Source organism: Canis lupus, chromosome 27 (genome assembly GCF_011100685.1).
Source record: "Canis lupus familiaris isolate Mischka breed German Shepherd chromosome 27, alternate assembly UU_Cfam_GSD_1.0, whole genome shotgun sequence".
Taxonomy (NCBI): domain Eukaryota; kingdom Metazoa; phylum Chordata; class Mammalia; order Carnivora; family Canidae; genus Canis; species Canis lupus.
Window position 1 is genome coordinate 45782687 of NC_049248.1, and position 136589 is coordinate 45919275.

Consider the following 136589-nt stretch of genomic DNA (forward strand, 5'->3'; position numbering starts at 1 on the left):
TGGACAAGGAGATGCACTGATCAAAAAAGGTCTATTCCTATAAATTTTAAAAAGAATCTGAGCTACGTGTGTCAGAGAACACAAATACACAGTTACTTTTTCCAACCCCTGTGTTTCTTGCCTGCTTTAGCTGGATCCTTTTGAGATAACTTCAAATAATTATGTTTCATTAATGTGAAATGAAATGTGATTTCTGCTCTTGGGGCTGCAGGTACTTAACCAAACTATCAAGCTATCTATGTGGATGCTTTATTTGAAACAGTTCTGAGTGTGAGGTTCTTTCTTGCATCAAATGCGCAAAGACTCAGAGCAGGGAGGGGAGAAAAAAAGGTAGTTGTCAGTTTGAAAGTCACAGACAGTTTATCTTTCTATAATTAGGTTAGGAGGAAAAACACCCCGAAGAACCCACTGGTAGCAGGAAGAAGCAAGAATCTTCCAGGGTCTGGCATCTGTAAGGAAATGAGAGAAAAAGAAGAGTTCTTAGTTCCTTTCAGTGATAAAAACAGCAGCTACATCTGACAACAGGTCACACAACTGTAACCGGGCACCAGCTCCTGGTCAGCGGGGAGAATGTGCTGCTGTTCATCTAGAACAGCAGGTGCCTCCGACCCTCAGCCCCTCAGTACCACGAAGCACACAGAAACTTGTTGATGGAATTAAAGACATTCTACAGAGATCAATGAACACTCCTCATGTCAAGAGTTTCACAAGTGAGAAGAAAATCAGAACTGACTATGCATACGACCGGCTCCTCCAGACAATTCTGGATTAATTTCAATTAACTTACATTGATCTTTTTCTCTTCTCATATGCTCTGTCGACTCAGTAATTCAGTAATATTTTCTGAGCTCTTGCAACATACATTAGGAGAATAAAAATTAATGTGCTATCACCTGGTTTGAGATACTTATCTAGTAAAAAAGTGGATTTTTGATAAAAACACACTGAGATAAAACATATCAAGTGCAAGGTGAACAAACACTGTTCATGTATGTGCGTTCAAAAAAAAATCTCCACCCACACCGAAGTTCCTTCAGAGAATAAGCCCTACTTTCTATTTCTTTCCTATCTTTCCAAAGAAGCTAGAGAATTCTGCAACAACGGGCATTCAAAAAATGATACTTTATTTTTATTAAGAGATAAAAAGGTCTGTGGCTTTTAAAGATTGTTACCTAACCTAGGATAGTTTTTCTCTCCTGATCCCCAGGGGTCATACAGAAAAATACATTTTCAGCATGTATGGGGTTTGATACATGAAGAGTGAAGTTCCAAAGGAGAGAAAGTGTCTACTCTTAGGTGTTAGAGACAGAAGCTTCTCCTAGGCTCTTAAGAGTAACTTGGGTTTTTCTGTTTGTTTTTGTTTTTGTTTTTTTTTTTCTAAAAGATTTTATTTATTCACGAGAGACACAGAGAGAGAGGCAGAGACACAGGCAGAGGGAGAAGCAGGCTCCATGCAGGGAGCCCGATGTGGGACTTGATTCCAGGACCCTGGGGTCACGCCCTGGGCCGAAGGCAGACGCTCAATCACTGAGCCACCCAGGCACCCCTTGTTTTTTAAGATTTTGTTTATTTATTTGACAGAGCACAGATGGGTGGAGCAGCAGGCAGAGGAAGAGAAGCAGGCTCCTCACTGAGCAGAGAGCCCTATGTGGAACTCGATCTCAAGACCCCAGGATCATGCCCTGAGCCAAGGTCAGTTGCTTAGCTGACTGAGCCATCCATGCGCCCCTTAGAGTAACTTGTTTTTTAAAAAGATTTATTTGGAGGCCGCCTGGGTGGCTCAGTTGTTGAGCGTCTGCCTTTGGCTGCTTCTCCTTCTCCCTATGTCTGCCTCTCTCTCTCTCTCATGAATAAAATCTTAAAAAAAAAAAAAAAAACACGGTCTAAGCTTTCTGGGAAATAAAACACGAATATGCTTCCGTTTCCAATGAACTTAAAAAAAAATAAATGAAAAGATTTATTTGGGACATCTGGATGGCCCAGTGGTTGAGCATCCGCCTTTAGCTGGGGTGTGATCCGGGCGTTCTGGGATCGAGTCCCACATTGGGCTCCCTGCATGGAGCCTGCTTCTCCCTCTGTTTGTGTCTCTGCCTCTGTCTCTCAGTAAATAAAATCTTAAAAAAAAATTTGAGAGAGGGACGCCTGGGTGGCTCAGCAGTTGAGCATCTGCCTTTGACTCAGGGCATGATCCCGGGTCCGGGATCGAGTCCCACATCGGGCTCGCTGCATGGAGCCTGTTTCTTCCTCTGCCTGTGTCTCTGCCTCTCTTTCATGAATAAGTAAATAAATCTTTAAAAAAAATTTGCGAGAGAGAGAGAGACCATGTGCACACATGTGAGCAGAGAGAGGGGCGGAAGAAGAAAGCAGACTCCCTATTGAGCAGGGAGCCTGATGCAGGGCTTGACTGCAGGATCCTGAGATCATGACCTGAGCCAAAATCAAGAGCTGGCCCCTTAACCGGCTGAGCCACACAGGCACCCATAGAGTAACGTTTTTTTTTTCCCCCTCTGTAAGCTCTACACCCAAGGTGGGCCTTGAACTCATGGCCCTGAGATCGTTGAGTCACATGCTCTTCTGACTAAAGCAGCCAGGTGCCCCTAGACCATTTTTATTAGGTAGCAATCCCTACTTTATGAGAACCAAGCACCTTGTGTGCAGTGTGTCAGAGAAGGATTCAAAGTTCACCATCCATCCAGGTTGGTGTGTGCTTTCCTGACACACCCCAGTGCTTTTGCATCTCTTTCCCTTCTGGGGCCAAATTCAGTTTTCTGGTTTCCAGATGTATTTAACAATCTGACGTCAAAACCAATGGCTAGCACCTAGAAGCAACTCATAAACATTACTGTTCATAGCTAAGGGGTGTTTACTTTTAGAATCTCTTTTCTGTTGCTCACTAGAAGAAATATCAGTTTTGGTGTAAATGAATCCTAACTCAGGAGATCCATCTGCTTCACCCTGCAGGGGAAGTGAATGAACTGGAAGGCAAGAGGCCAATTACTCACTCATTAAATAAATTTTCACAGAGGGCCTACTATCAGCAAGACAGTGCGGATGTGGTCTCATTCCTACCCTAATAATATTCCTTTTGTCAGGAGCGATACGGCTGGACAACCTCAGCCAAAACAGCATTTGAAGCATCAACTTTGGGTCTGCCATAGGTATATAGGGTTACCTCAAGGAAAAGCTTCGTTTGTAAAAACAAAGAGGTTTTGGTCTCTTCGTATACATTTTGTGAGACTTGGCTAACTCAAATATTTAGATAATGTCAACAGTGCAAGCTTCTTAGAGACCCCAAACTTTTAACTGCTCATTAAAAAGAGTATGAATTTTTTGATGAGTGTTAAGCTGTACTGCACAGGGAAAGAATTGCAGAGCAGTGAAGCACAGCTGTCTGATTAATCTCAGTCCATTAAAAAGGCATGATAGATCTAGAATGCAACTTTGATAGAAAAAAAAAAAGGAAAAGGAAAAAGGCAATGTGTACTAACGTTAAGGAAAGCAACTTGGCATGTTAACAGAATTCTAATTTAACCAGTAAATGCCTATTCATTAGCGTGTAAAGCCATAACAGAAGCTATATACTTAAAAAACACAGGCACGCACAAAGCTTTAATTTGGTACCCTAATCTGAAAGAAAATTGGACCCAAATTGCTTTATGTCCAGTCAAATCTTGCTACCATCTGAAGAGATAGTGAAATGAAACTGAAACACTTACTTGATGAGATAGATATTCCGTTACTGTGCATTTCCATCTACGGAGTAGAAATATTTCAAAATAAACACACCATGACAATTGAAAATCACTTCTTCCCCTATTTTTACTGAACACAAATGACTTATTCTTGGGGTATACTGAATTACAATACAGACGTGGAAGAATTTAAAATTAGTGATTGGGGATCCCTGGGTGGCGCAGCGGTTTGGCGCCTGCCTTTGGCCCAGGGCGCGATCCCGGAGACCCGGGATCGAATCTCACATCAGGCTCCCGGTGCATGGAGCCTGCTTCTCCCTCCGCCTGTGTCTCTGCCTCTCTCTCTCTCTCTCTCTGTGACTATCATAAATAAATAAAAAATTTAAAAAAAAAAAAATAAAAAAAAATAAAATTAGTGATTGGATTCTACTCAAGAGCCTGGGAAAAGAACAGTACATTGCCTATCAAGCCTTTAGGCATATGATTTGGGGATCTCATTTTTTGGGAAATACAAGTATCCAAAGGGAAATGTTTTAAAGGGAATCCTCTAGCCACCTAAAAAATTAGCTCAAACAGTAGCAAGGACTGAAATCAAGGGAATCTGAATTTGGGGACAACATTAAGGAGAGTCTATATTAAATAAAAATGATAGTATCTTGGTGTTCCCTACGTGGGAATTTATCAGGGTGATATAATATGAATTTAGTACCTCCTTGGTCGGCACGGCCTCTGAGGTCTAGGGAAGACATCGGAATACTATTCTTATGCTAGTTCCTATTACTTATTACTTTCATTTTCTTTCTACTCATTTCAAGTCTCTGCAATCCAATTTCTACTGATATTATGCCTTGAGCATCAGGGATGACTCTTCCTCCTACCCAAAATCAGTAGGCTTTTCATTGGTCCCCAACGTTACCCAAGGTATTTGATGTCAGTGGTCACCCCAACTTGAAAATATTCTTTTGGTTTCTGCAGTCTTGTATTTTCCTACTCATAATTTCCTCTTACTAACCAGGGCCAAGACTGGAGTGAAGTGAGTGAGGTGCTAAGAATGCAAAATCCAAGGAGGCACTTGTTCTCAGGGTCACGTGAGTGAGATGAGTGCCCACTGAGTATGTCTTTGAGTTATCAAGACCAACTGTATTTAGCACAATGAGGAGTAAAAGCATTTCGCCTGTATCTCGCTTACTGTTTTTCCATGGCAGGACATACGGCAGAGACTTGGGAACACGCATGCCTGAAGCCAGGTTACTCTTATGTTCCATGACTACGTTGCTTGCAGGGCTGCAAAAATAAAGACAAATTTGCTTATGCCAGCATATCTGTAGTCTTCAGGCAGGCACACACAAGACCATCAAAATGCATTTTTTGTAATTTGGGGGAAAACAGCAAACTACATTCTGAAATGTAAACATAATTAGAATGATTACTACTTCTCTGAAAAGCTCCCTTTTCTGTACAAGCATTAACATGGGTCTAACCATTTTCATTTACTAGAAATTGAGATAAACAGCAATGCCATCTACTGTTCGGTTGTATGACAGGCTCATCAACTCGCTCAATAAATTTAAGAAGTGAAATAAAATGCCAAGGTGATCAAACCGAAGGCAATCAATCTCACAGAACTGAGGTAAAATTAAAATTGTAATATTAAAAATTCATCTTTAAGTTTTTCTATTTTAGTGTACAAACAAAATAAGGTACACGTACAATTAATAACTTATCTTAGGAGCTAAGAAATAAAAATTGAAAAGCATTCTACTCGGGGAAAAATGAAGTGTAGCATCTTGTTTCTTCATTTTCTAATCCATAAACATTCTCATTTCTGAATATTTGAAACTTGATCTTCTAAGGTTTGAAGATGAAGTAGTAATGAGAAATCTCATAGATTTAAATTAGATAGCAAGGTGCCTGAGTGGCTCGGTTGGTTAAGCAGGTGTCTTGGCCCTTGATCTCAGCTCAGGTTTTGATCTCAGGGTTATGAGTTGAAGCCCCACACTTAGATGCAAACAGACCTAAAATCAGTGGAAAAGAGATGAGTTTTCTTTCCTACCCAGTAGGTAGGTACTCTGGCTTGCCCAATTTTTGTTTTAATTTATTTATTCATAAGAAACATACAGAGACAGAGAGAGAGGGAGAGAGGCAGAGACACAGGCAGAGGGAGAAGCAGGCTCCAGATGTGGGACTTGATCCTGGGACTCCAGGATCATGCCCTAAGCTCAAGGCAGGCGCTCAACCGCTGAGCCACCCGGGCATCCCAGGCTTGCCCAATTTCAAATCAAGAACTTGAAAGATTATTTTTCCCTTAGACATTAATTACCCAGAATAAAAGTGATCCATATGGCGTAGCTAGAGAATTTTTCCAAAGTCTTAAAATAATGCCAACTTAGCAAAAAACTCCAACTTAGACATAAGAATGTTGGGTACCACTGTCCCCCTTGCAAGACTATAAGCTCGTATTTTTGTGTTCCCACAGCAATTAACACAAAGCATGTGACCTTTGTAATGATTTGAGGAATAAATAAGGAAAATAACCCATTAAAACTTTCCAGACTAAGTTACCACCAAGTAACATCATTAAGGAAAGACATCAAATCATCCTTTGGTGGCTTCTTTTGGTTACAAAGCACTTGGGATTTTGGGAGGCAGTGCTGGGAATGAGACCATTCCATTTACCTGTTGTTGCCACAGTAGTTGGCTGTGCCCCAGACAAATGGGGTGCTGGTCTGTTCCCACAGATCTGCCAAAGAAAGGAAAACAGAGTTTGTGGCACTCCTAGGTAAAACACCGGTTTATGCTAGTTGAATCTGTAAGGTGGGAAATAATACACCTCAGTTGAGAGAAGCAAGTAAAAATTGATCAAGTACCCTGCCTAAGTGACACAGAAGCAAGGATTTAATTGAAGGATATAAATGCAAGCAACATAAATAATAATAAACGTGCCTAGTAACAACCAAACACAGATGGTACGACACAATTTATGGTAAAAAAACAGACGTAAAGGAGTGCTTTTTCCAATCAAGAGGGATAGGCCGTTCCATGTGTCTGCACAGCGATACAAATGGGCTCGTTTGGGGATCCAATAAAAATAAGGCATTCTGAACAACATGGTATGCTCATAAAAAAGAAAAATCTTCCTTCTGTCTATAGCAAATGACCTGAGGTTTAGACACTGAAGAAAAAGAGGTAGAGACACTTCACCTTTATCCCAGTCTTCATCGCAAGGAGGGCACTGCCATGTGCTCTCGGCCAGAGTCTCTTGTCCAAGGTTCCTGGTTTGGTTGACTGCAAGATGATAAAGATTCTGTTGTAAGAAGGGGATACCATCAAGTGGTTTAAGTGGCTTAAAAGGTTTCAGGGTAGCCTAATAGGTCTTTGCTTCTGAAAAACGCATGCTATTCATAGCTCAACAGAGGTCTTATCCCCTTGCTGACAGAAGAAAAAGCAACAAAAACAAAGTTGGTTACCATATTTTTGGCAATAAAAAGATTTTTATTTTTAGATGAATTATTGGTAAAATGGATCAGGTTGTTCAGAAGAGAAAACAGTCTGATAAACACAGCCTGACAACCTCTTATTGAGGAGATAAAAAACTCAAGGGCAGAAAGGTATTATTCTTCTGAAATGATGAAAGCCAAAAATCAAGGGGACAACGGAGCACAATACAAGTCTGAAGGAGCTAACCTCCAGGACTGACACATTTCAGCTAGTCTTACCAACATCCTGCTCAATACAACTTTTATCATCACAGCTTGAGATATGATGACTGATTTCGGCCCGAGGAACCTGGTGGCGAGCATTGAAGGGACAAGTAGCCAATTTGTTTGCGACATCAGGATGATTCTGTGGAACAAACATTAACGGGTCTGTCAATTCTCTGGATGTCTTCAGATTCAAAGGGAGTGGCTTAGCCTTATGCTATAAATGGCTCCCCTAAAATCTCTCAATACACTTGTGGCTTAACTAAGGTGGTTGAGCTCATGGTAGAAAATTAAGAGGGAACTTATTTCTCACTCATACGGACTGTACAGATGACCTCAAAATCATCAAAATGTAAGCTTCTTTCTTATGATCTTAGAGAGTGACAATGCAGGTACTGGGTTTACAGTGGCTTATATGGGAGTAAACAGTGAATTCAGCATTGGGTATTTGTTTCATTTGTTTTTTAAAATTTTATTTGAGAGACAGGGAGAGAGCGAGTGAGCATGAATGGGGGTGGGGGGGTGGGCACAGGGAGAAGCAGGTTCCCTGAGGAGCAGGGAGCTCGCCATGGGTGCGATCCCAGGACCGTGGGATCATGACCTGAGTTGAAGGCAGATGCTTAATCGACTGCCTAACCGACTAAGTCCCCCAGACGCCCCTAGGTTTGGGTATTTGAAGCATATTTCTCAGGGTGCCAAGACTCTGGGCAGCACAGCCTGTAATGGTGGAGCTCTCTGGCTGTCTCTGGAGGGTGATATTCAGGAAACAGTAAAACGAAAACATATTCTTAGTCTGCATTGCAGTAGTGCCCCTGCTATTGCCATACAATAGTGCTGGAAAACAGCTGTGAGAAGGGAGCTGCAGAAGCTGCAGACCAATGATTTTTCGGATTAACACAGGAACGCTTATTTAAAGTAACGATGCCTGAAATGAGGCTGGCTGCAAACAATTTGACCTTTATTTCAGCTATTTTACTAAGGAAAAGCCTAAATGAGAGAGTCGAGTCTGCTGATCAAGTCCTTATTTTAAAACAAAACAAAAAAACTGAAGTGTTTAATATCATCCAAATCCTATAGTAAGCATATTAGCAATCAGAAAACTGATTAGGAGAAGCAAAACATGTATCACAAATGATACTCAAAAGAGTAAAAATAATGTGAAGTGGGAGGACGCTAGATAAAAACAGGATGAAGAAAATTGTGAGGGCAGTTATCTCCATGATTTTCATAAGGGATACTGAGCATTCCAATGCAAAGATTTTTGTGGTTGAAGATTAAGGGCGTTACAAGAGGGGAGTTAAAGGGACGCCTGGGTGTCTCAGTTGGTTAAGTGTCTGACTCTTGATTTTGGCTCGGGTCATGATCTTAGGGTCATGAGATGGAGCCCTGGGTGGGGCTCTGAACTGGGTGGGAGACTGCTTAAGATTCTCTCTCTCCTCTGCCCCTCCCCCTCCTGTGTGCACGAATGCTCGCTCTCAAAAAACAAATGAACAAACGGGAGAGTTAAAGACAATGCCTTTTTATTGCTTGGCTTCCCAACCTTTATCCTTGGGACATGTTTGCAAGCTTAAGGAAGGAAGTCATGGTGGTATCTGCTGGTCCACATTATCCAGGTTGAACTTTAAGTGATCTTTGCTCTACAGTTTTATTTTTAAGATTTTATTTATTTGAGAGAGCGAGTGAGTGAGCAGGAGAGGGGGTGGGGGGTGGGGATGCAGAAGGAGAGGGAGAAACAGGCTCCCTGCTCATTAGGGACCCGGGGCTCCATCCCGGGACCCCAGGATCGTGACCTGAGCCGAAGGCAGACACTCAACAGACTGAGCCACCAGGGGCCCCTATTCTAGAGATTTAAAAGAGCTGGAGAAATGATCAACAATGGCATGATAATCATGTCATTAGGATTGCAAGAGAAACGTCCTTTAAAGGATGCTAATGCATACATGAATTGTATGAAGTTTGGATCAAATACCAAAAATGCTGTCCAAGCATAAATCCCTGCAGACTTCTGGCCTTTGATCCAACATCCATATTCTAACAATCCCTTCAAAATGCTTCAATTAGTATGCCAGCATTAAAGTAGTTTATATCAGCTAAGACTACAAAAGAGTGACCAGAGAAAAAAATTTTATCAGTTCTTTTTGCCCCTCTCAAAGATGCTTCAATCAAAGACTGAAACTTGGAGAAAGTTATTTATAGGAATAATCTTTTCTTAGGCTAACCTCTAGCTGTTCAATTTCTCTAAAATTCCAAACAAAAAGAAATCAGAAATAAGTGTATTGTGGCACTCAATCTATATTAGGACAACGAACACATCAAATTCACACGGCAAGAGGGATTTCTTATTGTTAACAAAAATTAGTGTTTTCTCTGTTTTACAAGGAGAAGAGTATATAGAGGGCACTATGTCACTAGGGAGAAAAAAATGAAAACAAGAAAAAACTTATGTACCCAAGAAATAAACGCCTTTCTATAAATGTTGGCATTTAACACAAATGTAGATTCCTAAAACAAGTCTGGCATTAAATCAAAACATTTTTTGCTAAAATTATATGATAGTTACACAATTTGACTTTTTAAAAGTCTTAAGAGGTCATTACAAGGCAAATTATGAAAATAACGCCTTACCTTTCTGCACTTGATAAGATGATAAGGAAACCTGCAGGCCCTGATCTGGTGGTTTTTATCATAGGGGCATTGTAATAGCTTTTCAGGGTCCAGAGAATCAACTGAAAGAGAGAAAGGTAGGATAAACATGAAGCTTAAGCTTTAAGCCTTTGTAAAACTACAGTATTCCAGGCATACTGGATTTTTCAACAGACTCTGTAAGAATAGAAAAGACAGTCTAACAACAAGTTGGAACTTAAAAAAGGATGACTAAACATTTAAACATGGAAATGTAACTCTGAGAAGATAAAACTGTATTACCACCAAATCTTCCTAAGTACAGCAAAACAAGCTATCACAGGATAGGATCTTAGTTCGTATTTGGTTGTGCATAGATTTGTTTTATACTAGGGGTAATCAATGAAAACAACAATAAAGTTAAATGAAATGATATCCTTTTCCCTTCTAGAACTGCTAATTCTTCTTCTTCTTCTTCTTCTCTTTTTTTAAAGATTTTATTTATTTCTTCATGAGAGACACACGCGCGTGCGCGCGCACACACACACACACAGAGAAAGAGAGAGAGAGAGAGGCAGAGACACAGGCAGAGGGAGAAGCAGGCTCCATGCAGGGAGCCCAACGCAGGACTCTATCCCAGGACTCCCTGAGTCAAAGGCAGACACTCAACCCCTGAGCCACCCAGGTGCCCCTAGAAGTTGCTAATTCAAGGTTATTCTTATCTTACCCTTCACCAGTCACTTCTAGGGCAAGTTGAGGGTAATTAATCCTCTTTGCCAGCATTCCTGCCTATTTATTAGTATTTCATGACATGAAAAAAGTTCATAAGCTCTGCTCTAAATCAGTTATAAGTTCTATGGCAGCTTGATAGATGATTTTTTTTGTCTGACTGCTTTTACTTACTACTAAAGTCAGTAGTTCCTGATCCTGGCTACTCTAGGTACCTCTCAAAAGAAACCAATACCTTTGTCAGATAGGTGGTATTACTTTTCTCAGTTTAGAACACAGATGAGGAAAAACCAGAGAATTCTTTAATCTAGTGATGATTGAATTGGGCAGATAAAAAAATAATCTGCAAAAACAGAACGTCCTAAGTTTAAGACAACTGCAGACATATAGAACTGCCCTGTGAAAGCAAGCCCCTAACCTAGATTATGCTATTTAAAACTTCCCTTAGGACACTATACTTCCAGCATTCAACCCTATAGCTACTAAAGAAGTTTCTCTAAATGTGTAAAGCTGCCTGTCGGCTTTATGAATTTTAGTGAGCTTTTTTTTTTTTTTAATTTTAGTGAGCTTGATTAAGGAAGGGAAATTAAATGGTTAAGCACATTCTGAGTATGAGGACAAGAGGCAACCTAATAAAATGCTGTTGCCACCATTGAAGGCAATGATAAAAGTGAAATAAGATAAACAATTTACATTTGATAAGGAGCTTATAAGCCAGGAGATTGCTATGAAAACCAGAAGCCAGTGGGGAATTGAAACAGACAGTTTCCCTGGAAGAGTGGTAAACATGGAATAAATTGCTAACCATGATGGTGATGCAAATGAGCCAGAAAGGTGACCTGAAGGACAGAATGAAGAAGAAGGAAAAGTCTTAGAGGACAGGAAGGTTTATTATGCCAACCAGGCGCATCCTGACCAGCAATCTTTTCAGATTTCTGAAGCTTCAGGATACCCAGGGAGAGTTTAAAGATAAAATTCTTATTAGTTTCCCTTCATTTAATCCATTCCATCATGAGCAAATGTTAGGCCATGTCAGTAGCTGACAGACTGGACATGCCTTGCGATTCATACACAGTATACTGCCCATACGGGGACATATCCCAGAGTTGATTACCACGGCTTCCTACCATAATGCTTTAACTCCTGGCCTCTGGTAACTTAGGTTCACTCTAACCTGGTTTTCTAGATTTCAAAAATTTTATTTTACTTTTGATTTAAAAATTTTTAATGATGGTAAAAATATATAGAACATAAAATTTACCATCTTAACCAATTTTTAGTGTATAGTTTGATAGTGTTAAGTATATTCACATTGTTATGCAACCAGTTTCCAGAATTTTTCACCTTGCAAAACTGAATCTCAATACCTATTAAGCAACAATTCCCCATTCTCTTCTCTCCCCAATCCCTGGCAACCACTAATTCTACTCCTTGTTTTTATGAATCTGACTATTCCAGATACTTCATATAAGTAAAATCATAGGGTATGTCTTTTTGACTGACTTATTTCATTTAGCATAATGTTCTCAAGGTTCATCCATATTGTAGCATGTGACAGGACTTCCTGTATGCGTTTTGCTTTATTTCTTTGTTTTTATTTATACTTTTTAGTAATCTCTGCTCACAATGTAGGGCTTAAGCTCATGACCCTGAGATCGAGTTGCATGCTCTTCCAACTGAGCCAGCCAGGTGCAATCCCTCCAACCCCACCCCCTCCACCGCTTTTTAACTTCATAGATCTTGGAGCTCCTTCTATGTCAGTATATATAAGGAATATTAAAAACAACAACAACAACAACAAAAACCCCAAACCAAGCCCAAACAGGAATATATCAGTGCTGCATAGGGATGTGCCATAGATTTTTTTTTTCTTAATAAAGATTTTATTTATTCATGAGAGACACAGAGAGAGGCAGAGGGAGAAGCAATCTCCCCGTAGGGAGCCTGATGCAGGATTTGGGGGACTTGTTCATGCTCTGAGCCGAAGGCAGATGCTCAACCACTGAGCCACTGAGGCGTCCCTGTGCCAGAGATTTTTTTTTAAGAAATTATTTATTCATGAGAGATGCGGGGGTGGGGGGTGCGGGCAGAGACACATGCAGAGGGAGAAGCAGGTTCCATGCAGGGAGCCTGATGTGGGACTCGATCCCGGGACTCCAGGATCACGCCCTGGACTGAAGGTGGCGCTAAACCGCTGAGCCACCCAGGCTGCCCTGTGCCACACATTCTTAATTGGTTCTCCTACCGATGGACATTTAGGCCGTTTACAGTTTTTTACTATTATATATAATGCTGTGACTAACAATCTGGTATATACTTCTTTGTGTACTAGGAGTATTTCTCTTGGGCAGATACCTTAGAGTGCTACATTGAGGTACACCTACATTTAAAGTTAACAAATACTTTATACTTGTAATAAACACTATCAACCTACTCATCAAAAATTCTATTTTGGCTTTTTTGGGAATATAACAACTTGGAAAACAGCATAAGCCCTGTGGACAAGCTGTCTCCAAAAGCATAGATTCACATGTTCCTGATGCTTAGGGCCTGAAACTCATGGTGAGAAACAGAGGAAACTTCACAGAAATAGGGAACTTGATCAGACAAAAGTATCATCAGTTAAGAGGTACAGCCACAAAACAGAAGCTGGAGATCTTCAGGAATCTGTCAGATTAAGGTTAGAGTTCAAGGTCAATTTTGGAAAAGGGTCAAGCATATTCTAAAGTAGTGTTAAATCACTTGCGGACTGTATTAAAATGCAGATTCTGATTTAGTAGGTCTGGGATGGGGCCCTGAGATTGTGCATTTCTGAGAACTCCCAGGTGATATTTTTCTAAGGAAAAAACTATAGCTGAAACAGAAAAGAGTGAAAGGCATAAAGGGGAGTTGTTGCTTTCTATTAACAGAGAGGGTAAGCTTTCAAGAATAAATATAAATCTACCTAGCTCACAGGGAATTCCAGGTATACATTAAAAATTTTTAAGAAAAATTAGAGGGGTTGGGGAGAGAGCCCTAAGGAAGACCGAGGAGAATCAACCTTCTTTCAGATCAAGGATTCTCAAAGTGTGGTCCTCAGATCAGCAGCCTCACTTGAGAATGTGTTAGAATTTCAAATTCTTGGGTTGCAGACCTACTGAATCAGAAATTCTGGGAGTAAACAAACAATCCCCCACCAGAAAAACCCCAAAACCAGACAAACAGAAAAGAAATTCTTTTTTTTTTTTTTTTTTTTTTTTTTTTAGAAAAGAAATTCTAGGGGTAAGACCAGCAACCTTAGTTTTAACAAACTCCCTGGGTGATCCTGCTGCATGCTAAAGTTTGAGAACCTCTGATGTAGATATTTAATAAAGACTATTTCCATGTAGTTTCTATATATTGATGACAAAGGTTCCTTTGGACTCTTCCTTGAAAGTAGAATGGGACTAAAAAATATCCTTTGGTTGTAACTTATTAATTTCAAAGAGACTCAACAATACAGCAAAGTAAGAAAGTAGGCCCTGCTGACGACTGCTATCCATCTATTCATGCAGATGTTCCTTAAACTCAGGGCCTAGAAAAGATAGTGCCTATGATATCAAGTATGGTGTTACATATGAACAACATATAACTCTGTCCCTCACTATGTAACCTTGGGCATATCAGTTAATCCAGGTTTTATTTTCCCAAATGTAAAATACAAATGTTAAATGAAATAATTTTTCAGCTTTTATTCCTACATTTGATTCCTCCTATGATTCTAGATGCTAGTTCCCTTCTGACTTTTCGGGCCATCTAAGGTTCCTGAGTCACTTGAGAAATAACAATTCTTCCTAGGATTTCTTTAATCCCCAAAACTCCATGGACATCAGCATTACTATGATTATCATACTGTCCTCAAAACAGAAAGAAAACAGAGGTTACTATCCCCTCGTCCTTAATAGGAGAAACGAAAGTCCTGAGAAATTATAAAGTTTCACTTAATAAAAGTATAGTTTAACACAGCTGCCCCAACTGCAGTTTTTCTAAAGCTGGATCAATTTCAAGTATCTTATTTCAAATTTGGGTACTTCTCTACTACCACTTAGAGAAGGGAGTTAAGAGAGAAATGTGAATCTTTCCCAATATGCTAAAAGTCTTGTGAGACATAAGTCTATGTGTAAGGATTTTTTTTTTTTAATGCAAGGAATTTAACTTATTCTCTAAAAGCAATAAGAAGTACATACTGTAAGTTTCTTCCATGTTGGAAACGAAGGAGCTGAATCCAAGTGCTGAGGGGGGGGAAAAAAAAGAGCAGTGTTTCAGGTAATCAGAAAAGTGAAATGTACCGAAGAAGTCCTAAAAAGTGGAGTCAAACTGGAATCGAAGCTACCCAAGCTCAATATAAGAAACCCTGAGTGTTCCCCTCCCCTAAATATTTTCTCTCCTTTAAAGCATTCTTTACTACTTTGAAGCATTTTAACATCACTGTGTAACACACACTCTTGGAACAAATTCTAAGTCTGGCAGGTAAGAAAAACCAAATATGACCAGTAATTTAAACTGTCTTTCAAGTTTAGAGATACTCTAAACTTGACATGCCATGACATGACCTGTCACTGTTTACCATGCATTAGGATTCCATACTATTTAACAGTAAAGGGGGCACGTTAAGATCACAAGAATTCTACTATTTAAACTTCCGGATAAACCTAGGAATAGGGTATTATTTTAAAGCTCTATTCTCAAGTTCCTAAAAATACAGGATGGGCGGGCTGCCAGTCTTGTTCTCCCCTGGGACCTGGGAAGGCTGGACGTCTAGGTCCACCAGTATGCGCTTAATCCATCCAATAAGCCCAGAGACGTTCTGATTTACGGTTTCTTCTTAAAGATTGTATTTATTTATTTGAGACAGAGAGACAGAGCATGAGCAGGGGCGAGGGGGCAGCAGACTGCCCGCTGAGCAGGGGGCCTGATGACAGCCTTGTCCCAGGACCCAGAGATGACGACCTGAGCTGAGGGCCCACGCCCTACCGATTGGGCCACCAAGCGCCCCTAGTTTATACGATTTCCATGACTTTTCTGAACATGATCAAGAAGCGTGACCCCCAGTCCAGCGGGGCTTCGCCTCCCCTCTCCTCCACCAATCCCCTATATGGAAACGGGGAGACTTGGTTAATCTCTCCAGTGAGGACTTATTCCCTCTCTGCACGGAGGGAAGCCTCCTGAGTGTCAGGACTTAACTGTCCGTCTCGGGGATCCCTGGGTGGCTCAGCGGTTTAGCGCCTGCCTTTGGCCCAAGGCGCGATCCTGGAGTCCTGGGATCGAGTCCCACATCCCCACATCGGGCTCCCTGCATGGAACCGGCTTCTCCCTCCTCCTGTGTCTCTGCCTCTCTATGTCTATCATAAATAAATAAATAAATCTTAAAAAAAAAAAAAAGAAAAAAGAACCGTCCATTTCAGAGGGGCCTGCATGGCTCAGTCAGTTAAGCATCTGCCTTTGGCTTAGGTCATGATCCCAGGGTCCTGGGAGAGATCGCTCACCCCACCCAGATCCTGCTCCCTGCTCCGGCGGGGGTCTCCCTCCTCTCTCTCTCCCTCTCAAATACATGAAAAACATTAAAAAAAAAAGATTTTATTTATTTATTCATGAGACACACACAGAGAGAGGCAGAGACCCAGGCAGAGGGAGAAGCAGGCTCCACGCAGGGAGCCCGACGCGGGCCTCGATCCCGGGTCTCCAGGATCACGCCCTGGGCTGAAGGCAGACGCTCAACCGCTGAGCCACCCGGGCTGCCCAATGCATGAAAATCTTGATTAAAAAGAAAAAAGAACCGCCCACTTCAGGGAGGCCTTGGTGGCCGGAGCCCGCTAGTACCAAAGATCCCCATTCCGCGCTGCGGTTACGTAATCCTTACGGGGAGGAGCTAGGTTCCCGTGGAGCCGCCGCCCCCACCGCGCAGGCGCCCTGCGCCCTCCCCGCAGCCCCGCGGCCCCGCCCCCCGCTGTGACGTGGCGGCCCCGGAACCTCGGCGGACGCACGCGGCCGCGCTTCCGGGGGGCGGGCGTTCGCGTCCCTCCGGGGCCTCAGGCCGCGTCCGTCGACGTTCACACCCCGCCGTGCGGGGCGCTCCGCCAACGGCCTACGCGAGCCCGCGAGGAGGCGGCAGCAGTCCCGCTGCGCAGCTTGGGCCGCTCGGAGGGACGGTCGGCGCCGCCCGCCCGCCGGGCCTAGGCCTGGGCCGAAGGACGCTCCCGGCCCCTCCGCCGCGCCCACGACGGACCGCGGCCCCGACCTGGTCCCCACGGAGCGGGGCCGTCGGGAAGCAGCCGCGCTTCCTCCTTGGAGCGGGAGCCAGAGCAGGTCTACGCGGCGGCCCACTTCCACCCCGGCGGCCTCGGCGCCGCGAGGCCCCACGCCCCCCCCGCCCGCCGCCCGCGGACGCCCGGCCTACCTCGGCGGGACACGCTCCCCCACGGCCGCGCCCCGGCAACGCTCACTTCCGCTCCTGACGCGCCGCGTGGGCCCCACTTCCTGTGACGTCGGGCGGGGCTGCGCGCGCCGCCTGGGCCCGGCCGCTCCTGCCACCAGCGTGGCGGCCGCGCGTGGCGCATGCGCGCGGGCCTCGCGCTCTCCTGCGGCTGCGTCGGGCCGCGTCGGGCGGAGCAGGAGCAGGAGCCGGAGCGGGCCTGGAGGGCGCCGGTCGAGGGAACCCAGCTGTCGCTTAGCAGGCCCGGTAGGGCGCGGAGGTCGAGGAGCGGGTGGTAGCATCTAGGAGCACCTGCTGGGAGGGGAGCCGGGGAGGTGCGGCGCATGCGCGCGGTGGGAGCAGTAGCTCTTGCCCCCGAGGTGCCCGAAGGGGAGGACAGGTGCAGGGCAGGTGCAGGTGCAGGGCAGGTGGAGGACAGGGGCGGGGCAGGTGTAGGGCAGGTGGAGGACGGGCAGGGCAGGGGCAGGACAGGGGCAGGGCAGGTGCAGGTGCAGGGCAGGTGGAGGACAGGGGCAGGGCAGGTGCAGGGCAGGGACAGGGCAGGGGCAGGGCAGGTGCCAGGGCCCTGTGGCATGCCCGGAACACGGCCAGGCCTGGAAACCGGCACGAGTTGGGAGCCGGCGGGGCCCACTGCGACCTCGGAAGGGTCCATGGAAGAGAAGGGGGCTGCGGCTTTGAAGGTCAGACAGAAATAAAGGAAGATGGTGATGCTACGGGTACATCTGCTCGCACGATTCTTCAAAACCGAGAAGTGAAAACACGATATGACCGAGATTTCTGGGCTGCCCCAGGGGTAGGGAGCGGTGTGGGCGAGCGCCGGAGTGCTCAGTGGCTGGGGCTCTTGGAACATGTCGGTGGTGTGTAGGGCCTAGGGCTTCGAGCATCCTGATAGCAAGAGCTGAATGTGACCTTAGTGAAAAGGGTCACGGAGATGGGACATTTTATTTTATTTTTAAAAGATTTCATTTATTTGTTCATGACAGACAGAGAGAGAGGCAGAGAGAGAAGCAGGCTCCATGCAGGGAGCCCGATGCGGGACTGGATCCTGGGACCCCAGGATCACGCCCTGGGCCGAAGGCAGGCGCTTAACCGCTGAGCCACCCAGGGATCCCTGGGACATTTTATTTTTATGAGACTAGTGAACATGGATTGTTACCTGTTTGTTGTTTTTTTAAAATTTTATTTATTTATATGAGAGAGTGCCCATGTGAGAGCCCAAGGGGTCGGGGAAGGGGCAGAGGGAGAGGGAGAGGGAGAAGCAGACTCTGCTGAGCAGGCTGGGCTGGGTTCCAGGACCAGAGCCACCCAGATGCCCCTACCCTTTTTTTTTTTTTTTTTTTTTAAGATTAGCAGCCCTTGGGCTGAGGAGAGTATGCTTCATAGTCTTTGGCTCATATTAAGACCCTAAAAAGAGATGTTAGACACCCCGCCCAAGCCATTCTTGCATGCTAGTGGTTTTTAATCTTGTCTGTACATTAGAATCATCTGGGGAGCTTTTAAGACGTACTAGGCCAAGTTCCCGTTCCAGACCAATTAATCAGGAAGGGCTGGGCATCGTTATTTTTAAAAAGCTACCCAGATGATTCTAATAAGCAGGGCTGAGAAACCCTGACCTAGGCACTGTTTTGAATTTAGGAAAGCTGTTCTTTCACCTGAGTGGCCCGGATAATTCCTGTGAAGGAGGAGCAAGCTGTTAAAGTGCATTTTGAAAGATAATAGCTAAGAATGAAAGCCTCCCTGCGAGCTTAGCACAAAAGCATTTTGGAGAAAGCTGCTGTTTTGGTAAATCAGTTTCAGATTGTTAGGAATATCTTAAAGTAACCTTCCTGGAATCCTAAACCTCTGCATTTATCTCATCGTTCATGCAGATTGGTGGGGCCGATGTGATTTGAAGTGAAATGTGATTTTTCAGGCTTTAAATTGCAGTAAGCTGGTGGAATTGTTGACACTGTTACTGTGACCGCCTAAGTACTTTTCAGATACCTGCAGACTGAAATTTCTGAGGAAGAGCCGGGGCTTGAGAGGACGGAGGGGGGTGGGTACCGAACAAGAATCCAGAGTCAGGCTTCGCTGCCTCCAGTGATGCTTTGTCAGGGTGACGGGATCCTCATCGGAGAAAGCGGTTCCGTTTAGCACGAGTGAACAAGCCCACCAACTTTTAAACAAATAAACAGAAACCCCAAACTGTCTTTCGGCAGAGACTGTAAAATAAAAATGCGCCACTCTTCTATTCTTTCTATTCTCAAATGCTTTGTTCATTCATCTCCAACCGGGGAAAGTTCCTGCTTTATCTAGGATCCCTGCTGAGCTTTCTTTCAGCCTGGCTTTTCAGCCAGTTGAATATATTTTGAAAAGGGGAAAAACAATGAGAGACCAAGGCAATTTTACAGGGTCAGTCTAGGAGCTAGCTAGGATTAATGCCCCAGCTGAATCTGATCCTTGCTACTTCCGAGGATATGCTAGTGTTTATCCCTAAGTTATGTCTCATATTTTTGAACTAATAATTGTAAGTTAAAAACAAAGACTAATGAGTAAAAAGACAGACCAGCGCCCTAGCACATTAAAAAAAAAAATCTTACAAAAGTATTTACTTGGAGGGGGAAGGTCAGAGGGAGAGAATCTTCAAGCAGACTCCCCGCTTAGCATGGAGCGTGACATGGGGGTCCATCTCATGACCCCCGAGGTCCTGACCTGAGCCAAATCCAAGAGTCTGATGCTTAATGGACTGAGCCACTCAGACAACCCCACCCCCCGCCACAGAAATCTTTGTTAGAGAATGAGTTTTCCTACCTCTCAGGATTGAAGGAATTCCAGTAGTCCGTGAGATTCTATAGGGATTTTCAGTGTTTTAGATAGCCCAATAAAACTTAAACTTAGCCCTCCAGAAGACTAAAATATTAAATTTCTTTGTTTTTGGCCTGGATGTTATCAACAAAGTTCTGATTCTCTCATCTATCAGTTCTGACCTGTACTTAAGTGCATAATTAAAAATAGGAAAATCATTGAATAAACACAGTAGCAAAATATTTCAAAATGAACGATCTAGGGGATCATAATAGATAGTCTTACTGTTGAGGATGGATTGGGAAGTATTGCTTTAGGGGAGGGTGAAAAGTTGGTGCTGTTTACAACTTTTCAGGCAAAGTAGCAGGGAGAAGTGCTGCCACCAGGGAGCCAAAGAAAATAAATTTATGTTTAAAAAGGAGTCCCAGGGCATCTCAGGGGTTTAGCACCGCCTTCAGCCCAGGGCGTGACTCGGGATCGAGTCCCATGTCGGGCTCCCTGCATGGAGCCTACTTCTTCCCCTGCCTGGGTCTCTGCCTCTCTCTCTCTCTCTGTGTCTCTCCTGAATAAATAAAATCTTGAAAAAAAAAAAAAAAAAGAGTCCCTAATGGGAGTTTGCAATGAATAGGCAACATTTAGCTCTAGAAACACAGGATAATACAGGATGAATGAAAAAACTTATAGTAATTTTTAAAAATTTATACTTTAAAGTCTTTCTGTCTTACTATGTAAACGTCACCTTCCTGTGTGACGCACCTTGCCTGTGACAGTTACCAGTGGGCTTGGGAAATCTGTTCTCTGTGTTTTTCCTTGACTTCTAGGTAGTTCCTTTTTCCGGGAGTCAGCGACAAAGAGCCCCTCACTCTCTTTCTGTGCTGGCATCTAAAATGCAAATTTAGGTCAAAGTTTTCAGACCTAGGTTAGTATCGGATTGGCAAGGCTTTATCAACCGATAGGTGAGGAATGGAACTTCCTGAAAGAAGGTTGTTGAAAGATGGTAGGACCGCAGAATTTACTAAAGAAATTCTACGTACTAAAACTTATGCCCATGACTAGCCTTGCACAGAACAATTCTAAAATTCTAAAACTGCCATTCTTCTCATGTGTTATTTTAAAAAAATGTCAAGGGGGGCCTGGGTGGCTCAGCCAGTTAGGCAACTGGTTCTTGATCTCAGCTCCGGTCATGACTTCAAGCTCAGCGTAGGGCTCCACGCTGGGTGTGGAGCCTACTTATTTATTTATTTTTTTTTAATTTTTATTTCTTTATGATAGTCACAGAGAGAGAGAGAGAGGCACAGAGACACAGGCAGAGGGAGAAGCAGGCTCCATGCACCGGGAGCCCGACGTGGGATTCGATCCCCGGTCTCCAGGATCGCGCCCTGGGCCAAAGGCAGGCGCCAAACCGCTGCGCCACCCAGGGATCCCTGGAGCCTACTTAAAAAAGATAAAAGAACAAAACAAAAGCACAGAAAAAAATGTCAAATGTTTAAACCCAAGGGTCATTTTCCCCCCCACTGGTAAAGTTTTCTAACCTTTGCCTGGGTTTATGTTCTTAGGTTTTCTAGTACCTCCTTCCATCCTCTTTCCCTCCTAGCACTTAAGCTGTGTATCAGGCCAGTGGTTCTTGAAGTGTGGTCCCGGACTGCAGAGTATCACTTGGGGACTTGAGAAAATGCCAATTCTTAGGCCTTACTACAGACCTACTGAATCAGAAACTCAGGGATGGGATGGCTTATCATCTGTTTTAACAAGACCTTCAAGTGATTTTAATACCTACTAAAGTTTGAGAACCACTGCCTTTTACTATAGTTGTCAACATTGCTCCTTTATAATGAATGGACCATGGCCACTACGGTTGTTAAAGAGACGAAAATATTAGAGGTTTTTTCTTTCCTCATTTTATACCACAGCTGCTTGGGAGGTCTGCACAAAAAGGTTGTGAAATATGGACCAACAATAGGATAAAGCTGGGGAACCAGTGAGTAAGGTTTTGGTCCATATGAGTAATTTTCCCCCCATGGTTCATGCTATGAATGTAAGAGTGGAAATCTTAAACTTGATCATACAAAAGAAACTTTATAGCTAGAAAGTCTTATTACTACTACATAGATATAATTTAAATTGCCTTGATAGGACTTTTTGGTGAAGATGAGTGAATCTGGTTACCAAAGCTTTTGAAAGATTGATTGATTCAGTATAAATGTTTAGGCCGGGGCACCGAGTCTCTTTTAACCCATGTCTATATAGATTCTTCACATTCAGCAACTTTGATTTATGTGTGGGGGCCCAGGACTATTACACAGTCAAGATCATGCCCGTCCTAAAGCATCTTAGAGTTTGATAATAGTAGATCAGAACGAAAGGATGTTAAATGGAGGCATAAACCATCTGTTATGGGAGTATGGAGGGGGAATAGTTAAGACTTTGGGGAATCTAGGCAGGCTTTGAGGCAATAACTTGGAAACTTTTTTAACAGTATTTTTCTGTAAAAAAATTTTTTTTAAAAGTTTTGATCAAATGTTATGTCAAAGGCCAAAAAAAGTGATATTTTATTTTATTATTATTATTTTTTAAATTTTTATTTATTTATGATAGTCACACAGAGAGAAAGGGAGGCAGAGACACAGGCAGAGGGAGAAGCAGGCTCCATGCACCAGGAGCCCGATGTGGGATTCGATCCCGGGTCTCCAGGATCGCACCCTGGGCCAAAGGCAGGTGCCAAACCGCTGCGCCACCCAGGGATCCCTAAAAAAAGTGATATTTTAGTTTCTATTGTGCCATCTTCTGAGGGGCTCATAACTTTTTTTTTTTTAAAGATTTATTTGAGAGAGAGAGGAAGGGAGGGAGAGAGCCTTCGGCACTGAGCATGGAGCCCAGTGCAGGGCTTGATCTCATGATCCTGAGACCATGACCTGAGCCCAAAACAAGAGTTGGACGTTTAATGGACAGCACCACCCAGGTACCCCTCAAAACTTCTTAAAGTGAGACTTGAGTATCTGGCATCCATATTTTGAATGACAACTGCCCAAATAGCGATGTTTTATCCCTTAAGACTAGGGTGGCCACCCTGATTTTTTGGTTATCTCAGGATAATTCTTATTCCCCCTCCCTTTTAAAAGATTTTATTTATTCATGAGAGACACACAGAGAGAGAAGCAGAGACGTAGAGGGAGAGGCAGGCTCCTTGCAGGGAGCCTGACGCGGGACTCGACCTAGGACCCTGGGGTCACGCCCTGAGCCAAAGGCAGATGCTCAACTGCTGAGCCACCCAGGCATTTCATATTATATTCTCCTTTTCATGCTTAAGAGTATCCTGGTTTGAAGGAAAAGTTATGTAGTTGCTCCAATTAAGACTACATGGTTTTTTAGGGGAAGATTCCATATACTGAAAATATGAGGGAGAAAGACATCTTTATCTTTTTGGGCCATTTTTCTTAGGAAATATTTTAATTTTCATATAGTTTGGTGTTAATATACCAAAGTATGATTTAAGAAATTCAAAAGATATGTAAGGCCTTAGTCAAGAGATAAAAGTCTTGTATATAGTAATGTAAATCACTAGCCCTCCTTTGTACACAGTATACTAGAATGTGTTAGATACTAAAAGTATCTAGTTTTTCTCCCTTCTGTTTCCTCTTTTTAACTGAAGGAAAAAAAAAAAGACCATTTGAAAAAGGACCTAGGAAATAGGGATAAGACTTCTAAGGGCAGAAGATATCCATTTGATTACAACTTCTACTTTTAATTATAATTCTGAATATACCCGAACTAATCAGTAAACTAGCAACAAAAACCAAGGTAATAATTTTAAAATTAACTAGCTGAAAAAAAATTTACAGCTTAAAAGGAACAAATTTTGGCTTGTTATAAATTGGGTCTTGGTTCAGTTTAAGCACCAAGTATGTGACTATCTACTAGATGCATAGAACCTGGCTAGTGGTATATGGTTCAGCAAATATAAAGCAGCATGTGATTCTGACTTCTCATGGGAAGGGTGTGGTATGGTTGAGGTTGGATGCCTGGAAGATTTAAATGTGGTGAGAATTAAGAATTATATTTTTTAAAAAAAAGCTAGAAAGGAATTTCAGCGGTTGAAGGGCAAGGGGTGGCATTTTAAAACGAACAGAGTGGAAAAGAATAAGGTATATTTAAGATGGGAGTAAACTTACTTCTACAGAGTTAAGAAGAGAGATTTAGAGACATGCTCCAAACTCACTTGTCATAAAAACTGTATTTTTTTGTGTTTTTTTAAAGTAGGCTCCTCACCCAATGTGGGGCTTGAACTCAGATCCTGAGATCAAGAGTTGTAACGCTCTACCCCTGAGCCAGCCAGGCGCCCCCCAAAACCGTATCGTTTAAGCATGAAAGAGTTGTACAAAACCGACTGAAGAAGGATAATCTAATGGTCATATGGTACATGACTTGGAGTAGGAGAAAAATAATTGGAGGATAAAGAATCTGGTTAAGGAATAGCATAGCCCACGTGGTAGCTGTCTTTCCTCTACTAATAAGGGAAATAGGCAAATAAGCCTTCTAGCCTTTGGTTGACAAATGAGGATATGAAAACAAGGGAAAAAAAATCCAATGAAGCTTGTCATAGGAAAAGTATTCTTTATTTAAATAAATAAAAACATGTTAAGATGCCAACAATGACTGGAGTTGTTACCTAAAATATGACAGTTAAGATTTCACCAAAGGGGAAAAAAAAATAAAGATTTCACCAAAGTTTTCAAAGAAAAATAAATTTTCTGTCTGCTGGCTCTTTTATCCACAGCTTCTCCATCAGTTTTTCTGACCTACAGGTAGAAAGACAACATTAGGGTAGTGTCATTTTGAATGAAAATGTTTTTATGGAAGACCTAAGCTTGATGTGCATTAGTTGCATTTCCAATAGAATTCTAGAGAGCTCTTTCTCTGCCAATCTGACTTAAAGCCACTGGGACTTTCCCTGCTTTCTGTTATGGGGGAAGAAGGACTTTTTTTTTTTTTTTTAAGATTTTATTCATTTATTCATGAGAGACACGCAGAGAGAGGCAGGCTGCGAGGAGCCTGATGTGGGACTGGATCCCGGGACTCCAGGATCACCTCGTAGGCTGAAGGCAGGCACCAAACCACTGAGCCACCCAGGGAGAAGGACTTACAGTAGAAAATATGGTTTACTTTTTTAAAGAATAAAAGTTTGTCTAAGCATCTTTGAAGACCTAGAATACATTAGTGATATTAGTTAAAACGATGTGATTATTGTAGAACCATGATTTTAGTTTAAAAATGTTACCCTACCTTTTCTCCAGGACTTAACGTTGTTAGGATGTTTATCATCCATAGTCTCTTTTTTTATGTCTCTTGAGTCACTGTCGGAGATGACCAAAAAAGGAAAGTTAGTTGGGGACCAGAACTAGAGATTTAGTTTAGATAACCAGTTCTAGGAGATTAAAATTACATTATAAAAAATGGTGGATATTATTAAATGCCAGGTAGAAATTACTGATTTTGTACAAGTTTCTGTTTTATATAGTTCCTTTGTTTTTTTATTTTAATTTTAATTTATTTTATATATATATATATATATATATATATATATATATAGTTCCTTTGTACTTCCCTCCCCCCTGTGTGATGGGTTACTCCATTGATGGAGTTACCCTAGATATGCCCTTCAAGCTTGTTAGGTTGGGGATCCTTGTTAGGTTGTTTCATGTATAAGTGTACGGATTCTTTTCCCTTCAAAATCTTATGAACTTTATAAAGGGTTTTTTATTCTTTGAAAATCTTACCTAGAATTGAGAACTTTGTGGAATCAAGGCCTTAGTGGATTAATGTCCTAAGAGAGGAGCCTTCGGGAGGGAATGGAAGTACTTAGAGCCCATGAATATAGGTCTTTTAAAATTTATAATGAAATTTAGGCATCTGCCATGCCTATGACTTAGCGACCATCTCACCTTAAGAGTCAACCTTAAAGGTGTTTTGGTCTCTATTCCAATAACTTCTGTAAGATGATTTATCTTACCTTTCACAGACCAGCATTTTTGGAACAAATGTCTTAAGAACAAATGAAGGAGAATGATGTGTGTTATCTAGAAAGAAGAAGAGAGGATGGAGACGTGATACAAGTACTAAGCATTTTTATATTTTTGCAGAGAAACCCATTGGCAGCAGAGATTTGAATCTCCCTTCCATAGTTGTTGCTGGGGATTGGCTGCTTTGCCAGGGACTGCTTTCCCACCAACCTGACTTTAGGTAGGGTCATATGACAAGTTTTTGCCAATGGAATGTGACTGGAAGTATTTCTTCTGGGCCAAGATGCTTAAGGGACCCCTGTACCTCCTTTCTCTTTCTGTGGCAGCTTGGGAAGCCAAGTGTGGATTTTTAAAAGATTTAAAAAAAATCTTTTAAAAAAAGGAAAGGGAACAGATATTGCTAAGATTCTTAATTTTTTAAAAAGATTTTATTTATTTATTTATTCTTGAGAGACAGAGAGGGAGAGAGAGAGAGAGACACAGGCAGAGGGAGAAGCAGGCTCCATGCAGGAAGCCTGATGTGAGACTCGATCCCAGGACTCATGGATCACGCCCTGGGCCAAAGGCAGATGCTCAACCGCTGAACCACCCTGGTGTCCCAAGATAAGATTCTTTAAATGATTATAAATTATTTTAGGTTTTAATTAGGCTCCTTTTTACTGGGTCGCCTCTCCAGGAACAGATGAAATTCTCAGATTTATTTGATTGTTTTGAAGGTTTCTGTGGGAGGAGTATTAAGACTTAATTTATCCAGGACTATAGTACTTAATTAGCTACAAAGGGCTTAGGGTCCAAGCTTTCATTTATGACTGTGTTCACTGATTCACCCTTGCTCACCTATGTTCCAGACATTGGGGTCAAAAATCTGATTGGCAGTATTAGAAAGTTTTTTATTTGGTTCCAAACTTGGAGAAATGAACTTTGGAAGATTAAATGGCTCTGAAATGAAGCAGATCAGAAGTTAGAGGAGCAGGGTAGAAACTTCCTTTTGTTTTTCATTCCTCTCATTTGGCTAAGATTTCCGTAGTTATGAAATATGAAGGACAGGGGGCGATAGCACTTGATGCCACTTATCTGCCCCTCAAATTAAAAAAAAAACAAAAAACAAAGCACTTACCATCATCTACAGCAGTTCTGTTGACACAGTTAACCTCATGTTCCTTGAGCCTTTTGATGGGGACCACATGGCAAGCGTTATATTTGCAGTTAGCCATCTTTTTAGCTATCTTCAGATTTTTCTAAAAGAAAAAAAGCTCATTAAATGGCTATTATACAATGCCTGTGTTCCACCCTCCATTCCTTTCTGGAAATGCTTAAGACAAACCATTTCCAACATTAAGAACTGCTAAGTGCTATGTATGGTCAGAAGCTTGTTCTTTTTTTTTTTTTTTTTAATCTTTAACATTTTCCAATCTTATTTTTCTCCCTCCAGTGAGTTAACATTTTTTTTTAAAGATTTTATTTATTTATTTATTTATTCATGAGAGACACAGAGAGAGAGGCAGAGACACAGGCAGAGGGAGAAGCAGGCTCTATGTAAGGAGCCTGATGTGGGACTTGATCCCGGGTCTCCAAGATCACACCCTGAGCCAAAGGCAAGACACTCAACTGCTGAGCCAACCAGGGATCTCCAACATTTTTTTTTTTTATAAGGAAAACTTACCTTTCTACATGATGCCAGGTGGTACTGTAACCTGCTGGCTGGCATCCTGTGGTTTGGGTCATAAGGACATCTTTCCAAGGCTTCTGTCTCCATGAGGCCTAAATAGTAGGAACCGTGAGTTGGCAAAGAAAATATTGACATTTAACATCAGGTAGTTTTGACACAGGCCTACTACTGTTGTCAAAAGAAGAGTGAGAGGTGTGGGTATCTCACCATGAAGGATGACTAAAGCAATAGCCTAGTCAGTTAGATAATAGGAGAACTGCTTGTATGCCTTGGAAAACCAAAACTTAACCTTTGTACATATATTTGAGTCTAATAGGTTGTTTTGGATAGAATTCTTTGCCCCCAGATAGAGGATGGAACAGGCGAGGCTCCTTGGAAAGCTCACAGCACTGGGGCAAGATGAAATTCAACGCTATCAGCTTGAGTGTTGAGAAAGCAAGACTGGGGCAGCTGTTTCCTTTCCTGTTCAGCATTGCTCCTTCTCATCTCTTTGCCAAATGTGTCTAAATTAAGCTCTTTACTAGACAAGGATGCTCCTTGTCAGATCAGCATAGCCACTTTTGGGGAGAGGGGATCGGAAGAATGAACAGTACCATGTTTGAGTCCAGGCTACCTTATAATTATCTGAGAACGCCAGTCTGAAGTCTCTAAAGTTGTAGGTATTAACATATGAAGACTCCCAGAAGTGAACTAAGAATACACCATCTCGAATCTGCCACATTTTCCTGCCAATAGGAGGCCTACTTTCCCTTATGGCTAGCTGTCTTTAGCTATCCTAGCAGACATTCACTTCAAGGACTCCCAAGTTTCCAGGCAACAGCTACAGCTGAGATTTCTGCAGAGCAGGGACAGCATAGTCTGATAGGGGGGAAAAGATCAAGGCAGACTGGCATAAGCACTAAGGATAGAAAAGTGCCTAGAATAGCCCATTTCTTTTTTTTTTTTTTTTTTTTTTTTTTTTTAAAGATTTTATTTATTTATTCATGATAGACAGAGAGAGAGAGAAAGAGAGGCAGAGACACAGGCAGAGGGAGAAGCAGGCCTCATGCCGGGAGCCTCACATGGGACTCGATCCCGGGACTCCAGGATCGCACCCTGGGCCAAAGGCACAGGCGCTAAACCACTGAGCCACCCAGGGATCCCCTAGAATAGCCCATTTCAATTCTGCTTTGCATCATGCCTAGGGCATAGACAAAGGGCACAGAGCTAGACTGTTAAATGTCAGATTTTCCTGAGGGCATTTAGATGATTAAGTCCAGGGATTTAGACTCAGGTATCTTTTAAGAACACAAGCCAGGGTGGCTCTTTAAAGCTCCCACTGCATATTAATGATAATAGTAGAGCCGCAAATGCTTATTATTAAAGTGAATTGGCTTTCTGGAAAATAAAGGTTGCCGTATAATCCAATATTGCGTAGTTATCTTTAGATTCTTAAAGATAATGGAAGAAGAGCTTTCATGCCGAAATGTTGTCGTCAAATAACCCCAAACCCTTCTTTTAGCCAGCAGCCGAGGAAAGTATGAAGTGTGGTCAGACTGATAAGGCTGGGCTTAATAAACAACGAGCGCTTCAGAATAGGCAGCAAGAATTGACGACCTTGGGTCACTCCCCTAATTATCTATAGCTGGATGTCCCAGGTGGGAGGCCAAGACTATCACGGAGGCCATTTGGTTTAATACGTGTTAGAATTATATGGTCTCATTCATTTGGGGAATATGAAAAATAGTGAAAGGGAATAAAGGGGAAAGGAGAAAAAGTGAGTGGGAAATATCAGAGAGGGAGACAGAACATGAAGACTCCTAACTCCGGGAAACGAACTAGGGGTGGTGGAAGGGGAGGAGGGCGGGGGGTGGAGGTGACTGGGTGACGGGCACTGAGGGGGGCATTTGACGGGATGAGCACTGGGTGTTATTCTGTGTGTTGGCAAATTGAACACCAATAAAAAATAAATTTATAAAAAAAAATAATACGTGTTAGACTTGGCAAGAGCATCCTAGCCTTGATGCTACCTTGACAGTTGAACCACATCTAAAGTCTCTTGAGACCTACCTTATTCTTGAAGCGGCGTCTCTCAAGAATTTAAAAAGAAGTGTCTGGATCTGAAGAGGGAAACTATCGCTTCTGTAGGTCAAAACGAGGCCAACAGCCAACGTTTGGGGAGGGGGCAAGCAGCGTACCTTTGTCAAGTGATGTGAGTCCACTTTCTGCTCAAGCTACTCAATTCCTCTTCTCCCACCATATGGTCTGTGGTTTCTCAGAGGCTTGGAAGTTCCTGGATGTCAGTTAAGTCCTGAAGTGGTGTTTCAGTCTTGGTTGTGGGTGAGAGTCCCGGGGTAGTTTTAAAGTGACAGATTTTCCGGAACTAGTGGATCAGAATCTTCACAAATGGGGTCTGGCCAACTGTAGCTTTAAAAGAGTTCCACAGGGGATTCTGATTTGTAGCCAGGGTCACTAGGCCCCGCTCGGGGGCAGTCCGGCCGTCCTCGGGAGGTTCCTTCCAGTTTCCAGGAAGAACTGCTGCGTGATCTTTCCAGTGAAGTTTCTCTAAAGACTACCCGTTGGAATGATTAGTCCCGTCTTAAACCTGGCCTTTTCCTTTATGGGGTGCCAAGTAGAATTTCAGAGGAAGTGCATTAGCTCACTACGTACTAACAAAACAAAACCAAAACAAAACAAAACAAAACAAAACAAAACAAAAAACAAAAAAACCCCCCAAATTTTACTTTCGTTCTGGCATTCTGAATCCAGTGTACCAGGCCTCGAGCTGAATGTTTATAAACGCCGGATCATATGACCACTTCTGCAGGTGTACGGGGGATTCCCACTGTTTTATAGGTTAGGAGACCAACTCAGTGGTGATAGACAATCCTACAGTTACAAAGCTAGCACAGGTTTGAGTAGCATTATTAATATTATTTGATGTAATACATGTAAAGCACTTAAAGTACCCGGTACATAGTGAATAGGCCATCGCTTCGTATGTAGGTGAGTTATTTAATACACACAGTAGCTGCATGTGATAGGAACTATTATCAATATCATCTTCATTTTGCAGGCAGGGAAACTGGATCAGAGCTGCCAAGTGATAGAGTTGGGATGTGGACTCAAGCTTTCTGGCTCCAGACCTGGGCTCTTTGCCTTTAAGTCATAAGGCCTAGTGCACTGGACTCAACAGTATTCAAGCACAAAATTCTGCCTGATGTCAAAATGTAGGCTCTTCCCACAGAACAAGTACAAGGAAATGAGTGTTTCCAGGCCCCAGCAATCTTACAGTCCAGCTGAGGTGACAGTATAATACGAAACGGCATGGAAAGGCGGGGCCTAATTTAGACGTAAAATACATGGTGGGGACCAAGTCCTGTTGGAGTTCACAAGGGCCGGGCTTTGGACTCTTTGAACCAGATCCAGAAGATTGGCTAGGATTTGGGTCAGCAAGGGGAAAGCATGCACGAGTGAGGAAAGTCTACGTTCACGGAGGTTGGTCTCCGCTGGGTTGGGAAGGATGTATTAGGGAACAGGAGAAAACTAGATCAGCTTCGTGGGGAGAGTCTTCAACAAAAGTTTCAGCAGGATAAGAAAAGCAAGAGAAAACGATCCCGTAGAACTACACTAACCTGCACGAAGGCTGCTGCTGTACTACCGCTCCGCCTCCTACGTGTGGGATTCTCACCGCCTGCTCCTACTCTCCCCCATCAACGTGGAAGAGCAACAGAAACCTCACAGATGCCTCTAGTAGAACTTGGGTTCCTTTGATAACAGCAGGTGATTCAAATCCTTGAGGCCAATATCACCTATGGCAGGCCTCTAGCTTTCTAGGGGCTCTATCTGGTGAATAAACTGGAAGGCAGATCCCATTCTCCAAACGTGTAGAGTTTCCATTAGAGGTGTTTGGAATTTTTGACTGTTAAGCACTGCCATCTTCTTGCTTCTGTAAAAGATACGTTCTCTTGGGAACAATAACGCTCATCAGCTCCCCCCATCCCTCCACTCCAGGATTTACGGGGACAATGTAAGAGCCCTGGATATGGAAAATGAGGATGGTTGGAAAGCTGAGAAAAGGTATCAGAAAGGAAGTAGATATGAAGACGACTCAATGTAGAATTTTTCTGACGACCTTCTGCTTTTTGCCTTGAAAGAAACCTGAAAGTGAGTTTGTTTTCTTAAATTAGGGAGCGAAGGCCCAGTTGGGATGGCAAGAATATATTAGTGCTAACATTCATTCAGTCAAGGGGACGCCTGGGTGGCTCAGCGATTGAGCGTCTGCCTTTGGCCCAGGATGTGATCCTGGGATCGAGTCCCCCGTCAGGCTCCCTGCATGCTCCTCTCTCTGCCTGTGTCTCTACCTCTCTGTCTGTGTCTCTCATGTATAAATAAATGAAATCTTAAAATAAATAAATAAACTAAGCAGAAGAATTCATTAAAGAAGAAAGATTTAAAAAGGAAAAAGATCATGCCCTGAGCCAAAGGCAGACGCTCAACTGCTGAGCCACCCAGGCATCCCTAAATAAAGTCTTAAAAAAAGAATATGATGTTCTATATAATATTTGACATTAGATGGGATGATGAGGCAAGAGTTGGGATTTAATCTGGGCTCTAAAAGATGAATAGGCCTAATAGCTCCGAATAACAGGTATTCTTGATGGGGATATATAAAAGAGGAAGTAGTATAAAGGTGTATGGGACCGGGGTGGTCTATACATTTTTGTCTGGTGTTGAGCTTTTTATAGGACACGAGTGAAGGGTTAAGGCCAAAAAGGTTGGTACCAGACTGTGGAAGAGCCTTGAAAGCCTGTCCCTCTCCCCTGCCTCCACCCACTTCACAGTCTTACCAATAGTGCTGCACAGCTAGAAAGAGGAAGTGTCTCCTGCTGAGTGTGCAAGAGGAAGCACAAGAAGATTCTGAAGGCCTGTGAGCCGTAATGACTGCTTTCACCCATGAGCCAATTGTAGAGGCAACAGGAAGACCAGCGCACCAACCAGGCTGGGTCCCTCCGCCCAGGGGGTGTCACCACCCAAGCTGAAAGTGTTTGGGGAGATTAGGCATCGCTGTCCGGATACTCCTGTCTCTCGGTGGCCATCATGTCTTTGACCTCTGCCTACCAGCATAAATTGGCAGAGAAGCTCACCATCCTGAATGATCGAGGTCAGGGGGTTCTCATCCGCATGTATAACATCAAGAAGGTAGGCACGGGCAGCTGGACTGGTACCACTTATTCCAGCCACAGCAGGGCAGGGGACCCTGAGGCCTGCAGTTCCAGGGGTTAGACTCCCCCATCTTTCCCCGATGGTTTAACTGACCTTCTATCACTTGGATTATATGGGCCGTCCGGTGCTGGGAGGCAGACAGGGAGGGTTTTTTTAAGGGCTTCCCCCTTCTAGTAATGATTCTTGCCCCAGCAAGAGCACCTGCTTTCTGCTGGGTGTATGGGGGTAGGAAATTATTTTGTTCTGAGGCCCTCGAATAAAGGTCTGGGGTGTAGAATTCTGGGTTTCGTTGTTTATTGCTGATCCTCCCATACTCTGAAGATATTCAAAGTTGGGTCTATGGCAAAACACTTTTCCATGGAAGTACTTCCCTAAAAGGAAAAAATAGATATGATATTTCAATACAATATGGGTAGGTGCCTTCTGAAGTACTCAGAGTCCGAGAGTTCATGCTGCAGTCCTGTGTGTTTGCTTGGGATGGGAATTGTGGAATTGAGAGAGGCTGGGGGACAAGAGCTGGGCTAGGGGGCGAGGGGCTGGGCCTAGAGAAGTAAAGAGAGAGAGATGGGCAGGAGTGTGGAGTTTCTGGAAGAGAAAATAAGGAGAGGGAACTTTTGTGCATTTTGTAATAAAATAAACCACCAGGAACATGGTTTCACTGACTCAATGTCCCCCACAAACACCCTTTGGGATGGGATACTTACATATGGACAATAATTGTGACACACTCACCCGTGAAGTCTAACTCCTAAGCAGCTGCTTTTCTCACTCCTTCCGGCTTCGGCTGAGGGGTGGGGTGAGAGCTTCCTCTTTGCCCTGGGGCCGAGCAGACGCTGAACTCTTCTCGGCAAGACAAGATACCCAGGTTGTTCAGCTCTCCTGATAGTTGGCTTCGCGTCCTGAAGCTTGTTCCTCACCTACCGCTATGCTTTCACAATGAATTCCCAGACTCCCTTTCTGTAGGAGAGACTATTTGAGAATGGATATGCTGCAGGAAGGAGTACGTTTGGAGGGGCAGGAGGAAGGGTTGAAATATCATGTGCTTTATTGGTGCAGACTTGTTCAGACCCCAAATCTAAGCCACCTTTCTTACTGGAAAAGTCCATGGAATCTTCTCTCAAGTACATCAACAAGAAATTTCCCAACATAGATGTCCGAAACAGCACGGTGAGAACATGGTCCCCACTCCCCACCCCCTTTCTCTGAGATAACTCTATGCTTGGGTAGTGTAAACGCTCCCCTTTTGACTGCCTTTCTTTGAAGTTGGCAGGGGACAGAGTAGTTTTCTTGGGGTCACCCACGGGGCTTCAGGTCCTTGTAGTCTTGAGAATTCTGAGATAAGGTGGGATTCTCGCAGGGTAAGCTAGAGCAAAGCATCGCCCCTTTCTCCATTTCAAGATTCTTGAGAACGCTTTGTTCTTGTAGAGGAAGACAGCTTGATCAACCCAGCAGGGTGTGTATATTTTACCATTGTTCCTTTTTCCCAATGTTTCCTTGCTGATTAACTTAGTCATACATTTCATGGAATATCCCTTATTTCTCCCCGATTAAATGTTAGCCCTAGATTTCTTACCGTTGTACCTGTAGCATCTTCTCACTCTGCTTCCTTTGATGTTAATATAAATGAGAAGCCTCTTTGACTGAAAGGGACCTTGAAATTTCCTCTCATTTAGCACTGATCTAGTCAGAACCACAAGCAACATTCTTTCTAGAGAATCTCCTTTGTTTAAGGCCTTCAGAGCATTAGACGTCTTCCAACTTTGTCAGTGTATTTCAAGCCTCTTCGAGAATGTTTTAGGTATAACTCCTGTTCTTCTTGGGTTATTTAGATCGATTGTCTTCTTATTTTGTGTTTTAAAATTTTGGTTTTGTGTTTCTCCCAGCAACATTTAGGACCAGTACATCGGGAAAAAGCCGAGATAATTAGATTCCTCACCAACTACTACCAGTCATTTGTAGATGTCATGGAATTTCGGGTGAGTTCTCTCTAGCCCAGGACCCCAATGTAGGCATTCTCCTTCAGATGCTACTGCTCCTTTATTAGATGTTAATTTTTAAAAAGATTTTATTTATTTATTTATTTAGAGCACATGAGTTGGAGGGATGGACAGAGGGAGAGGGAGAGAGAACCTCAAGCAAGAGCCCAATGTGGGGTTCTATCTCATGACCCTGAGATCATGACCTGGGTTGAAACTGAGTTGGATGCTTAACTGATTGAGCCACCCAGGCGCCCTTCTAGAGCTACTTTCTTTGTGATTATCGTGGGGATCATGCGTAGCATTCTAATGTTATAACAAGAATGTACTCTTAAAAACAAAAAGAATATACTCTGTTGCGTTAAGATAGTGACAAGTTGGGATCCCTGGGTGGCTCAGCGGTTGAGCGTCTGCCTTCAGCTCAGGTCATGATCCTGGGGCCCTGGGATCGAGTCCCACGTCGGGCTCCCTGCGTGGAGCCTGCTTCTCCCTCTGCTTGTGTCTCTGCCTCTCTCTGTGTGTCTCTCATGAGTAAATAAATAAAATCTTAAAAAAAAAAGATAGTGACAAGTTGAGGGGCACCTTGGTGGCACAGTCATGCACACATACTCTCTCAATAAATAAATAAATAGATACATACATACATAAATAAAGTGACAAGTTGATAATTGATGTATCCAATATATAGAGGCTTGGTTAAAAGTTCAGAGTACATGCCTATAAATGAATATCATCACAGCTCTGAAAGATGATCATATTTATGTTAATTGGCATGGAAAATGTTCTTCATATGTTCTTTTTTTTTTTTATTTTTTATTTTTTATTTTTTATTTTTTCTTCATATGTTCTTTAATGTAAAAGCAGATTGTAAAACAGTAAGACATAAGATGCCCCTAATTTGTATATTTACCTGGATAAACATACATTTAAAGAAAATTTGGACTTCTGATTGGTGGGATTTTGATTGGTTTTAAAAATTAATTAAAATTATGCCTGTTTGTGTTTTCTAATTTTCTGCAATGAACATGTATTATTTATGCATTTAAGAAATAACACAAATTAAAAAAGAAAAAAGAAATAACACAAATTTTACCCATCTGAGCAATTGAAGCTTGTGATAGTATCATAGTGTTTCTTCAGATGGAGCCAGACTGTGGAGCCCTGGTTTGGGTGCCCTGTGTCTGCCAGAGGGGGCTAACCCAAGCCATTCCGTACACAATGAAAAGAGAAGTGGGGCCATGGAAAAGTGTGAAATCTAAAGGAGGGTCAGGTCAGAAATTATTAATCTTGGAATTGAGGGTAGGGTTTAGGAAGAAGGTAGGCGCTAGTGGAGGTGGTTGAAAGAATGCAAAGATGCATATAAAGAAGCCTCTCACTAGTGAGAGTTGGGGTCCAAAGGGGATTTTAGAGACTGCTGGTTGCTGCGTTGGTAAAGTTCTGAGCCCAGGGTGTATCCTATGGTTCATTTAGGGCAAGAGGGATAATAGAGACCCTGAGGTGTTGTACACTGTAAAGTAGGTAGACTCTGAATCAGACACATTTGGTTTCAAGTCTCAGCTTTACCACTTACCAGATAAATGACTTTAGACAAGAATCTCTTCGAATACCAGTTTCTTTATCTATAAAATGGGGAAATAAGATTTACTATTGAGGTATTTGTGAGAATTAAATGAGATAATACTTGGAAAACAAGCTAGCTCAGTCTTTAGCATATAGTAAGGTTAGAGTCCAACAAATGTTAATTCCATTCCCCTCTGATTCTTACCTTTAAGAGGATAAGACTTGTGTAGTGACATTGGGTGAGTGGCTTAAAGCAAACCTCAGCTATGACCTGTGGGAATTGGGTTGCAGGAAGGAGTTCTAGAAAGGCCCTCCTAGCAAATGAGGCAACACAGAGCTAGATAGAGGTTTAGAAGTCATGTAGTATAGAGGGAAAAATCATGGTCTCCATGTTCTTTTTCTCTTTTTTTTTTTTAAGATTTTATTTATTTATTCATGAGAGACACAGAGAGAGGGGCACAGACACAGGGAGAAGCAGGCTCCATGCAGGGATCCGGGTCTCCAGGATCACGCCCTGGGGGCGCTAAACCACTGGGTCTCCATGTTCTAATTCTGATACTATCGCTTACTTGTCTGTGATCATGGGCAAGCATCTTAATTGCTCTTATCCTTGGTTTTCCCTTGTGTTAATTTAAATAAGGCCTTTTGGGGAAGTTAATGTGGAAACATTTTTTCCCCATTTAAAAAAGTTTTAACAGATGTATGCACCTGTGTAACAACCGCCACAATGAAAGTATAGAAAATTTCTATCACCCCAAATGTTCCCTGAATCTTTTTTTTCCCTAGTCGTTCCTATCTCCCCAACCTCTGGTCCCAGGCAACCACTAATGTACTTTCCAGATTAAATTTTTCTTCTTTTTTCTAGAGGTTCATATAGTTAAAATTTTTACAGTATGCATTCCTTTATGTCTGGCTTCTTTCACTCAGTATAATGTTTTTGATATTTATCTATGCTGTTTCATGTAACTGTGATTCATTTCCTATTTTTGTTGAGTACCATTCCATTGTATGGATATAATTTATCCATTTACCTTTTGATAGACATTGGTTGTGTCCATTATGCATATTTTTGGCCATTATGCACAAGATGCTATAAATATTTGAGTACAAATAATTGTGGGAACATATTTTTCATTTCACTTGGGTAAATAATTTAGAAGTTGAATCGCTAAATCAAATGGTATGTATATGTTTAATTTTATAAGAAACTGCCAAACTTTTTTCCAAAGTCATGGTTCCATTTTCTCCTCCTATCACCAATATACTAGTGTTCTGGTTGTTGCACATGCTCATCAGCACTTACTAATATCAGACTTAAATTTTAGCCATTCTCATGGGTGTATGGTGGTATCTTATTGTTGTTTTAATTTGCATTTCCCGGGTAGCCCGGGTGGCTCAGTGGTTTAGTGCCTGCCTTCAGCCCAGGGCGTGATCCTGGAGACTGGGGATCAAGTCCCGTGTCCGGCTCCCTGCATGGAGCCTGCTTCTCTTCTCCTTCTGCCTGTGTCTCTGCCTCTCTCTCTCTCTCTGTGTGTCTCTCATTAATAAATAAATTTTTAAAAATTTGCATTTCCCTGATGACTACTCTTGTTAAACATCTTTTCATTTGCCTATTGGCCATTTGTATATCTGTTATTGTAAAGTAACTACTCAAGTCTTTGGTAACATATTTTTAAAATAAAAATGTACGTACTCCTATCTAGCAGCTCTACCTTTGTAGAAATGAAAGTACCAATAATGGGACAAATAGGGAACAGAGGATAGACCAGGAATTGGGAACAAAGCAGATGTCCATCAGTGAGAAAAAGGCTGAATGAATTGGCCATACTATGGGATATAATGTGGCCATTAAAAAGAAGTGCAAAAAAATAAATAAATAAAAAGAAGTGCATTAGTGTCCTACCAGTTGACTTTGAGAGCTTTCAGCAGGTAAGGTTGACTGAGAAAAGCAAAATGGCAAGAAGAGCACAGTATTATCTCAATTTTGTAACACAAATGTTGATTAAAAAAACCTGTCTCTCTAGCTCTGTTTTTTTCCCCCTCTCTCTATCTGAATAGGATTAGATAAATAGGAGGAAAATTAAGAAAGGCCATACTGGGTTGTTAAACTGGTTTACTTGGGGGGGTTGGTACAGGATGGAGGGTGGATGCTAATGTCAGAGAGAGGGAGGTGTCCACAAAACTGCATATTTGTTTAGGTAAAATTATGTATGAAAAGAAAAAGGCTCCCTATCCCTGGAATGAGGGTTAAATGAAATCTATACAAATTATCTAGTAAGTAGTTAGTATATAGTAGGTGGTCAGTAAATAGAAACATAGAAAGTTGAGTAGTATTGCCATTTGTTAATAATCAATTTTTGAGGGGATCCCTGGGTGGCTCAGTGGTTTAGCACCTGCCTTTGGCCCAGGGTGGAACCCCGGGGTCCCGGGATTGAGTCCCACATTGGGATCCCTGCATAGAGTCTGCTTCTCCCTCTGCTTGTGTCTCTGCCTCTCTCTGTGTCTCTCATGAATAAATAAATAAAATCTTTTAAAAAATTAATTTTTGAGAATAGGAGATGGAATCCAAGAACAAAATTTGGGATTCATCAATAAAAATGGGTCTGATTTCTGGCATCTTAGAAAGAACCTATGAGAGGATGCAGAGAAAGGGGAACCCCTCTTACACTGCTGGTGGGAACGCAGGCTGGTACAGCCACTCTGGAGAACAGTGTGGAGGTTCCTCAAAAAGTTAAAAATAGAGCTGCCCTATGACCCAGCAATTGCACTACTTGGTATTTATCCCAAAGATACAAGTGTAGTGATTTGAAGGGGCACCTGCACCCTAATGTTTATAGCAGCAATGTCCACCATAGCCAAATTATGGAAAGACCCTGGATGTCCATCGACAGATGAATGGATAATGAAGATGTGGTGTACAACCACGCACACGCACACGCACACAATGGCATATTACTCAGCCCATCAAAAAATCTTGGTATTTGCAACAATGTGGATGGAACTAAATAAAAAGACAATTATCATATAATTTCACTCACATGTGGAATTTAAGAAACGGAACAGAAGAGCATAGAGGAAGGGAAGGGAAAATAAAACAAGATGAAATCAGAGAGGGAGACAAACCATAAGACTCTTAACCAGAGAAACAAACTGAGGGTTGTTGGAGAGGAGGGGGTGAAGGGGTGGGGTAAAGAGGGCATGTGGTGTAATGAGCTTGGGGTGTTCTATACAACTGACGAATCACTGAACTCTACCTCTGAAACTAATAGTACACTATATGTTAATTAATTGAATTTAAATAAAAATGAAATAAAAAGAGCCTATCAGACGATCTTTGTTTTGTAGCCTTTTTTGTAGAGGAAGGGGACACCGGGATGATAAATCAGAGAGAGCCTGCATAGTATAGTAGTGACTTGTGCCTGTGGAAACATGAGATTTGGTGGGGTCAGCTTGATTGGGGTCCCCTGCTGGCTTTCTGAGAAGGAACTCCCTCTATTCAGCACTGCTTCCCTTCTGTTATTTGGCGGCTTTCTAGGACCTGAAAGGGAGAGAGCTCTTCCCCTAAAATTCTGGGAGTACATGTCATTTTCTCTTTATTCTTTATTCATTCTCATTTTCAATTCTTCCCCCAGGATCATGTATATGAACTTCTCAACACCATTGACGCCTGCCAGTGCCATTTTGATATTGTAAGATTCTTTGTGATTCTCTTCTATCCTCGGAGCCATAGCAGAGGTCTTGGTTGGGACAGTGTGGGTTTGGGAAGGGACTGGAGGAATGGCTATTCCTTCAGGAATATAATATTATATGATATAATGTAATATACTGTATTATTTATTCTAAGATTGTAATTCTTTTGTATCAAGCACTGAAGTTAAAGTGTATTTATGTGTCGATTAGCAGTATGATCTGGTATAAAAAATCACACAAAGATGTTCTTATTCCACTTCTAACCTCTAAATGCTACCATATGGGAAATCCCTGGGTGGCTCAGCGGTTTAGCGCCTCCTTTGGCCCAGGGCGTGATCCTGGAGTCCTGGGATCGAGTCCCAAATCGGGCTCCCTGCATGGAGCCTGCTTCTCCCTCTGCCTGTGTCTCTGCCTCTCTCTCTCCTCTGTGTCTTTCATGAATAAATAAATAAAATCTTAATAAAAGTGCTACCATATTTCCTGGGCTTTTTATACCTTGAGCTCACTTTTAACCCCTGACTGTTGTTCCAATTTTCTCCTTCTAACTTTTCCATCCTGCCAGTTCCTCCTTCTAAAGAGACCGTTTCGGAGTCTATCTGGCTCTATCTGGAATGGTTGGTGAAATAGGGCTTAATTGGCCTTGCTGTTCATGTTTTCATATTTTCCTTGTAGAATCTCAACTTTGACTTCACTCAGAGTTACCTGGACTTGATTGTGACTTACACCTCAGTTATTTTACTTCTGTCACGGATCGAGGACCGACGAGTACTCATTGGCATGTACAACTGTGCCCATGAGATGCTGCATGGGCACAGGTGAGTTAAGGGGATATAGGAGATGAAGAATCTCATACGTGGTGGTATGAGGTCCAAGGTGGACACAAAGGAAATAGAAGTCGTGTTTTCCCATTTGAGAGCTGATCGTCTACATGATAACCCAGGCAAAATAAAAAAACTCAAAATACTTACAGTGGCATACAAACAAGAACACTGCACTTTTACATACAGTTAACTCTTGAATGTCTGCTGGTGGATTATCCAGTTGGCGTTGTCTCTGATCAGTTTTTATTTATTATTATTTTTTTATTTTTATTTTTTAATTTATTTTATTTATTTATGATAGCACACAGTGAGAGAGAGAGGCAGAGACATAGGCAGAGGGAGAAGCAGGCTCCATGCACCAGGAGCCCGATGTGGGATTCGATCCCGGGTCTCCAGGATCGCGCCCTGGGCCAAAGGCAGGCGCCAAACCACTGCGCCACCCAGGGATCCCCTCTGATCAGTTTTTAATCCTTGGGCTGGCTTCCACTATGCTTTTCAGGTTATCGCAAAAGGAAAAGAAAGCTTCGTTTGTTTGTTTGGTTTAGTACTGGTAGGAATAATATTAGCAAGGTAAAGCCGTTAGAGGCAAGTAATGTATGAAAATTCATTTGAAGCCAAATATAAATGGATTTTGGATTATCTGAAATTCTGTATCCCTCCATTAGTGGAAATAAAAGTATTTAAGGGCTGAAAAAATGAAGGCCAGGGGGATCGGAGTAAGCTAGGAAACATTGCTTTATGTATGATGTATATTCCCATGTGTCTACGTGAACACCTTGGCATATGCCTTACCCATTAGCTTTGAATGTATATGTATCTTTTTGGCTTGTATACAAATTTGGGTCTAGCCATATTACTTGAATTACGACTAATCAACATGAATTTATAGAGCACCTATTATGTGTTCAACACTATTTTGGGTGCTCACAAGGAAGAAACGTTCATGGACCTGCCCCAAATAATATTGTTCTATCTAATGGTTTAATGTACTTGGGCCTGGAGTGGGGTATCTATACATGTAGTTCACAGTTCAGTATGCTTCTCTTTGGAGGTGGAGGCGAATGCCAGGCCATGCACACATCTTTATCCTACACGCAAACCTGAGGGTTTACATCATGGTTATGGGAGATCTGTAACTCTTCCTTCCTGCACTTTCTCCTAGTGACCCCAGTTTTGCGCGTCTGGGACAGATGGTCTTAGAATATGACCACCCTCTGAAGAAGCTGACAGAAGAGTTTGGGCCTCACACAAAGGCAAGTTCCCTGGGAGAGTGGAGAATTCCTCTGGTGGAAGTATATTGTCCTCATCATTGACACTGAGGATTCATTTGCTTCTCCCCCACAGGCTGTGAGCGAAGCCCTCCTCTCTTTGCATTTCCTTTTCGTCCGGAGGAACCAGGGCGCTGAGCAGTGGCGCAGTGCCCAGCTTCTGAGTCTCATCAGTACCCCTCCGGCTATGATTAACCCTGCTAATTCAGACACAGTACGTTCCCTCTCCTCTTGTCAGTGATGGCGTTCTCTTGGCCAAGGCCATCTCTGTAGAGGGTGCTTCTCTCAGGAAATACCATCTCTAAGAGTGCTTTTAGCTTCCAGGATGTGCCTCTAAGTTGATCACCTCTTGTAGGTAAAAAATCATATTTGGGTTGGAGCTTTTGTTTGGACCAGGATTAGTGTGTGCCTTCCTATAGAAAGAAATTAATAAATGATCATGGAGTGAATGGATAGATGAAAGTGAGTCATTAGACACTATTCAGCCTAGCAGGAATTTAAACATACTTGTCGATTAATCAACACATATTTTTGTTCTATGACTATGGGCTCAATATCCATGCTTAAAGAACTTAGAGTCTCTTAGGGAATACATGCCATATAGGCATAAAAATACAAGGGATGGTACCATATGAATGAAAAATGCCAAATGGGTGATTTCTACTTTAAGTGGTAAAAGAATCCAAAGGAGGGAGAAATCATAAAAAAAAAAAAAAAAAAAAGGAGGGAGAAATTGTAAGGATGTTTTGAGTATTGATTTTCTGAACTATTGAAGAGAAGTTACGTTAAGCCTTTTATTTGTCCTGGCTTCCAGCCCAAGCTCCTTTTCCTTGGGCTGGAAGGAAAATTCATTTTTCCTCGCCCCACTTCCAATTGCCTCATCTCCATTATTGGCAGGTTCCCCAGCTCCTGGCTGATCAAAGCGCCCTGATCCAGTCCAATAAAATAAAAGTTGGTTTGAGTACTTGAATTCTAGCTTGACTTCCCTTGTCTAGACTGCTTGACCATCTCTGCCTCTCTTCTCCCAGATGGCCTGTGAGTACCTGTCTGTGGAAGTGATGGAGCGCTGGATTATCAGTAAGTTTTATGGGATTAGGGGAAATAGATATAGCAGCATGTCACATGGATAGAAAATTCTAAGTCTTCTTCTGCACTGTTTTACCCACCTGCAGTTGGGTTTCTCCTTTGTAACGGGTGCCTCAACTCCAACAGCCAGTGCCAGAAGCTGTGGAAGCTGTGTCTGCAGGGCTCCCTGTACATCACCCTCATCCGAGAGGATGTGCTACAAGTACACAAGGTCACCGAGGACCTGTTTAGCAGTTGGAAAGGGTGAGACACGAGAGCCAACTGATCTTATTTTGAGATTTTTAAGGGGTTTTGAGGTAAGACAAATTAAGGGAAGAAAACATTTTCAGGAGGAAGTATCGGTTATTTATGTTAGATGACATTGACAGGTCAAGGAGAATGAGGACTGACAAACGTTCCTTGGGTTCGGCTATAAAGATGGTCTTAGTGTCCTTCCTGTGGGCAGCTTCAGTTGAGCGGTGAGGCTGAGAGCTGGGTTGTGGAGGGTTTGGAAGCAAGTGGGAGATAACGAATTTAATAAATACCTCTTTTAAGAAGTTTGTGACGGGAAGAATAGAGAGACAACTACAAGGAGAGGGAGGTGTTAAGTTGAGGACGGGGTCAGATACTTTTATTATTTTTTTATAGTTGTAAACTAAAATCCAAAAATGTACAAAGTGGAAGCTGACTACAGTCTCATCTCCCAGAATAATTTGGTGTGTGTCCTCCAATGCTCTTGTGTATACATAAACATGTAAAGGTGTGCTTGTATTTTCAACTTTATATAAGCAATTAAAAATATTTTATTTATTTATTCATGAGAGACACACACAGAGAGGCAGGGACACAGGCAAAGGGAGAAGCAGGCTCTTTGCAGGAGCCTAATGCGGGACTCGATCCCGGGCCCCGGGGTCACAACCTGAGCTGAAGGCAGCCGCCCAGCCACTGAGCAAAACCTGATGATTATTGCTGTTAAGGAGTGGAAGGCATTGTTTGAAGAGGGTTCAGGTCCCCAACTCTAAGAACAACAACTAGCATGTCAGATGTGTAGTGTAGTGAGTTCTTTGGCAGAAATGATCTAATTTGATCCTCCTCAAGTAACTTCATGTTACTTAGGTATCAGTATATTCTTTTGATAGACGAGAAAATGGGGCTCAATCTCAATGTCACTCAGTTAATATGGAATTAGGAAATAATTCCAGATTTCTTGGCTCTCAATCCTGTTGCTCTCCATCGCACCATGCAGAGGTTGAAATAATTATCCCCCAGGAATGCCATGGAGATGAATCCTGATTTAATTAAGATACTTTCCAACTCTAGATTTCTTTGATTCTGTGCCAAGTTCAGTAAGGGGTGGTCTGGAAAAGGGAGAAGACAGGTTATGAAGTTTAACTAATGCAGTGGCAATAGTGATCCTGGGCAGGAGGAGACAGATATAAGCAACACGGGGAGCACGCGAAGCCTAAGGTAATGTGGGAGTTTTGAGCACGGGTCCCTAATAGAAGAAAAGAGGTATGGTCAGGACAGTCAACTATTCCAGCCAAACAGAGAACAATGAAAAGGCCATTTGATGATTCGGCCATGCACACTGACCTTAGAGCAGTTTTTAGGGTCAAAGGCCTTGAGGGACTCAGGGGTCAGTGAAAGGTGGGGAAGTAAAAAGAATAGGTGTCTCTTTGGAGGAGTTTGGTGGTTATAGGAGAATGGGAAAGCTCAGTAGATTGTCAGGGTCAAGTGAGGCTCTTTTAAGATCCGGGAGGCTTTGAATTCATGTGTTGGGAAAAGAGAATAAACCAATGGAGAGGGAGAGATTAAAGTGACAAAGAGATAACTGATAAAGGAAAATTCTAAGAGGAGATAGGTAGGATCCAAGGTAGAGCTAGAATAACTACTGGGACTTAAGAGCAAGGCCTGTGTCATTTATGCACTGCCCCTTTTATTTCCCTCAAACCTGGAAGAGTGCTTTGGCCTGACAGTGTCAAGGCAGGAACACAAGTCCAGTCCCAGTTTTGCCGTTAAGGCCCTACGTAACCTGGGGCTAGTCGTTTTTCTTCCTTAGATAGCACTTCCTTCATCTGCACAATCCCGAGGAGAACCAGATAATCTCTAAGCTCTGTGAGTCTCTTCTTAATGGGCCAGGGTGAGAAGTTGGGTTCGTAAAGACCCTGGTAGTGACGGCTGCTGCCCGTGCTTCCCATACATAGGCTGTAGTGTGGAATCTCTCAGGACTGGGAAAGTGGGACAGAGCCTCTAATGGGTGGTGTGGCCAACCCTGCTGTGCTTGTGTCAATCTCCAGGTATGGCAAGAGAGTGGCAGACATAAAGGAAAGCAAGGAACATGTAATTGCGAACAGGTAAAGGTGGGGAATGGGTTCCCCAAGACGGGATGAAATAGGAATCTCTCCTGACCTTTGTTCTCACCCAAGCCACCCTAGTGTCTGTAGAGCTTTCTTGCTTTTCAACCCAAGAACTTGCTGTTGCCCCACAGATTCTTAGGTTTTCTTACCAAGTCTAATTGCAGCAATGAACCTTCGTCCTCCCTGATGCCCCTTCCTAAATGCCTTAGGAGGATTTTTAAGGATGGGAGAGGCATTACTCTCTAGTTTTCCCTTTCTTTCCTCAGTGGCCAGTTTCACTGTCAACGGCGCCAGTTTCTGCGGATGGCAGTGAAGGAGCTGGAGACTGTGCTAACTGATGAGCCAGGACTACTGGGTCCCAAGGCAAGAGAAAGATGTGTGGGCTGGGGGCTGGTGACCAGGGATAAAAGACTATGTCAGGGGAGTGACTTGGCATTCATGAGTTTTTGCATTTCTGACTCTTTCGTGATCTCATTGTGTATGGATAAGCGGATGCAGGGAGTTCCCTGCATCGCTCGCTTAGCTCTTTCTCTCTGTTTGTGGCACTTGGCAGTTCTTTGTACCTTCCCTTGAGTCTCCTTGGAGTACCACAAAACTCGTTGGATATCTTTTTTGGGCACTATCGGGGTAGTATATCATAGCCATTTGTGTCCTTGTCTTACCCTCTATTTGAGCGTGAACTAATTGAAGGGAGAGCTTGCTTTTTTCCTTTCGAACCACATAAATGCCTAGTAAATATTTCTAAGATTTAACAGGCATGAAAAGGTATTGGCTGTGAGCTAATGTCAACATGTGTACATGTCTGATTCTGTTTCACATGTTTTTTTTTTGTGGTTCTCTGTGTTTATTATCGGACACTATTGCTGGTGTGGCTACACAATTGCATCTCTGTGCATATTATCACGATAGTTCTCTGTGCTTTGAAATCTGGTTTTCAAGTTGAAAATTCTCATAGTCCCTGTCTTCTCCTTAGGCCCTTTATGTTTTCATGGCCCTGTCCTTCATTCGTGATGAGGTCACCTGGCTGGTTCGCCACACAGAAAACGTCACCAAGACAAAGACTCCTGAGGACTATGCTGACTCGTTAGTACTCGACATGGTTAAGAATCTTGACCTTAGATGGATGGGGGGAAAGGGACAGGGAGACATCAAATGACCTCAGGAGGTTTCCCCGTCAGCTCCGTTATCACTGCTTTTGTCTCAGTTGGTATTTCTAGCCTCATAATCTCCCTGTTCTCATCCTCTCTTTGCAGGAGCATTGCAGAACTGCTTTTCTTGTTGGAGGAAATTAGGGCTCTGGTCCGAAGACACATCAAAGTGATACAGCAGTACCACCTTCAGTACCTGGCTAGATTTGATGCTCTTGTGCTGAGCGACATCATTCAAGTAAGTTCAATGGACCCTTGGGGGCCACTCTGGCTGAGTCTCATACTCTGTAGATTGTGTGTCAAAAAGCATGATTTTGGGATCCCTGGGTGGCTCAGCAGTTTAGTGCCACCTTCAGCCCAGGGGTGATCCCGGGGTCCCGGGATCGAGTCCCACGTCGGGCTCCCTGCATGGAGCCTGCTTCTCCCTCTGCCTATGTCTCTGCCTCTCTCTCTCTGTGTCTCTCATGAATAAATAAATAAAATCTTAAAAAAAAAAGCACAATTTTCCTCTCTACATTTGCTAAAAGGGAAAAAGAAAGACAATCTCCACAGTCTTTTTAAAAAATTCCTCCTACATGAAGCTACATAGAAATAGAAGAGAAAAATAAAGAGAAATTGGGTGTTAACAGGGCAGGGAAGCCAGGGAGTTCCCTGCATCGCTCGCTTAGCTCTTTCTCTCTGTTTGTGGCACTTGGCAGTTCTTTGTACCTTCACGCGTTGAGTGAGCCTTGTGGTCCTCATCTCTACCCGCTTGATGGCGACTCCCAACTTTTTTCTAGAACCTGTCTGTGTGTCCTGAGGAGGAGTCCATTATAATGTCCTCATTCGTCAGTACTCTCTCCTCTCTGAATCTCAAACAAGGTAATTGGAGGGAATGGAGGAGGAAAGGTCTTTTAAGGGTCTATCTAAGGGTGAACATCTTTTGTTCTGGAAATACCGATCTTGAGCCCGGGAATGGGGGAAGGTGACTTTGAAAAGGACCTGCCATTCTGTGAAGCTGGATGTAGGGTGCTGTTTTATTATTTTCTTTTAAACTTCTGCTTTTCTTGCAGTTGATAGTGGAGAGAAATTTGAATTCTCTGGACTGAGGCTGGACTGGTTCCGTCTACAGGTAGGGCTGTTCCTGTTAACGGTCTCCCATTCTGAAGGTTCTTCATCCCCGGCAGTCCCTTCTCTTTTTATTTCCTGATCTCTCCTGTATGGAGTGATCCAGCATTGAAAGCTGCTACTTGGCAGGACAAACCCTGGCCAAACTGTAGCTCCAAGGCTCACAGTCCTTTTCATTTATCTTGCTCTTCTCCACCCTTTTCCTAACTCCAACCATAGGCATATACCAGTGTGGCTAAGGCTCCCCTGCACCTGCACGAGAACCCTGACTTAGCCAAGGTGATGAACCTCATTGTCTTTCACTCCCGAATGCTGGACTCCGTAGAGAAAGTACTGGTGGAAACTTCTGACTTGTCTACTTTTTGGTATGTCCTTATTCAGAGCTCTTTATCATTTGACCCAATCTCTTCCCAGGTCTCTGTGGAGAATGGCAGTTCCTTCCTGCAGATGGGAAAATCTTGTTTTCTTTGAGACCTCCGTAGAGGCAGATGCTCCGACTCACTCATTCCACGTTCTACCAAGTGATAGGACTCTGAAGTTGATTTCCTTTCGTTTTGACTTTCTTTAGGATAATTATCTGGGATAATTCATCAGTGTATCTTTTGCCACATTATTATCTTTGGAACTTTCTTCAGCTTCTTTGTATTCTTGGGACCTTGTGAATTAAAAGAGACACAGAAAATGTGGAGTTTTCGTGGAAAGAGCTGAGAGTAATTGAGAGAGCTGGAGAATAGGGCCTTTGGAGAATGAAGCTTAGTTTGTCTTCCTCAGGTATCATTATCATTCAGCATTTATCAAGTGACCACTGTCGTACATAACTCTATCCTTTGGTAGATCAAACAAACGACACAACATGTTGGCTCTGCTCTCTGCATTCGGTACAGGTGGGGACATACAAGATTCATATGTGAAAAGGACATCGACATGTTAATTTCAAGCATAAGAAAGCATATAAAGGGTGCACGGTGTTGAGCAGATACAGGATTAAGGAAAGATTAGTATCATGGGATTAACCTGAGAAGGTTTTCTGGATCCTGAGTGGTTGAATTTTAGGAGAGAGATGAATTAATATTACTGAAGGACTTCTAAATTCGGAAGAATGGCCCAAATCATGCAGAGATTCTGAGGAAAGAATAGCAAACTTTGTACAAGAGAGGGGAAGAAGATTAGCACTAAACTGCTGTGGGGTCCAATATAAAAGTCCAAAAGGGTTAAGTTTCTTGGCTTCCTGTCTACTTTAAGAGTAGAGAAATATGGGGCACTTGGCTGGCTAAGTCAGCAGAGCAGATGACTCTTGATCTGGGGTTCACAAGTTTAAGCCCCATGTTGGGCATAGAGCTTACTTAAAAAAAAAAAAGGAGTAGGGAAATGAAGAAGGGCGGGGTGAAGAGCAACAAATATTTGTTGAAAGAATGAATATCCTTTCCACCTCAAAGGTACCAGCTCCTAAACCCTGGTTCTGAGTCTCCTTCCCCCTTTTCTTTTTTTTTTTTCTTTCCCCTTTTCCGCAGCTTCCATCTCCGTACCTTTGAGAAGATGTTTACCATGACCCTGGAGGAGCCTACCATGTTGCGTTATGCCATTGCTTTCCCCCTGATTTGTGCTCATTTTGTCCACTGCACTCATGAGATGTGCCCAGAGGAGGTGGGTACCCTGAACTCTAACCCTGCCATCTGTCTAATCACATCTCGTCCTTGTTCCCCCAAACACAATTCTAAGCGCTGGTTTTGGTCATAAGAAGGGTTCATAGATATATGACGTGTGTCCCTGGATGTCATGGCTTGATACCGAATGTGTCCTCTCTCTGGGCCTCAGTTTCTTCTTCTGTAGAAGGAGTGGTAGCTCAGGCCAGGGGATCAGAGCAGAAAATGAGGAAGAAGTGGCTTTCTTGGTGATGACCGTTTCTTCCTTGCTCCCCTTCCCAAAGTACCCCCACCTGAAAAACCACAGCCTTCATCACTGCAACTCCTTCCTGGAAGAGTTGGCCAAGCAGACCAGCAACTGTGTCCTGGAGATCTGTGCTGAACAACGAAATCTGAGCGAGCAGGTAGGCTTAAAAAAAAAAAAAAACAACCAAAAAACACCAAAAAGCCTTCGGTCTCTGTTTCCGTTCCCCTCTGTTGACCTTGTCTTCCTCTCAAAAGCCAAGTTCTCTAACCCTTTCTCTCAAGTAGGGCTAGGGCTTTGTGTACTTGAGTTTATGGAAGGTTTTATTTTGTTTTTTCTTGGTGTAGTTCCATCAGTCTTTACTCCCTCGGGACTAGATAGAGGTGTCTAAAAATACTCTTATTTGAACAGCTGAACACCAGCAAAAACAATGCTCTCATTGGAAGAGTTCTGAGAGATGGGTTAACTTTCTAATTTATTTCTCCTCCTTTCTCTGCCCTGTGTACACATACTTAGGACAGTGGCCCCCTGTGTTACCCGTCTTGTCTCACCTTTCTGCCCATCTGCACACTAATCTGTGGCTATGTGAACATTTCCAGGCACCCCCTCTGTAATTTATTTTATTTTATTTTATTTTATTTTATTTTATTTTATTTTATTTATTTATTTATTTATTTATTTATTTATTTATTTATTTATTTATTTTTGGCTGGTATCATAAATTTATTTTTTATTGGTGTTCAATTTGTCAACATACAGAATGACACCCCATTTTTGAAATTTAAATTCAATTCGCCAACCTATAGTACCATACCCAGTGCTCATCCCATCTAGTGCCCTCCTCAGTGCCCGTCACTCCTCTGTGTTTATCCTCAGGGCTGCTTTCTTGTCCGTCGTCTGCGTATTTTCCCCTCTCTCCCTTCCTCCGACTGACTCACGGCCCCTGGTCATGATCAGCTCAATCTAAATCTCAGAAAATTTGAAAATGAGGAGCTATTTCTGCTGTTGCCCTGGAGTCTTTTAGGTTTCCTAGACTACCCACCCTTCCTGGGTTTGAGTCAGGCTTTGTAGCAACTTTGGTAGAAGGATGAGCCAGGTTCTGTGTGTGTGTGTGTGTGTGTTGTGTGTACATATGGACAGTTAATTTTATTACTTATGTAACCTTTCCATCTTCTCATAGGTAATGTGTGGATGAAAATAGTTTCTTCATGGAGGTAGCATAGAGATGAAATGAAGTTGAGCATGTTAAATATTCAATACCCGATTCTCAAAGATGTCAACTGTTCTATTATTTGGTACTTACTGGGCACTAAGCTCGGGGCTGGGTTTTGGGATGGGCCCCAGAAGGAAGTTACACAATCCCTGCCCTTGGGGAATGTCCCGATTTAAGGGAAAAACGGGATAAAAATACACGTTAGAAAGAAACTTAAGTAATGGATGCAAAGAAGATAGATAAGCAAGTATGATTATGAGCATACTCATCACTCAATTTGAATACCTACTACGTGCAAGAGACGCAGTTAAAGAGACTTGCTCAGTGCTGTATCAGGGATGACTAAAATATGCCGTGAGTAACTGTTTTCACACACACCCGAACTTTTGCAACCAAGTGAGTATTACCCCCTCCAGAGTTATCATTTCCAATAAATATTTGGTGACGTTGACATTATTAATGGAGCTACGTCTTTTGGAACTAATTTTAGAATCCACCACAGACATCTTGGCATAATTTCAGGGTTGACATATCATAGTATCACGTCTTTTAGTGTGATTGTGAAGTAACAAAACCCGTTTTCTCACAGCTCTTAGGCTGTTCTGAGAGTGATTCCACATGGGGAGTTTCCAGACGTAGCTCTGTACATGCTCAGCAGCACGGGATGAAATGGAGAGAATTCTAAGATGATTACCTTGAAGGAGGCAGCTGGATACATGATATTCTATTTACATTTTCTGTGCAGCTGACCCAGTATCTTGGTGAAGAGAAGGGAGGGAGAATTGGTGTTGAACCTAACTAGCAAGAAATATGCTATCTTATGAAAAAGAAAAGAAGTAGAGAGAGAGAGAGAGAGAGTGCTGGCCATATGGTGAGCTTTGAGTCTTTGGAGGGCTGTATGGGTCACCGACTCTATGGGACACAATAGGTGAGAATGTAGACGGGTGTTCCATGGAAGCAAAAACCAACTGTCTTCCCAGGTTGGAAGACCCTAGAAAGTGCAGTTGAGTGGAGCTCTTAGATCCCAACCTCTACTTGAATGTTTCCATCAGGGAAGACTCTCAGGATGTAGGTAGGGACTTGATGATCTGATCCACAAAAGACCCTGCCATTTGGAGACTTTGAGCCCTAACCATGAGGGGTATTTAGTGAAACCTGAAAGAACTGAGTGTAATTCAGATGGGCCCCCATTAGGGAAAGAGATGCTGGAAGGAACGAGAGAGAAAGGTAGGAAAATTAAAGAATGGACAATACTGGAGGGCCTGTTGGATGGGCTTCTTGTCAGTTTTAGGAATGACTCCCATTTCTCTACTCGCTTGTGTTTGTTCCTAAAGCTTCTACCTAAACACTGTGCCACTACCATCAGCAAGGCCAAGAATAAGAAAATGAAGCAGAAGCAGACTCCCAGGAAAGGAGAGCCCGAGAGGGACAAGCCAGGAGCTGAGAGTCACCGGAAGAACCGCAGCATTGTCACCAAGTGAGGACCGGGGCCCTTGGGGGCCAGGTGGGCAGTCCTCAAAGAAGGGAGAGCAGGGAGGAGGGAAGGTGGTGCACAGCAGGAGGACGTGGAGGTGGTGGTGGGGAATGACAGCTACGGAAAAGCACGTACAGGTGAATTTTCTCCTTTGCCTTTGAGGGCGGCACAGTGTGCTGGTCTAGTAGTCCTAGAAGAGGAAAGGTCTGGGGGCCGTGGGCCTGAGGAATCCCTCCCAGGTACTAGCAGGCAGAGCCAGAACCGTAATCAAGGCTCATTTTACTTTCTCCGCGTCCCAGCATGGACAAGCTTCACTTACACTTGACAGAATTGGCGCTGACAATGAATCACGTGCACAGCTTCTCGGTGTTTGAACACACCATCTTCCCTTCTGAGTATCTCAGCAGCCATCTGGAGGCCAGGCTCAACAGGTATCATCACCCTTTCCTTGTCTTTGACGTTGGCCTCGTATGTTGGCTCTGAAAGCCGGGTCCTGTTAGGTTCTTCTTGGTGGTCATTCTGATGCGGTCCATCTGGCGTAGGCCTCAAGTGTCTTTATTAAAATCCAATTAGGGGATCCCTGGGTGGCGCAGCGGTTTGGCGCTTGCCTTTGGCCCAGGGCGCGATCCTGGAGACCCGGGATCGAATCCCACGTCGGGCTCCCAGTGCATGGAGCCTGCTTCTCCCTCTGCCTGTCTCTGCCTCCCTCTCTCTCTCTCTCTCTCTCTCTGTGACTATCATAAATAAATAAAAAAATTAAAAAAAAATCCAATTAGAAAAAGGGTCCCAAGCTTCTACACGGGGTTTTGGGGGGGGGGGGCAACCAGAATTGATCACCACCGGCTCAACAGAGTGAGCAGGGCTTTTGCAGTCAGCAGACCTGTGTTGACAGCCTGGCCCTGGGCTAAGACCCTGGAGCAGGGATCGACTTGTCTGAGCCTCAGTTTCTGATCCCGTGAATGAGGATGATGATAGGTACCTCACGGTGACAACACGGTGGTTGAGAATCGGAATAGAATTAAAGGTGGTAAATAACGAGGACAACGTTCCTGGCGTGTGTAGGCTTTGGTAAAATAGATTCCCTTCCTTCCACTGTGCCTCTCTTTCCATTGCTCCCAGAAGGAGGAGGAACGTTCCTGATATTGGAATTGGATGCTGTAGTCAGCAACTAGGGGAACGAAGGGAAGAATTGTTTCGAACAATCCCCTAGTCTGCTATGTTTTGTTTTTACAATATGTAATGTATTCACTCGAGTTGCCAGGGAAGGCCTGCTTGAGGAAGCAGACATTTGAATAATGAAGGAAGCGAGGAAGCCAAGTCTGCGACTATCTGGGAAAGAGCATTCTAGGTAGAGGAACTAGCCAGTGCAAAGGTTTCCGAGGTGGGAGCCTGCCTGGAATGCTCAGGGGACACAGGGGAGGCCGGTGAGGCTGGAGCAGAATGAGCCAGGGGCAGATGGGGCGGCTGTGGGGTTAGAGGTTGGGGGAGTGGCAGACTGTGCAGGTGTTTCTGTGTCATTCTGAGCACTTTGATTTTTATTCTGAGTGAGACGGGGAGTGGGGGGGACACCTGCGCAGGAACGGGGGACGCACCTACCTCCTTGGGTTGCTATGAGACTTAAAGGAGACATTGCATGTACTGCAATCCTAGCACAGCGCCGGGAACACAGTGCAGATATGCTGTTACTGCGTCTAATATTATGATTGTGATTGTGATTTTTTTTATCACCCAGAGCCATTGTGTGGCTGGCTGGCTACAACGCCGCAACCCAGGAGATTGCAAGGCCTTCTGAGCTGTTGGCAGGAGTCAAGGCGTATATCAGCTTCATACAGTCGCTGGCCCAGTTTGTGGGTGCCGATGTTTCTAGAGTCATCCGCAATGCCCTCCTCCAGCAGACACAGCCACTGGATTCGTGCGGGGAACAGACAATCACCACGCTCTACACAAACTGGTCAGTGTTGCTCGTCCTCTTCCACCGCCTTTGTTAGCACTTTTTCCTTTATATGGTCAGAACTCGGGTCCAGGCGTTTCAGCTCCCAGGGTCACAGACCCCCAGACGGGCTTGTTTCTGCTCGACAACTGGCGCAGTAAGTGGGGGCCAACCCAGATCTCCTTTTTGTCCATGGAGGATCTTCTGTGTAACTCCATTCCTCTTTTATTTATTTTATTTTATTTATTTATTTTTTAAAAAGATTTTATTTATTTATTCATGAGAGACACAGAGAGAGAGGCAGAGACCCAGGCAGAGGGAGAAGCAGGCTCCATGCAGGGAACCCGACGTGGGACTCGATCCCTGTCTCTAGGGTCACGCCCTGGGCTGAAGGTGGCGCTAAACCGCTGAGCCACCTGGGCTGCCCTCTTTTTTTTTTTTCTTTTTAAAGATTTATTTATTTTAGAGAGAGAGAGCTGGAGTGCTTGCCTGTGAGTGGGGAGGGGCGGAGGGAGGAGAAGGGGAGGGTCCCAGGGACGCCCTGCTGAGTGGGAGCCCAGTGCAGGCCTTGCCCCCGTGACCCTGAGACCAGGACCTGAGCTGGAGCCAGAGTCAGATGCTTAGCGGCCTGAGCCACCCGGGCGGCCCTGACCTTTGTCCCTGGGTCACTGGTACTTAGTCGCCTTTTCCTGGATTCTCCGTGTTTAGTTTCAATACTCTCTCTTCCTCTTTCTGGAGTTCTCCAATCTCTCATTTTGCCCGGCTCCTCTCCTGAGGACGGTGCATGTGACCCCTGCGACGCCAGGATCTGCAGGGCGGCTCACCTGTGACCCGCAGCTCGGGGCCAGCAGGGTGGCTCCATGGGCCGGGCCTGCTCTCCGGAGCCCGAGGAGGCGGGAGTGGGCAGCCTTGGAGGCCGGAAGGCGGGAGAGGCTGGACTCCTGCCTCCCCGAGCCACTGGGTGGCGTCCTGATCCCAGTGTCAGCTCCGCGGTGGCAGCAGCGGCCGAAGGGCCCGTGGGCTCGGGCCTGGGCCAGGTTCCCTGAGGCCCGCGGGGCGGTCAGGAGGTCGGAGGTCGGGCCTGGAGGCCTGGCGCTGGGCCTCCGCAGTGGCCTCCGCTACCTCCTCCCCGGTCACTGCCCCCTGACGCCTTCCTTTTAATGTGAAATCTTCCAGTTTCAGAATGTTGACAACAAGTTCAAATTAAAAGAGGAAACTGGCCTTGCGTCGGTGGCTGGCTTTGGCCCGTGGGTGGCGGGACTCGTGGGAGGCCGAGGCTGGGGCCGGGGCCGGTAGCCCGGGGGTTAAAGGGGTGCTTCCCGTCCCCGAGTCCTCCCTGCCCCCGCGGCCTTGGCAGAGCGTGTGCCCTGAGCCTGGGCCCTCCTGCAGGTACCTGGAGGGTCTGCTTAGACAGGCCAGCAGCGGGACCATCACCCTGGCCCCAGCCATGCAGGCCTTCGTCAGCCTGCCCAGAGAGGGGGAGCAGAACTTCAGCGCCGAGGAGTTCTCCGACGTCTCTGGTGAGCCCCGCGCCGGGCCCTGCCAGGGAGCTGCGCCTCGTCCCTGCCGCGGGCTCTCGGCCGCCGATGCGCCTCCGCTCTCCCCACTGCCGGGGCTCGTGCCTGCGCCCTCTGGCAGCCCCGTGGCAGTCCGAGCTAGGGACGCCGCGAGCTCGGAGGGGACACCAAGCTGAGGACCGGCCGGGTGGCAGGGGCACAGGGAGGCGGGGCGAGGCCGGGGCACTCAGGCCCGGAAAGGGTTTGTTTTTATTTACTTTATTTTATTATTTATTTATTCATTCATTCATTCATTCATTTATTTATTTATTTATTTATTTATTTATTTATTTATTTATGGTTTGTTTTTAGAAGGGTGGTAAAGACTTATTTTCTATTTCCACACAGAATAAAGAGTGAGGCATACAATGAAGGATAAAGGATACATGTGGGCAGGCCCGGTGGCTCAGCGGTTTAGTGCCGCCTGCAGCCCGGGCTGTGACCCCGGGTCCCGGGATCGAGTCCCATGTCAGGCTCCCCGCATGGAGCCTGCTTCTCCCTCTGCTTGTGTCTCTGCCTCTCTCTCTCTTTAAATAAATAAAATCTTTAAAAAAAATAAAAATAGGACAAAGGATACATGTAAAGAGAGCATTCTGATATTTGGAATTACTAAGTACTGCTCTAGTATCAGGGTCTCTTCTTTCCTTTTTCTTTTTTTTGGTCTTTAAAAAATTTTTATTTAAATTCAATTTACCAACATATAGTATGATGCCCTGTGATCACCTCCCCATGTGGCATCTTCATTCTTAGGGATATTTTATTTTATTTATTTTATTTTATTTTATTATTTTATTTTATTTTATCATTATTTTATTTTATTTTATTTTATTTCTTTAAGGCATACATTTTATTTATTTATTTATTTATTTATTTAGTTATTTAGTTAGTTAGTTAGTTAGTTAGTTAGTTTTTAAGGCATACATTTTAGGGCCGTACTTAGCCAGAGCTTGAATTGCTAATGTGCACCAGTGACGATAAAATAATAGCTGACATTCACTGTGGGCTGAGTTCTGAACGTTCACACGCATTAATTCCTTTAATCTTCACAATGGCTTTGGGATAGGCGCTCCCATTACCCCCGGTTTACAGATGAGGACGCCGAGACACAGAGAGGTGAAGGAGCTTGCCTGAGGTCACACAGGCCATAAATGGTGGGACCGGGATTTCAGCTCAAGGTAGTTAAATTCTGGAACCTGGGTGCTTGACCATATGCATGCGGCTTCCCAGTGTGTACACGGGCTTCCGTGTCTCAAGGCCTGCGGGTAAGGGTCACGGAGTGAATGGGTTGGGGAGTCCTTCTTTTTGTTTTAAAGAGGGCCAGCAGCCATACAGATCCTTTTTATTTATTTATTTTTAAGATTTTATTTATTAATTCGCGAGAGACATGCACAGAGAGAGGCAGAGACACAGGCAGAGGGAGAAGCAGGCTCCATGCAGGGAGCCCTACTCGGGACTTGATCCCGGGACCCCGGGGTCACGCCCTGGGCTGAAGGCGGTGCTCAACCGCTGAGCCCCCCGGGGATCCCCGAGACCCTTTTTAATGGATTTGTTTCACTGCCGGATGAACTGGGGTACTGCGTCCTCCTTCCTCTCACCTCCATATAAACCAGGGCTTCTGCGTGGTGTCTGGGCCGGTGGGGGATGCCTCCACGACCCTGCCTCCTCTGCTCTTCCCCTGCCCTGCTGCCCGCGTGGTGGTGGTGCAGGTGGTGGGCGCTGTTATGAGGGAACCCACGGCCCTATGGTCCAGCTCCGTCTCCTTCTTACCCTCCTCATTCTGACTCCCTCGTAAGCTGACCCTACTCTTTGCCTGTTGGAGGTTTCAGATGTCCCCTCTCATCAACTCCACCCACAAACTGTAGGCAGCATCTAAAATCAGCTTTAGGTCTTGCTGACAACTGATTAGCAGCAGGAGGTAAGGCTGGTTCCCCCTGCTACCACCCCCACCCCAATTTCCCTGAGTTACCATGGTGATGGGGCAATGCTACTGTAAAAATAGATAGATGGAAAGAGAAGGATGCCCCAGGGTTACTAGCCTGGATTTGAGAAGACTCGAGCGAGGAGGTTTGGTGGATCCCAACTGGGGGCTCATGTCTCTTCCCTCTGGAGCACGCAGTTCGCCTCCTCTTCTTCTCTGCCGGCCATTTTAGCATCAGCAAGTTGACCCCGGTGCAAAGTGTTGTTTCTAGCGCTCAGCTCAGTTGTTCCTACTGTAAATAGGAGAGGCCAGAAATGTGTAGGGTTTCGTCCAGACAGGGCTCTGACCAGTTCCACTTCCTCCGTCCTGGGTGGAGGCAGAGATCCACTGGGCCTGCCTTCAAGGACTAGAGGGTGAGCCTTGATTTCTTTCCTCTCTGAACTCTTACTGTGTTTTATTTTTTTAAAATATCTTATTTATTTATTCATGAGACAGAGAGAGAGAGAGAGGCAGAGACACAGGCGGAGGGAGAAGCAGGCTCCATGCAGGGAGCCTGATGCAGGACTCGATCCCAGGACCCCGGGGTCACGCCCTGGGCCGAAGGCGGTGCTAAACCGCTGAGCCACTTGGGCTGCCCATGGCTAGTGTTTCTAACGGGATTTCCCCAGGCAGGTTTCACTCAATTCATGCAGGACCAGAAGCAGGATGGGTAGGGACGGGTCAGGCATCCGGGCGGACCAGAGGAAGAAGGATTCAGAGGAAACAACACCTGGGATTCTGGGGACGCGTGTTGATTATGAAAAAGAAAAGGTAGCTGGAGGAGAGGAAGATTTGGACAGTGAGGAGAGCGGAGGGGGAGCATAGAGGACGCCCGACCTTAGATGAGGGACCAGTTGTGGTATCTACGGTAAGGGGCGGCACATTGCGCCGGGCGGGGTTCGGGTCCCAGCCCTGGGCTTGGTTAAGTGACCTTGGGCGAGCTTCCCTCTCCTGTGTCTGGTGAACCAGAACGATGTGCCTGTGCCGTAGGCCTCGGGGGCTGTTAAGGGTTATCGTACCAATAGCCCTTTTGTCGTAAATACCGCAAGTTTTTTAGGGTGGTACCTTATCTCAGGATGGTACCTTATTTATGTACCAACTCTGAAGAATTCAGGGCAGATCGTACTTTCTTCGCTCTACAGAGAAGTAAGTTGAGGCCCAGGAAGGGTCAGTGCCTCCAGGCCCGACCTGTCCTGGGGGTCGCACAGCTTGCCCGCGAGAGCAACACCCAGGTGCCGCCCAAGGGCGCTCGGGGGCGCACAGACGCCGGCAGAGCGCGGAGGAGATGCCGTCTGCAGACGTCTGTGCGCAGCAGCCGGGAGGTCGTCCGTCCCACGGGCCGGCCAGACCCGCCACCCGAGTGGATCCCAGGCCACTTTTGCCCCCCAGCTTCCCGCTTCCTCTCCTTGATGGGGGACACCGCACGCGTTCGCTTACCCCGCGCCTGTTGCCCCCCGCCCGCCCCGGGACGTCTGTAACTCTCTTGCAGAGATGCGGGCCTTGGCGGAGCTCTTGGGCCCCTATGGCATGAAGTTCCTGAGCGAGAACCTGATGTGGCACGTGACCTCTCAGATTGTGGAGCTGAAGGTACGTGGGAGCTGGGCCCGGGAGAGGGGTATGGGCAGGAGACGGGGGCAGGGCAGGGTGGGGGCCGGGGCCACCGCGACTTGGTCTCTTCCTGCGTCATGTCTCCGGGTGCCGCTGCAGAAGCTGGTGGTGGAAAACATGGACGTGCTCGTTCAGATCCGGTCCAACTTCAGCAAGGCGGACCTGATGGCTTCCCTGCTGCCCCAGCTGACAGGTGAGCACCTCCCTGACAGGAGAGGAAGCTGCGGCACGGCCCTGCGGATGACGGGTGACGGGGTTCGCGGGAAGATCCGGTGGGGGGGGGGGGCGGCTAGGCTGGGTCTGCAGGAGCGAACCCATCGCTGTGGCCCTAACGTCTACTTTCCTAATGTTCTTCGTTCTCCTCAGGGGCTGATAACGTGCTGAAGCGCATGACCATCATTGGGGTCATCCTCACGTTCAGGGCCATGGCCCAGGAGGGACTTCGGGAGGTGAGCCGGGGGGTCGGGGCTGCCCCGGGATCAGATGCCTGCGAGGGTAGGCTTGGGATGAGACGTGGTAGAAACACACGGTGAACACTGAGGGAAAAGAAGGAAGAAGGAGCTTGATTTGGTGGAGGTCCTGCAAGGGCCGTGGGGCATGATGAGTGGAGGACCCCGGAGGCATGGCGAGAGGGGCAGTGTGGGAGGCTGGCTGGGTCCCTCTAAGTCCAGGCCCCCGCTTTTAAAAAAGATTTTATTTATTTATTCATGAGAGACACAGAGAGAGAGGCAGGGACACAGGCAGAGGGAGAAGCAGGCTCCACGCAGGGAGCCCGATGCAGGACTCGATCCCGGGACCCTGGGGTCACGCCCTGGGCCGAAGGTGATGCTCAACCGCTGAGCCACCCCGGGGCCCCAAGTCCAGGCCCTTTTTATGTTCGTGTCCATCTGCCTCTGAAGGTACTGGCACCTCCCTGGGGACCCTCGTGTCTTCTCCTCTTGCAGGTGTTCTCCTCCCACTGCCCGTTCCTTATGGGTCCCATTGAGTGCCTGAAGGAGTTTGTCACCGCGGACACAGACATCAAGGTACGGGACCGTGTGAAGTACAATCCCCTCGGGAGATCTGTGTCGAGGAGGACGTGGCCAGGATCTTGTAAGGGGAGGGGACGGGGGCTCTGAGGAAGACTGTAGGGAGCTGAGCCAGCCTTTGAATAGGGACGCACCGGCGGAGATTTTGTGGAGCGAGAGCGCTGGTCAGATAATATTCCTGGAGAGCGAGCGAGCGAGGGTGGCGCTGGGGAGACTCGGGGATGGGGAGCCGGGGCACTGGGCTGAGCTGCAGGAGCTGGGGAGCCGCTCCCGGGACAGGCGGAGATCTAGGCTAGTGTCCGTCGGTGTCCACCTCGAGTGGGCACAGGATACCCAACCTCGTGCAAACACGGCCCCTCCTCAAGCAGGAGCTTAGGCCCTTCTTTGTAAAAAGATTTATTGCTTCCGTCCCCAGCCACCCTGCCTGCCCTCAGTTTCCCTTTCCTGGCGTTTCCTGTCTCTTGGTTCTGAAACCTTTGGGCACCTCCGTGTCGCCCGGCTCAGGCCCCCAGTTGCTACGGAGATGGAGAAAGGACCAGAGGCTTCTGCGGGCTCCCAGGAAAAGGGCCATCTCCCTGCCGCCCAGGTCCCGCCTGGGGACGGGGCCTTCCAACGCGAGGGCCGGCCGCTTGTCTACAGTGGGTCCCTCTCGGGGACAGAGGTCTGAGAGTAGCAGGGAGTCGGCTCGCAGGGGGCATGGAGTTAGATGTCGAGGAAAACGTCCTTCCCTTGAGATCAGAAGAGTCGCGACATCTCCCCTCTGTCTGCCCGGTGGAGCGGCCGTCGAAGCCCGGTGGGTTTGGTGTTGCGCGTGCGGTTGAACCGGGCTTTCTGACAGCCGCTGATGCTGGGCCGCGCTGCGGGCTGTCGGGGGCTCCTGGCGCCACTGAGTGTTAGGATCAGCTTAGCAGGTGGGAGCAGAGAAGGGAGGATGCGGCCTGTCCGGCCTGTCCCCGTGTCCGGCAGATTCTGTTAGGCCTCAGGGGGTGCGCCGATTAGGGAAACAGAGAATAGGACTCCCTGCAGTCCTCCCTCCCTTCCTCCGGAACACCCAGGCTGTGCGCGGGTCCCCGTCTCCCCCGCCGTGGTTGCCCTGAGCACGGAGACTTAAATAAAGGGCAGAGCAGGGCCCGGCGAGGCTTTGCGGTCCGTGGGTGGACTGGTGCGGCCGTAGGGCACGTTGCGTGAGACACCCCACTCGGTTGTCTACTCTTGAAACAACTGAAACAACGGTCCTTGTTCTCTTGCAACATTTTTTTTTTTTTTAATAATTTACTTATTTATTTTAGAGGGGCGGGAGGGGCAGAGGGAGAGACCATGCGTCCAGCGGACGGAGCTCCGTGCTGAGCTCGGAGCCCAACTTGGAACTCGATCTCACGACCCTGAGATCACGCCCCGGGCCAAAGGCAAGAGGGGGACGCTCACCTGACTGCACCACCCAGGCGCTCCGTCTCTCAGAACATTTCAAAGTGATTTAAAGGGGGCACATGGGTAGCTCAGTTGGTTAAGCATCTGACTCTTGATCTTAGGGTCATGAGTTCAAGCCCATGTTGGGCTCTAGGCCCACATGGAGCCTACTTAAAAAACAAAAAAACAAAAAAACAAAGTGATTTAAAAAAAAAAAAAAATCTCACGTGAGGTCTAAACGTTTGGCATGGGAGTAGGGGTGTGGGGCTATTTCCCGGGAACCTGATTTTAAGTACAAGAGAGTCAAGTTTCCATCAATAAATATTGATCGAATGCCTTCTATGAGCTTAGCCTTGTGTTAGAAACTGAAGAGGAGTGGGGCGCCTGGGGGCTCAGTCGGTTAAGCACCTGCCTTCAGCTCAGGTCAGGATCCCAGGTCCCGGGATCCAGCCCTGCATGGAGCTCCCTCTCCCTCTGCCCCTCTCCCTGCTCTCGCTCTAACTCTCTCTCTCTCAAATAAATAAATAAAATCCTTAAAAACCAAAAAAAAAAAAAAAAAAAAACCCCACAAAAAAAACATCCAAGAGGAGAAAAAGAAGTACACATGTTCTGGCTTTGAGATAAAGGAAGAGGGTAAAGGCATGACGTCTATTGGTCCGTTATGGACTCTGAGTGTGTAGGGTACATGTGGTCTAGTTTAATCTCCACAACAGCTCTGGGAGGTATTATTATCCCAGTTCTACAGATGAGAAAACTGAGGCTCAAAGAGGCGAAGCAGCTTTTAGCCAAGGCCACACATCTAGAAAGGGGCGGTGCTGGGATTTGAACCCAGATCTTCTCACTCCAAGGCCTTTATCTCCCCTCAGAAGCCGGGAGGTTTTATTTTATTTTTTACTTTATTTATTTATTTATTCATTCATTCATTCATTCATTCATTCATTTATTTATTTATTTATTTATTTATTGGAGGCTTTAAAGGGTCGTTTTCTAGGCGGTGAGATAAGCCGTAGGTCTCACCTCCTGTCGGAAAAGAGAGCTGCCAATACCAGGCCTGTGTGTGATCCATGCGAACCCCGCGGTAGAGACGGGTTGGGCCGGAGGATTCAAGGAGGGCTTCACAGACGACCTGAGATTTGAGTTAAGCCTCGAGGGATGGGTGTCCCTATAAGCCGAGGACAGGACGGGAGGAGAGCACATGCCCCGAGGCGTGGAAGTGAGGCCGGAGTCGCCTGCTGCATGGATTGTAGGAAGCACTTGGGGAAAGGAGATTGAGGAAGTCAGTCTGTCCTGTGGAGCATCGAGCGCTGACGCCAGACGCCAGCACCTGTGCTTTCCCCGTAGGCAAGGGAGAGCCGGGAAAGGATCCCTAGAACACCAGAGCGCACGCCCGAAGCTTAAGATCTGGGTCCAGGGATCCCAACGCCCAGGCGCCTCTCCTGGGAGCCCCGTCCAGGATGCGGTTTTCCCCTCTCCTAGGTGACCCTGAGTATCTTCGAGCTGGCCTCTGCTGCAGGAGTGGGCTGCGACATTGACCCAGCCCTGGTGGCTGCCATCGCCAACCTGAAAGCTGGTAAAATTGAGGAAAGCGGGCGGGGGGAGGGCTCGGGCCGTATTTTCAGGTGGGAAGACGTCAATTTGGGGTCGTCAATTCAGAGGGTACAAGCGGGGAGCTAAAGAAAGACCTAAAGTGTGGTCCCCGAGCCCCAGGCAATTTAGAGTCGCAGCCAGGTCGTGACGGGCTGACCTGTCAGTCTGCTAAAAAATGCGAACTCTTTGATGTGCAACCAGTACCCAGAGGGACTCAGGGTCTAGAAGGGGAAATCAGAGGAATGCAGATGAAGCGGCGGAGTGGGAGCGGCATCTGAGTTCCGCAGCGTGTCGGGCTCCCCCCTCCTGCAGGCGGGGGCTCGGTCGGGTGGGCCTCTGTCTGCCTGTGGCTCAGGTGATGGTCCCAGGTCCTGGGATCGAGCCCCATGCTGGGCTTCGGCGAGCCGGGGAGCCTGCTTCTCCGTCTCCCTTTCCCTCTGCCCTCCCCCCACTCGTGTTCTCACTCACTCTGCTCTCTCTTAAGTAAATAAAAAATCTTAACAACAACAACAAAAGGTAAGAATCACCTTGACACTGTTGGCTTCTTTGTGCGGCCTCCCGTTTTCTCTTACTTTTCCCGTTTTCCTCCCCATACTCGGAGCGGGATGACACCAAGGGGCTGGTATTCAGCCCTCTCAACGTGGCCAGACTGGCCCTTCTCTCTTGCTCGGGGGGACGCCTGCCTCTCCCTGCTGCCTCCCCCCTTCCCCCCTGCAGGCCGCCCGCGTGTCTTCGGGCCACACGTCGGCTAAGAGCTCTGCTCCAGGGGCCGGAGGAGGCCTCCATGGGCCGGTCCTGGCCCCTGAGCAGGAAGGGCTCGCCCGCTTTACCGAGTGTTTCCTGGGCGCTTGTCCCGTGACCCTCGGGCAGTCCTGGGAACAGAGCTGCGCAGGCCCGGGCCTCACCGTCTGTCCTCTCCCGTCCTACCAGATACTTCATCCCCCGAGGAGGAGTATAAGGTGGCCTGCTTGCTCTTGGTCTTCCTGGCCGCTTCGCTCCCGCTCCTGGCCACCGACCCCGCTTCCTTCTTCAGCATCGAGAAGGACGGTAAGTAGGCCGGCAGCGCTTGCAGCCCTTGGAGGGACCCGTGCGCTTCTCCAGGCTCCTGGGGCCGGGGGATGGGATGGAAACCTCTGCCGGGAGGAGCCAGACTTCTGACTCAGGTGTAGTTTTGTTTCAAAAGACACTTGAGAATGAACTATTGGGGATCCCCGGGGGGCTCAGCAGTTTAGCGCCTGCCTTTGGTCCAGGGCGTGATCCTGGAGACCTGGGATCAAGTCTCACATCGGGCTCCCTGCATGGGGCCTGCTTCTCCCTCTGCCTGTGTCTCTGCCTCTCTCTCTCTCTCTCTATCATGAATAAATAAATAAAATATTAAAAAAAAAGAGAACGAACTATCCGCAAAATTCAATCCCGGTGGAATTTTTTAAGGATCATCCTTCTCCTAATATCCAAAAATCGCCTCATATTTCTCAGGGATCTCATTCCCCACATGCCTCCTCGTCCTTTTGGTGTCAAACGGCCGGCGGGGGGTGGGCGGGGGTCTCCCCTGAACAGGCTGAGGGTACCAGCCGGGGCCAGCCCGGCGCGGCTCACGCGTCCCCTTCGCTTCTCCCCGCTTCTGTCAATCATGACCCAGGTTACAACAACAACATTCACTGCTTGACCAAAGCCATCATCCAGGTGTCCGCTGCCCTCTTCACGCTCTACAACAAGAACATCGAGACGCACCTCAAGGAGTTTCTGGTGGTGAGTGGCCCCGGGCTACATGGCTTAAGTCCCCAGATGCGGTTGCTGGGTGCCCCGGAGGCCAACCTGTCACCTAATTCATTCCGTGAGGAAGGGGCCACCCTGTGAAGGGCCGGAGGTGTCAGCCTCCACCTGATCACCTAGAGCGTTGGACTGAGTCCGTGAATCGTGAGTCGTGGTTCTGGATCTGCCAGTAAGAGGTTGTGGGAGCTCTGAAGAGCCGAACTTCGGGGGCCTCGTTTTGCCCATTTGTTCAATAGGGAGGTGACGCCGAATCTGCCATTCATTACCTTGGGGTGCCGTAGAATATCCTATAGGGAGCTTGTTGAAATACAGACTCCTGATCCTTGAGCCAGACGTGCAAGGTTGGAATGTTCCAGGGAGAGCCCAGGCCTCTGTTTTTTTTTTTAAACAATTAATTTAAAAATAAGAATGAATTATTGTTTATTTCTATTAAGAGACTGAGATCTGAGATCAAGAATCAGACGCTTAATCGACTGAGCCACCCAGGCGCCCCCACGCCTCTGTTTTTAATAAGGTCTCCAGGGGATCTGATGCACAATCAAGTCGGAGACGCCAAGTTTTAGAGCCTATAAGGCCCTTTCCAGCTTTGTTTTTATTTAAATATTTTATTTATTTGTTCATGAGAGACACAGAGACCCAGGCAGAGGGAGAAGCAGGCTCCATGCAGGGAGCCTGACGCGGGACTCGATCCCAGGACCCCAGGGTCACACAACCGCTGAGCCACCCGGGCGCCCTCCCCCACTTTCTGCCTTTAATCCTGACCTAAAAACATCAAACTTTTTTTTCACATTTTTCCAACTTGAGCATAAATCAGAATCACCTGGGGGATTTCTGACTCAGTAGATTTGACGTGCACGGCTGGAAAATTTGCATTTCCAAGTCCCCAGGTGTTGTTGCTGCCTCCATCGGGGGATCTCCCTACGAGAACACCCGTCTCCGTTTCTAGGACTGGAGCTTGTAACCCACCTACCGTAGGTCACGTCCAATTTGTGTGAGGAAAAGATTGTTTTAGGAGCCATTTTTAGCCAAAGTCTGACTCCCTGTAACTATCACCATTGATCTTGGTTTTGCCTCTGGAAATACACAGCGTAAGTAATCTCTTTCCGTTGCTGAAAGAGGCCCAGGAGGTTTCTGTTCGGGGCCTCCGTGGAGGAGTTCCCACCCTGCGCTTCTGATACCTGGGCCATCACCCGCTGCTGCCCGGAGCACCCTCGGCGATGGGGAGCTTATTCCTTCGCAAAGCACGGGCCTGCCTTAGAAGTGGGGCCTCGTCTGCTTCCTTTAGGAGGAAACACGCCCGACCCTATTCTCTTGGGCATCCTACGTTGTCCTGGGAGCGGAGGTAGAGGGCCTGCGTGTAAACTGGGCCAGCCAGCCAACCCGCGGGGCTCTGGGCACCCTCGATATGAACACTTGCACAGATCCCTAGGGGGGTGAGGAGGGACCCCCGCCCCCGACCTTACCCTGTTTGTTTGCACCGAGAGGGACGTGGGCTGGGGCTACAGTCACGACCTGCTGGGGCCTGGAGGTAAACGCAGAGGACGGGCACTCGGGAGGTGACAGGAGGAGGATACGGAGCGCGGCTGCAGCGCCCCAATCAGAGGCCCAGGCGGTCTCGGTGCAGGGGGAGGCCGCTGCGGTGGGAGCCCCAGGCCCAGCCAAGGCTGCTTGCGGGGGCAGATGAGCTCTTGCTCCGGCTTCTGTCCTCAGCCCCGGCAGTCGGGCCACCTCCTGCTCACAGGCCGGCGCCTCTCCAGAGCCTCCCCGCACCCCAGCACTTCCCAGCCCCCCCCTGATCTTTCCTGCTCTTCCTGTGGCCTGAGGTTGTCCTCCTCTGACCTCCCAAAGGCTCCGCTTGCTGACAAGCGCTTCCCCCACAGGTGGCCTCCGTCAGCCTCCTGCAGCTGGGCCAAGAGACCGACAAGCTGAAGACCAGGAATCGGGAATCCATTTCTCTGCTCATGCGCTTGGTACGTGGGTGCCTCGGGCTGGTCCGGGGCCGAGAGAGCCGAGGCCCGGGGCACCTCCGGGGTGGGGGGACGCGGCGGCCTCTGCGGCTCCCGGGTGCCCGCCGCACATTCCGGTTAAGGTGCCCGACGGGTCCGCCGACCCCGGGGCAGGGTCCTCGGGGCCGAGTCCTCGGGGCCGGCCTGGTCCTGGCGGACGGCGCCCGGTGACCTGCCGTATCATGTCCGACCCAGAGGGCGGGGGCGCTGTGTCCGCGCCCCGTGGCCAGGTCACGTTTGATGTTTGATTCCGCTTGCGCACGTCCCGCCACCACGTGCCTTGTCCGTCGGAGCTGGAGGTGCGGCGGGGAGCGGAGGGGGGCTCCTAGGAGGGGCGGTTAGCTGCAGAGCCCAAGACACAGAGCCGGGTGGGCCGTGAGTCAGCGCCTGCCATCTCTTTCTTCCCAAGCTGTGGGCTTTTCACTGCTTTTGGCAGAAAGTTCTGGGAACTCTGACTCAGTTAACTTAAAAAAAAAAAAAAAACTTTTCCCCATGACCCTGTTTTCCTCTCCGACACGCTTACTCACTCCTTCGCTCTCAGTCTGATTCCCAGGTTACTGGCGCCCTGAGATGCTTCGGCAGGGGCTCCCAGCCCGGCCCCTCTCTGGCCTCGGGGGGCGGCTGTGCTCCAGCTCCGAGTCCGCACTAAAGCTTCCTCGGCCCGTCAGAGTCTCTAGGTGGCCGCGGCCTACCTGCGGGCCTTGCGCACGGCCTGCTGCCCAGGTGCGTCGGGGCGGCCGCACGGAGAGCTCTAGTGCGGGGTCTGTGGCCGGAGTCCGGATGCGTGTGCCTCCAAATGCCGCAGCCGGGCCGGTCCCCTCCACGCTGCTCCGTGCGGAACGCTGAGGGGCCCGGGAGTTCTGAATTCAAGCCTGGCCTTTCACGGAAATATAAGGGTAGATTGTGAGGGTCAAGGGATACAAGATCCTGCTGGGTCTCTAGTCACACGCTGCGGAGGTTTGCATGTGCACCTCCGGCCAGGCCCGCAGACGTCGGGGGCAGGCACGCCGGGGACTCCCCGCGGCGCCCGGAGGGTCTGCGGCTTAGCTGCGCGCAGCCAGGAAGGGCCTCCGTTGGGCTAAGGCCCAGGATGGAGACGAGAGGAGAGGCCGTGCGGGGAGGGGGGGTGCAGTGGGCGGCGAGGCCACGGGAGGCGGGTGGGGGCGGGTGCCCGGAGCGCACTCCCCGCACAAGTGGACGACCCTCCCTGAGACCCCGACCCTCTACCCATGAAAGGCGGCAATAATCCCGCCTCGTGGGAAGGTGCTGGTGACGGTGCCTGGTACGTGCCACATGCTCAGCAAGTGCTGGGCCGCTCTCTGCCGCTCCTTTTACTTTTTGGGCCATTTCCTGGGCGGTTCTCGCCTCTGCAAGGTTGTGGGTGGTGCCCTGTTGCCCCTCGGCCGTGCCTCCTTGCCCCTCACGTGTGGGTGGGAGGCCAAGGCTAGGACCAGGTGCTTTTTGTTCGAGGGAGAGACCTGGGCACTAGCTGCTGCAAAGCAATTTGAATGCAAATGTTCCCAGTGGAAATACAGGAAGGAACTGGGCCGGGCCTGGCCAGACGCTCGCCTCCCGGGGTCTTTCCGTCTTGGCTGCAAGGCTGGGCCGGCCCACCCCCAGCGCTGCAGCCCGTCGGGGCAGGGGGTTCCCGGGCAGGGGAGGACTCAGGATCATGGAACCCTAGACGTCGGAATCAGCCCAGGTCCGGTCCGTATAATCTGTAGGTGAAGGAGCTGAGGGGAGGGAGGGAAGGTGGCATTCAGGGTCTCCCCCCAAATACGTGGGCGGACTTGGGATGAGAGCCCAGGGGTCTCGGCCTTTGCTGCCGGAATTTCCTCCAGTGAGGAGCCCCGAGGTGTTCCGTGCTTGATGGAGCGAACAATGGGAAGTCTCGGGCCCTTGGATCCTTCTAGAAGCCGCCACTCATCTCCTTGTACCTGGGGCTCATATCCTAGAGAAGACACCTTCTCCCCCTCCTGGCTTAAGGTTTGGAAGTCTTGCTCAGCAAGAAAGCCCTTGTGTTCCCCCGGCCTCCGGTGGGGGCTGCCGTGAGCCATGAGCGGCGGCCTCCCCGGGTGCAGCCTGCGGCAACCGGCCGTGCGCGCCCGTATCTGAGGACCCAGACTCCTACGCGCTCGGAAGCGTGAGAGGACTGCACGGGGAGCCGCCGTAGAGCAGATACGCTAAATCCTCTGGGTCGGGTGCATTTTCAGGATTTGAAACCCCAGACGTCCCTGGGGGGCGGGGGCGTGTGTGTGACTCGCCGGAGGACTCGGGACCCTTCTCTCCAGGGTGTTTAGTCCCACAGTCTGCTGGGCGAGGAGCAGGGGGCACTGAAGGGCACACACCCTGCTCCTCCCTCGGGGACGGGGACCCCGCAGCCCAACGGCAGGCTGTAGGGCCCTCGGCTAATGTGCCTGCGCCTCCTGCCGCGCCCCACTGCCCGCGTCTTCCCGGGCATCTCGAGCCACCCTCCTGCTAGGCTCCGGGGGCTGCTGGATTGCCACAGCGCACAGGCTTCTAATTAAACTAATTAATCATGCCCGCTCCCTTCTGCAGCATCCTCACTGCTCCCCAAGCACCGCTTGGAGGGAGGGAGGCTGCTGAGCCCGGCACGGGAGGCCCCGCGTGGCTTCCAGGCCCTGCTTTCTGGGCCTGCGGTGGTGACTGTCTCCTCGGCCGTGAAGCCGTGTCACCGGTGCTCCTGTGCAGCCGCACCTGCTTCGGTGCTGCCCACACACGCTGGTGCGGCATCCAGGATGGGAGAGAAGGGAGGCTCCGACGGCTCCTCGCTGCCGCCCGCTGCCGGGCCCTTCATTGAACGCTGATGAGGGGCCTTGGGGCCGTTAGAACGGAGCCGAAGGGCCGCCTTGCTCTACTCGAGTGAGGGGACAAGCGGGGAGTGTGATTGGGAACCGCGTCCACTTGCAGCTCCGAGGCCCCAAGGCCCAGGGACGGGACGGGACGGGTTGGGAGGAACAGGGCATCCCCGAGGCCCGCCCGCCCGCCCACCCGCCCGCGGTTCTCATCTCTTGGCCTCCTGTCTTCCAGGTGGTGGAGGAGTCCTCCTTCCTGACTCTGGACATGCTGGAGTCCTGTTTCCCTTACGTCCTGCTTCGCAATGCCTACCGGGAGGTGTCCCGGGCCTTCCTACCTGAACCGAGTGGCAGCCAGTACCCACTGAGGGGCCCTTCGGACCCCCTAACCCCGTGACACTATAGCCGTTTATTCGAGGGATGGATGGGCCCGGGAGCCAGAGCTGAGGAACGGACGACACGCGGGGGACAATCCAGGGACGCGGGGACGCGGGGCAGGCTGGCCGGGGGTGCGGGTGGGGGGCGGTCTGCGGGAAAAGTCCGGGAATTGGGGCCACGTGCGTGCAGTTTTGCCGCGAGAGGCACGAGCGACACACGGGTACGTTTGTTCTCTTGCGGTGACAAGCGCTTGAGCTGCGACCGGCACGGGTGTCTCGACCTTCATCACCATTCCGAGGATGGTGCTGGCGGGCAGGGATGATCCATCATCATATTAAAGCATAATGAGCTTATAATCCTCCCACTGGAGCTGCTATTGTCTCCTGCACATTCATTAGGACGATTATCTCCTCTCTTCCTTTCCCGAACGTGTTCAGCAAACCTCCAGCTGGCTCCTCCTGCAAAGTAGGAGCAAAGGAGCTCCCCTTTCCTTGTGGGGCTCTCCCTCTGCCTCCAGCTCTGCTGCCTCCAGGGGCAACAGGTGTTCTTGAGAGACCGTCCCTGTCCCCCCCCCCCCCCTTGTAGGGAATGAGCACGAGCACCTTCTCCCATCTGCGTAGCTGTAACCCCTCCTGCTTTTCCTGTGGCGTCCCTACAACCCAGAGCAGAGGGTCAGTCTAGCTAATTCTAGGCCACGTGACAACTAATGGGATCAGAGTCAGTGGGTCTCCCTCCCAGATCACTCGGGGGTACTCTCCCTCCTATCCGGAGCCACTAGTTTAACCCAAATCCCCTTGTCATCCTGGGTACAGCTGTTGCTCCAGGCAGGGATTTCTCCCCTAGATCTTAAATTTCATAGACCTCATTAGATTATAGGGCCCTGAGAGTGGGTATACTTGAGGGAGTACAAGCTGTTTCAACTCAGCCCTTTTCTGCACTAATTAGAATTTCGAGTGTCACAGTGCCTGGGGCGTTCAGGATAGCACTGAACCGGATTTGGTGAACTCGGCGGCAGGACGCAGCGGCCCCGCCCGTCCCCTCTGCGCCCCCGTGGCCGGGGAGAACTGGAGCGACAGACCCGGTGTCACAGGTCCAGAGCGGTTGAAACGGGCATACGCGACTAACCAGTTGATTGATTAGGGTCACGTCCACCCTCCCACGATAAAAAGGAAGCAATTGTTGGTTTTCCACAAAACCATCGGGGGTTTCTTAAAGCCGTGTGACCGCTGTTTTGGCCTTTTGTGTGCATGTTTGATCTTTTTTTTTTTTTTTTTTTCCCTCAAGACCCGGGCTTAGTCAATACTTTTTTTATTTATTTTTTTTTAACTCGGTACTCCTCACCGATACGTCAGTCTTTCTCAACCATGAGTGGTCCTTAGGGCAGAAGCAGCAGAGCATCCAGCTTCCTGGCTGCGGAGCACATTACGTTCTCGAGGAGTGATTCAGGGTCAGGCCTTTGGAGGCTGAGGGCAAAGTTGATGAGGATGAAAGGGCTCGGGAGCCTCTTAGCAACTCTTCCTAGGCCCTTATCTCTCCGCTGGGATCTTATCCTTGACATGGAGACCCTCTTCCACGTACCTGTAGAGCTCCTTGAGAGGAGTCTCCCGGAGGACCGCAAGACACGTTGCTGCAGGGGAAGAGAGGGTAGACCTGATACATTTTTTTTTAATTAAATTTTTTATTGAGGGGATCCCTGGGTGGCTCAGCGGTTTAGCACCTGCCTTTGGCCCAGGGCACGATCCTGGAGTCCCGGGATCGAATCCCACGTCGGGGTCCCTGCATGGAGCCTGCTTCTCCCTCTGCCTGTGTCTCTGCCTCTCTCTCTCTCTGTGTGTCTCTCATGAATGAATAAATAAATAAAATCTTTAAAAAATAAAATCTTTAAAAAATAAATTTTTTTATTGAGAGAATGGTGCCTGGCTGGGCACCGATCTCAGGGTTGTGAGTTCAAGTCCCATGTTGGGCATAAAGCTTATAAAAAATATATAAAAAAAATTTTTTTTGAGATAGTTAATCCACATGTACTTATAAGAAACAACAGAGACATTGTGTCAACCAAAAAAAAAAAAAAAAGCACACAGAGAGAGCTTCTATACCTTTACCAGTTTCTCCCGTAGGTGACATCTTGCGTAACCATAGTGTACTCTCATTACCGAGATGCCGACTTCCATATATGCCATATATATATATATATATATATATATATATATATATATATATATAATGGAATACTACTCAGCTATCAAAAAATGAAATCTTGTCATTTGCAATGACATGGATGGAACTAGAGGGTATTATGCTAATAATAGCATGTCATGATCTAATCCAGATTCCCCAGTTTTACTCACACTCCTTGCTCTGTGTATATGTATTTAGTTCCGTAACAGCGTTTTCACGTGTCGGTTTGTGCCGTATCTCACCACCACGGTCAAGATACAGAACAGGTTAGTCACCGCAAGGATCCTCACGTTGCTTTTTTTTTTTTTTTTTTGCAACCATATTCCCTTCCCCTTCCCTTCCCCTTGGCAGCAGAGATCTGTTCTCCTTTTCTAGTTTTTTTTTTTTTAATTTATTTATTACAGTCACACAGAGAGAGAGAGAAAGGCAGAGACACAGGCAGAGGGAGAAGCAGGCTCCATGCACCGGGAGCCCGACGTGGGATTCGATCCCGGGTCTCCAGGATCACGCCCCGGGCCAAAGGCAGGCGCCAAACCGCTGCGCCACCCAGGGATCCCTGTTCTCCTTTTCTAAAACGTTGTCATTGCAAAAAAAAAAAAAAAAAAAAAAAAAAAAAAAAAAGTCATTGCAAGCAGCATCTTTTTTTTAATTTTTAAAATTTTTACTTTTTTTACTTCATTTTTTTTTAAGCAGCATCTTTTTACAGACCTGCAATTACACGCACGTTTCTCTAAGATGCGTGCTTTTTCGAAGTGCTCTCACATCCTTTATGACAATTCTGCAGGGGAGCCAGGGAAGGCCTCCCTGTTTTAGGCCAGCACACAGATTCAGAGACGTTTAATGATTTAATGAGGGTCACACATTTAGCAGTACATCTAGATCCGGGACCACGTCTGATGCCAATCCCTTGGATCATTTCTACCTGACCAGACTGCTTGGCCATCTGGGAAGACTTGGTTGTTAGGATCCCGAGGCTCCAGAATGAGCACATAGGAGGAGGTGAGGGCACGATGGCTTTACCACCTGAAACAAGAAGTGAGTGTCTAGAGGTGAAGGGACGGGTCCCGTGAGGGACCCATGAGCATTTCATGGACGCGTAGGGACCCTATGCTTTCTTGACCAGGAGGGCCTCCGACCCCTGACAGCTGGGGACGCAACCAGCTGCTCTCACATCCCCGGCTTGTTTTATTTACGCCTTAAAAGGAAGTGAGGACCGGGTGCCGGGAGAGAGTCTGACTCTGATCGTTTTGTCTTGCAGGCAAGAGTAGGTTCCAGCCTCAGCAGTTTCATTAGTGCCGTGGTTTCAGTAGAACCTCCATTAGCTGTGTGCGGCGATGAGATGGAACGCCCCCTCCCACCAGGCCCGGGGTGACATGCTGGCAGCCGAGCTCCCTTTCCTCTGGGCGGTGCCACGCAGCTCCCGCGACCCAGGTGGTTCACGGAGCGGCCGGGCCTGGCCCGGGGCTGTCACCTGCGGGCCTCCGCCTGCCAGGGGGAGAACAGCGGCTGCTGGGCACCGGGGCCCAGGAGGGAAGGAAGGCCTCTCTCCGTTCTTCTCCAACAAAGTTTGACTCCGAGAAGAAGCTGGCACATGGCTGAAATGCACTCACGAGGTTGGGGGAAGACTGTGCCTCCCGTCCCCTCCCTGGGCCTCCCGCTCCTCCTAAGTACCTGTCATCAAAAGAGATGAAGATGAGCCCCCCTCAGCCCCCACACCTCCGTGAGTTGTCAAGTACTCTCCCTCCCACCTGAGCAGGAAGCGGGAGCACAGGCCAGGCTGCAGGGTGAGGAAGCCAGAAGTTAACTTGAGCTGAGTTTGCAGCTCTGGAGAGATTGAGGAGCAGGCTCTTCTCCTGTCACTTTGGAAGGAGAGGATGGTGAGGCCGCCCCTTTAAATAGCATTCCCGTGGGAGGCACATCACATCCATCCGTCACCGCTGCCAAAGCATCATTTTTGGTCTCTATCAAACTGCCAGCTGGTTGGGAGGCTAGTGGGGTTCGGGGAGTGAGGAGGCAGGGGCTCCAAGGGGCAGGGGCAGCTCGGAAGGCACGAAGGAGAGAGACGAGTGAGGCTGGCAGAGGCAGCCTGGGAAAGCGGGGGTGGGGGGGCAAGAGGACAGGGAGGGAACAGCCGTGGTCTTTAGAGCCTATGGATGGAGCAGGCAAATGGGGTTCCTATCTGTGAGGAGGTGGGGGAGACAGACGGGGGATGAAAGTGCCAGAAGGATGGGGTTGAGGTCAAACACCGGGACAGGTGACTAAAGGAGAAAGAGAGCCACAGGATGGAAAAGCGCGGGGAGGAGGAGGAGGGTGGAGGCTTGGCCCGGGCTGGGCGCTGACCCTCTGTGGGACCATCACTTCCCTGGGCTCGGTTTTCCCCTTTGTTGAACGCAGGGGGCTGGGCTAGATGGACTCTAACGTGTCTTTCATGAATAACCTTTGCTTTGCTTTGGTGAATTTTCCTTTTCTGAAAATGGGGCAGGGGCTGGGGGCCCGGGGCCGCAGGGTGGGATCTGCCGCCGCGCTGACGAGGCCCGTGGAGGTCCCCCTGGAGGTACACCTCCCGCCCCTTTTCCGCCTCTCTTAGTTTAAATATCTGCCTAATTTGGGCAGCTCCTTAACGCTGATGCTCATTTGCAATTCTTTTGTAGCTGCCAGCCCATTCTTTTCCAGTTGTTCGGGAAGGTGATTGCTCCAGGTTGGAGAGCTGGGGTGTGTGGGAGTCCGACGGGGTCTCAGCTGCAGCTTTGTCTTGGCGGGGGCTCCTCCCGGGCGAGGAGGGGAGAGCGGCTCCCAGGCACACGCCAGAGGCCCCGCGGGCCAGGTGCCGCAGGCTGTCCGCCTCTCCTCCTGCTGGCCCTGCTGTCCCCTCCGTGGGGGCCTCTGCGGGGAGCGGTTCTGCAGGTACTGGGCCGTCCGGGTCTGGGGTCCGAAGGCCTGCCCTGACCCGATCACCTACCTTAGAGGCGATTCTTTTATGTTGGACGTCTTTACCCGCCACTTCGCCTCTGCTCCTTTCTCCCCGGTTGCCTGGGAAGGGGGGACCCTCCCCCCCGACATTTGGAATGGAGTGAATACCTTCTCCTGACCACCCCTCCTTCCAGCCTCCAGTCCTCCAAGTTACAAGTCCCATCCCGGGATTCTGGATCAGAGGCCTGTGTGCGACCAGGACCTAGGGGACCGGCACCTCCCGCATCTCCACTCTCCCTTCGCAGAGGATTTCCCCACCCGGCTGAGGTAGGTGGTGATGGAGGCAGGAGAACAAGTGTAAGGGCTCCCGGGGCGCTTGGGGGCCGAGCTCCGGGGGGACTGGGCCGCTGGGGGAGGCTGTGCGCCCGCCGCGCCGTGCTGGGTCCTGAGCGGCCGCGTCCCTGGTGCCCAAGGCGGACCGCGGGGCCCTGGGGCTGGGCGGGCGGCGGCGCGGGAGCCGGGAAGGAGCCTGCCCCCCCAGCTGTCCTGCCCCGGGGAGCCCGAGGCTGGGAAGACGGTCCCGCCGGCCGGGGAGGGGGGCTGGAGGCCCAGGGAGGCCGGCGGGGACCCGCGGGGCCAGCGGGTTCGGGACCCGGGGCGCGGGCGCACCTGGGGCTGCGCTCAGAGGCGGGGGCGCACGGGGGCGCGGGGATGCGCGGAGCCGCACGGGCGCACACGCGCGCACACACGCCCGGGCACACGCGCGCACACCCGGGCGCACACCAGGCGCGCGGACACCCAGACACGCGCGCACACACGGACACACACACGGACGCGCGCACACCCAGGCGCAGAGCCAGACGCGCGCACACACCCAGACAGGCGCGCACCCCGCACCCCCTCCCTCCCACCCCTGCGTGCCCGCCCGCGGCGCCGCTGCTGCGTGAGCCCCGCGGCCCTGCGGGAGGCGCGGGGGAGGGGGATCGCCCGCAGGGGGGAGGGGGAGGGGGAGGCGGGGCGGGGGGCGGGAGGCGGGGCGGGGGGCGGGCCGGAGCCGCAGCCGGGTGCACCGCGCGCAGGGGCCGGAGCCGCAGCGGGGCCGCGGCCGAGCGCAGGGGCCCGGGGCCGGGGCCGGGGCCGGGGCCGGGGCCGGGGCCGGGGACCGCCTGGTGGCGGCGCCGCGGCGGGGAGGGCGGGGGCGCGGAGGGCGGAGGCTGAGCCGCGGCGCCCTGCCCCGACCCAGGCGAGGCCGAGCATGGAGCTGTCCCCGCGCAGCGCGGCCGCGATGCTGGAGCCCGACTGCCCGTGCCCCCTGGAGCTGAAGTCGGCCCCCAGCAAGAAGATGTGGATCAAGCTGCGGTCGCTGTGAGTCCCGGCGCGGGGAGGGGCCGGCGGGGCCGGGGGACGGGGGGGGGGGACACCCTCGCACACTCGGGGGCAGGTCGCCGCGGGCGCCGCCACCTGTGCGGGCTCGCGCGGGGCCGCCGCTGACTCACACGCACCCGTGTGCAAGGCCGTGCGGACGCCGGGTGCACATCACACGCGTGTGCGCGAGCGGCCGCGGGAGGCACGGCTGTGCGGAGCGCACACAGCTGCAGCGGAGCGCGCGGGGATGCTCGGGCCAACCTGTGGGTCCCCAGTGTCCGCCGGCACCGGGGTTTCTGACCCCCCCGCACCTGACGGGGTGGGGCCGGGGTGGGGCCGGGGTGCCCACACCTGAGCTGCTCCTGCTCCGGGGCTGGACACCGTGGGCAGCTGGGATCTGGACGAGGTCCCCGGGAGCTGGGCGCTGGGAAGGGACCTTGGCTGACAGGCCGGGCGACGTCAAAACCCTTTTGTGGCTGTAGGGTCTCCCAGGGATCTCCAAGCACCTTTAGGCATCTTTTCTTGTTGTTGCAGGAGGAGGGCATGGGGGGGGGGGCGGATGACGGGTAAACAGGCCACCGAGGGACTCAAGTACCCCATACTCCCGTCCCAGGGGACGGAAGCAACTTTTCTTTCTGTTCCCCAGAGAGGGAGACGAGTGGGTCACAGTCAACCCATGCAGCACATTCATCTCCCAGGGAGCCGCCATCCAGGAACCTCCGCAGTCTGTGGATTCCTAATCAGACAAGGGGGGAAGGTGCCCGTCCCCCTGATGCGACTCCCAGCAGTCCCGGGAAAGAGGCTGTAGGGGTTCAGGGAGGCACTGCCGGAACCATAGCCCCGAAACCCAGTTCCTCCCCATCATCCTGAAGAGTGAGCACTGAAGCTCTCCGTGTCTGGGTCCCGGTGGAGGGAGACAGGTGGCAGGAGACGACGCATGGATGCTCACGACTGTTTTGTTTTTAAAATGCTTCGCCCGTGCTAATAAGATGACGCCCGGCCATTGGGCGGGTGGGTCTGCTTAGCGAGGCCTTAGGGACGGCCGGGGCCCGGTGGGCAACACGGCTCGGCATCCAAATTGTGCTTCTCGGTTCCTGTCCTTTGCTGCCTCCAGCCAATGCAATTTGCCGGGCTCTGTGAAGCGCAGCCTTGGAATGAGTTCTGGGGTGAAGAAATGGAAAGCCGGATTGAATTGATTTTTGTTGGGAGGAGCACTGAGCGATTCTTGACGGAAAACGATGCTCTGTTAACGGTAACGAAGCTTGGGGCGGGTGACCGGTAAGGAAGTGGTGGAAAGGCAAAGAAGGGAGCTCGGGGACTATAAATGAGAGAATTCAAGGTGTCCCAGGGATGCCCCCGCTGCCCCCGGCCCCCCGCCCCTGGTCTATCCTTTCCTTGCCTCCATTCCAGGTAATGAGTGGGCCCTGCAAGGGCAGGTTTGTGCCTGTTTCACTGTCTCCCATACCTTTTTAACCAAAAGTCTCTCCTGGAAGCAAATTCCCATTTCTTCCTTCAGTATGAGAAGTGCTCAATGGCGAGAGAAGAGGATCCCCAGAGGAGACATTGAAGCCCAGGGAAAGAAGGGAGTAGAGGCAGCTGCCCCTACGCAGTGCGTTAGCTGAGATGTCCTTACAGGAGATGGGGCTGGACAGGGGTCACTGAGCTTACGGACTGAATTATTCCGGCCTTCGCTTACTTTAGCTGTCTGGTCCTTAAGTGCTAGCTGCGTGTAATAACTCACGCGGAGAAGTCTCATTTCCATGTTATTAATCTGCAGGAATAGATTCTCAATCTCACTGTCCCAAACTAGACAAAGATTTCGATATCAGGGTAGACCCCTGATAGTTGATGGATTACTGGATGGGGCCGTTTGAATATTGGGGAGGCCTTAGTGAGGGGATAGGGCGACGGATGCCATTATCTCATGGCTGGAGACTGAGTAGAATGAAGACGTACACCTAAAGGCCTCGATTCCCCTACACAACATCTCCTATCTCCCCGCCCCCCCCCCCCCAACAACCCTTTTAATCTCTAATCTGGGACATCTAACCTAGCTCGTCTTCAGGGAGCCTGGGTCTGGTGCTTTTGCCTCTGGTTAAAAAGCCCATATTAATATAATTTTGTAGGGCAGTTTCTTCTTGGGAAGGGCATCCAGGAATCCTGTTTCCCACAGTAGGACTCGGCCAAAGATTAATTCAGAATCTGGAGCATATGAGCTGAGGAGTCTCTAGCTATGGGATGTCGCCTCTACCTAGCAGGAAAATCTTCCTACCTAAGCAGACTCGTAAGTGGGGGCGTGAGAGAGGCTGGGCTAGGGAGTCTGGAGGTGATGGGGTGAGCAGAACGAGCATTTCGAACCCTCAGATGAAGGATTTAACCGGGCTGCCTACGCTTCTCTGAGACCAGAGGGCTTTGAGGGGTGTAGGGGAGGCTCCGTAGCACGGGGCTTTCTGCGTCTTCTGTGAATCAAGAAAATCTGCAAACAGAGATTGTCTCGCCGTCCTTGGCTCATTCATTCACTCAGCATCTATTAGCTGGGTGCCTCCTGAGCTGGAGGCTGGGGAATGCTGGTGGGCCTCGTAGGCCCCGTCCCCGCTCCTGTGGGGCATATGGTCTGGTTCAGATCGGTCAAGTGGAGTAGAGAGTGGACAAGGCACCCTGTTCCTCTCTTTTCTACATCCACATCCATCCAAGCGGTAAAACTCTCCCTCCATCATTCCTGCCTAATGTTTTCCTTTGGCGGAGTGGGCCGGGGGCTTCACACGCACGGGAATCCTTTCTCCCAGGATGCCACAAGCATCGCTTTCTTCCCCCTGCCCCAGTTTCTCCTGGAATTTTACAGACAGAACTCCCTTTTCCTTTGGGGTGGTGTGCACACAGTCCCTTCCTCTCCTCCTCCCCTCACATGGTACTCAGGACTCCCGAGGGCTCGGCCACTTGTCCCAAGCTGTGGCTCAAGGTCATTACAGCTGAGCCGGAGCGAGGGCCCAGCTGGGGATTATTTTGGCTCGTCTTTGTTTTAACCGAGTCTGGTGCGGAACCTGAAACGGAACAGGCACTCGAGAAACGCCGTTTCTCACAAAGGGGTGAGCAAACGACTTCACGGTCACCCGTGTATATGACGCCGAGCCCAGGTGTGGCTCTGATTCTGCGGTGCGCGTGCTCCTGTTCGTGGGCGGAGGGGGGCGGGTCGCAGGAGATGGGGGGAAATGGAAGAAAAGGAGGCCGTGTTGCCTTCTGAGAGGCTGATGTTCAGAGGGTACGGGGTCTGAGGACTCGGGCCGGAGCCTGGAGCTGAAGGAGTTACAGACAGGACGCGCAGCCGTTACGTGGACGTGTGCACGACACGCGTCAGGATGAAACCACGAATGCCTGGCATGTACACATACGTGTCTGGGTGAAGGTCGGCGTGCGGGCGGGGGACAGCTTGTGGCCTCGGAGCTCCGTGACGACATCTCTGTGTTCAGGCTTATGAATGGCACGCGTGATGAGAAGCGTGTAGGGGAGGCCTGCGCGCACCCGGGCACCTGAGCCCGTCCTATGCGCGGACGAGAGGGTGTGCATGGCCCTGTGTGTGGACTCTGACTTCATGTTCCCACGTCTGGGAGCCACGGAGTGTCTCAGTTCCTCACTGGATGCCTCGCGTAGGAGAGCGAGTCTTAAATGATAAAGTCGAGTGTCTTCCGCACTGGAGAGCTTGCTCCCTGGGAGGCAGGGGGTAGGGAGGGAATGAGAGGCTCGGAGGGGAGACCGATAAAGACCAAGAGGCAGGGCTGTCGACCGCCCAACAGATTTGAGGCCTGGTGTCTGGGCCACCACTCTGGGGAGTCCCGTTGACCGGGCGCCGTCTGGAGGGGCGGGGCGGGTGTCTGGGCCTGGAGAGCGGAAGGCGGAGGGGGGCTACCTGCAAAGGATGTGCACTGAGGTCGGAGGAAAAAGGAAGGACTTGCCCCTGTCACCCCTTTCCGCGGTGGTCAGACCCCAGGGGAGAGGGCGGCTGCAGCTCTAGGCCCTGGTGGGCGTGGGGAGCCCAGGGGCTGCCACTGGTGAATCCGGGAATGTTGGAGAAACTGTCCTCTGGCATCGATCCCGAGTGTCTGGGCCTTGGGGGGGACATGAGCAGGGATGCCACATGCTGCTTTAGAGAATCTCAAAAGTCCCTTAGAACCCAAACCCAAACGTCATTTTGTTGGCCCAGAAGCCCCAGGAGGCCACCTAGAAAGACCGAGAGAGGAAAGTCCACCGTGGAGGTTGCATTTGTCACTTTTGCTGGGAGGCAGGTGAGGTGGCTCGGGGTGGGTCGCACTGGCCCTGGGAGGCCCGCGGGAGACCCGCGGGAGAGGGAGAGGCTGGACTTCCCTGGAGCCCTGCACCTGCCCGCGGTCCAGGGAGCTCCTGAAGTCAATGAGGTGAGCGGCCTCGCCTACCTTCCCTGGGGCGGAGGAGCGGGGACCCTTGAAGCGCATCTTTCCCTCTCCTTTGAGTCTCTCCAGGAATCCTCGAGGGTTTGTTTCCCGCCTCTCTGCTCCCTCTGCTTTCCCGTCTCTGGTTTTTCTTGCGCCCTTGCTCCCCGTCCCTCTCCTCTGTTCCCATCTTGCCCTGCTGGGCTGCAGTTGCTCCTCTCTTGTCCCACTTCCTCCCTCCCTATTCCTTTGGACGTGGCCTCTCTGGCCTTCCCTGCCCCCACCCCGCACCCCTTTCTCAGCTTGGCCTGGAGCCGGGAAATGCCTGGGCCTCGCCCCCACCCCACGTGTGATGCTGGCAGCACAGGGTGAGGCACAGGGTGTCTGCGACCCCCGGAGGATTCTTTCTGCAAGGCCTTTGTTTTGCCTTCTCGGTGACCTCACCTCCCAGCCGCCCTGGGGAGGAAGCCAAGTCATTGCCTTCTGCTCTCTGGGGGCTCCTCTTCTCAGGTGCGGAAGCTGGGTAGCTACTTTCCAGCTCAGGATAGCAGCAGAGGAAAAGGGACAAAACCAGGGCAGCAGGTGGGGTGCAGGTGAGGTCCCCGAGAGACTGGGAGTTGTTAGATAATGAGATGGTCCCCTCTGGGAGGAAGATGTAAGGGTCCTGGGGAACTGGGAGGGCACCGGGGGTGCTGACTGGGGCAAAGATCGGAATCGAGGGTGAAGGAGGCTCCTGGGAAGGGGAAGGGAAGCGAGTGAGTTGTTGTCCTCCGTGCAGGGGGGTCCCTGCTGGCCGTGCTCTTGCGGCTCTGTCCCAAGCCCCCCCATCCCGCACCTGCTCCTCTCCCCTGCGCTCCCGCTGCATCTGTGTGGCTCTGGGAAGGAAACATCAGGTTCGGATTCTGCATCAGCATCCCAGACCTGGCCCGAGTCCACCGAGGGAGCTGTGACGGGGTCGTGGCGGGGGGAAGGGCAGGGTGGGGCCTGGGGGGGCCTGGAGGGCCCTGGGGCTGGAGAAGAGCTGGGAAGGGGTGCTGCAGGTGGTGCTGCTGGGCGCAGCCGGGTTCCTGGGCCGGTGGATTCCGCAGCTGCAGAGAAGTCAGCTTTGCCAACAGCTACTGTGGCTGCAGTGGCAGGATCAGGCTGCCAGCTGGCGTTGGCCCCGTGCGGTGTTGGGAAGGGAGCTCGGCCTCCAGGGGCTTCGTGGTTCTCCCGCGGGCAGGACCTGGGGGCTAGAGCAGCACCACCCCCCTAGCTCTCCATGCCCACCGCCTTTGGAAACTTCTGGGGCCTGGGCTGAGCGAGCACACGTGCCAGCAGCGTTGCCAGGCTCCCTGAACCCTCACTGTGTCTCTGCTAAGCAGGAGCTTTAGAAATTCCAGTCCTAAAGAAATATCATAAATCAGAGTGCACCAGATTCACCCCAAAGATGTCTTTGTCCTGCTTGTTCTCCTCCTTTCTGGTTTTTTTTTTTTTTTTTTTTTTTTTGAGTTGCCAAGAAAATTTCCTGTCGTTTTAATTGCAGCAAGATGGAGTAAAGATAGACATGCGGGAGAACTTCCTGAAAAGTTCACGGAGGTTAGAACGTGACCTTCCTCTGATGAAGGAGAAAGCCGCCCTCCTCCCTTTAGCGTCAGGGTAGGGGCGAGTTGGGCAGGCGGCGAGCTAGTCAGAGAGGGTGACCTTGCCCCCGGCAGCCGGACCCCGACATCCGACAGCCTAGGGTCTCCAACCGGCAGGAATCCGAGAGCCATAGAATGTTAGCAGAGGGGGAAGGTGCTGCCCAGGGACGCTGGTTGGGTGGGGCCGGGGCTAGGTCTCGCCACACCTGCCGCCAGTCCCCCAAGCTTCCCCTCCCTCTCCCGTCCCAGGCCTCCTCCAACATCTGCTGGGCCCCTGGAGCCGACGTCCGCTGGAGCATGTGCTGGGTGCGCTTTGGAGGCCGGTTGGTGGTGGTGGGGGGGCAGGGGATGGCAGTTGGGGAGCAGAGCCGGGAGGGGGAGCGGGGACGCGGGAGCCCGAGGGACCTCTTCTGCGCTGCGTCCCGTCCCGGGGGCCTCCTCTCTCCCCAGCGTCCCCTGGGCTTTCTTGCCCCCCCCCCAGTCCCTCCCTCTCGTAAGGGCTCAGGTCTAAGGCTGAGGGACCCTGGGTGCGGGCCGGGGGCCGGGATATCTGGGGTCCGTAGTCCGGACGAGGCTCAAGCTGTTTGGCCGACCCTGTTCCTCGCTGGGCCGTTGCTAGGCCAGCTTCTGGGCGGGCAGGTTGGGGGGAGCCACCCCCCCCCCCACCTCGCCGCCGTCCTTCCCAGGCCCTCTCCGGCTCTCTCAGGTCTCCCCTCTTTTCCTCTCTGCCCTCTTGTCCCTCCGGCCCCCTCCTCTCCCTCTGCTCTCCCCGTTTCTGTCCTTCCCACCCGTCCTCCATCCCCCACCGCCCCCCTCTGTCCAGGCCCCCCCCCTCATGGCACCCCGGCTCTGCCACCAGGGGGGCTATTTTTAATTCTGGAGCCACCCCCGCCACGGTGCCCAGCCAGCTGCCAGAAGGGAGGCTGCCCGCATAGCAGTGGGAAGCAGGGGGTGAGGGGAGCGGCGGGGCCGGGCAGGGGGAGGGCGTTCTGGGGGCTCTGCGCGTCCCCCCTCCTTCCACTGCCCCGTGGCCGCTGTGGGATAAGGACCCAGGGACGAGCCCTAGACATCCGGAGAGGTGGCAGGGTCACCGGGGCGCTTCCACCCCAGAGGTCCTGGGTACGAGGGTTCATGGAGGACCCGCCGTTTGCTGAGCAAACGAGATAAGGGGTTGGACTAGGAGTCATCTGTGGCATTGACGCATCGCTTCATGGCTCCCAAGGGGCTCTCGTGCGACCTCGGCGGGTCCTTGTGTGCATTCTGTGAAGCACATACTATTTTCCCATTTCATAGACAAGGAAATGGGCTCCGCGCGTCCTGCCCAGGGTCACACATGATGATAAAGTCTAGGCAAAAGTCTTCTGATTTTATTTATTTTTTAGTTTTTAAAGATTTTATTTATTGGGATCCCTGGGTGGCACAGCGGTTTGGCGCCTGCCTTTGGCCCAGGGCGGGATCCTGGAGACCCGGGATCGAATCCCACGTCGGGCTCCCGGTGCGTGGAGCCTGCTTCTCCCTCTGCCTGTGTCTCTGCCTCTCTCTCTCATTGTGTGCCTATCATAAATAAATAAAAATTAAAAAAAAAATAAAGATTTTATTTATTTATTCATGAGAGACACGGAGAGAGGCAGAGACCCGGGCAGAGGGAGAAGCAGGCTCCCTGCAGGGAGCCCGACGCGGGACTCGATCCCGGGACCCCAGGGTCACACCCTGGACCAAAGGCAGATGCTCAGTCGCTGAGCCCCGCAGGCGTCCCAAGTCTTCTGATTTTAATTCATGTCCTCTTTCCCCTGGATTTAGGTGATTTCTTTGGTTCTTTCGATTTCTGAGATTTTGGCACCTTGAGATCAGCTGGTGAATCCCTTCCCCAACCGCTCCCCTCCACCCCACTCCCACCTCCACCCCACTGCCACCCCCGTCCTGCTCCATCCTCTCTGACCAGAGGCGGGGTCACGTATCCCCACTCCTGTTCTTCAGGGCTCTTGGGGAATGCTGGGCCTGCGCCTGGGCCTGGGACGGAAGCATTATGGTCGTGCTCCTTGCTATTTTTAAACTAGATTTTTAGGCTAAAGGCAAACCCATGCTGGACTCTGCTGGGGTCACCCCACGTCCGCCCCGCCTCCCACCCCGGCTGGGACACAAGTGTGGTGTGTGTGTGTGCGCGGGCGAGTGGCTGTGAGCGAGATTGTTTTCCCCAGGAAGGGCTAGTGGCCGGCCGGTATCCTTTCTTGTTAGGGACGGTTAATAACGGTCATAGGCTGGGATGAGCTCGTATGGGATGCATGCGGGGTCGATGCAACACGTATTGTGTGGGGTGACGTGGCGAGCCGTCGTTTGTCCAGCCGGCTTTTGGTTCTGTTGGGCAGGAGGGCAGAGGGATGGACAAGGTATCATCTCCAAGGCTTCTCTAGTCTAAGACGTCTGCGCTTGCGGTGGGTGGGTTGAGGTTAGTGCCTGCTTGAGGTGGGGGGGCCTGGACTGAGGGCCTGGAGTGAGCCGAGGCGGGGGGCGGCCCTGGCTCCCGATTGTTGGCGTTTCAGGCTGTGCAGGCCGCAGGCCATCGGCAGCTGCCCCCCCCCCCCCGCCCCCTGCACTCCTCCCCCCTCCCCAGCCCTCCAGGCAGGCCAGGGGCTTGTCCCTCACCCCCCACCCCGGGGCTCTGACTCTGGGCCTAGTCCTTTTTCTCTAAAAACACTACCGTGTGTGTGTGTGTGTGTGTGTGTGTGTGTGTGTGTGTGTGTGTGTTGGGAGCGCTGAGAAAATGAGAGGGATGCAGAGCGGGAGGGAGGGCTTCCTTTCTTCCCAAACCTGCAGCGCCCCGCTTCGTGGCTACAGGAGTTCACTGGAGAACAACTTGTGGATGTTTAACCTCCGCTCCTGCCGCTCCTGGCGTTGCTGTCGAAGCCCACTTCCACTTGTCCCGGGTCGCAGGGAGGCTGAGAAACAGCAGGTTCCCGAACTTCATTTGTTTATCATCCTTCACGGCTTTGGCACAGCGACAAGCTTTTTAAATTTCTCTCCGCTTTTCGGGGACGGCAGTGGGGGGGGGAAGACTTCCCGTCGTAAATTCCTGGCTCTTGGTCTGTTTCTTTTCTTCCCCCTTTCTCCCGTCACCCCCCCAACCCTCCCCCCCTCCCCCGTCCCCCCTGCCACACCCTCCCGTCTGCACCCTCCCGTCTGCACCCTCTCGTCTGTACCCTCCTGGCTGGACCCTCCCAGCCGGACCCTCTGGGACCCTCCCATCTGCACCCTCCTGGCCTAGACCGTCCTGTCTGGACCCTCCTGTCTGCACCATCCTGGCCGGACCCTCCCGTCTGCACCCTCCCGGCCCAGACCTGTCTGCACCCTCCCAGCCCAGACCCTCCTGTCTGTACCCTCCCATCTGCACCCTCCTGTCTGCACCCTTCTGGCCGGACCCTCCCGTCTGCACCCTCCTGTCTGCACCCTCCTGGCCGGACCCTCCTGTCTGCACCCTGCTGTCTGCACCCTCCCCGCTGCACCCTCCCGTCTGCACCCTCCTGGCCGGACCCTCCTGTCTGCACCCTCCTGTCTGCACCCTCCTGTCTGCACCCTCCTGTCTGCACCCTCCCGTCTGCACCCTCCTGGCCGGACCCTCCCGTCTGCACCCTCCCGTCTGCACCCTCCTGTCTGCACCCTCCCGTCTGCACCCTCCTGTCTGCACCCTCCTGGCCGGACCCTCCTGTCTGCACCCTGCTGTCTGCACCCTCCCCGCTGCACCCTCCCGTCTGCACCCTCCTGGCCGGACCCTCCTGTCTGCACCCTCCTGTCTGCACCCTCCTGTCTGCACCCTCCTGTCTGCACCCTCCCGTCTGCACCCTCCTGGCCGGACCCTCCCGTCTGCACCCTCCCGTCTGCACCCTCCTGTCTGCACCCTCCCGTCTGCACCCTCCTGTCTGCACCCTCCTGTCTGCACCCTCCCGTCTGCACCCTCCTGGCCGGACCCTCCCGTCTGCACCCTCCCGTCTGCACCCTCCTGTCTGCACCCTCCCGGCTGGACCCTCCCGTCTGCACCCTCCTGTCTGCACCCTCCCGGCTGGACCCTCCCGTCTGCACCCTCCCGTCTGCACCCTCCCGGGCCCGGACCCTCCCGTCTGCACCCTCTGGTCTAAACCGTCCTGTCCGCACCCTCCCGGGCCTCCCGGCCGACCCGGGAGGAAGGAGCTTGGTCCAGGGGTGTGCAGCTTGCAGCGCTCGCCCCCGCCCCTCCCCCCTCCGCCCGCCCCCTTAGCCCCGCCCACCCATTCAGCCCCGCCCCGCCCCTAGCCCCGCCCACCCGAAAGCCCCGCCCCTCCGTAGCCCCGCCCCGCCCCGGCTGACCAATCGCGGCCCCGATGCGCCTGGCCTGGTGACGTCACCCAGGCCCCTCGGGCCCACCTCGCGGGGAGCCCCTCCCGTCCCCCACCTGGGCGGGGGCAGAGCCTGGAGGCCGAGCCCGGGCGTCCCACCGCGTCCGCCCCCCAGTAACTCCCAGTCCCCCCAGTCCTGGTTTTCCAGATGCGGGAAGGGGGGGCTGGCAGTGGGAGTGACCGGCCCAACCTCTGGGGCCCAGCAGTGGCGCCCCAGGTCCCTTCCGCGGGGCGGGGCGGGGCAGGGGGGGGAGGGGGGACCCGGGGGCGCGGACCCGGACCCCCTCCCGCGGCTCTGGCCTCTTCCTGCCTCGCTTCTGTCCTTCCAGGTGGTGAAGGATGCCTGGGGGGGCGGGGGGCCCTGCTCTGGGCCCAGGGGCTCTGCAGGCCTCACCCTGGGGGGACTGGCCCTCCCGCAGGTTCGGGGGAGGCCCTGGCCCCGCACCGCCCTGGCCCCCTCTCCCGGGAGGAGCCCCACCTCCTCGGAGCAGGGGGCCGGGCTGTGCTATTTCTGTCCTTTCTGGGATTCTTCTGAGAACAGACTCTTGTTTTCGGGCCGATTCCCGATTCCGATGTGAAACTTCCCCGCGGCCTCTCGCCCGTGGCTGGGCTGCCTGTCTGGTCTCCCTCGCCTTCCCCGGAGGAGCCAGGAGCTCGGTCCTGCGAGATCTGGAAGTTGGGCCCAGGCGGGGCCCTTCCCTGCAGGGGCCCTGGGGCCCCGGGGCGGATTTGGGTGCTCTGGAGCAGGACCTTTGATTCCCATGGCAAACCCTGTTCCCGTGCAGAGGAGCCACCTCCAGGGCCCCATCCTCAGGTAGGCACCAGGGCCGAGGAGGGGCGAGGGCAGGAGGAGGACAGGTCGCCTGGGGTCACTGCCGGCAGGAGGAGGGGGATGGAGACCTGGTCCTCACGTGCTGCGTGCACCTGTGCCCGCTTCTCCCCTTTCTGTCTTGCCCTTCCCTTTATCCTCCGGTTCCCATCTCCCTTTCCTTTGTGCTGCTCCCTCCTGCCCGTGGCAGACGTAGCTGTGACCACCCGCCTTCTCTCCTTCCTCACCCCGGCGTCCGTGGGACCTCACATTCCTCTGAGATCTCCTCATCGGGGCTAAGAGCCCCAAAGGGAATCAGATCCTTCTCCCAACGCCTAGCCCTGGGCCTTGAGGCTGCTCTGTCCGACCCCCCACTTACCCTGGCCTTCTAGGAGTGTGGGTGCGGGAAGCAGTACGGGGGGCTTTGGAAATTGCCAGATCATCAGCCGTGATGGTCCAAAGAGATGAACTGGTGGGGGAGCTGAGCTCCCCTGGGGCGCTGGGATCATGCCTACCCCAGCCTCCCCTTCCTGCGTGCTGCCCGGAGCTGCGGCGGACTGATGCTTTCCAGGGGTCAGGGTCTGAGGCTGTTCCCAGGCTGCGGGGGCCGGGGGGGAAGGGGAAAGAAGTGGGTGTGGTGGGACAGGGCTAGGGCTGCAGGTGGAGGGGTTGTTGCGGAAGCTTCCAGTTTTCCTTCGGCCTGGGTGAGGACCTGGCCACGGCAGGGAAGTAGCACTTCCTGCAGAAGAAAGTGAGGGGAGGCCGGGCCGTGGGTCTGGGGAGCTCCCAACTCTGAAGGACTTGAGAACCGGCTGGAGAGGGCGCTGTCGGGGAGTTAGAGGCCTTGGGGGCGGGGGGTGGGGGTGGGGGGGGGTCAGCACCTGGCGCCTTCCAGCCGCCCGGGTCCAGGTCCCCTTCTTGACTCCCCATTTGTCAAATTTATTGTTTAATCTTTCTTCCCCTCCCTCACGGCTCCGTCTGGTGTCTCGGTCACGCTCGGTTCAGATTTCAACAGGAGCCATAAAAGAGCGGGGTCTGGGGTGGAGGCTGCAGAGACGCGGAGGGAAGGCTGTGTGGAAGGAAGGCGGCCACGGCCTCGTTCATCCCCGCGGGCTCTCCCTTAGGGTTGCAGAGACCCTGCCTCAGAGATCTCTGGTGAGCTGGGGAGATAGCCGCCCCTCCCCGTCAGTCTCCCTCCCTCCCTTTTATTTATCTAATGAACCTTCCCAGAGCACGTCCTGTACAGCGGCGGGATAAACGAGCCACTGTCCTACCATAGGTTGCTCAGGTCTCCCGTGGGTTCAGCACTGCTTGGGGGCAGACGATGGAGTAGGGAGCGGCGACCGAGGGGTCCCCGCCTCGCTCCGAGGGGCTTACAGCCTCCAGCTCCTCGGCCCCTCACCTGTCGTGTGCAGTTAGGCCCCAGAGGTGTGAGCGCCGGGCTTGCCGGCGACCAGGACAGCCACGTTGTGTGACCTTGGGCCAGTCCCTTAACCTCCCTCCTCGGGTGGAGGAGAGATCCTGGCCATTTTCATCGTCCCGCTCCTCCGTTGGGGGCTTCCTCATCTCGAGCCTCCAGCCACGCTAGACTCCCTCTTCTCCCGCCGGACGTGGGACGGAGAAGGCGGGCGCGCGTGTCGGAAGGCCCTGGCCTGTGAGCTGGGTGGGGCCAGCACCATCCCGGTCGGTTCATTCCCACTCACGTCACCTTTAGAGAGACCCTCTGTAGGCGTCAGGCCTTTTGCATACGTTACTTCGTGTATAAGTCATGAAATAAATAGTAGTTCTTATTAACAGCCCTTCACAGGTGGTTTATCATCATCTTCACTGTTTACAGAGGCAGGACAGAGGCTCCGAGGGAAAGGTTCTCCAACGTGGGAGTGCGTGAGAATCACCCCGGGTGGGGGTGAGCGTGTTCACGGATCCGTGGGTCGTACCCTTAGGAATTCCGTTCCGTGGGTGTGCAGTGAGGCCTGGGGTCTCAGTGTTTCACGAGTATCCCAGGTAATTCTGGGGCCGGTGATTCTTGAGAGATGCTGAGTGAGAGTTAGTGCTTGCCCCAGGGCTCGGGGCCAGGAGGGATTCCTGCCTCCCAGGACTGTGCCCGGAGCCGCGGTCCCTGCCCGGGAAATAGGGCTGGCAGGTTCTTCCCAACTCCCGCCCTTCGTGAGGCTAATATGAGACAATGTAGGAGAAACGGGTTTTTAAAATTAAAACCCGGGGCTGGCAGCAGTTGTCAGCGACTGCACGGCCGCGTGCAGATGAGCCGCGTGGGCTCGGCCGCCCGCTGGGGCCTGAGCTGGGCGAGCGTCTCAAGATGTGGGGCGAGAGAGCGCAGAAGAGCTGTGCTGGGTCTCGCTGGGTCCAGGGAGGGCTGAGCCACGTGGACCACGAGGGCCGGGGGCTCTTCCTTCCTCTTGGGTTGTGTGTCTGCAGCCTCGAGGGCCCCTGGCCACGGGACGATGGGGGGGGTGCGGGGCCCGGAGGTGCAGGAACCTCTTTGCTCTGTGCCCTCGGGGCAGCTCTCTGCCCTCTAGTGTGGGGCTTCGGTCCCGCCCCCAGTGGGGCTGCAGCTGGGCCAGGCCTTCGGGAAGCAACAACCCCCCCCCTGCCCCGCCCCCGGCTTTGTGGGTCAGCAGCTGCCACTCGCAGGTGGTGCAGGTGCCGTGGGACGTCCCGGAGGAGGGCGGGAGGGGGAGTCCGGAGGCTCAGCCGCTGAAGAGGCTGCGGGGCATCCCCTTGGTCTGCTGTGCCCCCGCCCCCCCCGCCCACTTGCACACACACTGCCAGGTGGTGGCCCCTGGGTGCGGGCTGGCTCTTCCCGGCACCCCCAACCCAAGCTGCTGAGACCCCGCACTCGGGAGCTGCTTGTGTTCAGGAGCCCCGTCGTCCTCCCTCCCGACACCCCGACACCCCGGGGACTGACGCCGACTCAGCCTCCGTCCCTGACTCATTCTTTCCTCCCTGACTCATAGGGGGACCTGGGGCTTCTGAAGCTCCTCTCAGTGGGGAAGTGTCGCGGCTCCACTTCAGCCCCCGCGTGGGTATTTGGTGGGGCAGGGCGGGGCTGGGGGAGGGGGCCGCCGGGACGTCAGCTGCCTGCTCCGAAACCACCATCGAAAGTCAGGAGAGTCCTGTTTGCTTCGCGACGCCTGGGCCCGCCCGCCCGCCGGACGTCCTTTAGGGAGTCTCCCCTTGGTCACCGAGCCCCAGCGATCCTGAGCGTGAAAGAGGAGGCCTTGTCCCCTCTGGCAGGGCATCGGTGAGACCCCTGGCCCCGCCGCACCGCCTGGGCCCTGGGGAGCCGCTGCGGGGCAGGGGTACAGTCAGACGCTGCCCGAGGGTCTCGGACGCTGCACGGCCTGGGGAGGCAGGGGTTAATCCTGCTTTGTCCCGGTTGACGGATTCTGGAATCATAATCCATTAGCTCTGCCTGAATAGAGGGAGGCCCGGCGACGGCGTTCAGATTGCTCTTTGTTCTGTGTCTTCGCATCCCCGCCAGGGACCCAGGGACGGTGGGGCTGGGGGGGCTGTGGGTGCGTGGACGTGCGCCCCGCCCCTTCCCAGCCATGACCGGGGATGTAATGGGAGTATCTTGGGGGCTCCCGACTGCGGAGGACCCCACCGCTCACTGTCCAGGGGCACATGGCCGTCCCAGCTCTTGGTCACTCGGGCTATGAAACACATCGTGCGCAAAACACCACCCGCCAGGCCTGTACCTGCCGCATCCTGCCGCCCCGCCTTCTAACAGGGGTGGTCGGGAGACACGGGCCGAAGGAGGTGTGGGGTGACAGGCGGGTGGGGATGGTGGAGAAGGGGACCCGGGGTTAGGGATGTGGGGGACAGAGGCAGGTGGGGCCGGTGGAGTCAGGGGACCCAGGGTTAGGGATGTGGGGGACAGAGGCAGGTGGGGCCGGTGGAGTCAGGGGACCCAGGGTTAGGGATGTGGGGGACAGAGGCAGGTGGGGACGGTGGAGAAGGGGACCCGGGGTTAGGGATGTGGGGGACAGAGGCAGGTGGGGCCGGTGGAGTCAGGGGACCCAGGTTAGGGATGTGGGAGACGGAGGCAGGTGGGGCCGGTGGAGAAGGGGACCCAGGGTTAGGGATGTGGGAGACGGAGGCAGGTGGGGCCGGTGGAGAAGGGGACCCGGGGTTAGGGATGTGGGAGACGGAGGCAGGTGGGGCCCGTGGAGTCAGGGGACCCAGGTTAGGGATGTGGGAGACGGAGGCAGGTGGGGCCGGTGGAGAAGGGGACCCGGGGTTAGGGATGTGGGAGACGGAGGCAGGTGGGGCCCGTGGAGTCAGGGGACCCAGGTTAGGGATGTGGGAGACGGAGGCAGGTGGGGACGGTGGAGAATGTGACCCGGGGTTAGGGATGTGGGAGATGGAGGCAGGTGGGGCCGGTGGAGTCAGGGGACCCGGGGTCAGGGATGTGGGGGACAGAGGCAGGTGGCCGGGGCGGGGTCGGGGGACCCGGGGTTAGACTTTGGGGGTCGGCAGGGTCCGACAGGCAGGGGTAAGAGCCCAGCACGAGCCGCGCCAGCTGCTGTTCCTCCTGCTGTCGGGCAGAGGAGACTGAGGCTCCTCCAGGGGTCGGGCTCTCGGGCCCAGGTCACGGCACCTAAGTGCCCCCCCGCCCGCGCCCCCCGTCCCCGCCCAGGTTGCGCTACATGGTGAAGCAGCTGGAGAACGGGGAGGTCAACATCGAAGAGCTGAAGAAGAACCTGGAGTACACGGCGTCCCTGCTGGAGGCCGTCTACATAGATGAGACACGGTGAGAGGCGCCCCGGGGACGGGGATGGGGTCCGGGGTCGGGGATGGGGGGACAGGGGGGCCCGGAGGGAGGGCGGGAGGAAGGGGCAGGGGCACAGGGAGGGAGGTGGCCCCGTGGGGACACAGGTCAGCGAGGGACGGAGGGACGGGGGATGGGGGGACGGGGCTCCGCGGTCTGGCCAGCCCCACGCCCTGCAGCGCCCTGACCCCCCGGGGTGGGGGGAGCTGTGGCCCGTGTGGCCCGTGAGCTCTCCCGTGAGTCGGGGCCTGGTGTCCTCGTGAAACACGGTGCCCCGGTGGATGGTGTGGAGCCTTCGCGCGGGGTGTGATGCCTCGCGTGTGTTTGCGTAAAGAAAACGAATCATTCAAAGGAATCCCCCGCCTTCCCTCGGACTTTAACGCGGCTGCTAGACGCGGCCAAATCGCTTTTACGTGGCGGCGTCTGACCCCCGGGGGCACCTGCGCCAGGTTGTGCCTGGGCCCGGGGCGCACCGCTCAGGCCGGCGGCTTCGGTCCTGGAGGCATCAGAGGGACAGAAATAAAGAAAAAACGGGGCCGGGGCCGGGGCCGGGGCCGGGGGTGGTGGGGGGGGGTCCGAGCTGTGGGTGCGGCCGGGCGCAGCGTCCTTAGGTGGTGGAGCAGCCTAGGGACGCGGGACTCGCTCGGGGCCTCAGGCAAATCTTGGACACGGAGGACGAGCTGCAGGAGCTGCGGTCGGACGCGGTGCCGTCGGAGGTGCGGGACTGGCTGGCGTCCACCTTCACCCAGCAGGCCCGGGCCAAGGGCCGCCGCGCCGAGGAGAAGCCCAAGTTCCGGAGCATCGTGCACGCCGTGCAGGCCGGGATCTTCGTGGAGCGGTGAGGCTTGCCCGAGCCGGCCTCCCTCTGCCCCTGGCCGTGCCCCCCCAGGCCCCGGAGCCCCCCGCAGCCCCGCCCGATGAGACCCCGCCTCCCGGACCCTCATGCCCGGCCTCTGCGTCTGCCCCCAGGATGTTCCGGAGAACGTACACGTCCGTGGGCCCCACCTATTCCACTGTGGTCCTCAACTGTCTCAAGGTGACTGATCCCCGGGTTTCTGGGGAGGAGGGGAAGGTTGGGGGAAGGCAGGGGCGTTGGGACTTCCCGACTCCATGGGGGCACGGTTGCCTTCCCCGCCACCCGTCATTCCCGCCTTGCCCCAAACCACGTGTGCGCGGTCCACGGGAGCTCGCCCCGACCACTGTCTGGGGGGACAGGCCCGCTGCTCGGGGGTCTGCAGACGCCGGGAGTCCTCGTGAAGCCGAGGGCAAGCCTGCTGCCCCGGGGGGCGCCCTCCGTAGGAGGCCCCCCGCCCAGCCCGTCGTGTCTCCCCAGAACCTGGACCGCTGGTGCTTCGACGTCTTCTCCCTGAACCGGGCAGCAGATGAGCACGCCCTGAGGACCATTGTCTTCGAGTTACTGACTCGCCATAACCTCATCAGCCGCTTTAAGGTTGGGCAGCCCCCGGCCCTGTTCCTGGGGGGTCTCCGCTCCCATCACTCCTGTTCCAGAAGGTTCCCGGCACACGGGGCCCCCTGCCCAGCCTTTCCGTCACCCGCTGCATCCCGGGCCTCGGACTTCACCTGCTGCCCTCTAGGATGAGACTCGGGGCCTGCGAGCATCCGGCCTAGGACCTTGCTCTGTCCTGCTTTGCTTCCTTCCCGGACGTGTCCTCTCCGGGCTGCTTGGGGTTCACCTCCCTGCCTGTTGCCTGTGGACGCCCGGGGCCGAGGGTCCAGATGCTGCCCGCCGGTGCCCCTGGGACTCGCATCTCTCCATGTGTTCCCTGCGGGGGGATGGGGTGGGCCCGGGGTGGGCGGAGGGGGTAACGTTGGTCACCCCCCTCCGTCCCGTCCCCTCTAGTCTCCATCCAAGGGGTTCTAGGGAGGGCACCAGCTCTCGGCAAGGCCGGTAGGGCCGAATGAAGGGGCGGAGGCCGTGTGGACCCCACTGGCTCCTCCGCTGGGCTGGCCACAAAGAATACGGGATTAAAGTCCTTTCCAGATTCTGTGCCAGGAGGGAGTGTCTTTTGGGAATAGGGGCTGGGAAAAGCCACTTCCGCATGGAAAAGCCCCTCTTGGGAAGTGCAGGGTGACGGGGCTGAGGAGTCGCGGGGGAATGTGTGGTCAGCGCTTGGGGGGGTGGACACGGGCGTCGGGGTGGAGGAAACGTGCATCCCAAGGGGGCCTTTCTCGGGGGCTTGGGCATCCCCCGCCCTCCGCCTCTGCTTCACCACGATGGGCTCTGGGTGCGTGGGAGCCTTTGCCCGACCCTTGACTCCTCGTTCCACGGCTCCCGCGCAGGTTTCCAGAACTTTCCCGAGGTGCTCCGTTGCGGCTGTCCTCAGTGCCTTCCTGAGGCCTCCCCTTCTGCAGCCTCATTTTCTTCCTCCCCGTCCCGTCCCGTCCTGTCCCCTCTGGGACAGACCACAGCAGGGCCTCCTTCCCCCAAGGCTTGCCCCGGCTCATGTTTCTCCACACGGATTCTCAGACACTGCAGACTCCAGCTTCTCCCAAACTCCGCTTCCTTACCTGCAAGGCCTGGTTTTGGAGGCCCCCCCAGGCGACCTGTGTCAGCCTGGGCTTGGCCGCCCAGTTGGCTGCTCCAGGGCAGGGGGGTGGCCCCCGCTTACTGCCGTGCGCGCCCTGGTGGCCGAGAGGGGAGCCGCCCTGCATGCTCCGCGTTCCCTTCCGGGGCACCCGGCCCCTCCCCGGCATCCCTCCCCTCCCCTCCCCTCCCCTCCCCTCCCCTCCCCTCCCCTCCCCTCCAGGGACGCCATGGCAACGCAGAAGCAAGGGCAGTTCTCATGGAAACGGCCCTTTAAAATTCCCTGAATGTGGGGCACAGCCCTGGGGTGGGGGTGTGGGTGGGGGTGGGGACGGCTGGACTTCCGTGTCTCTTCCGCGTCTCTACGGAAGCTTCCCGAGGTCCCAAACCTGGCTCCTCGAAGCCTCAGGAGACCTAGGGGCGGGTGCAGACTCCTGACCTGTACGGAGGCAGGCCTGCTCCCAGGGCGTATACAGGCGGCGGATAATAGCTGCACAGAGCGCTGGCCCTGGTGCATGTGCGTGTGCGTGTCGGGGTGGGCACAGGGAAAGCCCTCCTGGACACCTCCCTGCCTGGAAAGGCCCCTCCAGGCCTTGCTCTTTCCCTGCCTCTGACCCGCGCTCCGTGTATTGGACTAGGGACCTAGGGACGGGATGGTGGGAAGACAGGAGGGGAGTTTTCTTAAAAGTCTCCAGGGAAACAGTCGTCGTCACAGCTACTGTTCGGAGAGCACTTACCGGTGCCTTGTCCTCATCTCAGTAAATGCAAGGTCGGGGCATGATCTTCACTCTGCGACCAAGCCTCAGAGGCCCGTGGCCTGCCCAAGGTCAAGGGCCAGCAGGTGGTAGAGCCAGGGTGCGAGCCGGGTTCACCTGACGGCGGAGCCGGGGCCTTCTCCGCTGCCCCCGTGTCCCTTGTAAGGGAAGACGGCGCCCGCCAGTCCCGCAGACCCCCCACGGGCCGCCGGTTGTCTCCCTCCCGCTGCAGATTCCCACTGTGTTTCTGATGACTTTCCTGGATGCGCTGGAGACGGGCTACGGGAAGTACAAGAACCCTTACCACAACCAGATCCACGCAGCTGACGTCACCCAGACGGTGCATTGCTTCTTGCTCCGCACGGGGATGGTGGTAGGTGCCCGGGGATCATCCCTTCTTCTTCTAAGGCCTTACGGCTGCAGGACTGGAAAGCCTAGACTATGCTCCCCTTTCCCTTTGCCTCGCTTATGGTCTCACAAAGGCTTGAGGGTCAAATCTTCCTTACTCGGGGGAATCCCGGGGTGGACCGTGACTTCAGGGACTTCAGGGGCCGGGCTCGTCGTGCTGGGGTGTGTGCTGGGAGGCGGCGGGCGGGTTTGAGGTTGGCAAGAGGGAGCTGAGGAGCCTGCCGGCTTAGCCCAAGAGCTGGCCTAGGCCGAGAGGGGCGGCCCGGGCTGCAGGCCTTCGGGCAGTGGCGGCCCCGGGCAGGGCCCTCACGCCGCCCCTCTGTCCCAGCATTGCCTGTCGGAGATCGAGATCTTAGCCATCGTCTTCGCTGCGGCCATCCACGACTACGAGCACACAGGCACCACCAACAGCTTCCACATCCAGACCAAGTGAGGGGGCGCTGTGGCGGGGGCAAGAAGGGCCGAGCGGGGGCGGGCGGGGTGGCTCACGGGGCCGCTCGGGGGCCCTTGGCTCTGCAGGTCAGAGTGTGCCATCCTGTACAACGATCGCTCGGTGCTGGAGAACCACCACATCAGCTCCGTCTTCCGAATGATGCAGGATGATGAGATGAACATTTTCATCAACCTCACCAAGGATGAGTTTGTGTGAGCCCTTTGACCTGGAGGGACGCCCCCACCCCACCCCGGCGCGCCCTCCTCGCCGCCCGGGCCTCCTGCCAGCCCCCTCCTGAGGGGGCTGACGGCTTCTCTGGTTCTGTCGGTGCAGAGAGCTACGGGCCCTGGTCATCGAGATGGTGTTGGCCACGGACATGTCCTGCCATTTCCAGCAAGTGAAGTGCATGAAGACGGCCTTGCAGCAGCTGGAGAGGTGGCGCCTGGTGGGGTGTGGCCGGGGCAGGGCCGGGGTGCGGGCTGTGTGACTCGGGCGCGCGCGTGGGGAACTGCTGTGCCAGGTCTTTAGCTGGATGGAGAAGCTCTCCTGGCTCCAGGTGTCTGAGCCCATCTCCGCGCACGCGTGTGTGTGTGTGTGTGTGTGTGTGTGTGACAGGTGTGTGCGCACGGCCCTGGGGTTACGTGCGGCCCCCTGGAGAGTCGCCGGGCTGGGAGTCGGAGGTGGGCCTTCTCGCCGCCGCCGCAGGGCAGCCTCACCCTGGAATGCCGGGAAAACCAGGCACCTTTCTGGCCTCCCCGCCCGGCTGCAGGGTGGGCACGGCGGGCGTCCCTGCTGCAGCTTGCCGCCAGCTCCTCGCTGGGAGGGCTGGGCAGTCATGCGAGGTGAAAGGAAGAAAGCACAGAACAGATGCCGTGGCCACACTGAATGTCGCTTAAGAGTGGGTGGGAGTAGAAAAACGCGTGTGACAGAGAAGAGACCGTGCCCGTGGGTCCTGAAGGTGTGTGTTCATGTACACTGACCCGGGGGACAGCGTGCCGCGTGGCATTGTTGGTGAATGATTAATACTCAGCGCTGTGCCAGACACGCTAGTAAGTACTGGTGTGTTGTGTGTCATTTAATTTTCAGAACGACCCTATGTGGTCGGTTCTGTTAATATTTCCAGGTAGGATTAAGGAGGGTGGAATAGGAAATTTCAAGTAACTTGCTCTGATAGGTACACGGGGGTTCGAACCCATGCCCTCTGGTTCTAAGAACTTGGGCTGCTTCCTGTATGTACAGGTGTGTGTGTGTGCACGTGTGTACCTGTGTGTGTGCATATCTGCGTGTACCAGTGTGCGTGCCCGTACTTGTGTGCGTGCGTGCATGCACCTGTGTGTGCACGTGTGTCTGTGTGCATACCTGTGTGCATGCATGTGTATCTGTGTACGTGTACCTGTGCACATGTGTGTGCATGCATGCGTGCTCATACCTGTGTGCGTGCATGTACTTGTGTGCATGCACATGTCTGTGTGCGTGTACCTGTGTGTGCGTGCATGTGTACCTGTGTGTGCATGCGTGTGTGTACCTACGCAGGTTACCTGTGTGTGCACACGTGGGTATCTGCATGCGTGTACCTGTGCATGTTCGTGTACCAATGTGCATACCTGTGTGCATGCATGTGTGCTCGTACCTGTGTGTGTGCGTGCATGCGTGAGTACTTGTGTACATGTGTGCGTGTACGTGCGTGCGTGCATGCATGTACTTGTGTGCATGTGCATATCTGTGTGCGGATACCTGTGTGCGTACCTGTGCGCGTGTGCGCACATAACTGTGTGTGTGTCTGCATGTGTGTACCTGTGCGTGTGTACCTGTATGCCTGTGTGTACGTGTGTGCACGTCTGCGTGTGTACCTGTGCACGTGTACCTGTGTGCGTGTGTACGTGTGCGCGTGTACCTGTGTGCACACGTCTGCATGCATGTACCTGTGCGCATGTACCTGGGTGCGTACTTGCGTGCATGCATGCATGCTCATACCTGTGCATGCATGCGTACTTGTGTGTGTGCATGTACCTGTGTGTGTGCGCGTATCTGTGTGTGTACCTGTATGCATGCGTGTATGTGTGTGCATGTACCTGGGTGCGTACTTGCGTGCATGCATGTGTGCTCATACCTGTGTGTGTGCGTGCATGTGTGAGTACTTGTGTACGTGTACCTGTGTGCATGTGCGTGCATGTACTTTTGTGTGCACGCATCTGCGTGTGTGTACGTGTGTACCTGTGTGTGCGCATGTGCGCATCTGTGTATGTGCGCGCGTGTACCAGTGCGTGTACCTGTGTGTGTGCATGGATGCGTGTACCTGTATGCGTGCGTACACGTGTGCCTGGGCGCGTGAGTGCATGCCCGTTGCCCGAGGCTGCTGGAGGGGCCGTGCGGGCAGCCGAGGGTGTGTGGCGGGGGGTGCGGCGCCGTGTGGGGCTCCCTGCCCTGAAGCTCGCGTGTCCCCGCGTGTCCCCGCATGACCGCCCGCCCTGCCCAGGATCGACAAGCCCAAGGCCCTGTCCCTGCTGCTGCACGCGGCCGACATCAGCCACCCGACCAAGCAGTGGGCGGTGCACAGCCGCTGGACCAAGGCGCTCATGGAGGAGTTCTTCCGCCAGGTAGCCGCGCAGCCCCCCTGCCCCGACCCCCCACCCCGGCCCGGCCCCCCTGCCCCAGCCCTGCAGGTCCCCCCCCCGTTCGCAGGCCTTCCCACCGGATCCCCAACCCCTGGGGCCACAGGCCCCTCTCCTGTGCCCGGGCCCTAGTGGCGCCCCGCTTGCCTGCCTCCGTTTCCAGGTGGAAGGCCCCGAGGCTCCCCCCTCCCCAGCTCCCCCCTCCCTGCGCTGCGCCCCGGCCTGGTAGTCGCAGGCACCCCCTCCAGCTTCCCCGCCCGGCTCCTCCCCAGGGCGACAAGGAGGCCGAGCTGGGCCTGCCCTTTTCCCCGCTGTGTGACCGCACTTCCACTCTGGTGGCACAGTCGCAGATTGGTGAGTGTCCCTTGTCGTGGGAGGAGAGCCGGGCAGGGCGAGGAGGCTCCCCGCGTGGCCACCCTCAGGGCCGGCCTCCCTGCGGAGTGGGCCTTGCGCTAGGGCCAGGGGTCCCGGGTGGCGGCCGGGGGTGCACACGCGGGGTCCCAGGACTCAGCTCGGAGGCTGCCCCGCGGGAACTTCCCAGGCTGGGTCCCCACGCTTGGCCTGCTGCCGTGCGGAGGGGGGGGACCTCGCCACCGTGTCCCCGCTGCCCCGCAGGGTTCATTGACTTCATCGTGGAGCCCACGTTCTCTGTGTTGACCGACGTGGCCGAGAAGAGCGTCCAGCCCCTGGTGGATGACGACTCCAAGTCTAAGAACCAGCCCAGGTGAGGGGGGCTGGGGCTGGCAGTCCAGGTTCTGGGGACGGGACAGGGACTTGCGGAGAGCAGGCCTCTCTGCCCACATCACCCACAGGGCTGGCCGGACAGCCCCCCCCCCCAGCTCTATTGCTCCCACAGCTCTGTCTCTCTTGCCTTTCTGCTCATCTTGTTTTTATTTTCCTTCTAGTAGGGGGGAAGGTTGGAGGGGAGGGGGCGAAGTGGAGGGTCCAGGGGCTCCGGGCAGAGGGAGAGGGGACAGGAGCCCCCCGGCCTCCCCCCGGCCCCCCCGGCCCCTTGACTCCGAGGGCTGGGAGGGCTCTTCCGAGCGGCCGGGGGCCTGCTGTAGTTTCCAGTGGCGCCAGCCTTCCCTGGACGTGGAGGTGGGAGACCCCAACCCTGACGTGGTCCGCTTCCGCTCCACCTGGACCAAGTACATTCAGGAGAACAAGCAGAAGTGGAAGGAGCGGGCAGCAAGCGGTGGGTGCCGCTGGGGTGGGTGCTGCTGGCCGGGGGCGGGGCGGGGCGGAGGGGGCTGTGCGGCGCGCGCGTCCCTTCCCTCCAAGCCCTGGAGCCGCCCTTGGCTCCCAGAGGGGGGACCGGGGCTGATCGGACTAAAGGTCACAGGACAGACCGGCTGGCTGACTGGCCCGGACTGTTCTAGAACGGGGACGGGAGACGAGCTAGGAACGGCCGAGCTCCGCGGCCCACGGGACCCCATACAAGCTGCGGCCTCCAGTGGGGTCCCGGGAGACGTGGGTGACCTGGGGCCTCGGTCGGGAAACCCCTTCCTTTGCGTGCGAGTTTTCACAAGAGGGGGAAGGCCTGAGTGGCCGGAGGTGGCTCATCTTGAAGGCGGGGGATGCACGGGGCCCTTGCGTTGCTCCTGGTACCCCCCGGGGTTCTGGGGAACAGTGCTTCGCGGTCTGGGCGCAACTTGCTGAACGGCCCCGCGCAGGCGTCACCAACCAGATGTCCATCGACGAACTGTCCCCCTGTGAGGAGGAGGCCCTGCCCTCCCCGGCCGAGGACGAGCACAACCAGAACGGGAACCTGGACTAGCCCGGGGCTGGGCGGGTGAGCCTGTGGGGTGCAGCGGGAGGGGGCGGGCGCCGGGGGCAGGGGGGCAGAGGGGAGCAGGCCCAGCCAGGCCGCAGGACGCCGTGGGTCAGCGGGGCGGGACGTGCACGCAGCCCCCCACGGGCAGTACGGGGTGAGCGGGAGAGGGGGCCGCTGGGTCAGGCTGGGGAAGGCACAGACGGCAGCACCGAGGCCGCTCCCGTGTCCCAGGTCCTCAGCGAGTCCCACGTGTTCCACGCCATCAGCACCATCCCTCGGGACCGGCTCCCCCATCTGCTCCAAGGGAGCCTGGAGGCCCAGGAACGCACGACCCACCCGAAGGCCAAAGGCCGGACGCCAGAGACTGTGGGGGTGGGGGAGGGGCCCCTCCCCACCCGACACCCACTGGGGCGCCCTTTAATTTCCCAGCAGCAAGACTGGGGAACTTCAGGCTCCCAGTGGCCACTGTGCCCGTCCCCCGCCCCCGGACTCCCCCCGCCCCGTGGTGGCCTGACGGCTGGCTGGGAGAGGGGAGCTCCTCGAGGCCTCCGGGGCCGGGGGGAGGGTCAGGGTCGGAGACGCCAGCCCCTGGGCCCTCCCCCATCCTTTATGCCTCCAAGTTTCTAAGCAATACATTTTGGGGGTCCCCTCAGCCCCCCCCAGATCTCAGCTGGCAGGTCTGGGTCCCCCTTTCCCTCCCCTGGGAGGGGCTGGAGTAGGATAGGGAGCTGGGGGTTGTCAGAGCCCTGAGCGCGGAGCGGGGGCTCCGAGGGGCCTGGGAACGCGGGTGTTGTCTTTACCCCAGCCCTACGCTGCCCCTCCCCGCCCTCCCTGCCCCTCCCCGCCCCTCCCCGCCCTCCCTGCCCCTCCCCGCCCCTCCCTGCCCCAGCCCAGCCTAATCTTCCTTCCCTCCCAATCTGAAGCATGGACAGGGGAAGAAGGGAGGCCTTTTGGGGTCCTCAAGAGCTTGGGCTTGGCCTGGGCCCTGGGGCTTGTCGCCTGCCCGGTGTCCTGAGCCCTTTGCCCCCTCCGTCCGCCCCGGGGCCAGGAGGCTCCCATCCGACCAATGTCTGTAAAGTGCTCTGAGGTCTCCCCAGCCAAGCACCCTCAGGGTGCGTCTTGGGCGCACAGGCAGGAGGGCGGCCGCTGGGCCCCGGGTGCGGGGAGGCTGAGCTGTGATCCGGGCATCCCGCATTGCTCCCCCTGTTCCGGCCCCTCCCCGGGACGAGCGGGGCAGACGGGAGGGACCCGCCAGGCCTGGGCCCCCGCGTCTCAGGCTCTGGAGCGGCCTCGTCCCAGGACAGGCCCCAGTCCGGGTGGCCGCCCTCCCCCTTCCTGTACATACCACCCTGCATTTGTACAGTGGGCCCTGTGGCGTGACCATATCCACGGTCTCCTCGACCCTGCCCCCCGCCCCCACCCCAAGTGGGGCAGAGACGCATGTGACTCACCCCTGCCCTCGGTCTCCCGGGACCCTGCTGTAGCCAGAGATCAATAAAGAAGGGAGACCGCCTGGCTGTGACCGGTGTCTGCTGGGTGGGGGCCCCGAGCTTCTGCACGGCGCGCGCTCTCTTGAAGCCCAGAACCCCTGCTGCGGTGCCGTCCCTATTGGGCACGAGGGTGGGCAGGTGGGCAGCCGCGGGGAGAGCTGAGGTCGGGCGGGGGCACGGAGGAGCAGCTGCACCTGGCACGTCCTGCTCCCCCAGGGCTGCTTCTGTGAGGAAGGCCAGCCTCGCCTCCCCGCTTCCCCTCCCCACTCCAGCCCCGGGAAAGTCAAAGCAGCGGGTAGGAGAGGCCTGGCTGCCCCGCAAAGTGTCTTCCCCTGGGCTGGGTGTCGTCCTGCCCGGGGCCTCGGCGGGTCCCGGGTCCTTGAGTCCCAGCAAGGGCCTCTGTGTTCACAACCACGGTGCTCTCGGCCACCTTGGCTACCAGGTGGGACCCCGGGTGGGCTACCGGGTGGCGGCGGCGGCCTCGGAGCCGGAGGGGGTCCCGGCCTGGAGCGCGGAATCACGGAGGTGGGGCAAGGAGGGTCCCCGCGGCACCGACAGGTGCCACGGCCACGGCGAGGGCCCGGGCGCAGCTCCCCCTGCCCAGTCCCACGGGACCCACCTGGGTCCCCCCAAGTCCGGCAGCTGCAGGGCAGCCCCCCCCCCCCCGGAAGCTGCTTATCTTTCCCTCAACTGAGAGAAGAGAAAAGAGAACCCAGGCCCGCCCTTCCTTCCTTCCTTCCTTCCTTCCTTCCTTCCTTCCTTCCTTCCTTCCTTCCTTCCTTCCTTCCTTCCTTCCTTCCTTCCTTCCTTCCTTCCTTCCTTTCTTCCTTCCTTCCTTCCTTCCTTCCTTCCTTCCCGGTACCCTGGGGGTCCTCAGCGCTCTTGCCACTGCAGGTCGGGGCCGGGTTGCGGGGAGCCCCCCCGGACGCCCCCCCCAAGGCTCCAGCTTCCCCCTTTCCTCCTCCCTGGCACAGGAGGCGAGGAGACGGGGCTGAGGGAGGGCAGGGTGCGAAGGGACGGAGCAGGGAGTCTCCAAGCCGGGAAAGAAGGAAAATGCCGAGGACCTAACACCAAATTTATCACTTTTTAAAAACAAGAGGGTTTTTTTTTGTTTTTTGTTTTTTTTGTTTTTTGTTTTTCCCTAAAAGTGAATAAGAAAGAGATCCAGTGTCCGTGCGTTCCCAGCCGCAGTGTCGATGGCAGGATGCCTGCTTCCGAGTCACACCTGCTGTGGGGTGGGGGCAGGGGCGGAGGGGGGGGGGTGAGCCTCGACGTGTCCAGCAGGGGAAGCCCCGGGCCCCGCTGCGGGCACCACTGCTGCGCACCCTGCACCCTGCACCCTACCCCTTCCGCCGAGGCCCTCACACCCGCCTGACCTCATCCTTGCCCCTGCGGCTCGGCTCGGCCCCTCCTCTGTGCCCGGGTGCCTGACACCCCCAAGCCTTCTTGCCCGGGACAACAGCTTTTCGGGGACTGAAGCTGGCCCTCGGTTCCCCTAAGCCCGAGTCCAGGTCTGAGCCCTTGCCCTGGTCTACGCAGCCTGACCCCCGAGCACCGGGCGGCCGGCGGGGGCTCTCACCGGCTTGGCTCCCTGGGAGGCCGGTGGTGGTATATGGGCCGTGGGTTCCTCGCTGCCGGGCTTCTCCCTGCCCCTCTCCTGAGCTTCGCGCGTGGGTTCTGCAGGCCCTGGGGAGGCAAAGGCAGCGCTGGGAAGGCCTGCAGGGGGGCTGCTCGCCCCCGCCCTGAGCCCCGGTGGCCCCGGACCCTGCTGGGGGCGGTCGGACAGTCGGGCTGTTCCCGCTCATCGCCACCATCACTACAGGGCCCTATTCTTAAATTTGCAATTAAAAAAAAAAAAACTTTAAAAAAGTTTGGGTCCACTTTGGCTAAAGCTGACCCCATATGGGCTACGTGTAGCCTCTCCCCATGGACGGGACCCCTCGCTCCACGCAGAGGCGTTTCTGGTCCGATGACAGGGCCCGCGGGTGTCTCAGTGGGTAAAGCCCGGGCGCCCGCTGTGAAACCCAGAGAGCTCCGGGCTCGGGCCCACGGGGGCTGCGGGGCTGCGGGGCCTGTGGGGCCTGCGGGTTCTGCAGGGTGGTGGGGTTTGTGGGGCCTGCGGGGCTGCGGGGTGGTGGGGTTTGCGGGGCTCGTGGGGTCTGCAGGGTCTGCGGGGTGGTGGGGTTTGCGGGGCCCGTGGGGTCTGCGGGGTCTGCAGGGTGCTGGAGTTTGTGGGGCCTGTGGGGTCGGCAGGGTCTGTGGGGTCTGCGGGGTCTGCAGGGCTGTGGGGGCTGCCAAGCTGCGGGGTCTGCAGGGTGGCGGGGTCTGCTGGGCCTGCTGAGATGTGGGGCCTTCAGGGTCTGCAGGGTGGCGGGGCCTGCAGGGTCTGCGGGGTCTGCAGGGTGCTGGGGTTTGCGCGGCCTGTGGGGTCTGCGGGGGCTGCGGGGTCTGCAGGGGCTGTGGGGTCTGCGGGGTCTGCAGGGTGCTGGGGTTTGTGGGGCCTGTGGGGTCTGCAGGGTGGTGGGGTTTGCAGGGCCTGTGGGGTCTGCGGGTCCTGCGGGGTCTGCAGGGTGGCAGGGGCTGCGGGGCCTGTGGGGTCTGCGGGGTCTGCAGGGCCTGCAGGGCTGTGGGGACTGCCAAGCTGCGGGGTCTGCAAGGTCTGCGGGGTCTGTGGGGCTGCAGGGCTGCGGACGCCTCTGAGCATCACTCCCGTCCGTCCGGTGCTGTGCCTGCCCCAGCGGCTGGGCCCTCACCCACCTCCTCCCCCTGTCACCAACACCCCGAGGCCAGGCCTGCTGTCACCTCAGGCCGCCCGAGGCCCCGAGGCTGAGGCCCCGAGCCTTCCCGGGCAGCAAGGCAGGCGGAGTGGACCAGGTCATGCCCTCCAGCCCCGCGCAGCCCTAGGCCTGGCTGGCTCTGTGCCATCAGACCCCACGCAGGTGAGGCTGCTCCTCCTGCGGCGGCCCCCCAGCCCCCCACGGCCCTCCCGGCACCCTGGCCCCCCCTCCCCCTCCCCCTACGCCCCCCCCCCCCCAGTACCTGCTGCCTTCCCCGCGCCCGGCCTGCAGGCCGCCTCCGCGTCTGGGATCCCAGGTGGGCAGGGCTCCCGGGGCCCCGAGCTCCCGGCGGCTCCCTCAGGCTCGTCTCCCTGCTGCTGTTGCCCCAGGTGATGCTCCACCATCATCTGGAGCTCTGGGGGCACAGAGGGAGGGACGTGGCCGCCACTTGGCGACAGGGGCCGGGCTGGGGCGGGGCATTCGCTGGGCGATGAGGCTACACAAGGAAGCATCTTTCCTTTGCGGGGAGGCAGGGCGGGCGGGCGGGGCCTTTAGGAACAAGGATCTTCCCCAGGGGCTGCGATCCCCGTCTTGGCTAGACTCCGAGGAATCCCCGAGTCCCCTCCGCGTGGGGTGCACTCCCCAGGCCACCTACCTGCCCAGCAGGTGAGGCAGGTCCTCCTGGGCCCCCAGCCCCCTGGAGGTGGAGCTGGCACCCGCAGGGCTGGCAACAGGGAGGGTGAAGGACTTCCCGAGGACTCCCTCCAAAGGGGTCAGTAGGTCTAGTGCTCAGCCCCCCGCACGCGGGGAACAAGGGGACGGGAAGTCCTGCTGACCTTTCATCGTGGGTGTGGTCCTTGTCACCTTCTTCCGTTGCCGTGGAGACATGGACAGAGTGGACTGTGAGGGACACAGGGCACAGGTGGAGGCCAGCCCTCCCCCCTTCTGTGCCTGCAGGCTCTTGGGTTGGAGCTGGGGGTGGGTTGTGGGCCTCAGAAGGTGTGTGGGGGTTCCCGGCTTCCCAGCACCCCCCCATGGTGCTGAGCAAGGGGCCCGGGTGTGGGGACAGGGCGCGTCCCCTCATGCTCGTGCAGGCGGCTGCAGAGGACGGGGGTCCAAAGGTCACACCGGTTGGGGGTCTGGGGAATGATCCCCGACAGGCTGTGGGCTGGGCTGAGCGCCAGCGAGCAGCTCACCTTGAGGAGCGGGTTGGGGATCCGGTCTTCATCTATCTCTGGGGGGAACAGGGAAGGCAGAAAGTGAAGAGGACAGGAGACCCTCCGAGGCTGACGTCCCAAGGGGGAGCCTCGGCCATCGCCTCCTTCCCGAGCCCTGAGCCTCCCGTCTGCCCCTGGGAGGCTGGCCCTGAGGGCCGCCCCTGCCCGCACGCGGTCCCGTCCTTGACTCTGAGGTCAGTGTCTCTGTCCTGGCCTCACACCTGGAGGTTCCCGAGTAGGACCCTTGGCCCCTCTCCTCCCTCTGAGGTGCGCAGGAGTCCTTCTCCTCCCCAGCACTGCCCCCTTCCCCGGGGTCGGGGGTCAGGGGCCCACCCTGCAAGGCGGTGGGGGGCACTAGAGGACGAGCAGGCTCGCCCTGGGCAGGGAGGAGGAGCGATCCAGCTGGGTGCAGGCCGGGGGTGGTCGAGTGCAGGTCTGGGTGGTCGAGTGCAGGCCGGGGTGGATGGGTGCAGGTCGGGGGTAGTCGGGTGCAGGCCAGGTGGCCAGGTGCAGGCCAGGGTGGCCGGGTGCACTCCAGGGGTGGCCAGGTGCAGGCCGGGGTGGCCAGGTGCAGGCCGGGACTCGGGCGTCCTCAGTGCAGGCTCGCTTACGAGCAGCAGCACCTGCCTCCTGCTGTCCCGTCAGGCTCCCCGAGACCATGTCCCCCCCAGACCTCGCGGGGTGCACTGGTGACCACGCCAGCTGCTCCCTGAGTGCTCCCGACCTTCCCCTTCCCGGAGGGCTGCAGGCTGGCTGACGGAGGCCGTCTCTCCCCTCACAGCTGTCACTGCCCCGGGGGGCTGGGGGGGATGGCAGTTGCTGGAGCAACCCGAAGGCTGTTGCCGCAGCAACCGGCACTCAGTGGACCAGCCCGGCTCCTGGGGGCCCGGGAGCCAGGTGTGTCCCCCCCAGCACGGCTCCATCTCTCCGGAGCAAAGGCGACCGTCCCGCCAACGCGGCCCCCGCGTCCGGGCTCAGGAGCTGGCCTCCGCCCCTCAGGCCCGCCCTCCTCCCGCACCCCTCCCGCACCTCCTCGCTCACTGGCCCCAGCCGCCCCGCAGCCCCTCTGCCTTCAGCGGCCCAGCCCGGGCTTACCTGGGGAGGACTGGTCACTGGTGAGCACGAGGGTGGCAGGGGTGGGGCGGCGCCTCCGAATCTGAGGGAAGAGGTCGAGCGCATGTGAAGGCGTCGAAGCCCCGCCCGGTGCCGCCGGGCAGCGGGACCCAGGCTCCTGCTGGACACACCTTGAAAATGCCCCTGCACTGGCCCTACCGTCCGGGCCGGAGATGCTCGGGCCCATCCCTGTCCCCTGGGGCCCCCGAAGGCCCCACCCGACCCCTCTCTGCGCCTGCATGTCCCCAGCTCTCCGTCTCAGCAGCTGCATCTGCTCTAAGGCATCGATCCCTGGCTGCTGTCCTTCCGTCCATCCCGACCAGTGGGCAGAAACCCCCCGGGAGGAGGGCACAGGCTTCGTCCCTCAGTGTTCCCGCCCCCCGCCCCCAAGACAGCCTTGAACAGTCTGTGGCCTGGCATCTGTGGAGAGCGCCCCTCAGGCCCCGGCTGCCCCGGGGGGCCACGTGGGGAAGGCAGGTGTGAAGGCGCAGGGGTGCAGGTGCAGGGGTGAAGGTGCAGGTATGAAGGCACAGGGGTGAAGGCGCAGGCGTGCAGGTGCAGGTGTGAGGGTGCAGGTGCAGGTGTGAGGGTGCAGGTGTAGACGTGAAGGTGCAGACGTGAGGGTGCAGGGGTGAAGGCGCAGGGGTGCAGGTGCAGGGGTGAAGGTGCAGGTATGAAGGCACAGGGGTGAAGGCGCAGGCGTGCAGGTGCAGGTGTGAGGGTGCAAGTGTAGATGTGAAGGTGCAGACGTGAGGGTGCAGGGGTGAAGGCGCAGGGGTGAAGGTGCAGATGTGAGGGTGCAGGTGCAGGCGTGAAGGCGCAGGGGTGAGACTGCAAGTGTGAAGGTGCAGGGGTGAGGGTGCAGGCGCAGGGGTGAAGCTGTATTCCCCAGCTCATTCCCCAAAGTCCTCTCTCTCCTTGGACTCACTGCCCTTCCAGTTGGTCAGGAAGCGCGGCGGGGGGAGTCCTCGGGGTGGTAAATCCACCAGCAGGAGCCCCCGCGGGACCGCCCCATCCCGCCCCATCCCGCCCCCTCCTGCCGGGCTCCGGGGTCCCGTTCTAAGGACTTCTTCTAAGCGTCCCCGGGCCTCTGCGTTCCTTTGCCAGGCTGCCCACAAAGGTGACCGCTGGTGAAGGCCGTCCAAGGACTCCTGGGACATGTGGCTTTTCCCCTTTCTCTGGAGGGTTTCGGGGCTGGGCGGTGAGGGGACCGTGGGGCCGGCGTCCCTGCGGTTCCCTCCAGGGCAGAAGAGGCGACGGAGGGCCACATGGCTGGGAAAGGAGCTCACGTGACCCGGGGCTGAGGCAGCAGGGTGAGGACACCGAGGGATCAAATTTCTACGTGTCTGTGTCCATGATGTGGTGTCACCAGGACTGGGGGGGGGGGGGGTAAGACGCCCACCCTTCTCTGTGCCCAGGAGGTGGGCATCGGCCACAGTAGAGGCGCGGTGTTGCTCCGAGAGGGGGACTGTCCCCCAGGAAGTGGGACGCATATGCTGGGGGTATGCTGGGCCGGGTCATTGCTTTCTCTGGAGCGACATCTGTTTGGGGTGACATTCCAAGGTCCCTGGCAGTACTGGTCCTGAATGTGCGCGCACGCGTGTGTGCATGTTCCCCCCCCCCCATTAGCCGTGGGCCCGTGTGGCCAGTCCTGATGCAGATGCGCTGGCACCAGCAGGTGCGCGCGTGTGCTTCATGTGCGGATGAGGGCCGCCCCTCCCCAGGAGGGGGCTCCTCTTTGTTGCTCTGGGTGGACGGGGTGCTGGCGGTAGAGGAGTCACAGGGACGGGCTGGGGCGCAGTGAGGGAGGCGGGAGCCTGGGAAGGACCCACGTGTGTCAGCGAAGGCCTCGGGAGCCGTCCGACACCCCTTCCTTAACCAGTTTCCGCGCCCTGGACGGGACTCCTAGGCACCCAGGGTCCCCACAGCGGGGGGGGGGGGTGTGCAGCCGCCTTCCTCGAGCACCTCCCCGCACCCGAACTACTAGGGAACGAATAGACGGTCCCTTGGTTTCCTCGCAGCGGGGTCTCGTCCCAGCGCTCAAGGGCACCTGAGCCCCGATCTGCCGCCGTGCCCCCGGCTGTGGGCGCCCCGGCAGCCCTGCCGTTCTGTGCCCCTAACCCACGGCTTCTACCCCTTTTGCCTGCTCGGGTCAGTCTGGGTCAGGGGCTCCGGCCATGCCTGGAGCCCTTCGCGTGCGTAACCCCGGGCAGCCCCGCAGGAGGGGTGGAGGCCCCACGGCAGGTAGCAGGTGTCTAGTGGACACCAGTTTTGGAAGGTTAGAGGAAAGTGGGCGGAAGTCCTGGCTCTTTTTGCCGCCCGGCTCGCCCTGTGTCCCCCTGAAGCCTCAGGCCTCCCCGCCCCCCACGCTGACACCTGCCTTTCCAGCACCAAACAGGTGCAGGTGTCAGGCAGGGAGACCCGCCCGCGCCGGTGGAGGGCAGTGCTTCCCGGCGCCTCAGCCCGGCCCGCCCGCTCCCCCCGCACACCCACGGGCCCTTTCTCAGGGTCTGAGATAATCTCAGGGCCCTGCCTCGGGGTGCGGGGCACAGCGGCCTGGCCCCCCGACGCTGGTGGGACACTCCACGGGCTCCGGCTCTCCACCCTCCTCATCCTCACCAGCTCCAGGGCTCCCCTCGGCCCTCCTACTGCCACCCCTGGCGCCCGGACAGGGGGCCCCCGCCAGGGAGAGGAGGGAGGTGCAGGCTCCGACCCCCTCCCACACTTAGGCCCCTGACATCCAGGGACAGTGTGGTCCCCGCCCTTCCCTCATGCCCGACCTGATGCCCCCAACAGCCGGGGCCACGTGGAGGACACAGGCTCCGGCCCACCCCAGGAGGTCCCAGAGGTTTTGGGGGGGGGAGGCTGGGCCAGAGCCCTGGCAGCCGGCGGGGGGGGGGGGGGGCGAGGCAGGACCGACCCGGTGACCCCCGGGGACTCCTTAGGACCGGGATGGCCAGGCCAGGGGACAGAGATGGAGCAATGAGCAAACGAGCAAATATTTGGCAAACGGGCGGCCGTAGTGGCCCCGGGTGGTCACCCTCGCATGCTCCCTCTCCCTGAGACACACGCTTGCTCACACTCATCCACGCCGCCTCTGCCAGGCTGCTCCGAGCTAAAAATAGAGCAGGCCTGGGCTGGGCCAGGGCCTCGGACTCCCACCCCCCGCGCCAGGCTGAGCGCAGGGCCCCCCCCCCCCCCCCCCGCGGCTCCGAGGGCAGGACTTGGGAGCAGGGACCCACGTGCGCGGGCTTGGGGGGGCCTCGGCCGCAGACCCAGCGCCCCCGCCCCGGCCCGGCCCGCCCTCGGGGGCTCCTCCGGTTCCCGCCGGGCGGGGGCCCCGGACCGTTCTAGTCCTGGAACAGCACCCCTGCCTGCACCCCTGCCTGCACCCCTGCCTGCACCCCTGCCTGTCCCGGCCTCCGCCCCAGGCCCCTCCCGCGAGGAGGCTGCCGGGGCCTCGGGCGCTCCCCCCAGCTCGGGAACTCCGGCGGGGTCGCCTTGGGGGGTGCAGGACGGGGGGAGGGGGCTGGGGGGGAGGGGGCTGGGGGAGGGAGCCGAGGGTCCCACCAGGAGAGGGGGCTGGGGGAGGGGGGAGGGGAGCTGGGGGAGGGGGCTGGGGGTCCCACCGGGGGAGGAGGGAGGGGGCTGGGGGCTGGGGGAGGGGGCTGGGGTCCCCCGGGGGAGCCAGGCTTCTGGGCGCCCGCAGCCGGTCCCCGCGCCCCGCCCGCCCCGCACCTGCTCGGCCGCCTCGGGGTCAAGGTGCGGCTCCAGCAGCGGGACCGTGAACTGGATCTTCCGCGGGCTGCTGTCGGGCTCCATGGCGGGGCTCGGGGCTCGGGGCTCGGGGCTCGGGGGTCGGGGCTCGGGGGTCGGGGGTCGGGCGCTCCCTCTCCGCTCCGCTCCGCTCGGCCCCGGCCCCGGCCCTGCGCGCTCGGCTCCCGGTCGGCTGCCGGCTCGGTGCTCCCGGCTCCCGGCCCCGGGGCCTCGGCGGCCGCCCGGCGGCTCCGCCCCGCCCCCGCCCCTCCCCTCCCGCCCCTCCCCGCCCCGCCCCGCCCCCAGCCCGAGCCTTAACCCCGTCGTGGCCGCGGGCTGCGGGAGGGGCGGGCGCCAGGGGTCCCCGAGCTCCGGGCGGGGCGGGGGGGGGCGGGGGTGCGGACGGGGTGCGGGTGCAGGTGGGGCAGGGGTGGAGGCGGAGGTGCGGGCGGGGTGCGTGCAGGGCGGGGTGCGGACGGGGTGCGGGTGCAGGTGGGGGTGCGGGGGTGCGTGCAGGGCGGGGTGCGTGCAGGTGGGGTGCAGGTGGGCGGGCGGAGCTCCCCCGGCGGGGGCAGGTCCTGGGGGCGGGGGCGCTGCCGGGGGCGGCGGCCAAGGCGGAGGGAGCCCCCCCGCGGGGCGTAGAGCGGCGCCTCCCGGGGCGGGGGGGGGGGGGGGGCTGCCCGCGCGGGGACCGTCCCCGGAGGTGGAGGCGGCGACGCTGGAGCGGAGGTGAAAGCCCGGCGGGCGGCGGGCGGCGGAGGGCTCGGGGTCCCCGGGGTCCCTGGCCCAGAGCCCAGGCCGGGGTGCGCGGGCGGGGGCCGCGGCGGGAGGACCCGGGGCGGGGCCCGCGAGGCTCGGGCTCCGTGGCTCAGCCGTGGGGGAGCGCAGGGGAGAGGCGGGGGGGGGCGCAGGGGAGAGGCGGGGGGGTGCAGGGGAGAAGCTGGGGGGTGCAGAGGAGAGGCGGGGGGGCGCAGGGGAGAAGCTGGGGGGCGCAGGGGAGAGGCGGGGGGCCGCAGGGGAGAGGCGGGGGGGGCGCAGGGGAGAAGCCGGGGGGCGCAGGGGAGAGGCGGGGGGGCCGCAGGGGAGAAGCCGGGGGGTGCAGGGGAAAGGCGGGGGGGCGCAGGGGAGAAGCTGGGGGGTGCAGAGGAGAGGCGGGGGGGCGCAGGGGAGAAGCTGGGGGGTGCAGGGGAGAGGCGGGGGGCCGCAGGGGAGAGGCGGGGGGGCGCAGGGGAGAAGCCGGGGGGCGCAGGGGAGAGGCGGGGGGGCCGCAGGGGAGAAGCCGGGGGGTGCAGGGGAAAGGCGGGGGGGCGCAGGGGAGAGGCGGGGGGGCGCAGGTGCTCGGTTTCCAGGTGCACTGCGGGGGGATGGGGGGGTTGTCCCGGGACGCAGGTCAGACTCGCGGGGGAACTTCCCGGCCTGGTGGGGCCCAGGCGCGGCTCAGGACCAGCGAGGAGGCCGGCGGGGCGTGGCAGGACCAGTGGGCACCACGCAGGGCCTGGGACGGGAGAGGCCGGGCAGGGGCGGGGGGGGGGGGGGGGGGCACCCCTGGGGGGGGACCGGGGAGGCAGGGGAGGCAGGGGCGGGGCCCCGCAAGTGCAGCACCGGCAGGCTCCCTGCAGGTTGCTGTGACCTCGGGGCCCTGTGACCCCCGCGGCCTGGGGGGGGGCAGCCTCAGCTCTTGGCCGCCTCCCCCTTCCCTTTACCTCCCAAAATAACCTCGGGCCCTCCCCGCAGCCCGGGGCAGCTCAGGCTCCTGGGGCAGGTCTGGGGCAGGCCTGGGCTCCTGCGGTGGGGCCAGGCCTGCTCTGCAGCCACGTGGGCCCTGCGCGTCCCTGGCCCCTGGGACCGACCCCTCCTGCTGCGGGTCAGCGCCCGGGACCCCAGCAATCCCCTTACAAGCTCCCCCCACCCCGGTTTTAATGAAAATACGTGCGGTCGGTCACTGTGTAGTTGGAGGCACAGAGCCCAGCTCACACGATGACCGAGGTCTGTCGCGGCGCCGTCACCACAACAGGTGCAGCTGGCGTCCGACTCACACGGGTAACCGTAAAGAAAAAAAAAGGAAAAAAGGAAAAAAGGAAAAAAAAGGGGAAAAATTTTCTCTTTTTGTAAGAACTCAGGAGTCACTCCGTTTCCAGCTCCCCCCACCCGCGCAGCTCTCTGTCGCCGCCCTACAGCCCGGCCCCTTCCTCCCTGCACCTGCGGGCTGTACCTCTTGGCCACCGGCCTCCATTCCCCGCTGCCCCTCCTCCTGCCTCCGATCGCCCCAAAGCTGACCTCCTTCTCCAGGACTTTGATTTTTGTTTTGTTTTTTTTATTTCTTTTAATTTTTGTTCTAGAGTCCGCGTGTGGTGAGGTCACGCCGGGATTCACGGCACGTAGCGCGCTGCTCCCAAGGCCCATCCGTGTTGTAGGATCCCCTCATTTTCTGTGGCCACATCGTGCCCCATTACACACGCACACACGCCTACGTCTGCACCTGAACCTGCGCCCGGGTCGCCACCCGATCCACTCGTCCCCCCGCGGATGCTCTGCGGGTTCCTCCCTTGGCCGTGGGGAGCGGTGCCGCCGTGGGCGGGGTGGGGGTGCGGGGGGTGCCCTGTCCCTTCCTCTCTCAGCTGGAAGTGGTGGTGGACGGAGGAGGAGTGAAGACCCCAGGCCTGGAGCGTAAGGACGGGGTGGGGCGCGCGGCCGTCAGCTCGCAGGCCCTTGCTGCGGCCTCCCCGCCTCGCCTCCCTCCTGTCGGCTCCCAGAGGACGGAGTCCGCAGTGTCCCGGAGACGGGGACTTGGCCCTGCCTGGCCCCATTCCACCAGGACCCTGGAACTTGAACCAGGGACTCTGGGGCCACAGAATCCCGTCCCCGAGCCTCAGTTTCCTCATTTGCAAAATGGGAGAAGAGTCCGGCCCGAGAGGGTTGAGCATCGCCTGCGGTCGGGCGCCGGCGCCCGGGAGAGCCTCGAGCAGCCCGTAGCGGCCCTGCTTCCTGCCTCGTCCCACGGGGAGGCACCCGCCCCCCGCCCCGCTGTGCCTGCCCCCTTCACACTCCCTCCCCCCAGACTTTGCTCCGGCCACAGGGACCCCCGCGGAGTCCTCGGCCACCGTTGTGTTGCCTCCTGGAGCTCCAGTCCTCCAGGCCCCCTGCCCTGACTGCAGGCGAGGAGGGGAGGCGCCGCGTGGGAGGAGGGCCCGGAGCAGCCGGTGCTGGGGTGGAGGCGAGGAGGAGGGCGCAGGGAGGGAGGAGCCCGCTGGGTGCTGTGGGGGCAGGGCGGGGAGGGGTGCCGGTGGGGCACAGCGGGCCTGCAAGGGTGTCCTGGCTCCACCTGCATCCGTGCCCGAGCCTGCGGGGTGGGAGCCTGTGCAGCTGCGGGCCGGTGGGCGCGGGGCCTGGGTGGGCGGGGGCCGTGTCCCTTCCCCGCGGGGCGGGCAGGTGCGGGGCAGGTGCGCCCCTGGGCCGGGCGGGCCTGCTCCGGCTTCGTGGGCTGCTCCTGGCCCTCAGCACGCTCTGCTTCGGTTCATGTCCCCCGCACCCCCAGCAGCCCCTCAGGCGTGAGTTCAGCGACCCCACACCCCCGGGACGGACTAGGATCTTGCTTTACTTCGGGCTGGGCCGGGCCCTCGGGGCATTTGGGGGGTTACACGTCAGTTCCTCCCTCTGCACCACGTCTCTGGGCCTCCGTGGTGGGGCAGTCGCTCCTCCCGACCCCCAGACACATGCCCGTCTGTTTTCTCATCCCTGACGGGAGGGGGGCAGGTGACTCAGATGTTGTCATCCCGGGGCCCCTGGTGGCTCCGCGGGGGAGCATGTGCCTTGACCCCGGAGTCCCGGGTTCGAGTCCCGCATGGGGCTCCCTGCATGGAGCCTGCTTCTCCCGCTGCCTGCGTCTCTGCCTCCCTCTCTGTGTGTCTCATGAAGAAATAAACCCTTTTAGGAACGTTGCCATCCTGAGTTAGAGGGGCCGCGGCCACAGGCTGGGACGTCTGGACCCAGGGCTGCAGCCAGAGGCAGGGACCTGGGCCTCGGCCTGGCCTTTCCCTCCGACGCGACGGCCGTGGGCGTGCCGAGGCCTGCTGGGTGCACCCTTCTCCCCGGGGCTCTGGGGCCGTGAGGCGGGGGCTGGTTCGTGGGCGAAGGAGCACCCCCCCACCCAGGCGGCCCCCCTGGGGAGCCATATGTTCACACCAGTTTGCCGTAGCTCCTCGAACGCTTCTGGAGGCTCCTCGAGCGGGCTCGGGGCTGGGGGCCCGTGCTCGGAAAATCCTCAGGGAGCAGGAAAGCCTGTCCCTCGAAGTGGCTCTGCTCTTCTGGAAACGCCTGGGAGTCCTGAGGAGGAGGGAGCAGCTGCGGGGCAGGGCTGGGCCTGCAGCCGAGGTGTGGGCACCCTGCCCCCGGGCCTCCGACGCCCACCGGGGACACCTGTCCGGGAGCTGGGCCGCAGCACCGGGGGGGGGGGGTGCTCAGGGGGCAGCTGGGAGGCCCCGCCTGCATGCACTGCGCCCGGCTTGGCTGTGAAAAGCCCGTCGCTGCCAGTGTGCCAGGCTTGGGTACGCCCCCCTGCAGCTGGCACTCTTGGGGACTGAGCCAGAGCTGGTGACTCAAACACAGGGGCTGCTCATTTGCAAAGTGCTCTGTGTCTTCTTGAGCCGTAACCGGGTAGCGGGGTGGGGTGGGGTGGGGGGGGACTTGCAGCGTGGCCCATGCCCTCGGAGCTGGAGAGGGGAAACTGAGGCCAGAGAGAGGAAGCGGCTCTTCCGAGGCCTGGAACCCACTCCAGCGCGGCCCCCGACGAGCCCGATGTGGTGGCTTTGGCAGAGCAGAGGCTGAGCCTGAAGCGGGCTCGGGCCCGAGGGCCTCTTGGGACGCATTTGAACCCTTCGGCCATCGACCCTCGACCCCCCCCCCCCCACAGTGGGGCACGGGCGGGGGGGGGGGCTCCTTCTGCATCACCAAGCCTCTGGGCAGTGTCCCTGGGGCACGAAGCCCCGTGACCTTGGGCAAAACTGGCCTCTTGAGGCTCCGCTTTCCCCGCTGTAACGCCAGGCATCCCTGATGTCACAGGCCGGGAGGGGACGGGGCGATGTCCCCAGGGTGGAGTCCCCAGGATGCTGAGCTCCGGCCTGGCACCCACTGGGCGCTTGAGGAATGGGCAGGGGTAGGCGGGGCTCGTCCCTGCAAACTTGTCCTTGTTGACTCTGGGCGAAGCAGGGATGAAGGCACCGGGAGGTCCGAGCCTTCGGGGTTAGGGGTGGGCACCCCCGGGACGCGCCTCGCTGTCCGCCAGGGCTCCCGCCTGCCCTCGCCTGATCAGCTCCTCATCACCCCCGCCGCCCGCTAATTAGCACCCGCCCTGTTAATGATTGAACCTAATGACTTGGACTTGCGGATGTTGATGGAAAATTCTGCAGCCACGGGGCAGGAGGAGGCAGGTCAGCAGGCCTGGGAGGGAAGGGCTGGGGCTCTGGACGATCGCCCAGGGGGGGCGGTGGCTGGCGCTGGCGCTGGCGGAGGTGAGGGCAGGTGCCTGGGCTTCCCCCTGGGTGGCTCACGGGGAGGGCCCGGGGGGAGGTCATTTCAAGGTTACAGCCAGCCGCCCTCCCATCCTCCCAGGCCGGGGCCCACGTGCAGGGGAACAGGGTGCCTCCGACTGGGCGGCTTCGAGCGGCGGGGACTTGGGCCGCGGTCCTGGAGCCCGGGCCTGGGATCCAGGGGCCGGGAGGGCTCTAGGGAGGACTCCCTCCTGGCCTCTCCCAGCTGCTGGTGGCCCCGGGGGCTCCTGGCGCGGGCCGGTGCCTCTCTCTGGCCCGTCCTCTCCTTGCTTCGGGGCTCCCCCCGAAACCCAGGACGCTTTCATCTCAAGAGCTGCAACCAAGCACGTCCGCCAAGACCCCATCTCCAGACAAGGCCGCACCTGAGGTTCTGGGTGCACGCGAGTGTCCTGGAGACGCCAGGAGCCCGGCAGCGAGAGCCCCGGGGGGCAGGGGGACGGCCTCACCCCGAGCGCTGTGCGGGGCCCCGTCTCCCCGTCTCCCCGTCTCCCTGGCGGGGAAGGGCTCAGCATCTCTGGGAGGGGCTGGCCTGGCTCTCAAGAGGCCTGGGGGGCTCTTCCTGGAGAGTGAGGGGTGAAGGGCCCAGGGGGTGAACCAGGGAAGAAGGGCAGCGATACCTTATTGGGCCGCTCAGTGGGGCTGACTTTTCCCCTTGCCCTTGGGTAAAAAATCAGGGAAGACTTTTTTTTTAAAAAAGATTTTATTTATTTATTCATGAGACACACAGAGAGGCCGAGACCCAGGCAGAGGGAGAAGCAGGCTCCATGCAGGGAGCCCGACGGGGGACTCGATCCTGGGACCCCGGGGTCATGCCCTGGCCCGAAGGCGGATGCTCACCCGCTGAGCCCCCCGGGCGCCCCCAAACCAGGCAAGAATCCTAAGGATTTTGCTCGCTGTCAAGTAAGAGACAGGCATTGAGCCTTGCGCGGGAGCGGGGACAACCTGGCCGCCCCCGAATGAAGACTGGCCACCGTCTGCCGTCACCGCCGCCTGTGGGCCCTGCCTCAGTGGGAGCGGCCGAGGCCCGGGCCGGGGGGCTGGGGGCTGGGGGCCGGGGGCTGGGTCGACCACCTGTCTGTCCGGTCCTCCCTCCTCCTTCGCCCCCCAGGCCTGCCCGACCCCCGCAGTGAGCTGCACCGGGGAGGGGCCGGGGCGCAGGGGGCTGATGGGCAGCATCGCCCTCCCCCGGCGGGCAGGGTCCCGGCCCCTCCCCTCTGTGTCCTCTGGGCCTCTGTCCCCGTCCTCCGCCTGCTCCCCGACTCGAGGAACGTGACCCCCTTTCCCCAGCCGTCGGGGTCCTCTAGTCCCTTGAGGAAGCCCCACGGGGCAGCGTCCGAGGGGCGCACGGGGCTCGCTTGCTCCTCTCCCATGGCCCAGAGCGGAGTTTCCTGGCCGGGCAGACGGGCCCCAGGCTCCTCGGCTCCTCGGCTCCTCCAGGCCCCTCTGCCCTCAACTCCAGAGGCTCCGTGCTCGGCTCTTGGGGTGACCCCTGGGTGCCCGCTAGGCCTGCTCTAAGGCGGGGCCCCTTTCTCCTTCCTTCTATCCCTACTGTGCCTCCCCCCAAATCCTCCCTTCTCTCCATGTTAGGACTTAAAAAAAATACCCTTCATCTGGCTGAGGCGGCCAGAAACCAGTTCTTAAAGATCCCCCTCGAAATTCGTCTTAGGGTGACTTGGCACTTGACCTTAAATCTCGGGGTGCCCGGTGGCCCCATCATGTCAGTGCGGGCGTCTCGGTTTCGGCCCAGGCCCTGCGCTCAGAGGGGGTCTGCTGGGCTTCCCTCCGCCCCTCCCCCTGCTCCCGGCCAGGGGGCCTCTCTCAAATACGTAAATAAATACCATTTCACCCGTTGTCTCTTGGTGCTTACCTGCAATTGTATTTTTTTAAAATAACAATTTCTCTTTTAAAAAAGATTTTATTTACTTATTCATGAGACCCAGAGAGAGGCAGAGATACAGGCAGAGGGAGCAGCAGGCTCCGTGCAGGGAGCTCAATGCGGGACTCGATCCTGGGACCCCGGGGTCACGCTGAAGGCCGACCCCCAGCCGCGAGCCCCCGGGCGTCCCTGAAACCCTGAGCTTAACATCTCGTTATGGAAGCACCTGGGACAGTTAAGCTCGAGCCAGGAGGGGCGGCAGCAGGTTCTGAACCCACAGGGCAGCGTCTCCGTGCGAGGGGAGGGGGACGCCGGCCGCGGCTGGGCCCAGCAGAGGGCAGCACCTCCCGCTTCAAACCCCCTTTTTCTTGCTTGTACCCGTCGGAATGTAGTTTCTCATTCGGGTTCCAGACACCAGGCGGCGCCCAGGGGTCGGCCTCGGGGTGGGCTGGGGGCCTCACTAAGCACCTGCAGGTAGTGGGGCCACAGATGGGGCGGCACCCCGCGGGGAGGCCCAGGCGGGGAGGCCCAGGCCAGGGGGAGGCCCAGGAGGGGAGGAGGCCCAGGAGGAGAGACCCAGGTGGGGAGGATCCCAGGTGCGGAGTAGGCCCAGGAGGGGAGGAGGCCCAGGTGGGGAGGCCCAGGCGGGGAGGAGGCCCAGGCAGGGAGGAGACCCAGGTGGGGAGGAGGCCCAGGAGGGGAGGAGGCCCAGGTGGGGAGGAGGCCCAGGCGGGGAGGAGGCCCAGGCAGGGAGGAGACCCAGGTGGGGAGGAGGCCCAGGAGGGGAGGAGGCCCAGGAGGGGAAGAGGCCCAGGAGGGGAGGAGGCCCAGGAGGGGAGGAGGCCCAGGTGGGGAGGAGGCCCAGGAGGGGAGGAGGCCCAGGCGGGGAGGAGGCCCAGGCAGGGAGGAGACCCAGGCGGGGAGGAGGCCCAGGAGGGGAGGAGGCCCAGGAGGGGAGGAGGCCCAGGTGGGGAGGAGGCCCAGGAGGGGAGGAGGCCCAGGTGGGGAGGAGGCCCAGGAGGGGAGGAGGCCCAGGCGGGGAGGAGACCCAGGCAGGGAGGAGACCCAGGCGGGGAGGAGGCCCAGGAGGGGAAGAGGCCCAGGTGGGGAGGAGGCCCAGGAGGGGAGGAGGCCCAGGTGGGGAGGAGGCCCAGGAGGGGAGGAGGCCCAGGAGGGGAGGAGGCCCAGGAGGGGAGACCCAGGTGGGGAGGATCCCAGGTGGCGAGGAGGCCCAGGAGGGGAGGAGGCCCAGGCAGGGAGGAGACCCAGGTGGGGAGGAGGCCCAGGAGGGGAGGAGGCCCAGGTGGGGAGGAGGCCCAGGTGGGGAGGCCCAGGTGGGGAGGATCCCAGGTGAGGAGGATCCCAGGCTGGGAGGCCCAGGTCGGGGGGAGGTCCAGCACAGGCCCGAGGAGCTGCAAACCAGCCCCTGTGGCTGGGGAGGCGGACGGGAGGGCTGCGTGCTGGACACAGAAGCGGAGCACCGCCGGGGGTGGGGGGGGGGGTGGGGTGGCCGGGGGCGGGTGGGGGCGGATGGAGGTGGCCAGAGGTGTCAAAGCTACCAACGCTCAGCCGTGAAGGATGAGTCAGTGTCGGGGAGTGACACTGCGGCTGGTGAGGATGGGGAACCAGGCCGTATGGGGGGGCGGTGAGAGCGGGCCTGGCCTGGGGAGAGGCGAGTCTGGATTGGGGTCCTGGAGGCTGTGGCCTGGCCCCGGCGCCCTGGGGCACACAGAGCCGACCGGCGGGAGGGACTGGCTGGCCCGCCTTCCCCGGGGCAGTGGGGCAGGTGTAGACCTTAGCACCTGCCTGGGTGGTCGGGCCTCTGGCAACGGACCCGGTGGCACCAAGGCCTAAGGGGGCGGCGGGGCTGGTCCCACGGGAGGAGGACCCGGGTGTCCGCGAAATCGTGGACCCGTTAGCCTAAATAGGACCTGGGTTTCAGGTCGCTGATCTGCTGCCTTTACAATAGGGGGTTACCCGGGTGCGCTGGGTCCGCGTAGTCACGGGGAATCTCGGATGCAGGGAGGGACCCCGGGGTCCGGCTGGACGCGGCCGGCTCTGGAGGTGGGACAGTGGCCCCGAGAGCCCAGGGCCGAGGCGGCCTCCGGAGGCCGGGAGGGGCGCAGACACAGGTCCCCCCTCCAGAAAGGCACGCGGCCCTCCTGGCGCCTCGACTGTAGCCCCGGGGGCTCATGTGAGGTTTCTGACCTCGAAAACCACCGGATGGTGAATGTGTGTTGTTTTCAGCCGGTACATTTGTGGTGACTTGTACTTAGAACAGGGGTTGGTGGAAAGGGAGGTGGGCGGGGGTCGGGGTGACTGGGTGACGGGCACTGGGGGGCGGACTTGATGGGATGAGCCCGGGGTGATATGCTCTTTGTTGGCATCAAACTCCAATAAAAAAAAATTGTAATTTGAAAACTGATGCCGGTGGAAAGGGTCTCCTCTGGGAGGCAGGGGTCCCCCTGCAGGGTGGGGAGCTGGGCAGCGGGCGACGGCCCCGAGCAGCGTGGCTTCTGCGTCCGCTGCCCTCCCTGCCGCGATGCACACACGCACTGGGGCCGGGCGCCCCTTCCCTGCTGTCCCCGGGCAGCCGCGGAGGAGGAGAGGCCCCTTTGGCAACGTCTGGGTCGCGTCCTCGGGTGAGCCGGGTGCTCTGCCGGGAGGCCCAGGCGGGGAGGGAGGGGCCGGAGGGGCGGCGGGGGGGGGGCCATCCTGCCCTGGAGGAGACCGGGGACCGGCCTGGGGGCTCCAGCGCAGGGGCTCCTAAGGGCGAGGGCTCCGGAGGCATCACGGGCCTGCAGCCTCCTGGGCGCCGCTGAAGCGGGGATGAGATTCTGGCTCCAGATTATTTGTGCTGATCTTTGGTAAGTGATGCCTGGTTGGCTGTCCCCGATCCTGATCGTCTTCTTTGTTTAATTTAATTCAATTTAATTAATTTATTTATAAAGATTTTATGCATTTATTTATTCATAAGTGACGCAGAGAGGCAGAGACCCAGGCAGAGGGAGGAGCAGGCTCCATGCAGGGAGCATTATGCGGGGATTTGATCCTGGGACCCCGGGGTCACGCCCTGGGCTGAAGGCAGATGCTCAACCACTGAGCCACCCAGGAGCCCCATCTACTTTGTTTTAAACTACATTTAGGGCCACAGAAGGAGGCGTGGAAGGGTTGTATTTATGGCCTGGGCCGGCCACAGGCTCCGGGAACTGTTCCCTACCACGCGGCCTCTCTCGTGGGCTCCGGGTTGTGCATCTGTTAGGCCGACCCTGACCTCTGACCTCAGAGGCCGGCAGCAGGATTAACCACGCGGGTGTGGGGGGAAACACCAATGGGATTACTACACACCCGGAGGGATGGGAGGAAAACGGACGATTCCTGTCCGTGTCTCTAGACGTCAGGTCCAGGGAATCCAGGAGCCCCGGGGTGCGTGGGAGGGACAAGCCTGGGTCTGGTGGTGAGAACCGTCAGCGGGAGGGGGAAAGAAGGAGAAGAAGTCGTCGTGCTGACCGAGCTGGAGAAAAAGATGAGATTTTATGGGGACAGAGGCTGGGATCTTGGGGGCTACGCTCGGAACATGTTCAGGGGAGAAGCACGGGTGTCCCCGTTGCACCGGCTCTGCAAGGACGGAGCTGGAGCGGGGCCGTCTGTCGCGGCCTGGGCCGTGGGCTCCCAGGGACAGTGTGGTGTCCCCCCTCCTCCCCCCCCCCCCCCCCCCCGTTCCCTCACACCCGACCTGATGCCCCCAACAGCCGGGGCCACGCGGAGGACACGGCTCCGGCCCATCCCAGGAGGTCCCAGAGGTTTTCCCCGGTGGGGGAGGCCGGGCCAGGGAGACGCAAGACCGACCTGGTGGCCCCCCGGGTATTCCTTAGGACCGGGATGGCCAGGCCGGTGGACAGAGCTAGCTTCCTTTGCAGTGAGAATTTCTGGCTGAGAAGGAGCAGACGGGGACCTTGGAAAGGGAAGAGTTTTGGCCTTTTCATTTTCCTGCATTTTAATGTAAAAGGAAATTTACATTTTAATTAATGTGAAAGCAAAATTTACATTTTGCTCTTTGTTACTCTTTGAAATCAGGAGGAAGTTTAGGTTCAAATTTAGAGCATTGCTTGGTTGCCAGACTTGGGTTACTTGATATTTTACGGGGCCAGGTCGTGCTTATTTATTTTATTTTATTTTATTTTATTTTATTTTATTTTATTTTATTTTATTTTATTAAAGATTTTATTTATTCATTCATGAGACAGAGAGAGAGAGGCAGAGACACAGGCAGAGGGAGAAGCAGGCTCCATGCAGGGAGCCCAACGTGGGATTCGATCCTGGGACCCCGGGGTCATGTCCTGGGCCCAAGGCGGATGCTCACCTGTGAGCCCTGCCCCCCCCCCCCCCCCCCCCAGTGCTCCAGGTCGTGCTTATTTTGTCACTTCCAGGTGAGTTGCCCTGAGCAGCGGGGACTCAGGTGACCGCAGAGAATCTGCCGTATCTGGACCCAGCTGGGAGGCCTTGGGGGGCAGGTGCATGTGGCCACCCTCCCCCCCAACTGATTCCAGGAGGACACACCAACGACAGCGGTGAGAACCCATTACTTCTTGTTCTTTTATTTTATTTTATTTTATTTTATTTATTTTATTTTTTTATTATTATTATTTTTTACTTCTTGTTCTTCATCTGAAAATGGGGATCGCATCTTTTGGTCCCTTTTTGCAAGGATTGATCGAGTGACTGTGCATAAAGCACTGAGGAATGCGTTTCTCCATTTCCTGTTTGGAAACCTATTTCTTATTTCCTTGGGCCCCACAGCAGGTGGTGTAACGATCAGCCCCTCTGGATAGGATATGGCCTCTCTGTAGGTCCCGAATGGCCAAATATCTGCAACTGGGAGGCTGCTGGGAGGCCCAGCTGCGCTGACCCCAGGCTCCCTCCTCCCTGCACCCCTGCTCTCCAGACGTACCTGTGGTCGGTGCACATCGTAGGCCCACCTGTAGGCCCAGGGTTGGGAGAAGAGGAAGCTACTCTGCCTCGAGGGCTTTCCCTCTTAGCTGTCCCCTCCCCACCACAGCAGCAACGGGGAGGGCGGAGCAGAGGGTGGGGAAAGGCAGGCTCTGGGCCCAAGGAGATCCCGGCTCGGCTCATGACCCAGCCCAGGCGGTCGCCTCAGCGACGGAGCCACCCCGGCGGCGCCCCACGCTTTTCCCTCTTTGAGGTTAATATGCATTTTGTTGGAAGGTCCAGGCCACGCAAATGCCCTGCTCCTCACCGAACCGTCACCAGTCGGCTCTAGCCCCTCATTGACGCCTCCTGGGAGACTTGCTGGTTGGGTGATGGCTGCCCCATGGGGATCTTCTAGTTCATTCCTCCCTCTGCGTTCATTCGCTGTCATTCCGCTGTAAGAAAAATCTTTCTCGAGTCCCCGTCCGTGCATTCATTTATGTCATTACGGGCTCACGACTCCCTATTTCGCCAATGAATTATGATTTTGTTACTATTATTATGATCTTTTATAACGTTCTTCTCCATCAAACGTGGTTAGTCTGCGACAAGCCGGCGGTAGTGGGGGTGCGCCAGCCTCCCGGTTCGCCCCTGGGTTCTTCCGTCGTGTCTCCACCCCTCTTTGAGCACTTTTTCCTCTTGTGGCCCAAGAACGCCTTCCAGACGCAGCGTCGTCCTATTTCTCCGAACTCTGCTCCCTTCATGGTATTTAGAACAAAGATTCGGGGCTTTAGGGGCGCCCGGAGGGCTCAGCGGTGGAGCATCTGCCTGCCTTCGGCCCAGGGCGTGACCCCGGGGTCCTGGGTCGAGTCCGCGTAGGGCTCCCTGCATGGGGCCTGCCTCTCCCTCTGCCTGTGTCTCTGCACCTCTCTCTCTCTCTCTGGGTCTCTTGTGAATAAATAAATAAAATCCTAAAAAAAAAAAAGATATGGGTCCAGGGTGCTCCATGTTCTTGAGACGTCAGTGCTTCCAGGCCCTTCCGTGGTCACAGCGGGGGACGAGGCGCGTGTATGGACCTACCTGTGTACGTGTATGTAGGTGCGTTCGTACAACACGCGCCCGTTTACATCGACGTGGATTTCTACATCTATTTGTATATATCCAGAAAACTGAGTTCTTTTTCTTTTTTAAACATTGATTTATTTGGGAGAGACAGAGAGTGGGAGCATGCACGAGTGGGGGAAGGGGCAGAGGCAGAGCGTCCCGAGCAGAGCCCCGCTGAGTGCGGAGCCCACGGGGTGGGGGGGGGCTGCCTCTCATGACCCATGAGATCGCGAGCTGAGCCCAAGCTAGGAGTCAGGGGCTCTGCCGACTGGGTCACCCGGGTGCCCCTGAACACCGCGGCTCCTGTTGCGTCCAGCTTCAGTGTGGTCCCCGAGAGTCCGGGCCCACTCACCCGCAGCAGGTGGACTCCCCTCTGCGCCCCCTTGGGCTCTGATCCCCACGCCAGGCCCTGCCCCCCTTTCCCCCTGCCTCCCCGGGGCAGGCCCCCTCCTCATCTCTTTGCACTTGCACCACCCAGCTCGGCGCTTGGGCCGTCCCCGGTCCCCCCGGCCCACGGCCCACGCGGGCGCCTGTCTGGCCCGCCTCTGCCTGCCACTGGCTTTTGCACTGAATTATTCACGGAGGAAGCCAGGAATGCGGCCAGGTGGCGGGGAAGACAAAATGAAACAGTGGCTTCGTCGCGGATCTGTCCCGTAGTCCACCGTTCGCAGCTCAGGGTTGCCTTGGGGCCGGCCTGAGGCTCTTCTGCATTTAACGCTGGGCCTCGTGCAGTTTCCCTCCCCTCGTAGCGCAGGTGCCCCCGGTACCGGTTTCACCTCAGCGCTGTCCCTCAGGTACGTTCCACCGTGCGACCCGGGTTTCTTTCTTCCCTCTCGCGTGTGGCTCTGCGGATAAAACGTAAGACATTCATGGCTCGGTCACAGTCCCGTAGGGATGATCTTTGTAAAGGTCATGGTTATATGGTCACAACCGTATCTTCAGATGACGTCCCCAGTTCCGTGTTGATTCCCGCTGCCGGCCACGGTTAAGATCCCGGGCGGCTTCCGCTTGCCGCCCCTCTCTTTACCCTCTGGCTTTCGTGGATTATCATTACTTCTTGCAGCGATTCCCTTCGCGCTTCTGTTACTTGCTTCAGCAGGTTAAAAATAGTTCTTGATGCTCCGACTAGAAAAGTCACGCGTGTCAGCTTATTTATGCTGAGTCCCGCCTGCTTTTCCCTCCGCGTCTTCCCCACGCTGACCTCCGGTTACGTCCTCCTGGTTGACAGCACTTGCCTTCTGCCCTGTAACCATAAGGCCTGGACGTCTTCAGCTTCCTTCTTGCGCTGAAATGGATGCAGCCCTCGCAGCTGATCCTTTTACCTCATTTTCTCCGTTTATCTCTTGGCTGGCTGGGGTTCGTGTCTGAGAGTGTGTCTGCAAAGGGTTCCCAGGAGTGAAATTCCCTGAATTTGGCATCCTGGAAATATTTGTTGCCTTTAGCCTGGGACAATAGTTAGATTCAGTACAAAGTGCTTGGGTCTCACTCCCCCCCATCCCCCCCACCGAGGGCTTTAGGGATTTCTTTCTTTTTTTTTTTAAAGATTTTATTTATTTATTCATGAGAGACACAGAGAGAGAGAGGCAGAGACCCAGGCAGAGGGAGAAGCAGGCTCCATGCAGGGAGCCCGACGCGGGACTCGATCCCAGGACCCTGGGGTCACCCCCTGGGCTGCAGGCGGCCCTAAACTGCTGCGCCACCGAGGCTGCCTGCTTTCGGGATTTCTTCACTGTCTTTTGCTGGTGTGGTCTGGAGGCAACCGGAATATGTTCTTCCCCTCAGTGAATGTGTTGATAGTTTTGCCCGAATGCCCACCGACCCTTTCTTTATCTTCAAAGACAAAGAATTGTATTAGGCCAGTTCTCAGCATTGGTCTTTTTAAAAATTTAATTTGATTTATTTATCTGAGAGAAGAGTGAGCGAGCGAGAGAGAGAAAGCGAGCGGGAGCAGGGGTGCGGGGAGAGGACGTGCTCCGAGGGAGAGGGAGAAGCGGGCTCCCCGCAGAGCAAGGAGCCGACGTGGGGCCCCATCCCAGGACCCCGAGATCCTGGAGTGAACCCAAAGCAGATGCTTAACCGACTGAGCCACCCAGCGTTGGTCTTTTTGAACCATTTTTTCCGTTCAACCTACAGATTAAAGTTTTCTATTTTTAATTTTAATTTTTTGACTGCGGTAAAATACACATATCATAGAATTACCATAGAAACCACTTTTTAAAGACTTTTTATTTATTCATGAGACCCAGAGAGAGGCGGAGACACAGGCAGAGGGAGAAGCAGGCTCCATGCAGGGAGCCCGACGTGGGACTCGATCCCGGGATTCCAGGGTCATGCCCTGAGCCGAAGGCAGGTGCTCAACTGCTGAGCCACCCCCAGGCGTCCCATTTAAAAATAATTTTTTAATTTAGAAACCACTTTCACTGTAAGATCACTGGTGTTACTTTCAGTAGTTGCGAAAGGCATCTGCAGAGCTTGTCCATCTTGCACAACCGCAACTCTACACCCAGCGCCCGGCTCCTGGGGCGCCCTCCCCCAGCGAGACTCCAGTTTTCTTCTATTTTTAAGGAGCGCTGTCTTCACTTATGTCCTCCTTTGCTGGGTGTTCTGTGTCTCGGGAGCGGAAAGCGCACACACGGCGGATCTGGTTACCAACAGGGCTCTCGAGCTCGCTGCTCCCGGCTCCCGGTGCTCGTGTCCCTTAGAGAAGCGCCTGGTCAGCTGCGCGGGGCCGGCCCTCCGGGGGCTGCGCCAACATCCTCCCGCGGCTCGGTTCCAGTTTCAGGGAACTTGGCAGGATTTCTTCACCGAAAGCGTTCTTCGGGGTTGTAGTGCCTTCTGTTTTCATCCAAAATGGAACTTCCGTATCTGTGCTTATTGTTTTTGTGGTGATCGAGTCAGCTGGCTTCAGGGATGAGACGTTGGCAGAGGAGTCTTTACTCCCACTCTTTACATTTGGAATTATGCTACTAAGCGTTTTTTCCCCCATTAATTCGTATATGATTTATTTAGAATATGATCCTTATCTGCACATGAGCCATCCGTAACCCCAGGAAGCAGTAACACAACCACAAACCTGGAAATGAGCCTGTTTTAATAAAACAATGATTATTATTATTATTAATTATTTTGGTCATTTCACGAAAGTGGGGGGGGAGGTATAAAGCTGTGGTTAGCCTTCCACCTGGACGCAGATGGGTCTGCATGCACCTTGGCTGGTTTCCCTGCAGTGACAGTGCGGGCCCACCCCCCAAGCCAGATGGCCCACTCCCCCCAAGCCAGGTGACCCACCCCCCAAGCCAGGTGACCCACCCCCCAAGCCAGGTGACCCACCCCCCCAAGCCAGGTGGCCCACTCCCCCAAGCCAGGTGACCCACCCCCCAAGCCAGATGACCCACCCCCCCAAGCCAGGTGGCCCACTCCCCCAAGCCAGGTGACCCACCCCCCAAGCCAGGTGGCCCACTCCCCCCAAGCCAGGTGACCCACCCCCCAAGCCAGGTGACCCACCCCCCAAGCCAGGTGACCCACCCCCCCAAGCCAGGTGGCCCACTCCCCCAAGCCAGGTGACCCACCCCCCAAGCCAGATGACCCACCCCCCCAAGCCAGGTGACCCACCCCCCAAGCCAGGTGGCCCACTCCCCCCAAGCCAGGTGACCCACCCCCCAAGCCAGGTGACCCACCCCCCAAGCCAGGTGACCCACCCCCCCAAGCCAGGTGGCCCACTCCCCCAAGCCAGGTGACCCACCCCCCAAGCCAGATGACCCACCCCCCCAAGCCAGGTGGCCCACTCCCCCAAGCCAGGTGACCCACCCCCCAAGCCAGGTGGCCCACTCCCCCCAAGCCAGGTGACCCACCCCCCAAGCCAGGTGACCCACCCCCCAAGCCAGGTGACCCACCCCCCCAAGCCAGGTGGCCCACTCCCCCAAGCCAGGTGACCCACCCCCCAAGCCAGATGACCCACCCCCCCAAGCCAGGTGGCCCACTCCCCCAAGCCAGGTGACCCACCCCCCAAGCCAGGTGGCCCACTCCCCCCAAGCCAGGTGACCCACCCCCCAAGCCAGGTGACCCACCCCCCAAGCCAGATGACCCACCCCCCAAGTCAGGTGGCCCACTCCCCCCAAGCCAGGTGACCCACCCCCCAAGCCAGGTGACCCACCCCCCAAGCCAGGTGACCCACCCCCCAAGCCAGGTGGCCCACTCCCCCCAAGCCAGGTGACCCACCCCCCAAGCCAGGTGACCCACCCCCCAAGCCAGATGACCCACCCCCCCAAGCCAGGTGGCCCACTCCCCCAAGCCAGGTGACCCACCCCCCAAGCCAGGTGGCCCACTCCCCCCAAGCCAGGTGGCCCACTCCCCCAAGCCAGGTGACCCACCCCCCAAGCCAGGTGGCCCACTCCCCCAAGCCAGGTGACCCACCCCCCAAGCCAGGTGACTCACCCCCCAAGCCAGGTGGCCCACTCCCCCAAGCCAGGTGACCCACCCCCCAAGCCAGATGACCCACCCCCCCAAGCCAGGTGGCCCACTCCCCCAAGCTAGGTGACCCACCCCCCAAGCCAGGTGGCCCACTCCCCCCAAGCCAGGTGCCCCACCCCGCAAGCCAGGTGACTCACCCCCCAAGCCAGGTGCCCCACTCCCCCCAAGCCAGGTGGCCCACTCCCCGCAAGCCAGGTGAGCCACTCCCCCAAGCCAGGTGACCCACCCTGCCCAAGCCAGGTGACCCACCCCCCAAGCCAGGTGGCCCACTCCCCCCAAGCCAGGTGGCCCACTCCCCCCAAGCCAGGTGCCCCACTCCTCCCAAGCCAGGTGACCCACCCCCAAGCCAGGTGGCCCACTCCCCCCAAGCCAGGTGGCCCACTCTCCCCAAGCCAGGTGACCCACCCCCCCAAGCCAGGTGACCCACCCCCCCAAGCCATATGGCCCAGCCCCCAAGCCAGGTGCCCCACTCCCCCCAAGCCAGGTGACCCAACCCCCTAAGCCAGGTGCCCCACTCCCCCCAAGCCAGGTGACCCACCCCCAAGCCAGGTGACCCACTCCCCCAAGCCAGGTGGCCCACTCTCCCCAAGCCAGGTGACCCACCCCCCCAAGCCAGGTGACCCACCCCCAAGCCAGGTGACCCACTCCCCCAAGCCAGGTGGCCCACTCCCCCAAGCCAGGTGGCCCACTCCCCCCAAGCCAGGTGACCCACCCCCGCAAGCCAGGTGACCGTGCTGGGGTGGACAGGTCTCTCCACGAGGGGCGGCTGCCTGCGCGTGTTCCTCTTCGAGGCCACACTCTCCGGGGCTGAGGAGGCTCCATCTGGGCTGCAGGTTCTCTGACACGGCGTCTGGGGAAGCTGGTCCCCTGCATCAGGCTTGTCGTGATCACTGCGCCTCCAAACGCACCTCGGGTTGGATGTGAGGTCCTTGAGATTTCTTCCCCTGTGGGGCCAGAGGACCTGGGCTGGGTGGGGGTGCTGGAAGGCAGGTGCCCCCAGAGTCGGGGGAGCGGGTGTTAGTGCAGAAGATGGGAGGAACGTTGTGTGCGGGTCCGGGCCTCCGGGGTTGGCTCCTACATGACTCCCCGACTCCCCGTTCGCTACACAGACCCCCTGCTAAGCGTCTCTTACCTACAGAGTATTGGAGACACCGGGATGGCTCCTGGATCCAGACCTGCCTCCCCCAGCTTCCTGTCTGGTGAAGATGTAGCACAGGTGCCAAAAGTGGTCTGAGACTAGGGACGTATAGTGTAAACCCCCGAGGGTTGGGTTTTCTTTTTCTCGTCATGCAAGTGCCCGACGTAAGCTTTGACAGGCGCAGCATCACCTCCAGGAGGCTTCCGCTTCCAAGAGGATTGTCTCCAACACGCACGTTGCCAGGCACCGGGCTACACAGAGAGCGAGCCTGCTTTCTCGCACGCCGGGCTCCTGATTCAGAGCTCTCGTGGGTTCCATGACGGACCATTTGCGCTGCTGGTGTTATCTGTCCCAGGACTTTAAATTCCCGCTCTTATATTTTAGGTTCACCAATGAAGAGTGAGCCTATGAAGCCCTAGGTCCCCACCCTTGACCCCAGTAAAAGCAGACCCCCAGGCCTGCATGCTCTTTCTTCCCCACGGCCTTGCTGGGTGGCCCAGCATTTTCAGGTTTCCTAAGTCAGAAAGCTTTGATTCGTCTTCCAAGTTTCACGATGTTATTGCCGACGGGCATCTTGCAATCATAATAAGAAGCACAAGGGCTCCACGTGGGTTACCGATAGGCTGAGACCTGCACAAAACTAGAGGATGGACAAATAGATTTCACAGGATGAGAATGGAGAGGCAGGTGAAAGTGGCAATTCATTCAATTTTTCGGCTAATATGTATTGAGAGCCTGTTACGTTCTGGAAAGTGTTTTAGGCACTGGGGCTATATCAGTGAGAAGAACGGAAACCCCTGTCCTCACAGTGCTTACATTCTGGTGAAGAAAACAGGCAGGTGAGTAAATTACATAGGATACAAGAGGGTGAGAAGGGCTGCAAGGTGAGCAGACTCTAGGGACCTGCATTACAGCCTGGTGCCTGTAGTGAACAATACCGTGCCATGCGCTTAGCTTGTGAAGAGGGTGGATCCAGTGCTAAGATGCTAAGTGCTCTTAACACACACATACACGCATACACACACACGGCAAGTGGACACAAAAATCTTTTGGAGATGGGCAGCCCCAGTGGCTCAGCGGTTGAGCATCTGCCTTCAGCCCAGGGCATGACCCTGGAGTCCCAGGATTGAGTCCCGCATCGGGCTCCCTGAATGGAGCCTACTTCTCCCCCTGCCTGTGTCTCTGCCTCTCTTTCTCTGTGCCTCTCATGAATAAATAAATAAAATCTTAAAAAAAAAAGAAATCCTTTGGAGATATGTTTATTACCTTGATTGTGGGATGGTATCATGGGTGTATGCATATGTCCAAACTCGCCAAAATGTTTACATTGAATATGTGCCATTTTTTTTGGTGCATTAAATAATACCTCAAAAAAAGCTGACAAGAAGAAAAAGATGTGCTAAGGACAAAAATAAAGTTGGGAACATATGGGAGGAAAGTGGCAATTTCTTTTCTTTCTTTTTAAAGATTTTATTTATTTATATGAAAGGGAGAGAGAGTGAGCCAACGAGCACAGGAGCGAGGGGAGGGGCAGAGGGAGAAGCAGACTCTTCCCGCTGAGCAGGGAGGCCAATGTGGGGCTTGATCCCAGGACCCCAGGATCATGACCTGAGCTGAAGGCAGATGCTTAACCGACCGAGCCACCCAGTCGCCCCAAGAAAGTGGCAATTTTAGATGGGCTGGCCAGGAAAGGCTTCTCTGAAAAAGTGGTATTTGAACAAAGACCTGAAGTTAGTGAGGTAGTGAGCCATGCGGATTGTATGACAGACGTTAATATACATCGTTTGCAATTATTTAAACCCTGAATAAAAGTTCTAGATGCCAAACTTATTCAATGAGATCAGCATTACCTTGATTCCAAAACCAAAGACTGCACCAAAAGGAGCATTAAAGGCCAATATTCCTGATGAATGTGGATACAGAAATTCTCGACAAGACACTAGCTAATTGAATCCAATAGTACGTTAAAGGGATTATTCACCATGATCAGGAATTCATTCCTGGGGATCCCTGGGTGGCTCAGTGGTTTAGCGCCTGCCTTCAGCCCAGGGCGTGATCCTGGAGACCTGGGATCAAGTCCTGTGTCTGGCTCCCTGCATGGAGCCTGCTTCTCCCTCTGCCTGTGTCTCTGCCTTTCTCTCTCTTTCTCTGTGTCTCTCATGAATAAATAAATAAAATCTTAAAAAAAAAAAGGAATTCATTCCTGGGCTGCAGGGGTGGTTCAACATCTGCAAATCAATCAATGTGATGCACCACATTAATAAAAGGAAGGACAAGAACCATCTGAGCCTCTCAATATAGATGCAGAAAAAAACCTTTGACAAAATACAGCATCCTTTCCTGATAAAAACCTTCAGGAAAGTAGGGATAGATGGAACACACCTCAACATCATAAAGGCCATATATGAAAGACCCACAGCTAACATCATCTTCAATGGGGAAAAACTGAGAGCTTTTCCCCTAAGGTCAGGAACACGCCAGGGATGTCCACTCACTACTGTTGTTCCGCACGGCCCTGTAAGTCCTGGCCTCAGCAGTCGGACAACACGAAGAAATAAAAGGCATCCAAATGGGCAACGACGAAGTCAAACATTCACTATTTGCAGACAACATGATTCTCTATATAGAAAACCCGGAGGATGCCACCAAACGTTGCTAGAACTGATACGTGAACTCATCAAAGTCACAGCACATAAAGTCAACATACAGAAAGAGAAAGCAAGGAATTGACCTCATTTACAATTGCACCAAAACCCATAAGATACCTGGGAATAAACCTAATCAAAGAGGTAAAAGATCTGTACACTGAAAACTATAGAACACTCATGAAAAAAATGGAAGACACAAAGAAATGGAAAAACATTCCGTGCTCATGGATCGAGAGAACAAATATCGTTAAGATGTCTCTACTACCCCGAAACAATCTATACACTTAATGCAATCCCTGTAAAAATGCCACCAGCCTTTTCCACAGAGCTAGAACACACGCTCCTAAAATTTGTATGGAAACTAGAAAAGACCCTGATTAGCCAAAAATGTTGTTGAAAAAGAATAGCAAAGCAGGAGGCATCACAATTCCAGACCTCAAACTCTATTACAAAACTGGAGTCATCAGGACGGTGTGGTCCTGGCACAAAAACAGACACACAGAGCAGTTGGACAGAACGGAGAACCCAGAAATGGGCCCCGAACTCTAAGGTCCACTAATCGCCAACAAAGTCTGAAAGAACATCCAGTGGGAAAAAGACAGTCTCTTCAACAAATGGTGTTGGGAAAACTGGACAACCACACGCAGAAACTGGACCAGGTTCTCACACCATATACAAAAATAAATAAAAAAAAACAAAAATAAATTCAAAATAGATGAAAGACCTCAATGTAAGAAAGGAAAGCATCAGAACCCTAGAGGAGAACACAGGCAGCAACCTCCTTGACCTCAGCCTCAGCAACTTCTTACTAGACGCGTCTCCCGAGGCAAGGAAAACAAGAGCAAAAATGAACTATTGGGGCGTCGTCAAGAAAAAGAAGCTTCTGCATGGGGAAGGAGACAGTCAACAAAGCTAAAAGGCAACCTACGAAATGAGAGAAGATATTTGCAGATGACATCAGAGGATCTAAAATCTATAAGGAACTAATGGGTAAAGAAGACGTGTGATATACGATGGAATATTCTGCAGCCGTTAGAAAGGACAGGTGCCCATCACTGGCTTTGACGTGGATGGAACTGGAGGGGATTAGCTGAGTGAAGGGAGTCAGTCGGAGAAGGACAATCATCATATGGTTTCACTCATACGGGGAATAGAAGAAATAGAGGGATGATAGGGGAAAGGAGGGAAAATGAGTGGGAAAAATTAGAGAGGGAGACAAGCCACGAGCGACACCTAACTCTGAAAAACAAAGGGTTGTGGAAGGGGAGGTGGGAGGGGGGACGGGGTGACTGGGGGACGGGCACTGAGGGCGGCACTGGACCGGATGAGCATTGGGTGTTATTCTGTATGTTGGTAAATTGAATTTAAATTAAAAAATGTAGGAAAACAACAAAACAAAACAAAATCGATGAAGAATTTATCAAACTCAACACACATAATAATCCAGTTAAGAAATGGGCAGAAGACGTGAATAGACCCTTTTCCAGAGAAGAGATCCAGATGGCTACGGGCACACGAAGGGATGCTCAGCATCTCTCATCACCAGGGACCTACGGCTCGAAACCACGAGGAGGTGGCCCCGTGTGCTTGTCGGGATGCCTGAGATGAGCGACTCGGGGAACAGCAGGTGGCGGCGGGGGCCTGGAGGGGAGGGGCTGTCGCTGGGAACGCAGGCTCGCGTGGCCACTCTGGAAAGCAGTCGGGAGTTTCCTCTAAAAAGTCAGAAATAGAGCTACCGTGAGACCTACCAAGTGTACCATTAGGTGTTTACGCAAAGGACACAGAAGTGCTGATTGCAAGGGGCACGCGCACCCGCGCCTGTCGCAGGGCTGTTGGCAGCCGCCAGGTCACGGGAGAAGCCCGAAGTCCCTGGAGCGATGATGCCCGGACGGAGACGGGCTGTGCGTGTGCGTGTGCGGGGGAACAGTGCTCGGCCGCCCCGAGGAAAGAGATCTTGCCGTTTGCAACAATGTGGGTGGGACTAGAGGGTACGATGCCAAGTGAAATAAGTCAAAGCAAGGCAAACAGCGTGGGATTTCACTCGTATGTGGAATTTAAGAAACAGAATAGGAGAACATAGGAGGAGGGAAGGAAACATCAAATAAGATAAAGACGGAGAGGGAGACAAACCATAGGGTCGCTGAAGGGGAGGTGGGTGAGGGGACGGGCTGAGTGGGTGACGGGCACCAAGAGGGGCGCTCGGGATGAGCACCGGGTGTCGGATGTGGGTGACGGATCATTGGATTCTGATCCCAAAACCAGTGCTGCGCTGTATGTTAAGTTACTTTAAATTGAAAAAAATTATATATGGGGCCCCTGGGTGGCTCAGTGGTTGAGCATCTGCCTTGGGCTCAGGGCGTGACCCCGGGGTCCTGGGATCGAGTCCCGCATCGGGCTCCCCGCAGGCAGGGAGCCTGCTTCTCCCTCTGCCTGTGTCTCTGCTTCTCTCTCTCATAAATAAACAAAATCTTTTTTTTTAAATAAACAAAATCTTAAAAAAAATCATATATCTCGGCGTGCCTGGCTGGCTCAGTCAGTGGACCTTGCGACTCTTGGTATCGGAGTCGTGAGTTTGAGCCCCACGTTGGGTGCAGAGCCTACTTAAAAAAAATAAAATCAATTAAAATAAAAAAAATGTCTAGATGCTAGCCTCAAGATGTGTGAAGGGGTAATTGGTTAAAAAAGTTTTTTTTTTGGGATCCCTGAGTGGTGCAGCGGTTTGGCGCCTGCCTTTGGCCCAGGGCGCGATCCTGGTGACCCGGGATCGAGTCCCACATCGGGCTCCCGGTGCATGGAGCCTGCTTCTCCCTCTGCCTGTGTCTCTGCCTCTCTCTCTCTCTGGGACTATCATAAATGAATAAAAATTTAAAAAAAAAAAAAAAAGTTTTTTTTTTTTAGAACAAACTATCAGAAAGAGAAATTAAGAAAACAATGCTGTTTACGATAGCATCAGAAAGGACAAAAATTAAAAAAAATAAAAAAAACAAACAAAAAAACAAAACAAAAAAGAAGGAACAAAAATAACAAAAATACTCAGGAATACATGTACAAAAAAAAAAAAAAAAAAAAAA

The 136589-nt window shown here is 54.5% G+C and overlaps 5 protein-coding genes across 24 annotated transcripts; 2 read left to right on the forward strand and 3 right to left on the reverse strand.

Moving 5' to 3' along the window:
- Positions 1-337: 337 nt before the first annotated feature.
- On the reverse strand, positions 338-17270 carry GTSF1 (gametocyte specific factor 1). Of its 6 annotated transcripts, none has more exons than XM_038577863.1 (9): positions 17160-17270; positions 14950-14994; positions 10019-10119; positions 7409-7535; positions 6894-6977; positions 6369-6432; positions 4882-4976; positions 3717-3753; positions 338-449 (listed from the first exon to the last, which is right to left on the reverse strand). In XM_038577863.1, exons 2-8 carry the CDS (start codon positions 14963-14965, stop codon positions 3737-3739), a joined length of 504 nt encoding a protein of 167 aa, XP_038433791.1. In that variant the 5' UTR covers positions 14966-14994; positions 17160-17270; the 3' UTR covers positions 338-449; positions 3717-3736. The 6 variants fall into 6 exon arrangements, with proteins under 6 accessions (XP_038433791.1, XP_038433790.1, XP_038433787.1 ...); XM_038577862.1 differs by lacking the exon at positions 17160-17270 and adding an exon at positions 16583-16601; XM_038577859.1 differs by lacking the exon at positions 3717-3753 and having other exon boundaries at positions 342-449.
- A 40-nt stretch (positions 17271-17310) lies between these two features.
- Positions 17311-70851, forward strand: NCKAP1L (NCK associated protein 1 like). Of its 2 annotated transcripts, XM_038577865.1 has the most exons (34): positions 17426-17441; positions 26117-26216; positions 30721-31811; positions 32489-32846; positions 33927-34037; positions 34754-34846; positions 40039-40095; positions 40769-40911; positions 42080-42170; positions 42262-42399; positions 43214-43262; positions 43358-43514; positions 45548-45604; positions 45874-45970; positions 46581-46690; positions 46861-46993; positions 47535-47616; positions 47808-47866; positions 48082-48227; positions 49374-49506; positions 49790-49909; positions 52297-52439; positions 52736-52867; positions 54169-54387; positions 55756-55886; positions 59369-59466; positions 59587-59680; positions 59854-59936; positions 60432-60512; positions 63399-63492; positions 64440-64556; positions 65149-65258; positions 67163-67252; positions 70340-70851. In XM_038577865.1, exons 4-34 carry the CDS (start codon positions 32745-32747, stop codon positions 70499-70501), a joined length of 3432 nt encoding a protein of 1143 aa, XP_038433793.1. In that variant the 5' UTR covers positions 17426-17441; positions 26117-26216; positions 30721-31811; positions 32489-32744; the 3' UTR covers positions 70502-70851. The 2 variants fall into 2 exon arrangements, with proteins under 2 accessions (XP_038433792.1, XP_038433793.1); XM_038577864.1 differs by lacking the exon at positions 26117-26216 and having other exon boundaries at positions 17311-17441.
- GTSF2 (gametocyte specific factor 2) lies at positions 24584-30726 on the reverse strand. 4 transcript variants are annotated; one of them, XR_005380205.1, is made up of 8 exons: positions 29843-30724; positions 27660-27757; positions 27114-27234; positions 26834-26935; positions 25987-26053; positions 25754-25813; positions 25260-25330; positions 24584-24775 (listed from the first exon to the last, which is right to left on the reverse strand). XR_005380205.1 is itself a non-coding variant. In XM_038577866.1 (7 exons), the coding sequence occupies exons 2-7, from the start codon at positions 27750-27752 to the stop codon at positions 24762-24764; spliced, it is 468 nt and encodes a 155-aa protein (XP_038433794.1). In that variant the 5' UTR covers positions 27753-27757; positions 29843-30726; the 3' UTR covers positions 24584-24761. The 4 variants fall into 4 exon arrangements, 2 of the variants coding, with proteins under 2 accessions (XP_038433794.1, XP_038433795.1); XR_005380206.1 differs by lacking the exon at positions 26834-26935 and having other exon boundaries at positions 29843-30722; XM_038577866.1 differs by lacking the exon at positions 25754-25813 and having other exon boundaries at positions 29843-30726.
- A 3969-nt stretch (positions 70852-74820) lies between the features above and the next one.
- PDE1B (phosphodiesterase 1B) lies at positions 74821-102295 on the forward strand. Of its 11 annotated transcripts, none has more exons than XM_038577869.1 (16): positions 74821-75897; positions 76814-76935; positions 92796-92909; positions 93583-93765; positions 93897-93963; positions 94261-94377; positions 96460-96600; positions 96964-97064; positions 97155-97280; positions 97402-97503; positions 99545-99665; positions 99953-100034; positions 100296-100404; positions 100745-100875; positions 101354-101472; positions 101686-102295. In XM_038577869.1, the coding sequence occupies exons 2-15, from the start codon at positions 76826-76828 to the stop codon at positions 101455-101457; spliced, it is 1608 nt and encodes a 535-aa protein (XP_038433797.1). In that variant the 5' UTR covers positions 74821-75897; positions 76814-76825; the 3' UTR covers positions 101458-101472; positions 101686-102295. The 11 variants fall into 11 exon arrangements, with proteins under 11 accessions (XP_038433797.1, XP_038433804.1, XP_038433801.1 ...); XM_038577873.1 differs by lacking the exons at positions 74821-75897; positions 76814-76935 and adding exons at positions 83067-83114; positions 83210-83266 and having other exon boundaries at positions 101686-102294; XM_038577870.1 differs by lacking the exons at positions 74821-75897; positions 76814-76935 and adding exons at positions 83079-83097; positions 83210-83266 and having other exon boundaries at positions 101686-102294.
- Positions 102296-104098: 1803 nt separating this feature from the next.
- Positions 104099-111938, reverse strand: PPP1R1A (protein phosphatase 1 regulatory inhibitor subunit 1A). Its single transcript, NM_001313823.1, is given in 7 exon segments — positions 104099-104169; positions 104524-104630; positions 105984-106136; positions 106558-106621; positions 106918-106955; positions 108034-108094; positions 111790-111938. Coding segments are annotated over 7 exon segments (513 nt in total). The 5' UTR covers positions 111874-111938; the 3' UTR covers positions 104099-104163.
- Between the last annotated feature and the right edge of the window lie 24651 nt (positions 111939-136589).

Excerpts from the sequence above, each read along its gene's own strand:
- GTSF2 (XM_038577866.1), bottom strand. The coding sequence starts at position 27,752 with ATGGAGACAGAAGCCTTGGAAAGATGTCCTTATGACCCAAACCACAGG. Across the intron at positions 26,936-27,113 it reads CAGAACTGCTGTAGATGATG|AGCCATTTAATCTTCCAAAG; the intron begins GTAAGTGCTTTG and ends GCTTCATTTCAG. Across the intron at positions 26,054-26,833 it reads CCCCAATGTCTGGAACATAG|ATAACACACATCATTCTCCT; the intron begins GTGAGCAAGGGT and ends TCTTCTTTCTAG.
- GTSF1 (XM_038577858.1), bottom strand. Across the intron at positions 6,433-6,893 it reads CGATGAAGACTGGGATAAAG|ATCTGTGGGAACAGACCAGC; the intron begins GTGAAGTGTCTC and ends TTTCTTTGGCAG. Across the intron at positions 4,977-6,368 it reads AACTACTGTGGCAACAACAG|CCCTGCAAGCAACGTAGTCA; the intron begins GTAAATGGAATG and ends TTATTTTTGCAG.
- PDE1B (XM_038577869.1), top strand. The coding sequence starts at position 76,826 with ATGGAGCTGTCCCCGCGCAGCGCGGCCGCGATGCTGGAGCCCGACTGC. Across the intron at positions 92,910-93,582 it reads GTCTACATAGATGAGACACG|GCAAATCTTGGACACGGAGG; the intron begins GTGAGAGGCGCC and ends TCGGGGCCTCAG. Across the intron at positions 93,964-94,260 it reads TGGTCCTCAACTGTCTCAAG|AACCTGGACCGCTGGTGCTT; the intron begins GTGACTGATCCC and ends GTGTCTCCCCAG.
- NCKAP1L (XM_038577864.1), top strand. The coding sequence starts at position 32,745 with ATGTCTTTGACCTCTGCCTACCAGCATAAATTGGCAGAGAAGCTCACC. Across the intron at positions 47,617-47,807 it reads CTCTCTGAATCTCAAACAAG|TTGATAGTGGAGAGAAATTT; the intron begins GTAATTGGAGGG and ends CTTTTCTTGCAG. Across the intron at positions 59,681-59,853 it reads CCTGCTGCCCCAGCTGACAG|GGGCTGATAACGTGCTGAAG; the intron begins GTGAGCACCTCC and ends CGTTCTCCTCAG.